The 144179-nt window shown below is 42.8% G+C and overlaps 4 protein-coding genes across 4 annotated transcripts; all 4 read right to left on the reverse strand.

The window, feature by feature from the left end:
* Nucleotides 1-1029: 1029 nt before the first annotated feature.
* On the reverse strand, nt 1030-33748 carry LOC311107260 (histone-lysine N-methyltransferase PRDM9-like; the record flags this gene model as incomplete). The annotated part of the gene is made up of 8 exons (XM_084149740.1): nt 1030-1061; nt 21346-21615; nt 23069-23259; nt 24097-24164; nt 24256-24527; nt 25149-25281; nt 25416-25568; nt 33713-33748. 8 exons carry the CDS (start codon nt 33746-33748, stop codon nt 1030-1032), a joined length of 1155 nt encoding a protein of 384 aa, XP_084005866.1.
* Nucleotides 33749-33795: 47 nt separating this feature from the next.
* LOC311107261 (histone-lysine N-methyltransferase PRDM9-like) lies at nt 33796-81765 on the reverse strand (the record flags this gene model as incomplete). The annotated part of the gene is made up of 11 exons (XM_084149741.1): nt 33796-33841; nt 58286-58722; nt 59143-59411; nt 60862-61052; nt 63624-63691; nt 63783-64054; nt 64410-64541; nt 64670-64802; nt 64937-65089; nt 81057-81117; nt 81707-81765. 11 exons carry the CDS (start codon nt 81763-81765, stop codon nt 33796-33798), a joined length of 1821 nt encoding a protein of 606 aa, XP_084005867.1.
* A 9856-nt stretch (nt 81766-91621) lies between these two features.
* LOC311107262 (histone-lysine N-methyltransferase PRDM9-like) lies at nt 91622-119811 on the reverse strand (the record flags this gene model as incomplete). Its single annotated transcript, XM_084149742.1, has 8 exons — nt 91622-91635; nt 93642-93911; nt 95309-95499; nt 96324-96391; nt 96483-96754; nt 97378-97510; nt 97645-97797; nt 119725-119811. 8 exons carry the CDS (start codon nt 119809-119811, stop codon nt 91622-91624), a joined length of 1188 nt encoding a protein of 395 aa, XP_084005868.1.
* A 5638-nt stretch (nt 119812-125449) lies between these two features.
* On the reverse strand, nt 125450-131178 carry LOC311107263 (histone-lysine N-methyltransferase PRDM9-like; the record flags this gene model as incomplete). Its single annotated transcript, XM_084149743.1, has 8 exons — nt 131032-131178; nt 130765-130897; nt 130405-130536; nt 129770-130041; nt 129611-129678; nt 128695-128885; nt 126930-127218; nt 125450-125840 (listed from the first exon to the last, which is right to left on the reverse strand). The coding sequence occupies exons 1-8, from the start codon at nt 131146-131148 to the stop codon at nt 125450-125452; spliced, it is 1593 nt and encodes a 530-aa protein (XP_084005869.1). The 5' UTR covers nt 131149-131178.
* Nucleotides 131179-144179: the final 13001 nt, after the last annotated feature.

Here is a 144179-nt window from a genome sequence, read left to right on the forward strand (position 1 = left end):
ATTTTTTATTTTCTAGAAAACTAGCTAACATTAGCTACACTGCAGTGATGATGGTGGGAGTTAGCTAGCTTTCCCACAGTAGTTTCAATTTAGCTATCTAGCTAGCAAATGGCATTTATAATCAACTTCATCAAATCAGATGGTTAACTAACTAGCAAATATATTCATTTTCCCTTCGCATCTAAAGCTGCCTGATAAAGTTAGCTAGTTAATAGTGAAGCTAGTGTCAAGTTGCGTCAATTCAAATCTGGTATAGGAACAAAAAGAGGTCAATACACGTCTTCTAAAATAGACTAGTATTTTAATTAATGCAAACACTTGAATGGTGAATATGATGTTCGTATATACGGGCCCACTGAAAAACCACGCAGGGCAGACAGAGAACTGAGCTTTTGTTATAAGTTCTTCTTTAAATACTCTGATAGAGATAGTTCCCGCTCCCTGCTGGGCCTGTCAGAGTAGAGGCTGGGTGTGGTTTAAACTTACCCAACCTATCGATTGCGCACAGGCTGGTCCCAGTCCCTTGGCGCTTCACTGTTGCCGGGCATTAGTTGTTATCTTTACAACTTGTCTCGAGTCAGCAACCTCAGACATAGTTTGTTCTTCTTCATTGTAGCAGAACACATGTCCTTGAGCGGTTAAACAAAGAGGCAGTGTGTGTGTGAGTCACAAGTCTGTCTCAGCCTACCCCCTAACGGTTCCTCACATTAATCACAGCTTGTTATGTTAAACAATCTATATCAGTACAGCACAAACCTATTATGTTTAATCATTAATGTATTCTTTCTAAGCTAGGCATCACATCTAGTAAGAAAATAGATCCCCACAATCCCCCTTTTCACACCCGCTGGGTGTGAACCCAAAATAAGAAATTTCAGGGAAATTTAGGATTCCCCCTTTTGACACCCACTAGGGTGTCACTCATTAAAATACAATACAAACAAAAATAATCACACTTTTATTAATAGGCAATAATGATAATAAAAAGGCCTTCAGTCTTCCATCTATACCTAACTTGTACTAGGTTGGCTACCAGCCACCCAGGAACTGCAAACCTTCACCTAAGGAAAGACAAACATTCACAATAGTTAAAATGGATTAAAACATAAAAACACAAACAGGGAATTTTGATTCCCCCTTTAGACACCCACTAGGGTGTCACTCCACCACCTCACCAATAGCAAACCAAGGGTCATCCTTTGTCAACCCCATTTTCCTCCGAAAGCTAGACTCAGTGTCTGCATCTCCTTCTTGTGCCTCCAGCAAAGGCATCATACCAGCAGCGTGCACGACATCATACCAGCAGCGTGCACGACATCATACCAGCAGCGTGCACGACATCATACCAGCAGCGTGCACGACATCTGTAACAGACTTTTAGGGTCAGAAATCCAGTAACCACCAGTGCAGCATACTTACCAAACCACTCACCCAACCAAGAAAACAGTCTGTTTTCCTCCACTCCAGCCATGCTCTTCATTTCAGCTGATAGTTTATCTAAACCAACTAGGGCTTTAGAGATACTCCTGTCAGGACTGGTATTGCTGAACGGGGTTTGGTACCTTTGTGGGTGGAGTCCGAGCTGGGCCTGGAGTGGTGGAGTGGGTCGACTGGATCTGTCCCTGTCCGGTCGGGGCTGGTGATGGTTTTGGCAGCACTTTTATGGTGAACATCCCCATCGAATCTCCCCCCGTTCTTTCCAATCCTTACCGTCTTTACCCCCATTCATTTCTAGTGCTGACTTCAATGCTTTCAGCACCCTCTCAGTCTCCTGGTTGGTCATATTTAATTTTAATCTACCGTGATCGAACTATCCAAGTTTATTTATTACTCCTAGTGATCTATTTCCTTAGCGCTGAATTGAATGATATAACTCAGGTCCCCAACCTTTTATTTACCCGTAGGTCAACCAAACCGATATTAGATCTCTGACTAATATCAAATGTACTACATACACTCAGTAAACCTCCTCAGTATAACCTAGAACCTAGCCTGTAATATGTTCACAATTACAGGACCTTGCCTTGGAGAGAACCTAGCCCGTACAGCTACGGGACCTTGCCTTGGAGAGAACCTAGCCCGTACAGCTACGGGACCTTGCCTTGGAGAGAACCTAGCCCGTACAGCTACGGGACCTTGCCTGTATTTATTATCCGTGGATCATTCAAACCGATATTAGTGCGCCGACTAATATCTAATGTACTTCATTCACACGATTGGGTTGGCCTCCCAAACTTCACTCAGTCTCGTTAATAATAGTCCCAGACTTAATAACCACAATCAAACTTGATACCCGGTATCTAGTACATTACATTCGTTGTTATACAGTGGGGAGAACAAGTATTTGATACACTGCCGATTTTGCAGGTTTTCCTACTTACAAAGCATGTAGAGGTATGTAATTTTTATCATAGGTACACTTCAACTGTGAGAGACGGAATCTAAAACAAAAATCCAGAAAATCACATTGTATTATTTTTAAGTAATTAATTTGCATTTTATTGCATGACATAAGTATTTGATACATCAGAAAAGCAGAACTTTATATTTGGTACAGATACGTTTCCTGTAGGTCTTGACCAGGTTTGCACACACTGCAGCAGGGATTTTGGCCCACTCCTCCATACAGACCTTCTCCAGCTCCTTCAGGTTTCAGGGCTGTCGCTGGGCAATACGGACTTTCAGCTCCCTCCAAAGATTTTCTATTGGGTTCAGGTCTGGAGACTGGCTAGGCCACTCCAGGAACTTGAGATGCTTCTTACGGAGCCACTCCTTAGTTGCCCTGGCTGTGTGTTTCAGGTCGTTGTCATGCTGGAAGACCCAGCCACGACCCATCTTCAGTGCTCTTACTGAGGGAAGGAGGTTGTTGGCCAAGATTGTTGGCTCGCGATACATGGCCCCATCCATCCTCCCCTCAATACGGTGCAGTCGTCCCGGCCTGTTCCTGCCATTCCCACCAAGTCAGTGGTGCGCGTCGTCAGTCCAGCCCGGCCTGTTCCTGCTCAACGCACGAAGCCTACGGTGTGCGTCGCCAGCCCAGCCCGGCCTGTTCCTGCCACTCGCACCAAACCAGGGGTGCGAGTCGCCAGCCTGGTCCAGCCCGTTCCTGCTACTCGCACCAAGCCAGGGGTACGAGTCGTCAGCCTGGTCCAGCCCGTTCCTGCTACTCGCATCAAGCCAAGAGTGCGAGTCGTCAGCCTGGTCCAGCCCGTTCCTGCTACTCGCACCAAGCCAGGGGTACGAGTCGTCGGCCTGGTCCAGCCCGTTCCTGCTACTCGCACCAAGCCAAGGGTGCGAGACGTCAGCCTGATCCAGCCCACTCCTGCTACTCGCACCAAGCCAGGGATGCGAGTCGTCAGCCTGGTGAGGTCCGTTCCGGCTCCACGCATCAAGCCGAGGGTGCGTATCGTCAGCCAGGTCCGGTCCGTCCAAGCTTCCCGCACCAAGTCTGTGGTGCGTCTCGTCAGCCCTGTCCGGCTCGTTCCTGCTCTCCGCACCAAGTCGGTGGTGCGCATCGCCAGACCAGTCCGGTCCATTCATGCTCTACGCACCAAGCCAGGGGCGCGTGTCGTCAGTCCGGCTCCGGCCAGCGGGGCTAGACAGGACCAGGAGTACTTTGGGGGGATGGAGAGGAAGTGGGGATCAAGCCCGGAGCCGGAGCCGCCGCCGAGGAGGAATGCCCACCCAACCCTCCCTTGTTTGCTCGTAGTTAGGCGCGGTCGCAGTCCGCGCCTTTAGGGGGGGGTACTGTCACACTCTGGCTATGGACTCGTGTTGTTGTGCCAGGGTGTGTTTGTTTCGGTGTGTTTTCGTTTTCTATGTTGGGTAGTCTAGTTGTTCTTTTTCTATGTGTACCTGAGTGACTCCCAATCGGAGGTAACGAGTGTCAGCTGTCGGCTCGTTATCTCTGATTGGGAGCCATATTTAAACTGTCGGTTTTCCTTTGTGTTTGGTGGGTTCTTGTTTCGAGGTAGTTTAGTTTCACCGTGTACTGTCACGTTATCGTCTTTGTTTGTTTTGATCGTGTTTCATTTATTAAGAAGATGTTTGCTTGCAACGCTGCGCCTTGGTCTACTCCTTATCATGACGATCTTGACAGTAGTCTTAACATCTGGCACATATTAACAGCACAATTGCCAGGAAATAGCCTAACATTCATTTTTTGAAATTCGTCTAAGTGTTTCTTGCAGAGATTTCGAGATCCTATGTCCAACTTCATCACTCAAACTCTCCTGTCGGATTTATCTATAGTTGTGCACATGAGCAAATGGAATTTATTTCCATTCATAAACTGGGTGGTTCAAGCCCTGAATGCTGATTGGTTGACAGCCGTGGTATATCAGACCACATACCACAGGTATGACAAAACATTTATTTTTACTGCTCTAATTACGTTGGTAACCAGTTTATTATAGCAATAAGGCACCTCAGGGGTTTGTGGTATATGGCCAATATACCACGTCTACGGGCTGTATCCAGGCACTAAGTTGTGTCGTGCTTTAGAACAGCCCTTAGCCGTGGTATATTGGCCATATACCACAAAACCTTAGGCCTTATTGCTTAATTATAAACTTGGTGGTTTGAGCCTTGAATGCTGATTTGTTGAAAGCCGTGGTATATCATCAGACGGTGTACCAAGGGTATGATAAAAACATATATATTTTTTACTGTTTTTTTACTAATTACTTTGGTAACAAGTTTATAATAGCATTAATATTGTATACAGACAGCTGCCGGAGCCAGTTCCCAGGGCACCACCTGGTCAAATATGCTGCCGACACTGCTTTGGTCAGTCTCCTCAAAGGGGATGAGACCAAGCACGGACAGGCTCTGTATGACTTTACTGTCTGGTGCGAGTCATCCCATCTAAAATTAAACACATCAAAAACAAAGGATATGGTGATTGACTTTCGAAGGAACACTACCATGTACACACCATCACTTATAGAAGGTGAGCCCATCGAAATAGTGGAGGAGTAAAAATACCTTAGGCTAGTCATTGACAACAAGCTGTCCTGGGATCAGTGTCCTGACACTACTTTTAAGAAAGGCCAACAGACTGTATTTCCTATGGAAACTGCACTTTTGTTTATGTTGATCTAACCATCATAGTTATCTTTTATAAACCATGAATTGAGAGCATTCTGTTCTACTGCTTGACCTGCTAGTTTGGGAATATCAACATTGCACAGAAAAATAGATTGGGCAAGATAGTCAAATCAAATCAAATGTTATTGGTCACACACGTTTAGCAGATGTTATTGCGGGTGTAGCAAAAAACGCTTGCGTTCCTAGCACCAACAGTGCAGTAATATCTAACAATACACACAAATTTAAAAGTAAAATAATGGAATTAGAAATATATAAATATTAGGACGAGCAATGTCGGAGTATCAATATACAGTATATACAGTACCAGTCAAAAGTTTGTGGACACACCTACTCATTCAAGGGTTTTCTTTATTTTTATGATATAGTAACAAATCAAAATATATTTATTGATGACAGCTTTGCACATGCTTGGCATTCTCTCAACCAGCTTCATGAGGTAGTCACCTGGAATGCATTTCAATTAACAGGAATTGATTTTTCTTAATGCGTTTGAACCAATCAGTTGTGGTGTGACAAGGTAGGGGTGGTATACAGAAGATAGCCCTATTTGGTAAAAGACCATGTCCATATTATGGCAAGAACAGCTCAAATTAGCAAAGAGAAACGACAGTCCATCATTACTTTAAGACATGAAGGTCAGTCAAGTTTCATGAAGTGCAGCCGCAAAAACCATCAAGCGCTGTGATGAAACTGGCTCTCACGAGGACCGCCACAGGAATGGAAGACCCAGAGTTACCTCTGCTGCAGATAAGTTAATTAGAGTTACCAGCCTCAGAAATTGCAGCCCAAATAAATGATTCACAGAGTTCAAGTAACAGACACATCTCAACATCAACTGTTCAGAGGAGGCTGCGTGAATCAGGCCTTCATGGTTGAATTGCTGCAAAGAAACCACTATTAAAGGATACCAATAATAAGAAGAGACTTGCTTGGGCCAAGAAACACGAGCAATGGACATTAGACCGGTGGAAATCTGTCCTTTGGTCTGATGAGTCCAAATTTGAGATTTTTAGTTCCGTGTCTTCGTGAGACGCAGAGTAGGTGAACAGATGATCTCCGCATGTGTGGTTCCCACCGTGAAGCATGGAGGAGGAGGAGGAGGTGTGATGGTGTTATGCTGGTGACACTGTGATTTATTTAGAATTCAAGGCACACTTAACCAGCATGGCTACCACAGCATTCTGCAGCGATACGCCATCCCATCTGGTTTGCGCTTAGTGAGACTATAATTTGTTTTTCAACAGGACAATGACCCAACACGCCTCCAGGCTGTGGAAGGGCTATTTGACCAAGCAGGAGAGTGATGGAGTGCTGCATCAGATGACCTGGCCTCCACAAACACCCGACCTCAACCCAATTGAGATGGTTTGGGATGAGTTGGACCGCAGAGTGAAGGAAAAGCAGCCAAGAAGTGCTCAGCATATGTGGGAACTCCTTTGAAAAGCATTCCAGGAGAAGCTGGTTGAGAGAATGCCAAGAGTGTGCAAAGCCATCATCAAGGCAAAGGGTGGCTACTTTGAAGAATCTCAAATATAAAATATATTTTTATATGTTTAACACTTTTTTGGTTACTACATGATTCCATATGTGTTATTTCATAGTTTTGATGTCTTCACTATTATTCTACAATGTAGAAAATAGTACAAATAACCCTTGAATGAGTAGGTGTGTCCAAACTTTTGACTGGTACTGTATATATGTGATGGGTGTATAGACATTATGGACAGTATGTGGATAGAATATATAGTATATCTGAAGACTACGTGGATAGAATAGGATAGTCAGGACTCGCAGAAAAATCATGGGGCAGCAACAGCAAGAACTGTCATCTCTCTGCCTGGGCAGAGCCCTCCAGAAGGCAAATAAAATAGCGGTTGACTCTTCCCACCCACTCCACCCTGAATTCCAGCTCCTGGCCACAGGTACTCATTTATTCCGAATGCAATTCTGCAACTTAACAAAATGTTGGACTAATTACCCTTTATCACTTGCACTTTAACTATGAAATTGCACTTACCCAGCCTACTTCATTGTAAACATCCTTTGCTATTTAAAAAAGTATACTTTTTTATATGTGAATTGCCTCTGAGGACATTCATGATTTCTGAATCTGAATAAGGCACCTCCGGGGTTTGTGGTATATGGCCATGTAGAAATGGCGCCGACAGAGAGGGCTGCCTCGCTTCTTGTCCTTAGGAAACTTTGCAGTATTTTGTTTTTTTACGTATTATTTCTTACATCGTTAGCTCAGAAAACCTTAAGTGTTATTACATACAGCCGGGAAGAACTATTGGATATCAGAGCAGCGTCAACTTACCAACACTACGATCAGGAATACAACTTTCCCTAAGCGGATCCTTTGTCCGCACCACCCAGGGCATTGGAACTGATTCCAGATGCCGACCCAAAACAACGCCGCGGGATGAGAGGCGCGCACACCGCCCATCACTTCAGAGTATATTATTTGCTAATGTCCAGTCCCTAGATAACAAAGTGGACGAGATCAGGGCAGGGGTTGCTTTCCAGAGAGACATCAGGGATTGTAACATACTGTTTCACGGAAACATGGCTCTCTCGGGATATACTGTCCCCGTCCATACAGTCATCTGGGTTCTCAGTACATCGCGCCGACAGGAATAAACATCTCTCCGGGAAGAAGAAGGGGGGGGGTTGTTTTATGATTAGCGACTCATGGTGTAATTCTAATTTTGTTCACCTGACCTAGAATTCCTCACAATCAAATGCCGACGTATTATCTCCCAAGATAATTCTCTTTGGTTATTGTTACAGCCGTGTATATCCCCCCTCAAGCAGATACCACGATGACCCTCAAGGAACTTCAATGGACTTTACGCAAACAGGAAACCATATATCCTGAGGCTGCATTTATTGTAGCTGGGGATTTTAACAAAGCAAATTTGAGAAAAGGGCTACTTAAATTATATCAGCATATTGACTGTAGCACTCGGCTGGAAGAACACTAGCTCACTGCTACACTAATTTCCGCAATGCATACAACGCCCTCCCCGGACCTCCTTCCGGCAAATCTGACCACGACTCCATTTTTCTCCTCCCATTCCTATACGCAGAAACTCAAAACAGGAAGCACCCGTGCTAAGGACTATTGAACACTGGTCTGACCAATCGGAATCCACGCTTCAAGATTGTTTTGATCACGCGGACTGGGATATGTTCCGGGTAGCCTCTGAGAATAATATAGACGTACACTTGAAGTCGGAAGTTTACATACACCTTAGCCAAATACATGTAACTCTTTTTTTTCACAATTCCTGACATTTAATCCTAGTAAAAATTCCCTGTTTTAGGTCAGTTAGGATCACCACTTTATTGCAAGAATGTGAAATGTCAGAATAATAGTAGACAGAATGATTTATTTAAGCTTTTATTTATTTCATCACATTCCCAGTGGGTCGGAAGTTTACATACACTCAATTAGTATTTGGTAGCATTGCCTTTAAATTGTTTAACTTGGGTCAAACGTTTCAGGTAGCCTTCTACAAGCTTCCCACAATAAGTTGGTGAATTTTGCCCCATTCCTCCTGACAGAGCTGGTGTAACTGAGTCAGGTTTGTAGGCCTCCTTGCTCGCACACGTTTTTTCAGTTCTGCCCACAAATGTTCTATAGGATTGAGGTCAAGGCTTTGTGATGGCCACTCCAATACCTTGACTTTGTTGTCCTTAAGCCATTTTGCCACAACTTTGGAAGTATGCTTGGGGTCATTGTCCATTTGGAAGAGCCATTTGCGACCAAGCTTTAACTTCCTGACTGATGTCTTGAGATGTTGCTTCAATATATCCACATAATTTTCCTTCCTCATGATGCCATCTATTTTGTGAAGTGCACCAGTCCCTCCTGCAGCAAAGCACCCCCACAGCATGATGCTGCCACCCCCTTGCTTCACGGTTGGGATGTTGTTTTTCAGCTTGCAAGGTACCCCCTTTTTTCCTCCAAACATAACGATGGCTACCCGGACTATTTGCACTGCCCCCCACCCCCTCTTTTTATGCTGCTGCTACTCTGTTCATTATTTATGCATAGTCACTTTAACTCTACCCACATGTACATATTACTTCAACTACCTCAACTAGCCGGTGCCCCCGCACATTGACTCTGCACTGGTACCCCCCTGTATATATAGCCTCCCTACTGTCACTTTATTTTACTTCTGCTCTTTTTTTCTCAACACTTTTGTTGTTTAATTTTACTTTTTTATTAAAAATAAATGCACTGTTGGTTAAGGGCTGTAAGTAAGCATTTCACTGTAATGTCTGCACCCGTTGTATTCGGCGCATGTGGCCAATACAATTTGATTTGATTTGGTCAAACAGTTCCATTTTTGTTTCGTCAGACCAGAGGACATTTCTCCAAAAAGTACGATCTTTGTCCCCATGTGCAGTTGCAAACCGTAGTCTGACGTTTTTATGGCAGGTCCTTTGCTGTTGTTCTGGAATTTATTTGCACTTTCCGCACCAAAGTACGTTCATCTCTAGGAGACAGAACGCGTCTCGGTCCCATGGTGTTTATACTTGCGTACTATTGTTTGTACAGATGAACGTGGTACCTTTAGGCATTTGGAAATTGCTCCCAAGGATGAACCAGACTTGTGGAGGTCTACCATTTTTTCCCCCCGAGGTCTTGGCTGATTTCTTTTGATTTTCCCATGATGTCAAGCAAAGAGGCACTGAGTTTGAAGGTAGGCCTTGAAATACATCCACAGGTACACCTCCAATTGACTCAAATGATGTAAATTAGCCCATCAGAAGCTTCTAAAGCCATGACATCATTTTCTGGAATTTTCCAAGATGTTTAAAGGCACAGTCAACTTCGTGTATGTAAACTTCTGACCCACTGGAATTGTGATACAGTGAATTATAAGTGAAATAATCTGTCTGTAAACAATTGTTGGAAAAATTACTTGTGTCATGCACAAAGTAGATGTCCTAACCAACTTGCCAAAACTATAGTTTGTTAACAAGATTTTTGCGTGGTTGAAAAACAAGTTTTAAGTGGTTGAAAAACAAGTTTTGTGGTTGAAAAGTGGTTTGAAAAACAAGTTTTAATGACTCCAACCTTAGTGTATGTAAACTTCCGACTTATTTGATTTTTGATATACCACGGCTAAGGGATACGTCCTAAGAACAGCCGTGGTATATTGGCCACATAACACACCTCCTTGGGCCTTATTGCTTAATCATAGCAGTCAAAACAAGTTAAATCAACATCCATTGATGAAAAATGATCTGGCCAGTTTAATAAGGGCAAATTCTATTTTCTCTTGCGATCTATTTTTAAGCTCACAATAACTATTATTTAAATGGAAACCTAATTTTCTTCTTAGCCTATGTCGATACATATTACGTCGATATTCCTTCATAATTCGCTCGATAACATTATGGAAAAACATTTTATGCCTGCTATTCAGCCCTTGTGGGCGGGGTTTGAGTGGTCATTGGGCTAGAAATTTCAGCTAGACCTGGCAACCCTGACTATGCGTCATTTGCTCCCACTATAAACAACACAGATTAACTATCGTGGGTTAAGTTATAAATATCTTTACAAAATTGTCATTTTGTCACTGTTCAGCTACATCTGGGACACTTACCTATAGTAAGCATAGCCAGGTGGTTCCTCTTCAAGTTTCTGTACCGAACTTTCTCACATTTCACTAGATGGGTCCATTCCATCTTTGAGAAATAGGTCTTCAGATCATCGAAATCATCCTAGTGGGAGTGTGCAGGTGTAGCTATAATGTTGGCTCAGGTACAAATGGCACAAGCAGAAATCACCTGAACATATAATAATATAATAATAATATGCCATTTAGCAGACGCTTTTATCCAAAGCGACTTACAGTCATGCGTGCATACATTTGTGTGTATGGGTGGTCCCGGGGATCAAACCCACTACCCTGGCGTTACAAGCGCCGTGCTCTACCAGCTGAGCTACAGAGGACCACCATATCAGATACAGTAGCTACCTAGATAGATAGATGGCTAAATTCTACCTCTCCATCTTAAGTGGTCCCATCTAGAGGTTGACATGGGAGTGAAAATGAATTCCTGTCCCATCTTGTCCTGTAATTTGTTTTCCTGTGCTGTCCTGATCCCGCAAATTCTATATCCCTGGAATATTACTGTCCCTTCCCGATAAAAATCACTCCCATCCATTTGCGCGCAGAAATATGTAGGCTATTGTGTTTGTTTAGGAAGTATTTACAATAATTTCAGTAATGCAATATGCGACTGTGACATTTGGTTGTCTTACCTATTTTAGTTAAATGCACTGACTGTAGGCCTAAGTCTTATTCTATCAATGACCTAAATATAGATCGATTAAGGCTGGAGGATGAGGACAGAGACCCCAGCAGGATGGTCTGCCCAGCACAGGCATAAAACTGTAGCCTACAGCTGAGCACTGCACACATTAACATTTACAAGGCATTGACATTTACAACATGATCATCAAATATGTATAACCTGAGCGGCAGTACTGCATAAGTCAATCAATTTTTTTTTTCACTCTTCACCTCAGATGGCACGGTTTAGTTAAATACTCGAACAATTGGGATTGACAGTAAAGTTGTTGGGAGTTGAGCAGCTACAGTATGCCCGCTCTCAGGTTCGTAGCCTATTTGATTAAACCGCAGAATTTTTTACAAGCCATGTACTTCGTTCCTTTGTTGTCAAAGACAACTGAACTCCATCAAATTGAACTAAAACATCTATCCTTGGGTTTAATGTTAATGTTAGTGAGGGGTCCTTGGCTGCAACTGATGTAGGTTGGCAATTGAGGCAGCCTAGTAACTACAGAAGCAACAACTGGACCTAACAGCGAGCGAACTGGGAGAGGAGAAATTACAATATATTTTGTTATCGATTTCTATTAAGTAAACTATATTAGGCCTAGCCTATATTGTTGGTTTTCTTTTATGAAATGCTACATACATTACATATTTCCTCCCAAAATAGTTTAACACTATTCCTGTACTGACCTTTATTGTGGACTGTTTGATACTGTCCCATCCTGTCCCGAACTTGACTCTAGAATTTGACTCCCATTCCTGACAGACTCCTGCGGGACCCGCAAGACCCGTGGAAGTCCTGTTCCCCTGTCCTCTAGTCCCATCATCAGTATCTTTGTCTATGCTAGTTAGCTACTGTTAGCTGATAAACTTTCTAGGCATTTCTCAACTCACCTCTTCCGAAGAACTCATTTTAGCTGTCTTCCCTCGAAGTTCTTTGCCCCTGAACTTGTAGCTACAAGTGCGAAATATAGGAAAATAGTTAATATCATTATCAAGTGTTAATTTGTCAGCAGGTAGCTAATTTGACTATTTTGGTTAACTAGCTAACGTTAGCGTTAGTCTTTTAGCTAGCTAGCTAGCACTAGCTAGGTACAAATATAGTAGTTAACACAGTAACGTTCGCTAGCTAGCTACGTTACAGTACTGTACTTCTGTAATTTAGCACTGCAAACTTGTTTATGGTAACGTAGCTAACGTTAGCTACTGTACATTACCGAGCTAACAAATTATTCTCAATATAGCTAATAACATAGCAATATTTTACTATTTATAGCCTGGTATTCTAGCTAGCTAAATTACCTGCCTTTTGAAACCGTTGTTTGGAAAATCGAGCCAATATAATCCGACCATCCACAGTTCAGTCACTCTAAACTGAGGTAAATTTCGCGAGCAATTGAACAAGCCCACTGGTCCGCGAGACAACTTCTGGCGCCAAACAAAGCCCACTGGTCCGCGAGACAACTTCTGGCGCCAAACATACAACGGCGGGAAAGAGGGTGGAAAATCACTGACTGAACTCTCTCTGCCCAGTTGCCACTTGCCAGTGTTGCTGTTGTTGTCTGCCCATGGTGCTGACAGTCCAGCCAGTCTGTCTCTTCATTATCTGATAGAGCTCAATGGTTGACTGTTTCTTTCTATGTAGAATTATTACATTTAGTCTGAGCTGCCAACTCTCAAGCATTGGCCATGAGTCACATGCATTTGACCAAATTATCATGCTCTCAAGGCATTATATCTCATGCTTTAAAAAGTACAGCGCATTAACCTTTCAACTGTGCTCCAAATCTATAGGATTATAATGATGACAGAACTACGTGAGCATGTATTTTGAATTTCGTGGTAGTACATTGACATTCGTGGTTGCAAATATGATTGCAAATGTGGAATTTAATTTAGCAAGCTTGTATCATATGTGAAAGATTTAACAATGGTCGCAAACTTGTAACTTGACATTTGTTCATACATTCAATAAGATTCGCAAGTATAATTTATTTTCAGAATTATTACAGGTCCATTTATGAGTATGAATATTCTGCTGTAAATAAAAAATACACTTGCAGATTTTGAATCTGCCGCACACAGAGTTCTGTAACTGTTGTCATGTTACCAAAAGATTCATGAACTTGTAAAATGTTTTGTAAATTTGTAGAAAGAGATTTGCAAGTAAAAATGTGATTTATGCAGCTCTGGGGGCAGGATCTTTTACTCCTGACCAATCAGTTCCCTCTGCCAAAACCACAATCACCTAACCATTGGCTGGATTGTTGCATCAATCAAATCTCAGGAAGTAGCTCCCCACATGAGCAAGAGAGGATGAGTGAGGTAAATGCAGTGGCGATTTTAGCGTGTCAATCTTGGTGGGGCAAACATTTTTTTTATTTTTTTTATGCAAGCCAGCAAAGCCACTACACAACACTAAACAATACATTAACTGCACTATAACGGTGACTAATGGTGCCCACAAACTGTTAGGACCTACATAAAGCTGTCCCAACCGCACTCCCAACACCTTACCACTGCTACATCAGCAGAGCCTTGTCTGTCTGCGAAACAGTTCATCAGCCTCATTTACTGCCTTTAAAAAAAAGGGGACGATGAGCGGATAAGAGGCAATCCGTAATTTCGATTAAGACATTAATGAGCGAGCTAGGACGGACGTAGTCAATATAACTATTTTTTCAGCACTTTTGAAATGTACAGCGACAGAATTCAGAACATGGCCCATTCTTACAGCATTTTCCCTGTACACCAAGTCAGAACCGTAGGATAAATAAAGGGGGCATATAAGCAGACATTGAAAGCTCTTACAATATTCGATGATTACATTTCTCTAAAACAGGCTATAGGCTACATGTGCTCCACCAAGTCAGAACAGTACGCGGAATTAAGAGGGCAAAATAGACCAAATTATTAGGGTGAGGCACATGGGCTACTAACATTTTACTACACAACATACACTTAGTATTACTTTCTTAGCTACAGTACACAAATCTCCCTGGCATATTACATCATTTATGCAGCAGCATACAATACATTTTTGGACTCACCTTGTTGTGCTGTGCTCACTTGAACAGGAAGGTGGCGTGGCAGTTCTTTGTGGGCAGATTTTGTCATCAAACTTTGGCATCAAAGTCTGGCATTCTCTGGATATACAGTGGGGAAAATAAGTATTTAGTCAGCCACCAATTGTGCAAGTTCTCCCACTTAAAAAGATGAGAGGCCTGTAATTTTCATCATAGGTACATGTCAACTATGACAGACAAATTGAGATTTTTTTTCCAGAAAATCACATTGTAGGATTTTTAATGAATTTATTTGCAAATTATGGTGGAAAATAAGTATTTGGTCACCTACAAACAAGCAAGATTTCTGGCTCTCACAGACCTGTAACTTCTTCTTTAAGAGGCTCCTCTGTCCTCCACTCGTTAGCTGTATTAATGGCACCTGTTTGAACTTGTTATCAGTATAAAAGACACCTGTCCACAACCTCAAACAGTCACACTCCAAACTCCACTATGGCCAAGACCAAAGAGCTGTCAAAGGACACCAGAAACAAAATTGTAGACCTGCACCAAGCTGGGAAGACTGAATCTGCAATAGGTAAGCAGCTTGGTTTGAAGAAATCAACTGTGGGAGCAATTATTAGGAAATGGAAGACATACAAGACCACTGATAATCTCCCTCGATCTGGGGCTCCACGCAAGATCTCACCCCGTGGGGTCAAAATGATCACAAGAACGGTGAGCAAAAATCCCAGAACCACACGGGGGGACCTAGTGAATGACCTGCAGAGAGCTGGGACCAAAGTAACAAAGCCTACCATCAGTAACACACTACGCCGCCAGGGACTCAAATCCTGCAGTGCCAGACGTGTCCCCCTGCTTAAGCCAGTACATGTCCAGGCCCGTCTGAAGTTTGCTAGAGTGCATTTGGATGATCCAGAAGAGGATTGGGAGAATGTCATATGGTCAGATGAAACCAAAATATAACTTTTTGGTAAAAACTCAACTCGTCGCGTTTGGAGGACAAAGAATGCTGAGTTGCATCCAAAGAACACCATACCTACTGTGAAGCATGGGGGTGGAAACATCATGCTTTGGGGCTGTTTTTCTGCAAAGGGACCAGGATGACTGATCCGTGTAAAGGAAAGAATGAATAGGGCCATGTACCGTGAGATTGAGTGAAAACCTCCTTGCATCAGCAAGGGCATTGAAGATGAAACGTGGCTGGGTCTTTCAGCATGACAATGATCCCAAACACACCGCCCGGGCAACGAAGGAGTGGCTTCATAAGAAGCATTTCAAGGTCCTGGAGTGGCCTAGCCAGTCTCCAGATCTCAACCCCATAGAAAATCTTTGGAGGGAGTTGAAAGTCCGTGTTGTCCAGCGACAGCCCCGAAACATCACTGCTCTAGAGGAGATCTGCATGGAGGAATGGGCCAAAATACCAGCAACAGTGTGTGAAAACCTTGTGAAGATTTACAGAAAACGTTTGACCTGTGTCATTGCCAACAAAGGGTATATAACAAAGTATTGAGAAACTTTTGTTATTGACCAAATACTTATTTTCCACCATAATTTGCAAATAAATTCATTAAAAATCCTACAATGTGATTTTCTGGATTTTCTTTCCTCAATTTGTCTGTCATAGTTGACGTGTACCTATGATGAAAATTACAGGCCTCTCATCTTTTTAAGTGGGAGAACTTGCACAATTGGTGGCTGACTAAATACTTTTTTTCCCCACTGTAAGTATTTGATACATCAGAAAAGCAGAACTTTATAGTTGGTACAGAAACCTTTGTTTGCAATTACAGAGATCATATGTTTCCTGTAGGTCTTGACCAGGTTTGCACACACTGCAGCAGGGATTTTGGCCCACTCCTCCATACAGACCTTCTCCAGATCCTTCAGGTTTCAGGGCTGTCGCTGGGCAATCAGACTTTCAGCTCCCTCCAAAGATTTTCTATTGGGTTCAGGTCTGGAGACTGGCTAGGCCACTCCAGGACCTTGAGATGCTTCTTACGGAGCCACTCCTTAGTTGCCCTGGCTGTGTGTTTCAGGTCGTTGTCATGCTGGAAGACCCAGCCACGACCCATCTTCAATGCTCTTACTGAGGGAAGGAGGTTGTTGGCCAAGATTGTTGGCTCGCGATACATGGCACCATCCATCCTCCCCTCAATACGGTGCAGTCGTCCTGTCCCCTTTGCAGAAAAGCATCCCCAAAGAATGATGTTTCCACCTCCATGCTTCACGGTTGGGATGGTGTTCTTGGGGTTGTACTCAGCCTTCTTCTTCCTCCAAACACGGCGAGTGGAGTTTAGACCAAAAAGCTCTATTTTTGTCTCATCAGACCACATGACCTTCTCCCATTCCTCCTCTGGATCATCCAGATGGTCTTTGGTAAACTTCAGACGGGCCTGGACATGGACTGGCTTGAGCAAGGGGACCTTGCGTGCGCTGCAGGATTTTAATCCATGACGGCGTAGTGTGTTACTAATGGTTTTCTTTGAGACTGTGGTCCCAGCTCTCTTCAGGTCATTGACCAGGTCCTGCCGTGTAGTTCTGGGCTGATCCCTCACCTTCCTCATGATCATTGATGCCCCACGAGGTGAGATATTGCATGGAGTCCCAGACCGAGGGTGATTGACGTCATCTTGAACTTCTTCCATTTTCTAATAATTGCGCCAACAGTTGTTGCCTTCTCACCAAGCTGCTTGCCTATTGTCCTGTAGCCCATCCCAGCCTTGTGCAGGTCTACCATTTTATCCCTGATGTCCTTACACAGCTCTCTGGTCTTGGCCATTGTGGAGAGGTTGGAGTCTGTTTGAGTGTGTGGACAGGTGTCTTTTATACAGGTAACGAGTTCAAACAGGTGCAGTTAATACAGGTAATGAGTGGAGAACAGGAGGGCTTCTTAAAGAAAAACTAACAGGGCTGTGAGAGCCAGAATTCTTACTGGTTGGTAGGTGATCAAATACTTATGTCATGCAATAAAATGCAAATGAATTACTTAAAAAACATACAATGTGACTTTCTGGATTTTTGTCTTAGATTCCATCTCTCACAGTTGAAGTGTACCTATGATAAAAATTACAGACCTCTACAGGCTTTGTAAGTAGGAAAACCTGCAAAATCGGCAGTGTATCAAATACTTGTTCTCCCCACTGTACCTACGTTTACCCACACACATTCCGGTTAAGTACGCCGACTAACCACATACACAACTGGTAGTTACTACCTAGCACATTTCATTCGCTCGTTATATCATCAACGATCGATCGGTTTTAAAATTGCATTCACCACAATACACGCTTCATACATTCAACTAATAATTGTTGATTACGTTTTCAACTTTATGAATTATACAATTTGGTAGCTTACATCGAACAGGTGTCTCACAAAATAAATTTGGATAATGCCAATATGCAGAACTTTAGTTATTCACAATAGGTGTCTGCTTACCTTTTTGTCTGACCGGTCAGGATTTGTGAGGCACACCGTCCGACGACAGCAATGGCCAATCGGCCGGACAAGTTCCAGCGAAGTCCTTCTACCAGATCACGTCGGGGTCACCAATTGTTAAGTTGTGTCATTCGAATCTGGTATCAGAACAGAATTTAACACTAAGTCACTGAATATATTCTCAGCTTTTTTATTAATATAATTAGTCAAGCGAATAAATGGTAAATGCAATCTTCGTATATACGGGCTCACTGTAACACCTCACAGGGCTAACGGAGAACTAACTGCTCAAACACAAAGTTATTCTTTAATACTCTGACAGAGATAGTTCCCGCTCAAAGCGGTCCTGTCAGAGTAGAGGCTGAGCGTGGTTTAAACTTACTCAGCCTATCGTTGGCGCACAGGCTGGTCACAGCCTCTTGGCGCTTCACGGTTGCCGGGCATCAGTTGTTTTTGCAACTTGTCTTGAGAGTCAGCAACCACAGACATAGTTTCCTCTTCTTCATTGTTGCAGTACACATGTCCTTGAGCGGTTTAACAAAGAGGCAGTGTGTGTGTGTGTCACAAGTCTATCTCAGCCTCCCCCCTAACGGTTCCTCACATTAGTCACAGCTTGTTATGTTAAACAATCTATATCAGTACAGCACAACCCTATTATGTTTGATCATTAATGTATTCTTTTTAAGCTAGGCATCACATCTAATTATAAGAAAATAGATCAACAATACCAAAACTGTTGATATAGTACATGCAGTAAGCTATGGATTTTCTGTTGACAGAAGATACGTTTCTCACCTGTGTTCTTGGCGAAATGTCTGAACTATTGATGCCACTGTGTACCTGCTTAGGTTAGGCTGTACTCTCAGTGTTAGTCCGTGGTTTATTACATGGTCCACAATTGTAGGACGAATTTCGTTACACAGATTTGGTTGTCTTCTTCTTTGTGCATGTCCTACCCCTCCTCCAGGTCTTCCTCTCCCTCTTCCTCTTCCTCTGACACCGTCCATTTTTTTTTGAAGACAGGTGAACTTACCTGTTGCCTTTTTATAGTGCTTAAACCTGATTGGTGTGTCTACAATTAAGCACCAGTGTGTGTGCACACCTGGTGGCTGTGTTTAACCAATTGGTTCATGGGTGTGTTCATTTGAAAGCCTTTGCTTTGAAATTGCAAGGAAATGACATCATGATACATTTCTGTGTCAAATGCATACAAGTGTGTTTAGTGTTTTGCAAATTACTGTGTGTAATGTTTTGCAAAAAGTGTGAAGCTGACAATGTGCTTAGTTGTGCAAATCTAGGCCGGTGTTTTGCTCCTTGAGTGTAAGGTTTTAATTGTGGGAAAGTTGTAATTTTAGTGTGTAAGCAATTGAATTTTTTTTTTTTTATAACCAACGTTTTGACAGACAAGCTGTCTTCATCAGGTGACAAACACTGTGGGTCACAAGTTTATATCGTGTCAAAGGACACACACAGGTGTCTATAATCATGGCCGGGTGTGGCCTGATTTCGTTGGGAAGGGCTCGTAAACAATCTTTTCAAGGTAAAGCCTACACCTGTTGTATTCATCATATGCGACAAATCAAATTTGATTTAAACAGTACTAATTTTAATTGTAGCCCTCCCTGGAAAAGCACACCTAATTCAACTTGTCAACTAATCATCAATCCCTCGATGAGTTGAATCAGGTGTTTCTGTCTTCAGCTACAACAAAAATGTGTGTTTTTATTTGGAGCTAATCAACTGCTAATCTGCCATAAAGCAGCAGTCCTCCTGTAGTGTCTATTCAAGTGGTTTTTATTTGAAATATTATTATATAAACAACTGAAAGGTGTTATTAAATGGTTTATATTAATTGAATTCATGGTCAAATGAAATGACTTTATCTCCATCCAGGGTCACACACAGGTAAGTTCATTGACCAGTCCTGCTCAGTTGATAAATGTTGCAAGGCTGAAGAGAGACTTCTAGTAAACATGGATCATCAAAGTTTAAATGTACTTATGGAGTGCACATCATCATCATCAGGAAATCAACAGTGAATTCATGGAATGATAAGGATGGAGAAGATGAGTGGATCCTCCTCTGGTGTTCATCTTGTGTAATTAGTGTCAGATATTAACAACTCACCCAGAGTAAAGACGTATTTTATTATTAAACATAAAATTGGATTAAAACCTTGTCATGTTTATAACTTGGGAGGTATACGTTTCAGTTTAATAAACACTTTTATACATCATTTATGTAAGAGTTCATTGTTTTAATGTTCATACTATAAAATACAATTCTGCCTATCAAATTCTATTACAATTACACATTACATTGAGAGAAAACATTGTTAGTGTTGATAGTTCTATGAATATAATTTATATACAAATAATTCAACAGTGTCTATGTACAGAACCAGTCAAAAGTTTGGACACTCCTACTCTTTCAAGGGTTTTTCTTGATTTTTACTATTTTGTACATTGTAGAATAATAGTGAAGACATCAAAACTATGAAATAACACATATGGAATCATGTAGTAACCAAAAGTGTTAAACAAATAAAATATTTTATATTTGAGATTCTTCAAGTAGCCACCCTGTGCCTTGATGCTTTGCACACTCTTGGCAATCTCTCAACCAGCTCACCTGGAATGCTTTTCATTTATATTTCTTGATAGAACATTACATACATCACCGTCCAATTTCAAGAGAATTCTAAAGTTCTTTACTCTTTTTAGAACATTGGTGTTTCTTTAGCTTGTATGACCAACTGAAACTCTTCCCACACTGGGAGCAGTGGAACGGCTTCTCTCCTGTGTGAATGCGCTGGTGTATCTTTAAATCTCCTGACCGACTGAAAATCTTCCCACACTGAGAGCAGTGGAACGGCTTCTCTCCTGTGTGAATGCGCTGGTGTATCTTTAAATCTCCTGACTGACTGAAACTCTTCCCACACTGGGAGCAGTGGAATGGCTTCTCTCCTGTGTGAATGCGCTGGTGTATCTTTAACTCTCCTGACTGACTGAAACTCTTCCCACACTGGGAGCAGTGGAACGGCTTCTCTCCTGTGTGAATGCGCTGGTGTGTCTTTAAATTTTCTGACAGACTGAAACTCTTCCCACACTGGGAGCAGTGGAACGGCTTCTCTCCTGTGTGAATGCGCTGGTGTGTCTTTAAAACTCCTGACCCCCTGAAACTCTTCCCACACTGGGAGCAGTGGAAAGGCTTCTCTTCTGTGTGAATGAGCTGGTGTCTCTTTAAATCTCCTGACTGACTGAAACTCTTCCCACACTGGGAGCAGTGGAACGGCTTCTCTCCTGTGTGAATGCGCTGGTGTCTCTTTAACTCTCCTGACCCCCTGAAACTCTTCCCACACTGGGAGCAGTGGAACGGCTTCTCTCCTGTGTGAATGCGCTGGTGTGTTCTGAGATGATCTCCTTTAATGAAGCTCTTCCCACACTGAGAACAGCGGTGTGGTCGTGGCTTGTCCGTCTCTATCTGTTTCCTGGTGGGAGCTGGATTGGAGGAACCTGATGTGGTTCCATGGTGTTGTGAGCTGCTGGCGGACATGAGATTCTCTGATCTGATCTCTCCACTCCTCAACAGTCTGACATACTCATCATGGTGACATCTCTTTATGTGCTTGAGGAGGAAGATCTGAGAAGTGAAGGAGAACGGACAGCCAGAACACGAGAAGATCTGGAACTGGGACGACTCAGCATTCACATCTGAGAGAGATGGAGGGGAGAGAGAAAGAGAGAGTAATTAAAATAAGAGAAATGAAGTTCACAAGGTGCATGCATGATCATTATTTTTCCAGCCCACTTGACAGAGAAAATGCAGGACCAGTATGATAATACACAACACAAAATATATTTAACATCAATGATGACTTTCAATTGAGAAATGAGTAATAATTATGTAATAGGAGGTTAAAAAAAATCAATGTAAGAGGAGTGAACAGAGGAGGATATAAACTCAGCAAAAAAAGAAGCGTCCCTTTTTCAGGACCCTAAAAATCCTAAATAACTTCACAGATCTTCATTGTAAAGGGTTTAAACACTGTTTCCCATGCTTGTTCAATGAACCATAAACAATTACTGAACATGCACCTGTGGAACGGTCGTTAAGACACTAACAGCTTACAGACGGTAGGAAATTGAGGTCACAGTTATGAAAACTTAGGACACTAAAGAGGCCTTTCTACTGACTCTGAAAAACACCAAAAGAAAGATGCCCAGGGTCCCTGCCCAACTGCGTGAACGTGCCTAAGGCATGCTGCAAAGAGGCATGAGGACTGCAGATGTGGCCAGGGCAATAAATTGCCATGTCCGTACTGTGAGACGCCTAAGACAGCGCTACAGGGAGACAGGACGGACAGCTGATTGTCCTCACAGTGGCAGACCACGTGTAACAACATCTGCACAGGATCAGTACATCCGAACATCACACCTGCGGGACAGGTACAGGATGCCTACAACAACTACCAGAGTTACACCAGGAACGCACAATCCCTCCATCAGTGCTCAGACTGTCCGCAATAGGTTGAGAGAGGTGGACTGAGGGCTTGTAGGCCTGTTGTAAGGCAGGTCCTCACCAGACATCACCGGCAACAACGTCGCCTATGGGCACAAACCCACCGTCGCTGGACCAGACAGGACAGGCAAAAAGTGCTCTTCTCTGACGAGTCGCGGTTTTGTCTCACCAGGGGTGATGGTCGGATTCACGTTTATCGTCGAAGGAATGAGCGTTACACCAAGGCCTGTACTCTAGAGCGGGTTCGATTTGGAGGTGCAGGGTCCGTCATGGTCTGGGGCAGTGTGTCACAGCATCGGAAGAGTGGGATAACATATCACAGCAAGAACTGGCAAATCTGGTGCAGTCCATGAGGAGGAGATGCACTGCAGTACTTAATGCAGCTGGTGGCCACACCAGATACTGACTGTTACTATTCCATTTCTGTTAGTCACATGTCTGGAACTTGTTCAGTTTATGTCTGTTGTTGAACCTTGTTATGTTCATACAATTATTTACACGTTAAGTTTGCTGAAAATAAACGCAGTTGACAGTGAGAGGGCATTTCTTTTTTTGCTGAGTTTAGTAAGGGCAGTGCTCTTAATGTTCCAGAGGAAGATAGAGAGGGATGAAGAGAGGAGGAAGAGGGGAGAGAGAGTCAAGTACCTTTAGCAGAGCTCTTTTTGTCCCAGAGGTAGTCGAAGACAATGCCCAGGTCTCTGGCGTACTCCTCTCCGTACCAAACCAATAGCTCCTCTCCAACAGCTATAGGCTTACAGCAGCGGTATAGAATCTCTCCTCTGTACTGGAAGGCCACCAGATTCTGTTCTTCTTCTCTACGAGCACAGTTCACATACCTGAGAGAGAGAGAGAGAGAGAGAGAGAGAGAGAGGGCGAGAGAGAGAGAGAGAGAGAGAGAGAGAGGGTTAATTATGTACAAGAGATATATTTCTTGAGGTTATCAAATATCAAATAGAGTATGAGACAGGTAGGTACAGAGAGAAACAGGAGGAGGAAGAGGACTGAGAGACTTCCTCTGTACTTACAGAGAGAAACAGGAGGAAGAGGACTGAGACTTCCTCTGTACTTACAGAGAGAAACAGGAGGAGGAAGAGGACTGAGAGACTTCCTCTGTACTTACAGAGAGAAACAGGAGAGAGACAGAAACAGGAGGAAGAGGACAGAGACTTCCTCTGTACTTACAGAGAGAAACAGGAGAGAGACAGAGACAGAAACAGGAGGAAGAGGACTGAGAGACTTATAATAATAATAATAATAATATGCCATTTAGCTGGCGCTTTTATCCAAAGCGACTTACAGTCAAGCGTGCATACATATTTTTTTTTTTGTGTATGGGTGGTCCCGGGGATCGAACCCACTACCTTGGCGTTACAAGCGCTGTGCTCTACCAGCTGAGCTACAGAGGACTACAGAGGACTTCCTATGTACTTCCAGAGAGAAACAGGAGGAGGAAGAGGACTGAGAGACTTCCTCTGTACTTACAGAGAGAAACAGGAGGAAGAGGACTGTGACTTCCTCTGTACTTACAGAGAGAAACAGAAGGAGGAAGAGGACTGTGAGACTTCCTCTGTACTTACAAAGAGAAACAGAAGGAGGAAGAGGACTGTGAGAATTCCTCTGTACTTACAGAGAGAAACAGGAGGAGGAAGAGGACTGACTTCAGTGTTGCTTACCTCATCCAGTTGGAGTGAGTGTCTCTCCCAGCATCAATGTAGTCGTCCCAGTGTTTGCTCTTGTAGATCTGAGGAAAACAACAATTCATATTTACAGTTTTGATCAGGTTGGACAAAATGTAAGCACAGCGCGATGACACACACACACACTCCTCTCACCACCCAGGAGTATCCACTCTCCATGGCCTGGTCCTTGTCTGTGATCTCTCCTTCATAAGGTCCATAGTGGGCTCCTGCAGGCACAGTGTTTCCTTGGTTGAATACCCCCAGTCCTGCTTCAGGGATGCCTGATGTCCTGACCTCCAGGCCGGACGGCAGGGTGAGTCTGGCCCTGTCAGGGGCTCCTAGAGGGGCAGGGATGTCAGGGACAAAGAGAGCAGGACCATGGAGCTCACACTCCTCCATGAAGAAAGACTTGCAGTCCTCACAGTCTGGGAGAGAAAAAGATAAATAGAATATGTTAAACGTCAGTTATCATGATGATGATGATGAAGACATGCAGAGAGGTAGAGAGAGAGAGAGCCAGAGAGAGGAAAAGAACAAGAGGAACAAACAGGAATTATACATTTCTGGATAAGAACGTCCGCTAAATGACCAGGCCATAAAATTAAGACACGCCACCCGAAAAATGCGGGTAGATTTAGGTATTGGCGGGTAAGAATGTCTATTTCACCAACCACATTGACTCTACAGTGTGAGCATTACATTCGCAAATAAAAATAGAGTCAAAAGTAAAGTATGAGCACATGTGCGAGTTGTGATTATTTCTGGTTGAGAGAGCGAAAGACTCACAGAGGTAGTGGTCATCTTTGGGGACCTCCTCTTCTGTGTAAGTGATTCTTGGTCTGTCTCTCAGGTTTCTGGCACGCTTGTATGTGTTCAGCTCTGCTTTCTGCATTTCCAGACACTCTCTCTTAGACAGGCCTGGTACACACACACACACGTAATAGAATGTATTACTCCAGAAACAGTCAATGTGCCTCATCTTTTCTCTCAGACCAAATAAAATCACAATATCAAACTAACAGTCTATTCCTGTCTGTCTCTGTTACCTGAGGTTGATGGTTTGGAGTACAACAAGTGAGCCCCTCTCTGAGTGACAGCTGGGGTGTCTGCCCCCCTTCCCTGAGTGGATCTCCCTGCCTCCTCTCCACTGGTGCTGGGGGTCACTTCACTCTGACCCTCCTGGAAAGAGACCAGAGGAGAGTTCAAACTGACCACTGGGTCTGTGTGTCATCATCACTTTACCTTTGTTTAGTAGCATCATTAATTAAAATATATTGTGTGTTGTGTTATGTGTATGACAGTAACACACACACCTTGTCTCCTAGCGCCTCCTGTCCTCCACTGTGTGTGTCTGCTGTGCTGCTGTCTCTGAGGACGGCCACTTCTTCAGTCAGCACCTCCAGGAATGGCTGGGGTGGTTCTGTCCTCATATTACTGGGTCCTGCCTCCTCACTGCTAGGGGGCTGCTGAGGACCAAAGGAGGGGGGTTCCAGAGTGTTATGACAAATATCACAATGATGACTAGACAGAGCTGTCAGCCCTCTTCATCTACAGCGTGGCAATTACATACAGCACATGATATACTGTGCTTTCAGAAAGTATTCACACCCCTTGACTATTTCACCATTTTGTGGTGTTTTTTGGTCACTGGCCTACACACGATACCCCATAATGTCAACGTTTTTGAAAATGTTTACAAATTAACGAAAAATGAGAAGCTGAAATGTCTTGAGTCAATAAGTATTCAACAGTTTTCCTATGGCAAGCCTAAATAAGTTCAGGAGTAGAAATGTGCTTAACAACTTACATATTAAGTTGCATGGACTCACTCTGTGTTTAACATGATTTTTGAACGACTACCTCATCTCTGTACCCCACACATACAATTATCTGTAAGGTCCCTCAGTCGAGCAGTGTTCAACTACAAAGACCAGGGATGTCTTCCAATGCCTCGCAAAGAAGGGCACCTATTGGTAGACACCTAAGGTAGGGCACCTAAAACAGACATTGAACATCCCTTTGCGCATGGTGAAGTTATTAATTACACTTTGGATGGTCTATCAATACACCAAGTCACTACAAAGATACAGGCATCCTTCCTAACTCAGTTGCTGGAGAGGAGGGAAATCCCTCAGGGATTTCACCATGAGGTCAATGGTGACTTTAAAACAGTTACAGTTTAATAGCTGTAATAGGAGAAAACTGAGGATGGACCAACAACACTGTACACTGAACAAAAATATAAACGCAACAAGTGTTGGTTCCATGTTTCATGAGCTGAAATAAAAGATCCCAGAAATGTTCTATATACACAAAAAGCTAATTTCTCTAAAATGTTTGGCACAAATTTGTTTACATCCCTCTTAGTGAACATTTCTCCTTTGCCAAGATAATCCATCCACCTGACACGTGTGGCATATCAAGAAGCTGATTAAACAACATGATCATTACACAGGTGCACCTTGTGCTGGGGACAATAAAAGGGCACTCTAAAATGTGCAGTTTTGTCACACAACACAATGACACAGATGTCTCAAGTTTTGAGGGAGCGTGCAATTGGCATGCTGACTGCAGGAATATCCACCAAAACCGTTGCCAGATGCTAATGCCCTCTCAGGCCTACCCTTGGCTGCGCCCCTGCCCAGTCATGTGAAATCCATAGATTAGGGCCTAATCAATGTATTTAAATTGACTGATTTCTTTATATGAACTGTAGCTCAGCAAAATCTTTGAAATTGTTGTATGTTGCGTTCATATTTTATATTACTCCACAATACTAACCTAAATGACAGATTGAAAAATATTACAAAACATGCAACAAGGCACTAAAGTAATACTCCCAAAAATGTGGCAAAGAAATTAACTTTATGTCCTGAATACAAAGCATTATGTTTGGGGCAAACCCAACACAACACATCACTGAGTACCACTATCCATATTTTCAAGCATGGTGGTGGCTGCATCAGGTTATGGGTATACTTGTCATCGGCAAGGACTAGGGAGTTCTTTATGATAAAAAGAAACAGAATAGAGCTAAGCACAGGCAAAATCCTAAAGGAAAACCATGTGCAGTCTGCTTTCCAACAGAGACAAATTCACCTTTCAGCAGGTCAATAGACTAAAACACAAGGCTAAATCTAAACTCAAACAGCGCCGGAAGAAGATGGCTGCCGTTTTACAGCCCTCTAACCAATTGTACTATTATGTGTGTTTTTCCGCGTTATTTGTAATTTATTTTGTACATAATGTTTCTGCCATCGTCTCTTATAACCAAAGAGAGCTTCTGGATATCAGGACAGCGATTACTCACCTTGTATTGGACGAAGACTTTTTCTTCAACGAGGCGTTCGCGAAGGATATTCTACAGACTCCCGACAAGGCCCAGATCCCCGTCATTCGCGTGAGGAAGAGACGGAGATATCGTGGACGCAGATCCGGGTGCCTTGTAAGGATCCGACGGCGAACGAGTAAACTGCCTCTCCCATCAATCCTATTAGCCAACGTTCAAGCTTTTGAGAATAAAATGGACGATTTAAGATTACGGTTATCCTACCAACGGGACATTAAAAACTGTAATATCTTATGTTTCACGGAGTCGTGGCTGAATGACAACAATGACAACATTCAGCTAGCAGGCTATACGCTACATCGGCAGGACAGAACGGCAGACTCCGGTAAGACGAGGGGCGGCGGTCTGTGTATATTTGTAAACAACAGCTGGTGCACAAAATCAAATACTAAGGAAGTCTCAAGGTTTTGCTCGCCTGAGGTAGAGTATCTTATGATAAGCTGTAGACCACACTATTTACCAAGAGAGTTTTCATCTATATTTTTCATAGCTGTCTATTTACCACCACAAACCAATGCTGGCATTAAGATTGCACTGAATGAGTTGTACAAGGCCATTAATCAACAGGAAAACGCTCATCCAGATGCAGCGCTCCTAGTAGCCGGGGACTTTAATGCAGGGAAACTTAAATCCGTTCTACCTCATTTCTACCAGCATGTTAAATGTGCAACCAGAGGGGAAAAAACTCTAGACCACCTTTACTCCACACACAGAGACGCATACAAAGCTCTCCCTCGCCCTCCATTTGGCAAATCTGACCATAACTCTATCCTCCTGATTCCTGCTTATAAGCAAAAACTGAAGCAGGAAGCACCAGTGATTCGGCTAATAAAAAAGTGGTCAGATGACGCAGATGCTAAGCTACAGGACTGTTTTGCTAGCACAGACTGGAACATGTTCCAGGATTCTTCAGACAGCACTGAGGAGTACACCACATCAGTCACTGGCTTCATCAATAAGTGCATCGATGATGTCGTCCCCACAGTGACCGTACGTACATACCCCAACCAGAAGCCATGGATTACAGGAAACATTCGCACTGAGCTAAAGGGTAGAGCTGCCGCTTTCAAGGAACGGGACTCTAACCCGGACGCTTATAAGAAATCCCGCTATGACCTCCGACGAACCATCAAACAGGCAAAGAGTCAATACAGGTCTAAGATTGAATCATACTACACTGGCTCTGACGCTCGTCGGATGTGGCAGGGCTTGAAAACTATTACAGACTACAAAGGGAAGCACAGCCGCGAGCTGCCCAGTGACACAAGCCTACCAGACGAGCTAAACCACTTCTATGCTCGCTTCGAGGCAAGCAACACTGAAGCATGCATGAGAGCACCAGCTGTTCCGGACGACTATGTGATCACGCTCTCCGTAGCCGATGTGAGTAAGACTTTTAAGCAGGTCAACATTCACAAGGCCGCAGGGCCAGACGGATTACCAGGACGTGTACTCCGAGCATGTGCTGACCAACTGGCAAGTGTCTTCACTGACATTTTCAACATGTCCCTGACTGAGTCTGTAATACCAACATGTTTCAAGCAGACCACCATAGTCCCCGTGCCCAAGAACTCTAAGATAACCTGCCTAAATGACTACCGACCCGTAGCACTGACGTCTGTAGTCATGAAGTGCTTTGAAAGACTGGTCATGGCTCACATCAACAGCATAATCCCAGAAACCCTAGACCCACTCCAATTTGCATACCGCCCCAACAGATCCACAGATGATGCAATCTCTATCGCACTCCACACTGCCCTTTCCCACCTGGACAAGAGGAACACCTACGTGAGAATGCTATTCATTGACTACAGCTCAGCATTCAACACCATAGTGCCCTCTAAGCTCATCACTAAGCTAAGGATCCTGGGACTAAACACCTCCCTCTGCAACTGGATCCTGGACTTCCTGACGGGCCGGCCCCAGGTGGTAAGGGTAGGTAACAACACATCTGCCACACTGATCCTCAACACGGGGGCCCCTCAGGGGTGCGTGCTCAGTCCCCTCCTGTACTCTCTGTTCACCCATGACTGCATGGCCAGGCACGACTCCAACACCATCATTAAGTTTGCCGACGACACAACAGTGGTAGGCCTGATCACCGACAACGATGAGACAGCCTATAGGGAGGAGGTCAGAGATCTGGCCGTGTGGTGCCAGGACAACAACCTCTCCCTCAACGTGACCAAGACAAAGGAGATGATTGTGGACTACAGGAAAAAAAAGAGGACTGAGCACGCCCCCATTCTCATCGACGGGGCTGGAGTGGAACAGGTTGAGAGCTTCAAGTTCCTTGGTGTCCACATCACCAACGAACTATCATGGTCCAAACACACCAAGACAGTCGTGAAGAGGGCACGACAAAGCCTATTCCCCCTCAGGAGACTAAAAAGATTTGGCATGGGTCCTCAGATCCTCAAAAAATTCTACAGCTGCACCATCGAGAGCATCCTGACTGGTTGCATCACCGCCTGGTATGGCAACTGCTTGGCCTCTGACCGCAAGGCACTACAGAGGGTAGTGCGTACGGCCCAGTACATCACTGGGGCAAAGCTCCCTGCCATCCAGGACCTCTATACCAGGCGGTGTCAGAGGAAGGCCCTCAAAATTGTCAAAGATTCCAGTCACCCTAGTCATAGACTGTTCTCTCTGCTACCGCACGGCAAGCGGTACCGGAGTGCCAAGTCTAGGTCCAAAAGACTTCTCAACAGCTTCTACCCCCAAGCCATAAGACTCCTGAACAGCTAAACATGGCTACCCGGACTATTTGCACTGCCCCCCCACCCCATCCTTTTTACGCTGCTGCTACTCTGTTAAGTATTTATGCATAGTCACTTTAACTCTACCCACATGTACATACTACCTCAACTAGCCGGTGCCCCCGCACATTGACTATGCAACGGTACCCCCCTGTATATATAGCCTCCCTACTGTCACTTTATTTTATTGTATATATAGCCTCCCTACTGTCACTTTATTTTACTTCTGCTCTTTTTTTCTCAACACTTTTTTGTTGTTGTTTTATTCTTACTTTTTTGTTTAAAATAAATGCACTGTTGGTTAAGGGCTGTAAGTAAGCATTTCACTGTAATGTCTGCACCTGTTGTATTCGGCGCATGTGACCAATACAATTTGATTTGATTTGATTTAAACTGGAGTTGCTTACCAAGACGACATTGAATGTTCCTGAGTGGCCTAGTTACAGTTTTGACTTAAATCGACTTGAAAAGAGCTGTCTAGCAATGATCAACAATCAACTTGATAGAGCTTGAATAATTTTTTTAAGAATAATGTGCAAATATTGTACAATCCAGGTGTGCAAAGCTCTTAGAGACTCACAGCTGTAATCGTTGCCAAAGTTGATTCTAACATGTGATGAATCAGGTGTGTGAATACTTATGTAAATAGAATATTTCTGTATTTCCTTTTCAATAAATTTGCTAACATTTCTAAAAACATGTTTTCACTTTGTCATTAAGGGATATTGTGTGTAGATGGGTGAGAAAAAAATATATTGAATACATTTTGAATTAAGGCTCTAACCCAATAAAATGTGGAATAAGTCAAGGGGTATGAATACTTTCTGAAGGCATCATCATTTAATTAATTGGTTCACACTTCATAGCTCCAGTCCTTGAGAGCACAAGTATCTGCTAGTGTAGTGCTGAAGAGAAACAAAACCCCCCCAGATGTATAATATGCACCTGTGAAGGTATTTTAAAAAACACTTACCTGTGCAGGTATTTAAAAAAAGATTTACCTGTACTGTAGGTGTGGCAGATGTGGCAGATTTGTCAAGCTGAGAGACTCCCTGAGACGCTGCTGGTCTCCTGGTTGGGGGTCGGAAGCTCCGTGGTGCTGTGAGGACAGATTCATATAAGCCCTACCTGGCTACTATGACTTCTTCTATTAGGGACGTCAAACGTTCAGTCTGCTGCACAGACCCTATGGACGCTCTAGTCTAAAGCGCCTGGTTAAATTGTGCTTAGGAATTATTTATTTTTGTATCTCTAAATGGTTAAACTAGTGAGATATCTGTGATTATTTTAAGAAATCTGTGAGTTTGCTTCATTTACTATCATCCTAACATAAGATATTGAATGATTTTGCCATATCTAATTAATGTATATTACACTACTTTCCATGAAGAGGACAGTATATGTTACTACTTTATACAACCACATCGAATTGGGGGGAATTACATGCCTTTTTTACCTCAGATTAGTGATGTTAGTATAAATATTTATAGTCAACACGATGACAAAAGATCAATTACTTAAAACAGATTAATATCTTTGGTTTTGTTATACGCACTGGGGTTCACTATCATTTTCTTTCTCAAATGGCACCAACAATTCGGAGCGGCCACACCAATTCAAAATCTAGATAGAAGCTTTATAAAAGTTCTCATCTAACCAACCATGTATATATTTTTGGAGACATTTTGCAGACACTCTTATCCAGAGCGACTTCAACAGATTTTTCACCTAGTCTGCTTGGGGATTTGAACTAGCAACCTTTCAGTTACTGGCCCAATGCTCTTAACAGCTAGGCTACCTGCCAAGTTTCCGTGTGGCCTTTGAATAGTGTTCGTTTTAACAGTGCTACAACCCAAGCGTTTGCCCCTTTTTCTATTGATTACAGCGTGATATCGATGGAAGTGATTAACAAAAAAAAGCATTGCGTTACACTTACCGTGTTGGCAAACCACTTGAATCAAAATGCAACACTTCAAAATGTAGCTAGCTGTCTTCTACAAATTATCTAACCAGTGATTCCCACGTTATTCCTAGATTCTGTGTGGTTTTTGAGCTGTTATTTTTAACAGGACGTGCAACCTCATCTCCCTGTGATAATCGATGAGTGATTGACAGAACAGTGTTGCGTTTCTCTTTCTGTTTTGGTGACCCCCATATCAAAATGAAACATTCTAAAATATAGCTGAATGTGTTCTGCAGGTTGTCTTCTAACCAGTGATGTAAAAATATCTCCAGCTCCATGTGGTTTTTGAGTTGTGGTAGTTTCCACAGAGCATATCTCCCTTCCCCCACCCCCCATATCGATGAGTAATTTATTGCCACTTGTCAAAACAACAGGGGTTTTGGTGCGTGTGCAGTTTATTAGCTGCTTGTTTAAAACAATACAAGTAACATGATTACTATTGTTGTAAATGTATGTGTAGATAGTAAAGTTTATGTTTTCAATATATCACAAACTGTGTTTTGATATTGGGCCATTTCTCAATATGTCTTGTCAACAGGAAGCAGCAACAGCATCATTTTAAATTTAAGTTTTAGTAATATAAATGCTGAATGAGTCCAAAAACATGCTCTATTTAATTTAATTTCATGATATACCAGATATCAACAAAATGGGTTTGCCCTAAACGTAACACAGACCATTTCACTTATTTTAGCATACCTTCCACTCCTTTAGCCCTACCTGTCTACTAGCCTAGTGGTATCTGGGTATGTCCTACCAGTCTACTAGCCTGGTGGTATCTGGGTAGGTCCTACCAGTCTACTAGCCTAGTGGTATCTGGGTAGGTCCTACCAGTCTGCTAGCCTGGTGGTATCTGGGTAGGTCCTACCAGTCTACTAGCCTAGTGGTATCTGGGTAGGTCCTACCAGTCTACTAGCCTAGTGGTATCTGGGTAGGTCCTACCAGTCTACTAGCCTAGTGGTATCTGGGTAGGTCCTACCAGTCTACTAGCCTAGTGGTATCTGGGTAGGTCCTACCAGTCTACTAGCCTAGTGGTATCTGGGTAGGTCCTACCAGTCTACTAGCCTAGTGGTATCAGGGTAGGTCCTACCAGTCTACTAGCCTAGTGGTATCTGGGTAGGTCCTACCAGTCTACTGGGATGTAGCTCAGTTGATAGAGCATGGCGTTTGCAATGCCAGGGTTGTGGGTTCGATTCCCACGGGGGGCCAGTATAAAAAAATATATATATATGTATTCACTAACTGTAAGTCGCTCTGGATAAGAGCGTCTGCTAAATGACTAAAATGTAATGTAAATACCAGTCTGCTAGCCTAGTGGTATCTGGGTAGGTCCTACCAGTCTACTAGCCTGGTGGTATCTGGGTAGGTCCTACCAGTCTACTAGCCTGGTGGTATCTGGGTAGGTCCTACCAGTCTACTAGCCCGGTGGTGTCTGGGTAGGTCCTATCGTTCTACTAGCCTAGTGGTATCTGGGTAGGTCCTATCGTTCTACTAACACGATACTTCTTATAACATCCTAATTTACTACTACTGCTCTACCTGGTGGGCATCTCTCCAGTCGAGGGGTCCACTCATCCTCCTCGGAGTCGCTGGGTGCGAGAAGCGGAGCAGTGTTTACCATTTTAGGTCTGCCTCTCCTCATAAACGCAGGTACCGGGGAGTTCAGCCCTGAGGGACACATTAGCACACACAGTAGAGACACTCTGCTCTATACAACACACACAGTAGAGACATGGCGCAATACAGGAGTAAAAAATATATAATAATAATAGTGATGAATCTAAAATCACAGACAGAAGGGGTAAACCAGACACATCACAGGGGCTATAACGATGAAGCGTCTGTTTAGAACGTTCTCACCACCAAATATGGTAGTGAGAGGAAGTCCAGTCTAGAGTCTAGAGGGAGAGGATTGAATTAGGTGAAACTGGGCCCACATTCTGCTCATTGTCTCATCGATGAAACATCTGATCTCAATAAATGTTTCTGTTCCCAAATCTAGAATCTGTTACAAACACAGTGCACTAAGTTGTATAGACTTGACGCTTTGGCAAAAAAAAAAAAAATGCATTGTTTAGAAGGAGTGCAAAGTTGAGTTTGTACACACCCATAATTCACAGAGGAGGCGTTCCCTAACGGAAATATGCAAATACATGCTACAACAAGCCAATAGGATCTCGCTAGCTCTTGCTTGGCTTTGCCCACCTCCTTGCTTGTTCTGCCCACTATGCTCAGGGTTGCCATGTTTTCCCGCTAAATTGGTCTACTTTTAAAACTATGTCGCAGGTGAAAATGTATTGGCTGCGGGTTGCGGGTTTTTGGGCTACTTCTAAATTGCACCACGGCCACGATGGCATTTCTCTCTCAAGGTAATTTTTTTGTTTAAATATATTCATTGTGACCTGCTGCTGCTGACTATCAGGCAGTGAGGCAGGCTGTTACTGGTGAGTGAGTGAGTGAGTGAGTGAGTGAGTGAGTGAGTGAGTGAGTGAGTGAGTGAGTGAGTGAGTGAGTGAGTGAGTGAGTGAGTGAGTGAGTGAGTGAGTGAGGGCCAGAGGGGGGTGTGTGCTGAGAGCACTGGTTGACAGAGTGCTGCAGCAGGCAGCGGAGTCACAGAGACGGACATCGTGACAGCTTTTTACCAGTTGCAGGCAGGCTATTTAGATTGGTCATTATGGAGACACCTATTTCCAAAAAACATATTAGCGCTAGAACTGATATAAAGGCGACAAAGCACTGGAAAACGACTTTAGGCACACTAGAGCGCTTTAGATACATTTGCTCAGAGGTGGTTTAAAGTAAAATGCATTCTAATGTCGACTTTTCTTATGGAAAACCGTATCAAGAGAAGTTAAGTGTTTTACGCCTTCTCAGTTCTTCGGTCTTGAGCGCTGCACGAGTGGAAATTTGAAATGGAAATGATGGAAATCCCTCCCATCCTTCTGTAATTGGAAAAAGTCCACAATGAAACTGTGGAGAATGATATATTTGCATCTGTTGGCCATCAAGAAGGCTATTAATTTCGATGCCATTGTAGGCTACTGTAGCCTACCATTTGATATAATAAATAAACTCAGCAAAAAAAGAAACATCCCCTTTTCAGGACCCTGTCTTTAAAAGATAATTCGTAAAAATCGAAATAACTTCACAGATCTTCATTGTAAAGGGTTTAAACACTGTTTCCCATGCTTGTTCAATTAACCATAAACAATTACTGAACATGCACCTGTGGAACGGTCGTTAAGACACTAACAGCTTACAGACGGTAGGAAATTGAGGTCACAGTTATGAAAACTTAGGACACTAAAAAGGCCTTTCTACTGACTCTGAAAAACACCAAAAGAAAGATGCCCAGGGTCCCTGCTCATCTGCGTGAACGTGCCTAAGGCATGCTGCAAAGAGGCATGAGGACTGCAGATGTGGCCAGGGGAATAAATTGCCATGTCCGTACTGTGAGACGCCTAAGACAGCGCTACAGGGAGACAGGACGGACAGCTGATTGTCCTCACAGTGGCAGACCACGTGTAACAACACCTGCACAGGATCGGTACATCCGAACATCACACCTGCGGGACAGGTACAGGATGGCAACAACAACTGCCCGAGTTACACCAGGAACGCACAATTCCTCCATCAGTGCTCAGACTGTCCGCAATAGGTTGAGAGAGGCTGGACTGAGGGCTTGTAGGCCTGTTGTAAGGCAGGTCCTCACCAGACATCACCGGCAACAACGTCGCCTATGGGCACAAACCCACCGTCGCTGGACCAGACAGGACTGGCAAAAAGTGCTCTTCACTGACGAGTCGCGGTTTTGTCTCACCAGGGGTGATGGTCGGATTCGCGTTTACCGTCGAAGGAATGAGCGTTACACCAAGGCCTGTACTATAGAGCGGGTTCGATTTGGAGGTGCAGGGTCCGTCATGGTCTGGGGCGGTGTGTCACAGCATCATCGGAAGAGTGGGATAACATATCACAGCAAGAACTGGCAAATCTGCACTGCAGTACTTAATGCAGCTGGTGGCCACACCAGATACTGACTGTTACTTTTGATTTTGACCCCCCCTTTGTTCAGGGACACATAATTCCATTTATGTTAGTCACATGTCCGTGGAACTTGTTCAGTTCATGTCTCAGTTGTTGAATCTTGTTATGTTCATACAAATATTTACACATGTTAAGTTTGCTGAAAATAAACGCAGTTGACAGTGAGAGGGCGTTTCTTTTTTTGCTGAGTTTATGTTGAAATTACGATATCACTGGAGTAATACCAAATCAATTTGTGCCACTTGTGTAGCCTACCTGGAGCTGGCAAATGGATAGATAATAAATATTCTATAACTTCAGTTTGTTGTAGCCTTGTGTTATTATGCAATTATTAATGGCCATGTTTAGTTAATTAAATTTGAAGTTATCAATTGTGACCATGGTTACAGCTCTATCGCAAATGTATCATTCTCCACATTTAATGTCAGTTTCATTGTGGACTTTTCCCTGAAATTAGATGTTGGCTATAGGCTACCTGCATCTAGCTCAGCAAACCATGGCAACATTGAATTGCAATTATAAACCAGATTTTTGTCAGCAGCCTATGCCTATTGAAATAACAAGTAAATCTTGCAAATATGCCATTTATAACGGTTTGTAGTCTTAACATCTGGCACATATTAACAGCACAATTGCCAGGAAATAGCCTAACATTCATTTTTTGAAATTCGTCTAAGTGTTTCTTGCACAGATTTCGAGATCCTATGTCCAACTTCATCACTCAAACTCTCCTGTCGGATTTATCTATAGTTGTGCACATGAGCAAATGGGATTTATTTCCAATCATAAACTGGGTGGTTCAAGCCCTGAATGCTGATTGGTTGACAGCCGTGGTATATCAGACCACATACCACAGGTATGACAAAACATTTATTTTTACTGCTCTAATTACGTTGGTAACCAGTTTATAATAGCAATAAGGCACCTCAGGGGTTTGTGGTATATGGCCAATATACCACGGCTACGGGCTGTATCCAGGCACTCTAAGTTGTGTTGTGCTTTAGAACAGCCCTTAGCCGTGGTATATTGGCCATATACCACAAAACCTTAGGCCTTATTGCTTAATTATAAACTTGGTGGTTTGAGCCTTGAATGCTGATTTGTTGAAAGCCGTGGTATATCATCAGACGGTGTACCAAGGGTATGATAAAAACATATATTTTTTTACTGTTCTAATTACTTTGGTAACCAGTTTATAATAGCATTAATATTGTATACAGACAGCTGCCGGAGCCAGTTCCCAGGGCACCACCTGGTCAGATATGCTGCCGACACTGCTTTGGTCAGTCTCCTCGAAGGGGATGAGACCAAGCACGGACAGGCTCTGTATGACTTTACTGTCTGGTGCGAGTCATCCCATCTAAAATTAAACACATCAAAAACAAAGGATATGGTGATTGACTTTCGAAGGAACACTACCATGTACACACCATCACTTATAGAAGGTGAGCCCATCGAAATAGTGGAGGAGTAAAAATACTTTAGGCTAGTCATTGACAACAAGCTGTCCTGACGCTACTTTTAAGAAAGGCCAACAGATTGTATTTCCTATGGAAACTGCACTTTTGTTTATGTTGATCTAACCATCATAGTTATCTTTTATAAACCATTAATTGAGAGCATTCTGTTCTACTGCTTGACCTGCTAGTTTGGGAATATCAACATTGCACAGAAAAATAGATTGGGCAAGATAGTCAAATCAAATCGAATGTTATTGGTCGCACACACGTTTAGCAGATGTTATTGCGGGTGTAGCAAAAAACGCTTGCGTTCCTAGCACCAACAGTGCAGTAATATCTAACAATACACACAAATTTAAAAATAAAATAATGGAATTAAGAAATATATAAATATTAGGACGAGCAATGTCGGAGTATCAATATACAGTATATACAGTACCAGTCAAAGGTTTGTGGACACACCTACTCATTCAAGGGTTTTCTTTATTTTTATGATGTAGTAACAAATCAAAATATATTTATTGATGACAGCTTTGTACATGCTTGGCATTCTCTCAACCAGCTTCATGAGGTAGTCACCTGGAATGCATTTCAATTAACAGGAATTGATTTCCTTCTTAATGCGTTTGAACCAATCAGTTGTGGTGTGACAAGGTAGGGGTGGTATACAGAAGATAGCCCTATTTGGTAAAAGACCATGTCCATATTATGGCAAGAACAGCTCAAATAAGCAAAGAGAAACGACAGTCCATCATTACTTTAAGACATGAAGGTCAGTCAAGTTTCTTGAAGTGCAGCCGCAAAAACCATCAAGCGCTGTGATGAAACTGGCTCTCACGAGGACCGCCACAGGAATGGAAGACCCAGAGTTACCTTTGCTGCAGATGATAAGTTAATTAGAGTTACCAGCCTCAGAAATTGCAGCCCAAATAAATGATTCACAGAGTTCAAGTAACAGACACATCTCAACATCAACTGTTCAGAGGGGACTGTGTGAATCAGGCCTTCATGGTTGAATTGCTGCAAAGAAACCACTACTAAAGGATACCAATAATAAGAAGAGACTTGCTTGGGCCAAGAAACACGAGCAATGGACATTAGACCGGTGGAAATCTGATGAGTCCAAATTTGAGATTTTTTGTTCCAACCGCCGTGTCTTCGTGAGACGCAGAGTAGGTGAACAGATGATCTCCGCATGTGTGGTTCCCACCGTGAAGCATGGAGGAGGAGGAGGAGGTGTGATGGTGTTATGCTGGTGACACTGTGATTTATTTAGAATTCAAGGCACACTTAACCAGCATGGCTACCACAGCATTCTGCAGCGATACGCCATCCCATCTGGTTTGCGCTTAGTGAGACTATAATTTGTTTTTCAACAGGACAACGACCCAACACGCCTCCAGGCTGTGGAAGGGCTATTTGACCAAGAAGGAGAGTGATGGAGTGCTGCATCAGATGACCTGGCCTCCACAATCACCCGACCTCAACCCAATTGAGATGGTTTGGGATGAGTTGGACCGCAGAGTGAAGGAAAAGCAGCCAACAAGTGCTCAGCATATGTGGGAACTCCTTTGAAAAGCATTCCAGGTGAAGATGGTTGAGAGAATGCCAAGAGTGTGCAAAGCCATCATCAAGGCAAAGGGTGGCTACTTTGAAGAATCTCAAATATAAAATATATTTTTATATGTTTAACACTTTTTTGGTTACTACATGATTCCATATGTGTTATTTCATAGTTTTGATGTCTTCACTATTATTCTACAATGTAGAAAATAGTACAAATAACCCTTGAATGAGTAGGTGTGTCCAAACTTTTGACTGGTACTGTATATATGTGATGGGTGTATAGACATTATGGACAGTATGTGGATAGAATATATAGTATATCTGAAGACTACGTGGATAGAATAGGATAGTCAGGACTCGCGGAAAAATCATGGGGCAGCAACAGCAAGAACTGTCATCTCTCTGCCTGGGCAGAGCCCTCCAGAAGGCAAATAAAATAGCGGTTGACTCTTCCCACCCACTCCACCCTGAATTCCAGCTCCTGGCCACAGGTACTCTTTTATTCCGAATGCAATTCTGCAACTTAACAAAGTGTTGGACTAATTACCCTTTATCACTTGCACTTTAACTATGAAATTGCACTTACCCAGCCTACTTCATTGTAAACATCCTTTGCTATTTAAAAAATTATACTTTTTTATATGTGAATTGCCTCTGAGGACATTCACGATTTCTGAATCTGAATAAGGCACCTCCGGGGTTTGTGGTATATGGCCATGTAGAAATGGCGCCGACAGAGAGGGCTGCCTCGCTTCTTGTCCTTAGGAAACTTTGCAGTATTTGGTTTTTTTATGTATTATTTCTTACATCGTTAGCTCAGAAAACCTTAAGTGTTATTACATACAGCCGGGAAGAACTATTGGATATCAGAGCAGCGTCAACTTACCAACACTACGACCAGGAATACAACTTTCCCTAAGCGGATCCTTTGTCCGCACCACCCAGGGCATTGGAACTGATACCAGATGCCGACCCAAAACAACGCCGCGGGATGAGAGGCGCGCACACCGCCCATCACTTCAGAGTATATTATTTGCTAATGTCCAGTCCCTAGATAACAAAGTGGACGAGATCAGGGCAAGGGTTGCTTTCCAGAGAGACATCAGGGATTGTAACATACTGTTTCACGGAAACATGGCTCTCTCGGGATATACTGTCCCCGTCCATACAGTCATCTGGGTTCTCAGTACATCGCGCCGACAGGAATAAACATCTCTCCGGGAAGAAGAAGGGTGGGGGGGGGGTTTGTTTCATGATTAGCGACTCATGGTGTAATTGTCATTTTGTTCACCTGACCTAGAACTCCTCACAATCAAATGCCGACGTATTATCTCCCAAGAGAATTCTCTTTGGTTATTGTTACAGCCGTGTATATCCCCCCTCAAGCAGATACCACGATGACCCTCAAGGAACTTCAATGGACTTTACGCAAACAGGAAACCATATATCCTGAGGCTGCATTTATTGTAGCTGGGGATTTTAACAAAGCAAATTTGAGAAAAAGGCTACTTAAATTCTATCAGCATATTGACTGTAGCACTCAGCTGGAAGAACACTAGCTCACTGCTACACTAATTTCCGCAATGCATACAACGCCCTCCCCGGAAATCTGACCACGACTCAATTTTTTCTCCTCCCATTCCTATACGCAGAAACTCAAACAGGAAGCACCCCTGCTAAGGACTATTGAACACTTGTCTGACCAATCGGAATCCACGCTTCAAGATTGTTTTGATCACGCGGACTGGGATATGTTCCGGGTAGCCTCTGAGAATAATATAGACGTACACTTGAAGTCGGAAGTTTACATACACCTTAGACAAATACATGTAACTCTTTTTTTCACAATTCCTGACATTTAATCCTAGTAAAAATTCCCTGTCTTAGGTCAGTTAGGATCACCACTTTATTGTAAGAATGTGAAATGTCAGAATAATAGTAGACAGAATGATTTATTTCAGCTTTTATTTCTTTCATCACATTCCCAGTGGGTCGGAAGTTTACATACACTCAATTAGTATTTGGTAGCATTGTCTTTAAATTGTTTAACTTGGGTCAAACGTTTCAGGTAGCCTTCCACAAGCTTCCCACAATAAGTTGGGTGAATTTTGGCCCATTCCTCCTGACAGAGCTGCTGTAACTGAGTCAGGTTTGTAGGCCTCCTTGCTCGCACACATTTTTTCAGTTCTGCCCACAAATGTTCTATAGGATTGAGGTCAGGACTTTGTGATGGCCACTCCAATACCTTGACTTTGTTGTCCTTAAGCCATTTTGCCACAACTTTGGAAGTATGCTTGGGGTCATTGTCCATTTGGAAGACCCATTTGCGACCAAGCTTTAACTTCCTGACTGATGTCTTGAGATGTTGCTTCAATTTATCCACATAATTTTCCTTCCTCATGATGCTATCTATTTTGTGAAGTGCACCAGTCCCTCCTGCAGCAAAGCACCCCCACAGCATGATGCTGCCACCCCCTTGCTTCACGGTTGGGATGTTGTTTTTCAGCTTGCAAGGTACCCCCTTTTTCCTCCAAACATAACGATGGCTACCCGGACTATTTGCACTGCCCCCCACCCCCACCCCCTCTTTTTATGCTGCTGCTACTCTGTTAATTATTTATGCATAGTCACTTTAACTCTACCCACATGTACATATTACTTCAACTACCTCAACTAGCCGGTGCCCCCGCACATTGACTGTGCACTGGTACCCCCCCTGTATATATAGCCTCCCTACTGTCATTTTATTTTACTTCTGCTCTTTTTCTCAACACTTTTTTGTTGTTTTATTTTACTTTTTTATTTAAAATAAATGCACTGTTGGTTAAGGGCTGTAAGTAAGCATTTCACTGTAATGTCTGCACCTGTTGTATTCGGCGCATGTGGCCAATAAAATTTGATTTGATTTGGTCATTATGGCCAAACAGTTCTATTTTTGTTTCATCAGACCAGAGGACATTTCTCCAAAAAGTACGATCTTTGTCCCCATGTGCAGTTGCAAACCGTAGTCTGGGTTTTTATGGCAGGTCCTTTGCTGTTGTTCTGGAATTGATTTACACTTTTCGCACCAAAGTACATTCATCTCTAGGAGACAGACCGCGTCTCCTTCCTGAGCGGTATGACGGCTGCGTGGTCCCATGGTGTTTATACTTGCGTACTATTGTTTGTACAGATGAACGTGGTACCTTTAGGCATTTGGAAATTGCTCCCAAGGATGAAGCAGACTTGTGGAGGTCTACCATTTTTTTTCTGAGGTCTTGGCTGATTTCTTTTGATTTCCCCATGATGTCAAGCAAAGAGGCACTGCGTTTGAAGGTAGGCCTTGAAATACATCCACAGGTACACCTCCAATTGACTCAAATTATGTCAATTAGCCCATCAGAAGCTTCTAAAGCCATGACATCATTTTCTGGAATTTTCCAAGATGTTTAAAGGCAGTCAACTTCGTGTATGTAAACTTCTGACCCACTGGAATTGTGATACAGTGAATTATAAGTGAAATAATCTGTCTGTAAACAATTGTTGGAAAAATTACTTGTGTCATGCACAAAGTAGATGTCAAAACCAACTTGCCAAAACTATAGTTTGTTAACAAGACATTTGCGGAGTGGTTGAAAAACAAGTTTTAATGACTCCAACCTAAGTGTATGTAAACTTCCGACTTATTTGATTTTTGATATACCACGGCTAAGGGATACGTCCTAAGAACAGCCGTGGTATATTGGCCATATAACACACCTCCTTGGGCCTTATTGCTTAATCATAGCAGTCAAAACAAGTTAAATCAACATCCATTGATGGGAAATGATCTGGCCAGTTTAATAAGGGCAAATTCTATTTTCTCTTGCGATCTATTTTTAAGCTCACAATAACTATTATTTAAATGGAAACCTAATTTTCTTCTTAGCCTACGTCGATACATATTACGTCGATATTCCTTCATAATTCGCTCAATAACATTATGGAAAAACATTTTTGGCCTGCTATTCAGCCCTTGTGGGAGGGGTTTGAGTGGTCATTGGGCTAGAAATTTCCGCTAGACCTGGCAACCCTGACTATGCGTCATTTGCTCCCACTATAAACGACACACATTAACTATCGTGGGTTAAGTTATAAATATCTTTGCAAAATTGTCATTTTGTCACTGTTCAGCTACATCTGGGACACTTACCTATAGTAAGCATAGCCAGGTGGTTCCTCTTCAAGTTTCTGTACCGAACTTTCTCACATTTCACTAGATGGGTCCATTCCATCTTTGAGAAATAGGTCTTCAGATCATCGAAATCATCCTAATGGGAGTGTGCAGGTGTAGCTATAATGTTGGCTCATGTACAAATGGCACAAGCAGAAATCACCTGAACATATAACATAATATAATATGCCATTTAGCAGACGCTTTTATCCAAAGCGACTTACAGTCATGCGTGCATACATTTTTGTGTATGGGTGGTCCCGGGGATCGAACCCACTACCCTGGCGTTACAAGCGCCGAGCTCTACCAGCTGAGCTACAGAGGACCACCATATCAGATACAGTAGCTACCTAGCTAGATAGATGGCTAAAATCTACCTCTCCATCTTAAGTGGTCCCATCTAGAGGTTGACATGGGAGTGAAAATGAATTCCTGTCCCATCTTGTCCTGCAATTTGTTTTCCTGTGCTGTCCTGATCCCGCAACAGTTCTATATCCCTGGAATATTACTGTCCCTTCCCGATAAAAATCACTCCCATCCCGTTGCGCGCAGAAATATGTAGGCTATTGTGTTTTTACAAGCCATGTACTTCGTTCCTTTGTTGTCAAAGACAACTGAACTCCATCAAATTGAGCTAAAACATCTATCCTTGGGTTTAATGTTAATGTTAGTGATGGGTCCTTGGCTGCACCTGATGTAGGTTGGCAATTGAGGTAGCGTAGTAACTACAGAAGCTACAACTGGACCTAACAGCGAGCGAACTGGGAGAGGAGAAATTACAATTTATTTTGTTATCGATTTCTATTAAGTAAACTATATTAGGCCTAGCCTACATTGTTGGTTTTCTTTTATGAAATGCTACATACATTACATATTTCCTCCCAAAATAGTTTAACACTATTCCTGTACTGACCTTTCCTGTGGACTGTTTGATACTGTCCCATCCGTCCCGAACTTGACTCTAGAATTTGACTCCCATTCCTGACAGAATCCTGCGGGACCCGCAAGACCCATGGGAGTCCTGTTCCCCTGTCCTCTAGTCCCATCATCAGTATCTTTGTCTATGCTAGTTAGCTACTGTTAGCTGATAAACTTGCTAGGCATTTCTCAACTCACCTCTTCCGAAGAACTCCTTTTAGCTGTCTTCCCTCGAAGTTCTTTGCCCCTGAACTTGTAGCTACAAGTGCGAAATATAGGAAAATAGTTAATATCATTATCAAGTGTTAATTTGTCAGCAGGTAGCTAATTTGACTATTTTGGTTAACTAGCTAACGTTAGCGTTAGTCTTTTAGCTAGCTAGCTAGCACTAGCTAGGTACATATATAGTAGTTAACACAGTAACGTTCGCTAGCTAGCTACGTTACAGTACTGTACTTCTGTAATTTAGCACTGCAAACTTGTTTATGGTAACGTAGCTAACGTTAGCTACTGTACATTACCGAGCTAACAAATTATTCTCAATATAGCTAATAACATAGCAATATTTTACTATTTATAGCCTGGTATTCTAGCTAGCTAAATTACCTGCCTTTTGAAACCGTTGTTTGGAAAAACGAGCCAATATAATCCGACCATCCACAGTTCAGTCACTCTAAACTGAGGTAAATTTCGCGAGCAATTGAACTAGCCCACTGGTCCGCGAGACAACTTCTGGCGCCAAACAAAGCCCACTGGTCCGCGAGACAACTTCTGGCGCCAAACATACAACGGCGGGAAAGAGGGTGGAAAATCACTGACTGAACTCTCTCTGCCCAGTTGCCACTTGCCAGTGTTGCTGTTGTTGTCTGCCCATGGTGCTGACAGTCCAGCCAGTCTGTCTCTTCATTATCTGATAGAGCTCAATGGTTGACTGTTTCTTTCTATGTAGAATTATACATTTAGTCTGAGCTGCCAACTCTCAAGCATTGGCCATGAGTCACATGCATTTGACCAAATTCTCATGCTCTCAAGGCATTATATCTCATGCTTTAAAAAGTACAGCGCATTAACCTTTCAACTGTGCTCCAAATCTATAGGATTATAATGATGATAGAACTATGTGAGCATGTATTTTGAATTTCGTGGTAGTACATTGACATTCGTGGTTGCAAATATGATTGCAAATGTGTAATTTAATTTAGCAAGATTGTATCATATGTGAAAGATTTAACAATGGTCGCAAACTTGTAACTTGACATTTGTTCATACATTCAATAAGATTTGCAAGTATAATTTATTTTCAGAATTATTACAGGTCCATTTATGAGTATGAATATTCTGCTGTAAATAAAAAATACACTTGCAGATTTTGAATCTGCCGCACACAGAGTTCTGTAACTGTTGTCATGTTACCAAAAGATTCATGAACTTGTAAAATGTTTTGTAAATTTGTAGAAAGAGATTTGCAAGTAAAAATTTGATTTATGCAGCTCTGGGGGCAGGATCTTTTACTCCTGACCAATCAGTTCCCTCTGCCAAAACCACAACCACCTAACCATTGGCTGGATTGTTGCATCAATCAAATCTCAGGAAGTAGCTCCCCACATGAGCAAGAGAGGATGAGTGAGGTAAATGCAGTGGCGATTTTAGCATGTCAATCTTGGTGGGGCAAACAATTTTTTATTTTTTTAATGCAAGCCAGCAAAGCCACTACACAACACTAAACAATACATTAACTGCACTATAACGGTGACTAATGGTGCCCACAAACTGTTAGGACCTACATAAAGCTGTCCCAACCGCACTCCCAACACCTTACCATTGCTACATCAGCAGAGCCTTGTCTGTCTGCGAAACAGTTCATCAGCCTCATTTACTGCCTTTAAAAAAAACATAGCTGATATGGCTGACTTGCTTAAACAAATGTGGTTTCTACTGACAATTGAGATGTACAAAATGTGGCTTAAGGGGACGATGAGCGGATAAGAGGCAATCCGTAATTTCGATTAAGACATTAATGAGCGAGCTAGGACGGACGTAGTCAATATAACTATTTTTTAAGCACTTTTGAAATGTACAGCGACAGAATTCAGAACATGGCCCATTCTTACAGCATTTTCCCTGTACACCAAGTCAGAACCGTAGGATAAATAAAGGGGGCATATAAGCAGACATTGAAAGCTCTTACAATATTCGATGATTACATTTCTCTAAAACAGGCTAGCTACATGTGCTCCACCAAGTCAGAACAGTACGCGGAATTAAGAGGGCAAAATAGACCAAATTATTAGGGTGAGGCACATGGGCTACTAACAGCTTACTACACAACATACACTTAGTATTACTTTCTTAGCTACAGTACACAAATCTCCCTGGCATATTACATCATTTATGCAGCAGCATACAATACATTTTTGGACTCACCTTGTTGTGCTGTGCTCACTTGAACAGGAAGGTGGCGTGGCAGTTCTTTGTGGGCAAATTTTGTCATCAAACTTTGTCATCAAAGTCTGGCATTCTCTGGATATACAGTGGGGGAAAAAAAGTATTTAGTCAGCAACCAATTGTGCAAGTTCTCCCACTTAAAAAGATGAGAGGCCTGTAATTTTCATCATAGGTACATGTCAACTATGACAGACAAATTGAGATTTTTTTTCCAGAAAATCACATTGTAGGATTTTTATTGAATTTATTTGCAAATTATGGTGGAAAATAAGTATTTGGTCACCTACAAACAAGCAAGATTTCTGGCTCTCACAGACCTGTAACTTCTTCTTTAAGAGGCTCCTCTGTCCTCCACTCGTTACCTGTATTAATGGCACCTGTTTGAACTTGTTATCAGTATAAAAGACACCTGTCCACAACCTCAAACAGTCACACTCCAAACTCCACTATGGCCAAGACCAAAGAGCTGTCAAAGGACACCAGAAACAAAATTGTAGACCTGCACCAAGCTGGGAAGACTGAATCTGCAATAGGTAAGCAGCTTGGTTTGAAGAAATCAACTGTGGGAGCAATTATTAGGAAATGGAAGACATACAAGACCACTGATAATCTCCCTCGATCTGGGGCTCCACGCAAGATCTCACCCCGTGGGGTCAAAATGATCACAAGAACGGTGAGCAAAAATCCCAGAACCACACGGGGGGACCTAGTGAATGACCTGCAGAGAGCTGGGACCAAAGTAACAAAGCCTACCATCAGTAACACACTACGCCGCCAGGGACTCAAATCCTGCAGTGCCAGACGTTTCCCCCTGCTTAAGCCAGTACATGTCCAGGCCCGTCTGAAGTTTGCTAGAGTGCATTTGGATGATCCAGAAGAGGATTGGGAGAATGTCATATGGTCAGATGAAACCAAAATATAACTTTTTGGTAAAAACTCAACTCGTCGCGTTTGGAGGACAAAGAATGCTGAGTTGCATCCAAAGAACACCATACCTACTGTGAAGCATGGGGGTGGAAACATCATGCTTTGGGGCTGTTTTTCTGCAAAGGGACCAGGACAACTGATCCGTGTAAAGGAAAGAATGAATGGGGCCATGTACCGTGAGATTGAGTGAAAACCTCCTTCCATCAGCAAGGGCATTGAAGATGAAACGTGGCTGGGTCTTTCAGCATGACAATGATCCCAAACACACCGCCCGGGCAACGAAGGAGTGGCTTCATAAGAAGCATTTCAAGGTCCTGGAGTGGCCTAGCCAGTCTCCAGATCTCAACCCCATAGAAAATCTTTGGAGGGAGTTGAAAGTCCGTGTTGTCCAGCGACAGCCCCGAAACAACACTGCTCTAGAGGAGATCTGCATGGAGGAATGGGCCAAAATACCAGCAACAGTGTGTGAAAACCTTGTGAAGACTTACAGAAAACGTTTGACCCGTGTCATTGCCAACAAAGGGTATATAACAAAGTATTGAGAAACTTTTGTTATTGACCAAATACTTATTTTCCACCATAATTTGCAAATAAATTCATTAAAAATCCTACAATGTGATTTTCTGGATATTTTTTTCTCATTTTGTCTGTCATAGTTGACGTGTACCTATGATGAAAATTACAGGCCTCTCATCTTTTTAAGTGGGAGAACTTGCACAATTGTTGACTAAATGACTAAATACTTTTTTTCCCTCACTGTATATCCCAGACAAGACTGAAGAATAGGACAAATAGGCTGCATTTATATAGGTAGCTCAAGTCTGATCTTTCTTTTCACAAAAGTGTATTTTGACCAATCAGATCAGCTCTGAAAAAGAGCTGATGTGAACAGATCTGATGTGATTGGTCAAAAGACCTATTAGTGGAAAAAACTATTAGGCTGCCTGTCTAAAACGCAGCTAGGGACAAGTGAATAAGTCAGTTCTTGTTTACGTAGCAGTTCCTATGAATTTGAGTGAGTATATTCAGTACATGTTAAATGGCTACAAGACAGAGATATGGAAACGTGCTGTAATCAAAGGGCACTGAATGCCCCAGTATTCAGGCAGGCAGCTTGAAGCAGATGTGTGTCACCGTCCAGGTCCTTGTCACAGCATGCAGTGGCCTGATAGGGAGATGACAATAAATACATGATGTACGTTTCACCACCAAAGCAGTGTTAGCATTTACTGCACATTGCTCAACAATCCAACCATTTTGTCAGTAACTAGTCTTTAAAATATAGCTTCAAATATATATTTTTTATTTTCTAGAAAACTAGCTAACATTAGCTACACTGCAGTGATGATGGTGGGAGTTAGCTAGCTTTCCCACAGTAGTTTCAATTTAGCTATCTAGCTAGCAAATGGCATTTATAATCAACTTAATCAAATCAGATGGTTAACTAACTAGCAAATATATTCATTTTCCCTTCGCATCTAAAGCTGCCTGATAAAGTTAGCTAGTTAATAGTGAAGCTAGTGTCAAATTGCGTCAATTCAAATCTGGTATAGGAACAAAAAGAGGTCAATACACGTCTTCTAAAATAGACTAGTATTTTAATTAATGCAAACACTTGAATGGTGAATATGATGTTCGTATATACGGGCCCACTGAAAAACCACGCAGGACAGACAGCGAACTGAGCTTTTGTTATAAGTTCTTCTTTAAATACTCTGACAGAGATAGTTCCCGCTCCCTGCTGGGCCTGTCAGAGTAGAGGCTGGGTGTGGTTTAAACTTACCCAACCTATCGATTGCGCACAGGCTGGTCCCAGCCCCTTGGCGCTTCACTGTTGCCGGGCATTAGTTGTTATCTTTACAACTTGTCTCGAGTCAGCAACCTCAGACATAGTTTGTTCTTCTTCATTGTAGCAGAACACATGTCCTTGAGCGGTTAAACAAAGAGGCAGTGTGTGTGTGAGTCCCAAGTCTGTCTCAGCCTACCCCCTAACGGTTCCTCACATTAATCACAGCTTGTTATGTTAAACAATCTATATCAGTACAGCACAAACCTATTATGTTTAATCATTAATGTATTCTTTCTAAGCTAGGCATCACATCTAGTAAGAAAATAGATCCCCACAATCCCCCTTTTCACACCCACTGGGTGTGAACCCAAAATAAGAAATTTCAGGGAAATTTAGGATTCCCCCTTTTGACACCCACTAGGGTGTCACTCATTAAAATACAATACAAAAATAATCAAACTTTTATTAATAGGCAATAATGATAATAAAAAGGCCTTCAGTCTTCCATCTACACCTAACTTGTACTAGGTTGGCTACCAGCCACCCAGGAACTTCAAACCTTCACCCAAGGAAAGACAAACATTCACAATAGTTAAAATGGATTAAAACATAAAAAGACAAACAGGGAATTTTGATTCCCCCTTTAGACACCCACTAGGGTGTCACTCCACCACCTCACCAATAGCAAACCAAGGGTCATCCTTTGTCAACCCCATTTTCCTCCGAAAGCTAGACTCAGTGTCTGCATCTCCTTCTTGTGCCTCCAGCAAAGGCATCATACCAGCAGTGTGCACGACATCATACCAGCAGCATGCACGACATCATACCAGCAGCGTGCACGACATCTGTAACAGACTTTCTCAGACAAGGGATAATACAAGCAGCACAGCATCAAAATTAAAAACATAACAATTAAGGTCAGAAATCCATTAACCACCAGTGCAGCATACTTACCAAACCACTCACCCAACCAAGAAAACAGTCTGTTTTCTTCCACTCCAGCCATGCTCTTCATTTCAGCTGATAGTTTATCTAAACCAACTAGGGCTTTAGAGATACTCCCGTCAGGACTGGTATTGCTGAACGGGGTTTGGTACCTTTGGTGGTGGTTCGACTGGATCTGTCCCTATCCGGTCGGGGCTGGTGGTGGTTATTGGCAGCACTTTTATGGTGAACATCCCCATCGAATCTCCCCCCGTTCTTTCCAATCCTTACCGTCTTTACCCCCATTCATTTCTAGTGCTGACTTCAATGCTTTCAGCACCCTCTCAGTCTCCTGGTTGGTCATATTTAATGTTAATCTACCGTGATCTAACTATCCAAGTTTATTTATTACTCCTAGTGATCTATTTCCTTAGCGCTGAATTGAATGATATAACTCAGGTCCCCAACCTTTTATTTACCCGTAGGTCAACCAAACCGATATTAGATCTCTGACTAATATCAAATGTACTACATACACTCAGTAAACCTCCTCAGTATAACCTAGAACCTGGCCTGTAATATGCTCACAATTACAGGACCTTACCTTGGAGAGAACCTAGCCCGTACAGCTACGGGACCTTGCCTTGGCGAGAACCTAGCCCGTACAGCTACGGGACCTTGCCTTGGAGAGAACCTAGCCCGTACAGCTACGGGACCTTGCCTTGGAGAGAACCTAGCCCGTACAGCTACGGGACCTTGCCTGTATTTATTATCCGTGGATCATTCAAACCGATATTAGTGCGCCGACTAATATCTAATGTACTTCATTCACACGATTGGGTTGGCCTCTGATAGATTAATTATTAATGACTAATTATTACACCCTGAAACTGTATATAATGTGTTAGAAATGTGTGAGTGTAGGACCAGTAAAGGCTATGGCATTGAGCCACTATTAAGCAATGTGAGTAAGAGTTAGGCCAGACAACAAAGACAACTGAGAAACTAAGATAAAGAGGCCTCCCAATTTAGGGAGGGGAGAAACTGTTATGAAAACATGGTGCAGAATTTTGTGAGAACGGCAATAACTGAGTAATGCAGGGAGTAGGATATGTGTGTGTGTGTGTGTGTGTATGTGTGTATGCATGTGTGTATATGTGTGTGTGTGTGAACTGAAGGTCAGTAGAGCAGTTTTAGAGTGGAAAACTACAGCCCGCCTACAGAGGGAAGGGATTTCTTTTTGTATGAAGTATGAGTATAAAAGATGGACTCTGAAATTGTGATGGCAGAATTCTCTATGAATAAATATCTCTGACCATGCAGACCGGGACTCTGGCCGTTACTTAAATCCCAAAAGACTTACAACCTTTTGGGAGACGCACAGAGACACTAAAATAGTTTGTTAAATAATTCACATAACAGCCTCCCAAACTTCACTCAGTCTCGTTAATAATAGTCCCAGACTTATTAACCACAATCAAACTTGATACCTGGTATCTAGTACATTACATTCGTTGTTATACAGTGGGGAGAACAAGTATTTGATACACTGCCGACTTTGCAGGTTTTCCTACTTACAAAGCAGGTAGAGGTCTGTAATTTTTATCATAGGTACACTTCAACTGTGAGAGACGGAATCTAAAACAAAAATCCAGAAAATCACATTGTATGATTTTTAAGTAATTCATTTGCATTTTATTGCATGACATACAGTGGGGGAAAAAAGTATTTAGTCAGCCACCAATTGTGCATGTTCTCCCACTTAAAAAGATGAGAGAGGCCTGTAATTTTCATCATAGGTACACGTCAACTATGACAGACAAAATGAGATTTTTTTTCTCCAGAAAATCACATTGTAGGATTTTTTATGAATTTATTTGCAAATTATGGTGGAAAATAAGTATTTGGTCAATAACATAAGTTTCTCAATACTTTGTTATATACCCTTTGTTGGCAATGACACAGGTCAAACGTTTTCTGTAAGTCTTCACAAGGTTTTCACACACTGTTGCTGGTACTTTGGCCCATTCCTCCATGCAGATCTCCTCTAGAGCAGTGATGTTTTGGGGCTGTCGCTGGGCAACACAGACTTTCAACTCCCTCCAAAGATGTTCTATGGGGTTGAGATCTGGAGACTGGCTAGGCCACTCCAGGACCTTGAAATGCTTCTTACGAAGCCACTCCTTCGTTGCCCGGGCAGTGTGTTTGGGATCATTGTCATGCTGAAAGACCCAGCCACGTTTCATCTTCAATGCCCTTGCTGATGGAAGGAGGTTTTCACTCAATCTCACGATACATGGCCCCATTCATTCTTTCCTTTACACGGATCAGTCGTCCTGGTCCCTTTGCAGAAAAACAGCCCCAAAGCATGATGTTTCCACCCCCATGCTTCACAGTAGGTGTGGTGTTCTTTGGATGCAACTCAGCATTCTTTGTCCTCCAAACACGACGAGTTGAGTTTTTACCAAAAAGTTATATTTTGGTTTCATCTGACCATATGACATTCTCCCAATCCTCTTCTGGATCATCCAAATGCACTCTAGCAAACTTCAGACGGGCCTGGACATGTACTGGCTTAAGCAGGGGGACACGTCTGGCACTGCAGGATTTGAGTCCCTGGCGGCGTAGTGTGTTACTGATGGTAGGCTTTGTTACTTTGGTCCCAGCTCTCTGCAGGTCATTCACTAGGTCCCCCCTTGTGGTTCTGGGATTTTTGCTCACCGTTCTTGTGATCATTTTGACCCCACGGGGTGAGATCTTGCGTGGAGCCCCAGATCGAGGGAGATTATCAGTGGTCTTGTATGTCTTCCATTTCCTAATAATTGCTCCCACAGTTGATTTCTTCAAGCCAAGCTGCTTACCTATTGCAGATTCAGTCTTCCCAGCCTGGTGCAGGTCTACAATTTTGTTTCTGGTGTCCTTTGACAGCTCTTTGGTCTTGGCCATAGTGGAGTTTGGAGTGTGACTGTTTGAGGTTGTGGACAGGTGTCTTTTATACTGATAACAAGTTCAAACAGGTGCCATTAATACAGCTAACGAGTGGAGGACAGAGGAGCCTCTTAAAGAAGAAGTTACAGGTCTGTGAGAGCCAGAAATCTTGCTTGTTTGTAGGTGACCAAATACTTATTTTCCACCATAATTTGCAAATAAATTCATTAAAAATCCTACAATGTGATTTTCTGGATTTTTTTCCCTCAATTTGTCAGTCATAGTTGACGTGTACCTATGATGAAAATTACAGGCCTCTCTCATCTTTTTAAGTGGGAGAACTTGCACAATTGGTGGCTGACTAAATACTTTTTTTCCCCACTGTAAGTATTTGATACATCAGAAAAGCAGAACTTTATATTTGGTACAGAAACCTTTGTTTGCAATTACAGAGATCATATGTTTCCTGTAGGTCTTGACCAGGTTTGCACACACTGCAGCAGGGATTTTGGCCCACTCCTCCATACAGACCTTCTCCAGATCCTTCAGGTTTCAGGGCTGTCGCTGGGCAATCAGACTTTCAGCTCCCTCCAAAGATTTTCTATTGGGTTCAGGTCTGGAGACTGGCTAGGCCACTCCAGGACCTTGAGATGCTTCTTACGGAGCCACTCCTTAGTTGCCCTGGCTGTGTGTTTCAGGTCGTTGTCATGCTGGAAGACCCAGCCACGACCCATCTTCAATGCTCTTACTGAGGGAAGGAGGTTGTTGGCCAAGATTGTTGGCTCGCGATACATGGCCCCATCCATCCTCCCCTCAATACGGTGCAGTCGTCCTGTCCCCTTTGCAGAAAAGCATCCCCAAAGAATGATGTTTCCACCTCCATGCTTCACGGTTGGGATGGTGTTCTTGGGGTTGTACTCAGCCTTCTTCCTCCAAACACGGCGAGTGGAGTTTAGACCAAAAAGCTCTATTTTTGTCTCATCAGACCACATGACCTTCTCCCATTCCTCCTCTGGATCATCCAGATGGTCTTTGGTAAACTTCAGACGGGCCTGGACATGGACTGGCTTGAGCAAGGGGACCTTGCGTGCGCTGCAGGATTTTAATCCATGACGGCGTAGTGTGTTACTAATGGTTTTCTTTGAGACTGTGGTCCCAGCTCTCTTCAGGTCATTGACCAGGTCCTGCCGTGTAGTTCTGGGCTGATCCCTCACCTTCCTCATGATCATTGATGCCCCACGAGGTGAGATATTGCATGGAGTCCCAGACCGAGGGTGATTGACGTCATCTTGAACTTCTTCCATTTTCTAATAATTGCGCCAACAGTTGTTGCCTTCTCACCAAGCTGCTTGTCTATTGTCCTGTAGCCCATCCCAGCCTTGTGCAGGTCTACCATTTTATCCCTGATGTCCTTACACAGCTCTCTGGTCTTGGCCATTGTGGAGAGGTTGGAGTCTGTTTGAGTGTGTGGACAGGTGTCTTTTATACAGGTAACGAGTTCAAACAGGTGCAGTTAATACAGGTAATGAGTGGAGAACCAGAGGGCTTCTTAAAGAAAAACTAACAGGGCTGTGAGAGCCAGAATTCTTACTGGTTGGTAGGTGATCAAATACTTATGTCATGCAATAAAATGCAAATGAATTACTTAAAAAACATACAATGTGACTTTCTGGATTTTTGTCTTAGATTCCATCTCTCACAGTTGAAGTGTACCTATGATAAAAATTACAGACCTCTACATGCTTTGTAAGTAGGAAAACCTGCAAAATCGGCAGTGTATCAAATACTTGTTCTCCCCACTGTACCTACGTTTACCCACACACATTCCGGTTAAGTACGCCGACTAACCACATACACAACTGGTAGTTACTACCTAGCACATTTCATTCACTCGTTATATCATCAACGATCGATCGGTTTTAAAATTGCATTCACCACAATACACGCTTCATACATTCAACTAATAATTGTTAATTACGTTATCAACTTTATGAATTATACAATTTGGTAGCTTACATCGAACAGGTGTCTCACAAAATAAATTTGGATAATGCCAATATGCAGAACTTTAGTTATTCACAATAGGTGTCTGCTTACCTTTTTGTCTGACCGGTCAGGATTTGTGAGGCACACCGTCCGACGACAGCAATGGCCAATCGGCCGGACAAGTTCCAGCGAAGTCCTTCTACCAGATCACGTCGGGGTCACCAATTGTTAAGTTGTGTCATTCGAATCTGGTATCAGAACAGAATTTAACACTAAGTCACTGAATATATTCTCAGCTTTTTTATTAATATAATTAGTCAAGCGAATAAATGGTAAATGCAATCTTCGTATATACGGGCTCACTGTAACACCTCACAGGGCTAACAGAGAACTAACTGCTCAAACACAAAGTTATTCTTTAATACTCTGACAGAGAGTTTCCGCTCAAAGCGGTCCTGTCAGAGTAGAGGCTGAGCGTGGTTTAAACTTACTCAGCCTATCGTTGGCGCACAGGCTGGTCACAGCCTCTTGGCGCTTCACGGTTGCCGGGCATCAGTTGTTTTTGCAACTTGTCTCGAGAGTCAGCAACCACAGACATAGTTTCCTCTTCTTCATTGTTGCAGTACACATGTCCTTGAGCGGTTTAACAAAGAGGCAGTGTGTGTGTGTCACAAGTCTATCTCAGCCTCCCCCCTAACGGTTCCTCACATTAGTCACAGCTTGTTATGTTAAACAATCTATATCAGTACAGCACAACCCTATTATGTTTGATCATTAATGTATTCTTTTTAAGCTAGGCATCACATCTAATTATAAGAAAATAGATCCCAACAATACCAAAACTGTTGATATAGTACATGCAGTAAGCTATGGATTTTCTGTTGACAGAAGATACGTTTCTCACCTGTGCTCTTGGCGAAATGTCTGAACTATTGATGCCACTGTGTACCTGCTTAGGTTAGGCTGTACTCTCAGTGTTAGTCCGTGGTTTATTACATGGTCCACAATTGTAGCACGAATTTCGTTACACAGATTTGGTTGTCTTCTTCTTTGTGCATGTCCTACCCCTCCTCCAGGTCTTCCTCTCCCTCTTCCTCTTCCTCTGACACCGTCCATTTTTTTTTGAAGACAGGTGAACTTACCTGTTGCCTTTTTATAGTGCTTAAACCTGATTGGTGTGTCTACAATTAAGCACCAGTGTGTGTGCACACCTGGTGGCTGTGTTTAACCAATTGGTTCATGGGTGTGTTCATTTGAAAGCCTTTGCTTTGAAATTGCAAGGAAATGACATCATGATACATTTCTGTGTCAAATGCATACAAGTGTGTTTAGTGTTTTGCAAATTACTGTGTGTAATGTTTTACAAAAAGTGTGAAGCTGACAATGTGCTTAGTTGTGCAAATCTAGGCCGGTGTTTTGCTCCTTGAGTGTAAGGTTTTAATTGTGGGAAAGATGTAATTTTAGTGTGTAAGCAATTTTTTTTATAACCAACGTTTTGACAGACAAGCTGTCTTCATCAGGTGACAAACACTGTGGGTCACAAGTTTATATCGTGTCAAAGGACACACACAGGTGTCTATAATCATGGCCGGGTGTGGCCTGATTTCGTTGGGAAGGGCTCGTAAACAATCTTTTCAAGGTAAAGCCTACACCTGTTGTATTCATCATATGCGACAAATCAAATTTGATTTAAACAGTACTAATTTTAATTGTAGCCCTCCCTGGAAAAGCACACCTAATTCAACTTGTCAACTAATCATCAATCCCTCGATGAGTTGAATCAGGTGTTTCTGTCTTCGACTACAACAAAAATGTGTGTTTTTATTTGGAGCTAATCAAATGCTAATCTGCCATAAAGCAGCAGTCCTCCTGTAGTGTGTATTCAAGTGGTTTTTATTTGAAATATTATAAACAACTGAAAGGTGTTATTAAATGGTTTATATTAATTGAATTCATGGTCAAATGAAATGACTATCTCCATCCAGGGTCACACACAGGTAAGTTCATTGACCATTCCTGCTCAGTTGATAAATGTTGCAAGGCTGAAGAGAGACTTCTAGTAAACATGGATCATCAAAGTTTAAATGTACTTATGGAGTGCACATCATCATCATCAGGAAATCAACAGTGAATTCATGGAATGATAAGGATGGAGAAGATGAGTGGATCCTCCTCTGGTGTTCATCTTGTGTAATTAGTGTCAGATATTAACAACTCACCCAGAGTAAAGACGTATTTTATTATTAAACATAAAATTGGATTAAAACCTTGTCATGTTTATAACTTGGGAGGTATACGTTTCAGTTTAATAAACACTTTTATACATCATTTATGTAAGAGTTCATTGTTTTAATGTTCATACTATAAAATACAATTCTGCCTATCAAATTCTATTACAATTACACATTACATTGAGAGAAAACATTATTGGTGTTTATAGTTCTATGAATATAATTTATATACAAATAATTCAACAGTGTCTATGTACAGAACCAGTCAAAAGTTTGGACACTCCTACTCTTTCAAGTGTTTTTCTTGATTTTTACTATTTTGTACATTGTAGAATAATAGTGAAGACATAAACTATGAAATAACACATATGGAATCATGTAGTAACCAAAAGTGTTAAACAAATAAAAAAATATTTTATATTTGAGATTCTTCAAGTAGCCACCCTGTGCCTTGATGACAGCTTTGCACACTCTTGGCAATCTCTCAACCAGCTCACCTGGAATGCTTTTCATAAATATTTATTGATAGAACATTACATACATCACCGTCCAATTTCAAGAGAATTCTAAAGTTCTTTACTCTTTTTAGAACATTGGTGTTTCTTTAGCTTGTATGACCGACTGAAACTCTTCCCACACTGAGAGCAGTGGAACGGCTTCTCTCCTGTGTGAATGCGCTGGTGTCTCTTTAACTGTCCTGACCCCCTGAAACTCTTCCCACACTGGGAGCAGTGGGGCTTCTCTTCTGTGTGAATGTGCTGGTGTCTCTTTAACTCTCCTGACTGACTGAAACTCTTCCCACACTGGGAGCAGTGGAACGGCTTCTCTCCTGTGTGAATGCGCTGGTGTCTCTTTAAATTTTCTGACCAACTGAAACTCTTCCCACACTGGGAGCAGAGGAACGGCTTCTCTCCTGTGTGAATGTGCTGGTGTCTCTTTAACTCTCCTGACCCCCTGAAACTCTTCCCACACTGGGAGCAGTGGAACGGCTTCTCTCCTGTGTGAATGCGCTGGTGTGTCTTTAACTCTCCTGACCCCCTGAAACTCTTCCCACACTGGGAGCAGTGGAACGGCTTCTCTCCTGTGTGAATGCGCTGGTGTATCTTTAAATCTCCTGACTGACTGAAACTCTTCCCACACTGGGAGCAGTGGAACGGCTTCTCTCCTGTGTGAATGCGCTGGTGTCTCTTTAACTCTCCTGACCCCCTGAAACTCTTCCCACACTGAGAGCAGTGGAACGGCTTCTCTCCTGTGTGAATGCGCTGGTGTATCTTTAAATCTCCTGACTGACTGAAACTCTTCCCACACTGGGAGCAGTGGAACGGCTTCTCTCCTGTGTGAATGCGCTGGTGTCTCTTTAACTCTCCTGACCCCCTGAAACTCTTCCCACACTGGGAGCAGTGGAACAGCTTCTCTCCTGTGTGAATGCGCTGGTGTGTCTTTAAATGTTCTGACTGACTGAAACTCTTCCCACACTGGGAGCAGTGGAACGGCTTCTCTCCTGTGTGAATGCGCTGGTGTGATCTGAGATGATCTTCTTTAATGAAGCTCTTCCCACACTGAGAACAGCGGTGTGGTCGTGGCTTGTCCGTCTCTCTCTGTTTCCTGGTGGGAGCTGGATTGGAGGAACCTGATGTGGTTCCATGGTGTTGTGAGCTGCTGGAGGACATGAGATTTTCTGATCTGATCTCTCCATTCCTCAACAGTCTGACATACTCATCATGGTGACATCTCTTTATGTGCTTGAGGAGGAAGATCTGAGAGGTGAAGGAGAACGGACAGCCAGAACACGAGAAGATCTGGAAGTGGGACGACTCAGCGTTCACATCTGAGAGAGATGGAGGGGAGAGAGAAAGAGAGAGTAATTAAAATAAGAGAAATGAAGTTCACAAGGTGCATGCATGATCATTATTTTTCCAGCCCACTTGACATGAACAGAGAAAATGCAGGACCAGTATGATAATACACAACACAAAATATATTTAACATCAATGATGACTTTCAATTGAGAAATGAGTAATAATTATGTAATAGGAGGTTAAAAAAAATCAATGTAAGAGGAGTGAACAGAGGAGGATATAAACTCAGCAAAAAAAGAAGCGTCCCTTTTTCAGGACCCTAAAAATCCAAATAACTTCACAGATCTTCATTGTAAAGGGTTTAAACACTGTTTCCCATGCTTGTTCAATGAACCATAAACAATTACTGAACATGCACCTGTGGAACGGTCGTTAAGACACTAACAGCTTACAGATGGTAGGAAATTGAGGTCACAGTTATGAAAACTTAGGCCTTTCTACTGACTCTGAAAAACACCAAAAGAAAGATGCCTAGGGTCCCTGCTCATCTGTGTGAACGTGCCTAAGGCATGCTGCAAGGAGGCATGAGGACTGCAGATGTGGCCAGGGCAATAAATTGCAATGTCCGTACTGTGAGACGCCTAAGACAGCGCTACAGGGAGACAGGACGGACAGCTGATTGTCCTCACAGTGGCAGACCACGTGTAACAACACCTGCACAGGATCGGTACATCCGAACATCACACCTGCGGGACAGGTACAGGATGGCAACAACAACTGCCCGAGTTACACCAGGAATGCACAATCCCTCCATCAGTGCTCAGACTGTCCGCAATAGGTTGAGAGAGGCTGGACTGAGGGCTTGTAGGCCTGTTGTAAGGCAGGTCCTCACCAGACATCACCGGCAACAACGTCGCCTATGGGCACAAACCCACCGTCGCTGGACCAGACAGGACTGGCAAAAAGTGCTCTTCACTGACGAGTCGCGGTTTTGTCTCACCAGGGGTGATGGTCGGATTCGCGTTTATCGTCGAAGGAATGAGCGTTACACCAAGGCCTGTACTCTAGAGCGGGTTCGATTTGGAGGTGCAGGGTCCGTCATGGTCTGGGGCGGTGTGTCACAGCATCATCGGAAGAGTGGGAAAACATATCACAGCAAGAACTGGCAAATCTGGTGCAGTCCATGAGGAGGAGATGCACTGCAGTACTTAATGCAGCTGGTGGCCACACCAGATACTGACTGTTACTATTCCATTTCTGTTAGTCACATGTCTGGAACTTGTTCAGTTTATGTCTGTTGTTGAACCTTGTTATGTTCATACAATTATTTACACGTTAAGTTTGCTGAAAATAAACGCAGTTGACAGTGAGAGGGCATTTCTTTTTTTGCTGAGTTTAGTAAGGGCAGTGCTCTTAATGTTCCAGAGGAAGATAGAGAGGGATGAAGAGAGGAGGAAGAGGGGAGAGAGAGTCAAGTACCTTTAGCAGAGCTCTTTTTGTCCCAGAGGTAGTCGAAGACAATGCCCAGGTCTCTGGCGTACTCCTCTCCGTACCAAACCAATAGCTCCTCTCCAACAGCTATAGGCTTACAGCAGCGGTATAAAATCTCTCCTCTGTACTGGAAGGCCACCAGATTCTGTTCTTCTTCTCTACGAGCACAGTTCACATACCTGAGAGAGAGATGGCGAGAGAGAGAGAGAGAGAGAGAGAGGGTTAATTATGTACAAGAGATATATTTCTTGAGGTTATCAACTATCAAATAGAGTATGAGACAGGTACAGTGGGGAAAAAAAGTATTTAGTCAGTCACCAATTGTGCAAGTTCTCCCACTTAAAAAGATGAGAGAGGCCTGTAATTTTCATCATAGGTACACGTCAACTATGACAGACAAATTGAGAAAAAAAAATCCAGAAAATCACATTGTAGGATTTTTAATGAATTTATTTGCAAATTATGGTGGAAAATAAGTATTTGGTCACCTACAAACAAGCAAGATTTCTGGCTCTCACAGACCTGTAACTTCTTCTTTAAGAGGCTCCTCTGTCCTCCACTCGTTACCTGTATTAATGGCACCTGTTTGAACTTGTTATCAGTATAAAAGACACCTGTCCACAACCTCAAACAGTCACACTCCAAACTTCACAATGGCCAAGACCAAAGAGCTGTCAAAGGACACCAAAAACAAAATTGTAGACCTGCACCAGGCTGGGAAGACTGAATCTGCAATAGGTAAGCAGCTTGGCTTGAAGAAATCAACTGTGGGAGCAATTATTAGGAAATGGAAGACATACAAGACCACTGATAATCTCCCTCGATGTGGGGCTCCACGCAAGATCTCACCCCGTGGGGTCAAAATGATCACAAGAACGGTGAGCAAAAATCCCAGAACCACACGGGGGGACCTAGTGAATGACCTGTAGAGAGCTGGGACCAAAGTAACAAAGCCAACCATCAGTACACACTACGCCGCCAGGGACTCAAATCCTGCAGTGCGAGACGTGTCCCCCTGCTTAAGCCAGAACATGTCCAGGCCCGTCTGAAGTGCATTTGGATGATCCAGAAGAGGATTGGGAGAATGTCATATGGTCAGATGAAACCAAAATATAACTTTTTGGTAAAAACTCAACTCGTCATGTTTGGAGGACAAAGAATGCTGAGTTGCATCCAAAGAACACCATACCTACTGTGAAGCATGGGGTTGGAAACATCATGCTTTGGGGCTGTTTTTCTGCAAAGGGACCAGGACGACTGATCCGTGTAAAGGAAAGAATGAATGGGGCCATGTATCGTGAGATTTTGAGTGAAACCCTCCTTCCATCAGCAAGGGCATTCAAGATGAAACGTGGCTGGGTCTTTCAGCATGACAATGATCCCAAACACACCGCCCGGGCAACGAAGGAGTGGCTTCGTAAGAAGCATTTCAAGGTCCTGGAGTGGCCTAGCCAGTCTCCAGATCTCAACCCCATAGAAAATCTTTGGAGGGAGTTGAAAGTCTGTGTTGCCCAGCGACAGCCCCAAAACATCACTGCTCTAGAGGAGATCTGCATGGAGGAATGGGCCAAAATACCAGCAACAGTGTGTGAAAACCTTGTGAAGACTTACAGAAAACGTTTGACCTGTGTCATTGCCAACAAAGGGTATATAACAAAGTATTGAGAAACTTTTGTTATTGACCAAATACTTATTTTCCACCATCATATGCCAATAAATTCATTAAAAATCCTACAATGTGATTTTCTTGAAAAAAAATTCTCATTTTGTCTGTCATAGTTGACGTGTACCTATGATGAAAATTACAGGCCTCTCTCATCTTTTTAAGTGGGAGAACTTGCACAATTGGTGGCTGACTAAATACTTTTTTTCCCCACTGTAGGTACAGAGAGAAACAGGAGGAGGAAGAGGACTGAGAGACTTCCTCTGTACTTAGAGAGAAACAGGAGGAAGAGGACTGAGAGACTTCCTCTGTACTTACAGAGAGAAACAGGAGGAAGAGGACTGAGAGACTTCCTCTGTACTTACAGAGAGAAACAGGAGAGAGACAGAAACAGGAGGAAGAGGACAGAGACTTCCTCTGTACTTACAGAGAGAAGCAGGAGGAGAGAGACAGAAATAGGAGGAAGAGGACTGAGAGACTTCCTATGTACTTACAGAGAGAAACAGGAGAGAGACAGAGACAGAAACAGGAGGAAGAGGACTGAGAGACTTAATAATAATAATATGCCATTTAGCAGGCGCTTTTCTCCAAAGCGACTTACAGTCATGCGTGCATAATTATTATTTTTTTTGTGTATGGGTGGTCCCGGGGATCGAACCCACTACCTTGGCGTTACAAGCGCTGTGCTCTACAAGCTGAGCTACAGAGGACTACAGAGGACTTCCTATGTACTTCCAGAGAGAAACAGGAGGAGGAAGAGGACTGAGAGACTTCCTCTGTACTTACAGAGAGAAACAGGAGGAAGAGGACTGAGAGACTTCCTCTGTACTTACAGAGAGAAACAGGAGGAAGAGGACTGTGACTTCCTCTGTACTTACAGAGAGAAACAGAAGGAGGAAGAGGACTGTGAGACTTCCTCTGTACTTACAAAGAGAAACAGAAGGAGGAAGAGGACTGTGAGAATTCCTCTGTACTTACAGAGAGAAACAGGAGGAGGAAGAGGACTGTGAGAATTCCTCTGTACTTACAGAGAGAAACAGGAGGAGGAAGAGGACTGAGACTTCCTCTGTACTTCAGTGTTGCTTACCTCATCCAGTTGGAGTGAGTGTCTCTCCCAGCATCAATGTAGTCGTCCCAGTGTTTGCTCTTGTAGATCTGAGGAAAACAACAATTCATATTTACAGTTTTGATCAGGTTGGACAAAATGTAAGCACAGCGCGATGACACACACACACACTCCTCTCACCACCCAGGAGTATCCACTCTCCATGGCCTGGTCCTTGTCTGTGATCTCTCCTTCATAAGGTCCATAGTGGGCTCCTGCAGGCACAGTGTTTCCTTGGTTGAAAACCCCCAGTCCTGCTTCAGGGATGCCTGATGTCCTGACCTCCAGGCCGGACGGCAGGGTGAGTCTGGCCCTGTCAGGGGCTCCTAGAGGGGCAGGGATGTCAGGGACAAAGAGAGCAGGACCATGGAGCTCACACTCCTCCATGAAGAAAGACTTGCAGTCCTCACAGTCTGGGAGAGAAAAATATAAATAGAATATGTTAAACGTCAGTTATCATGATGATGATGATGAAGACATGCAGAGAGGTAGAGAGAGAGAGAGCCAGAGAGAGGAAGAGAACAAGAGGAACAAACAGGAATGATACATTTCTGGATAAGAGCGTCCGCTAAATGACCAGGCCATAAAATTAAGACACGCCACCCGAAAAATGCGGGTAGATTTAGGTATTGGTGGGTAAGAATGTCTATTTCACCAACCACATTGACTCTACAGTGTGAGCATTACATTCGCAAATAAAAATAGAGTCAAAAGTAAAGTATGAGCGAGTTGTGATTATTTCACTGGTTGAGAGAGCGAAAGACTCACAGAGGTAGTGGTCATCTTTGGGGACCTCCTCTTCTGTGTAAGTGATTCTTGGTCTGTCTCTCAGGTTTCTGCCACGCTTGTATGTGTTCAGCTCTGCTTTCTGCATTTCCAGACACTCTCTCTTAGACAGGCCTGGTACACACACACACACGTAATAGAATGTATTACTCCAGAAACAGTCAATGTGCCTCATCTTTTCTCTCAGACCAAATAAAATCACAATATCAAACTAACAGTCTATTCCTGTCTGTCTCTGTTACCTGAGGTTGATGGTTTGGAGTACAACAAGGGAGCCCCTCTCTGAGTGACAGCTGGGGTGTCTGCCCCCCTTCCCTGAGTGGATCTCCCTGCCTCCTCTCCACTGGTGCTGGGGGTCACTTCACTCTGACCCTCCTGGAAAGAGACCAGAGGAGAGTTCAAACTGACCACTGGGTCTGTGTGTCATCATCACTTTACCTTTGTTTAGTAGCATCATTAATAAAAATGTATTGTGTGTTGTGTTATGTGTATGACAGTAACACACACACCTTGTCTCCTAGCGCCTCCTGTCCTCCACTGTGTGTGTCTGCTGTGCTGCTGTCTCTGAGGACGGCCACTTCTTCAGTCAGCACCTCCAGGAATGGCTGGGGTTGTTCTGTCCTCATATTACTGGGTCCTGCCTCCTCACTGCTGGGGGGCTGCTGAGGACCAAAGGAGGGGGGTTCCAGAGTGTTATGACAAATATCACAATGATGACTAGACAGAGCTGTCAGCACTCTTCATCTACAGCGTGGCAATTACATACAGCACATGATATACTGTGCTTTCAGAAAGTATTCACACCCCTTGACTATTTCACCATTTTGTGGTGTATTTTGGTCACTGGCCTACACACGATACCCCATAATGTCAACGTTTTTGAAAATGTTTACAAATTAACGAAAAATGAGAAGCTGAAATGTCTTGAGTCAATAAGTATTCAACAGTTTTCCTATGGCAAGCCTAAATAAGTTCAGGAGTAGAAATGTGCTTAAAAACTTACATATTAAGTTGCATGGACTCACTCTGTGTTTAACATGATTTTTGAATGACTACCTCATCTCTGTACCCCACACATACAATTATCTGTAAGGTCCCTCAGTCGAGCAGTGTTCAACTACAAAGACCAGGGATGTTTTCCAATGCCTCGCAAAGAAGGGCACCTATTGGTAGATGGGTAAAAAAACTAAACAAAAAACTGACATTGAACATCCCTTTGAGCATGGTGAAGTTATTAATTACACTTTGGATGGTCTATCAATACACCAAGTCACTACAAAGATACAGGCATCCTTCCTAACTCAGTTGCTGGAGAGGAGGGAAACCCCTCAGGGATTTCACCATGAGGTCAATGGTGACTTTAAAAGTTTCAGTTTAATAGCTGTAATAGGAGAAAACTGAGGATGGACCAACAACACTGTACACTGAACAAAAATATAAACGCAACAAGTGTTGGTTCCATGTTTCATGAGCTGAAATAAAAGATCCCAGAAATGTTCTATATACACAAAAAGCTAATTTCTCTAAAATGTTTGGCACAAATTTGTTTACATCCCTCTTAGTGAACATTTCTCCTTTGCCAAGATAATCCATCCACCTGACAAGTGTGGCATATCAAGAAGCTGATTAAACAACATGATCATTACACAGGTGCACCTTGTGCTGGGGACAATAAAAGGGCACTCTAAAATGTGCAGTTTTGTCACACAACACAATGACACAGATGTCTCAAGTTTTGAGGGAGCGTGCAATTGGCATGCTGACTGCAGGAATATCCACCAAAACCGTTGCCAGATGCTAATGCCCTCTCTGGCCTACCCTTGGCTGCGCCCCTGCCCAGTCATGTGAAATCCATAGATTAGGGCCTAATCAATGTATTTAAATTGACTGATTTCTTTATATGAACTGTAGCTCAGCAAAATCTTTGAAATTGTTGTATGTTGCGTTCATCTTTTATATTACTCCACAATACTAACCTAAATGACAGATTGAAAAATATTACAAAACATGCAACAAGGCACTAAAGTAATACTCCCAAAAATGGGGCAAAGAAATTAACTTTATGTCCTGAATACAAAGCATTATGTTTGGAGCAAACCCAACACAACACATCACATCACCGAGTACCACTATCCATATTTTCAAGCATGGTGGTGGCTGCATCAGGTTATGGGTATACTTGTCATCGGCAAGGACTAGGGAGTTCTTTATGATAAAAAGAAACAGAATAGAGCTAAGCACAGGCAAAATCCTAAAGGAAAACCATGTGCAGTCTGCTTTCCAACAGAGACAAATTCACCTTTCAGCAGATCAATAGACTAAAACACAAGGCTAAATCTAAACTGGAGTTGCTTACCAAGACGACATTGAATGTTCCTGAGTGGCCTAGTTACAGTTTTAACTTAAAATTGACATGAAAAGGGCTGTCTAGCAATGATCAACAATCAACTTGATAGAGCTTGAATAATTTTTTAAAGAATAATGTGCAAATATTGTACAATCCAGGTGTGCAAAGCTCTTAAGAGACTCACAGCTGTAATCGTTGCCAAAGGTGATTCTAACATGTGATGAATCAGGTGTGTGAATACTTATGTAAATAGAATATTTCTGTATTTCCTTTTCAATAAATTTGCTAACATTTCTAAAAACATGTTTTCACTTTGTCATTAAGGGATATTGCGTGTAGATGGGTGAGAAAAAAATATATTGAATCAATTTTGAATTAAGGCTCCAACCCAATAAAATGTGGAATAAGTCAAGGGGTATGAATACTTTCTGAAGGCATCATCATTTAATTAATTGGTTCACACTTCATAGCTCCAGTCCTTGAGAGCACAAGTATCTGCTAGTGTAGTGCTGAAGAGAAACAAAAACCCCCCAGATGTATAATATGCACCTGTGAAGGTATTTTAAAAAACACTTACCTGTGCAGGTATTTAAAAAAATATTTACCTGTACTGTAGGTGTGGCAGATTTGTCAAGCTGAGAGACTCCCTGAGACGCTGCTGGTCTCCTGGTTGGGGGTCGGAAGCTCCGTGGTGCTGTGAGGACAGATTCATATAAGCCCTACCTGGCTACTAAGACTTCTTCTATTAGGGACGTCAAACGTTCAGTCTGCTGCACAGACCCTATGGACGCTCTAGTCTAAAGCGCCTGGTTAAATTGTGCTTAGGAATTATTTATTTTTTATCTCTAAATGGTTAAACTAGTGAGATATCTGTGATTATTTTAAGAAATCTGTGAGTTTGTTTCATTTACTATCATCCTAACATAAGATATTGAATGATTTTGCCATATCTAATTAATGTATATTACACTACTTTCCATGAAGAGGACAGTATATGTTACTACTTTATACAACCACATCGAATTGGGGGGAATTACATGCCTTTTTTACCTCAGATTAGTGATGTTAGTATAAATATTTATAGTCAACACGATGACAAAATATCAATTACTTAAAACAGATTAATATCTTTGGTTTTGTTATACGCACTGGGGTTCACTATCATTTTCTTTCTCAAATGGCACCAACAATTCGGAGCGGCCACACCAATTCAAAATCTAGATAGAAGCTAAAAGTTAAAAGTTCTCATCTAACCAACCATGTATTTTGGGGGGGTCATTTAGCAGACACTCTTATCCAGAGCGACCTCAACAGATTTTTCACCTAGTCTGCTTGGGGATTTGAACTGGCAACCTTTCAGTTATTGGCCCAACGCTCTTAACAGCTAGGCTACCTGCCAAGTTTCCGTGTGGCCTTTGAATAGTGTTCGTTTTAACAGTGCTACAACCCAAGCGTTTGCCCCTTTTTCTATTGATTACAGCGTTATATCGATGGAAGTGATTAACAAAAAAAGCATTGCGTTACACTTACCGTGTTGGCAAACCACTTTAATCAAAATGCAACACTTTAAAATGTAGCTAGCTGTCGTCTACAAATTATCTAACCAGTGATTCCCACGTTATTCCTAGATTCTGTGTGGTTTTTGAGCTGTTATTTTTAACAGGACGTGCAACCTCATCTCCCTGTGATAATCGATGAGTGATTGACAGAACAGTGTTGCGTTTCTCTTTCTGTTTTGGTGACCCCCATATCAAAATGAAACATTCTAAAATATAGCTGAATGTGTTCTGCAGGTTGTCTTCTAACCAGTGATGTAAAAATATCTCCAGCTCCATGTGGTTTTTGAGTTGTGGTAGTTTCCACAGAGCATATCTCCCTCCCCCCACATCGATGAGTAATTTATTGCCACTTGTCAAAACAACAGGGGTTTTGGTGCGTGTGCAGTTTATTAGCTGCTTGTTTAAAACAATACAAGTAACATGATTACTATTGTTGTAAATGTATGTGTAGATAGTAAAGTTTATGTTTTCAATATATCACAAACTGTGTTTTGACATTGGGCCATTTCTCAATATGTCTTGTCAACAGGAAGCAGCAACAGCATCATTTTAAATTTAAGTTTTAGTAATATAAATGCTGAATGAGTCCAAAAACATGCTCTATTTAATTTATTTTCATGATATACCAGATATCAACAAAATGGGTTTGCCCTAAACGTAACACAGACCATTTCACTTATTTTAGCATACCTTCCACTCCTTTAGCCCTACCTGTCTACTAGCCTGGTGGTATCTGGGTAGGTCCTACCAGTCTACTAGCCTAGCGGTATCTGGGTAGGTCCTACCAGTCTACTAGCCTGGTGGTATCTGGGTAGGTCCTACCAGTCTACTAGCCTAGTGGTATCTGGGTAGGTCCTACCAGTCTACTGGGATGTAGCTCAGTTGATAGAGCATGGCGTTTGCAATGCCAGGGTTGTGGGTTCGATTCCCACGGGGGGCCAGTACAAAAATATATATATATATATGTATTCACTAACTGTAAGTCGCTCTGGATAAGAGCGTCTGCTAAATGACTAAAATGTAATGTAAATACCAGTCTGCTAGCCTAGTGGTATCTGGGTAGGTCCTACCAGTCTACTAGCCTAGTGGTATCTGGGTAGGTCCTACCAGTCTGCTAGCCTAGTGGTATCTGGGTAGGTCCTACCAGTCTACTAGCCTAGTGGTATCTGGGTAGGTCCTACCAGTCTACTAGCCTGGTGGTATCTGGGTAGGTCCTATCAGTCTACTAGCCTAGTGGTATCTGGGTAGGTCCTACCAGTCTACTAGCCTAGTGGTATCTGGGTAGGTCCTACCAGTCTACTAGCCTGGTGGTATCTGGGTAGGTCCTACCAGTCTACTAGCCTGGTGGTATCTGGGTAGGTCCTACCAGTCTACTAGCCTAGTGGTATCTGGGTAGGTCCTACCAGTCTACTAGCCTAGTGGTATCTGGGTAGGTCCTACCAGTCTACTAGCCTAGTGGTATCAGGGTAGGTCCTACCTGTCTACTAGCCTAGTGGTATCTGGGTAGGTCCTACCAGTCTGCTAGCCTAGTGGTATCTGGGTAGGTCCTACCAGTCTACTAGCCTAGTGGTATCTGGGTAGGTCCTACCAGTCTACTAGCCCGGTGGTATCTGGGTAGGTCCTACCAGTCTACTAGCCTGGTGGTATCTGGGTAGGTCCTACCAGTCTACTAGCCTGGTGGTATCTGGGTAGGTCCTACCAGTCTACTAGCCTAGTGGTATCTGGGTAGGTCCTACCAGTCTGCTAGCCCGGTGGTATCTGGGTAGGTCCTACCAGTCTACTAGCCTAGTGGTATCTGGGTAGGTCCTACCAGTCTACTAGCCTGGTGGTATCTGGGTAGGTCCTACCAGTCTACTAGCCTAGTGGTATCTGGGTAGGTCCTACCAGTCTACTAGCCTGGTGGTATCTGGGTAGGTCCTACCAGTCTACTAGCCTGGTGGTATCTGGGTAGGTCCTATCGTTCTACTAACACGATACTTCTTATAACATCCTAATTTACTACTACTGCTCTACCTGGTGGGCATCTCTCCAGTCGAGGGGTCCACTCATCCTCCTCGGAGTCGCTGGGTGCGAGAAGCGGAGCAGTGTTTACCATTTTAGGTCTGCCTCTCCTCATAAACGCAGGTACCGGGGAGTTCAGCCCTGAGGGACACATTAGCACACACAGTAGAGACACTCTGCTCTATACAACACACACAGTAGAGACATGGCGCAATACAGGAGTAAAAAATATATAATAATAATAGTGATGAATCTAAAATCACAGACAGAAGGGGTAAACCAGACACATCACAGGGGCTATAACGATGAAGCGTCTGTTTAGAACGTTCTCACCACCAAATATGGTAGTGAGAGGAAGTCCAGTCTAGAGGGAGAGGATTGAATTAGGTGAAACTGGGCCCACATTCTGCTCATTGTCTCATCGATGAAACATCTGATCTCAATAAATGTTTCTGTTCCCAAATCTAGAATCTGTTACAAACACAGTGCACTAAGTTGTATAGACTTGACGCTTTGGCAAAAAAAAAAAAAACCGCATTGTTTAGAAGGAGTGCAAAGTGTAATTGAGTTTGTACACACCCATAATTCACAGAGGAGGCGTTCCCTAACGGAAATATGCAAATACATGCTACAACAAGCCAATAGGATCTCGCTAGCTCTTGCTTGGCTTTGCCCACCTCCTTGCTTGTTCTGCCCACTATGCTCAGGGTTGCCATGTTTTCCCGCTAAATTGGTCTACTTTTAAAACTATGTCGCAGGTGAAAATGTATTGGCTGCGGGTTGCGGGTTTTTGGGCTACTTCTAAATTGCACCATGGCCACGATGGCATTTCTCTCTCAAGGTAATTTTTTTGTTTAAATATATTCATTGTGACCTGCTGCTGCTGACTATCAGGCAGTGAGGCAGGCTGTTACTGGTGAGTGAGTGAGTGAGTGAGTGAGTGAGTGAGTGAGTGAGTGAGTGAGTGGTGGGGAGGGCCAGAGGGGGGTGTGTGTTGAGAGCACTGGTTGACAGAGTGCTGCAGCAGGCAGCGGAGTCACAGAGACGGACATCGTGACAGCTTTTTACCAGTTGCAGGCAGGCTATTTAGATTGGTCATTATGGAGACACCTATTTCCAAAAAACATATTAGCGCGCTAGAACTGATATAAAGGCGACAAAGCACTGGAAAACTACTTTAGGCACACTAGAGCGCTTTAGATACATTTGCTCAGAGGTGGTTTAAAGTAAAATGCATTCTAATGTCGACTTTTCTTATGGGAAACCGTATCAAGAGAAGTTAAGTGTTTTACGCCTTCTCAGTTCTTCGGTCTTGAGCGCTGCACGAGTGGAAATTTGAAATGGAAATGATGGAAATCCCTCCCATCCTTCTGTAATGGGAAAAAGTCCACAATGAAACTGTGGAGAATTATATATTTGCATCTGTTGGCCATCAAGAAGGCTATTAATTTCGATGCCATTGTAGGCTACTGTAGCCTACCATTTGATACAATAAATAAACTCAGCAAAAAAAGAATCATCCCCTTTTCAGGACCCTGTCTTTAAAAGATAACTTCACAGATCTTCATTGTAAAGGGTTTAAACACTGTTTCCCATGCTTGTTCAATGAACCATAAACAATTACTGAACATGCACCTGTGGAACGGTCGTTAAGACACTAACAGCTTACAGACGGTAGGAAATTGAGGTCACAGTTATGAAAACTTAGGCCTTTCTACTGACTCTGGAAAAACACCAAAAGAAAGATGCCCAGGGTCCCTGCTCATCTGCGTGAACGTGCCTAAGGCATGCTACAAAGAGGCATGAGGACTGCAGATGTGGCCAGGGCAATAAATTGCCATGTCCGTACTGTGAGACGCCTAAGACAGCGCTACAGGGAGACAGGACGGACAGCTGCTTGTCCTCACAGTGGCAGACCACGTGTAACAACACCTGCACAGGATCGGTACATCCGAACATCACATCTGCGGGACAGGTACAGGATGGCAACAACAACTGCCCGAGTTACACCAGGAACGCACAATCCCTCCATCAGTGCTCAGACTGTCCGCAATAGGTTGAGAGAGGCTGGACTGAGGGCTTGTAGGCCTGTTGTAAGGCAGGTCCTCACCAGACATCACCGGCAACAACGTCGCCTATGGGCACAAACCCACCGTCGCTGGACCAGACAGGACTGGCAAAAAGTGCTCTTCACTGACGAGTCGCAGTTTTGTCTCACCAGGGGTGATGGTCGGATTCGCGTTTATCGTCGAAGGAATGAGCGTTACACCAAGGCCTGTACTCTAGAGCGGGATCGATTTGGAGGTGCAGGGTCCGTCATGGTCTGGGGCGGTGTGTCACAGCATCATAGGAAGAGTGGGATAACATATCACAGCAAGAACTGGCAAATCTGGTGCAGTCCATGAGGAGGAGATGCACTGCAGTACTTAATGCAGCTGGTGGCCACACCAGATACTGACTGTTACTTTTGACCCCCCCTTTGTTCAGGGACACATAATTCCATGTATGTTAGTCATATGTCCGTGGAACTTGTTCAGTTCATGTCTCAGTTGTTGAATCTTGTTATGTTCATACAAATATTTACACATGTTAAAAAAGTTTGCTGAAAATAAACGCAGTTGACAGTGAGAGGGCGTTTCTTTTTTTGCTGAGTTTATGTTGAAATGACGATATCACTGGAGTAATACCAAATCAATTTGTGCCACTTGTGTAGCCTACCTGGAGCTGGCAAATGGATAGATAATAAATATTCTATAACTTCAGTTTGTTGTAGCCTTGTGTTATTATGCAATTATTAATGGCCATGTTTAGTTAATTAAATTTGAAGTTATCAATTGTGACCATGGTTACAGCTCTTTCGCAAATGTATCAATCTCCACATTTAATGTCAGTTTCATTGTGGACTTTTCCCTGAAATTAGATGTTGGCTATAGGCTACCTGCATCTAGCTCAGCAAACCATGGCAACATTGAATTGCAATTATAAACCAGATTTTTGTCAGCAGCCTATGCCTATTGAAATAACAAGTAAATCTTGCAAATATGCCATTTATAACGGGTTGTAGTCTTAACATCTGGCACATATTAACAGCACAATTGCCTGGAAATAGCCTAACATTCATTTTTTGAAATTCGTCTAAGTGTTTCTTGCACAGATTTCGAGATCCTATGTCCAACTTCATCACTCAAACTCTCCTGTCGGATTTATCTATAGTTGTGCACATGAGCAAATGGGATTTATTTCCATTCATAAACTGGGTGGTTCAAGCCCTGAATGCTGATTGGTTGACAGCCGTGGTATATCAGACTACATACCACAGGTATGACAAAACATTTATTTTTACTGCTCTAATTACGTTGGTAACCAGTTTATTATAGCAATAAGGCACCTCAGGGGTTTGTGGTATATGGCCAATATACCACGGCTACGGGCTGTATCCAGGCACTCTAAGTTGTGTCGTGCTTTAGAACAGCCCTTAGCCGTGGTATATTGGCCATATACCACAAAACCTTAGGCCTTATTGCTTAATTATAAACTTGGTGGTTTGAGCCTTGAATGCTGATTTGTTGAAAGCCGTGGTATATCATCAGACGGTGTACCAAGGGTATGATAAAAACATATTTTTTTTTTACTGTTTTTTTTACTAATTACTTTGGTAACAAGTTTATAATAGCATTAATATTGTATACAGACAGCTGCCGGAGCCAGTTCCCAGGGCACCACCTGGTCAAATATGCTGCCGACACTGCTTTGGTCAGTCTCCTCAAAGGGGATGAGACCAAGCACGGACAGGCTCTGTATGACTTTACTGTCTGGTGCGAGTCATCCCATCTAAAATTAAACACATCAAAAACAAAGGATATGGTGATTGACTTTCGAAGGAACACTACCATGTACACACCATCACTTATAGAAGGTGAGCCCATCGAAATAGTGGAGGAGTAAAAATACCTTAGGCTAGTCATTGACAACAAGCTGTCCTGGGATCAGTGTCCTGACACTACTTTTAAGAAAGGCCAACAGACTGTATTTCCTATGGAAACTGCACTTTTGTTTATGTTGATCTAACCATCATAGTTATCTTTTATAAACCATGAATTGAGAGCATTCTGTTCTACTGCTTGACCTGCTAGTTTGGGAATATCAACATTGCACAGAAAAATAGATTGGGCAAGATAGTCAAATCAAATCAAATGTTATTGGTCACACACGTTTAGCAGATGTTATTGCGGGTGGTATACAGAAGATAGCCCTATTTGGTAAAAGACAATGTCCATATTATGGCAAGAACAGCTCAAATAAGCAAAGAGAAACGACAGTCCATCATTACTTTAAGACATGAAGGTCAGTCAAGTTTCATGAAGTGCAGCCGCAAAAACCATCAAGCGCTGTGATGAAACTGGCTCTCACGAGGACCGCCACAGGAATGGAAGACCCAGAGTTACCTCTGCTGCAGATAAGTTAATTAGAGTTACCAGCCTCAGAAATTGCAGCCCAAATAAATGATTCACAGAGTTCAAGTAACAGACACATCTCAACATCAACTGTTCAGAGGAGGCTGCGTGAATCAGGCCTTCATGGTTGAATTGCTGCAAAGAAACCACTATTAAAGGATACCAATAATAAGAAGAGACTTGCTTGGGCCAAGAAACACGAGCAATGGACATTAGACCAGTGGAAATCTGTCCTTTGGTCTGATGAGTCCAAATTTGAGATTTTTAGTTCCGTGTCTTCGTGAGACGCAGAGTAGGTGAACAGATTATCTCCGCATGTGTGGTTCCCACCGTGAAGCATGGAGGAGGAGGAGGAGGAGGTGTGATGGTGTTATGCTGGTGACACTGTGATTTATTTAGAATTCAAGGCACACTTAACCAGCATGGCTACCACAGCATTCTGCAGCGATACGCCATCCCATCTGGTTTGCGCTTAGTGAGACTATATAATTTGTTTTTCAACAGGACAACGACCCAACACGCCTCCAGGCTGTGGAAGGGCTATTTGACCAAGCAGGAGAGTGATGGAGTGCTGTATCAGATGACCTGGCCTCCACAAACACCCGACCTCAACCCAATTGAGATGGTTTGGGATGAGTTGGACCGCAGAGTGAAGGAAAAGCAGCCAACAAGTGCTCAGCATATGTGGGAACTCCTTTGAAAAGCATTCCAGGAGAAGCTGGTTGAGAGAATGCCAAGAGTGTGCAAAGCCATCATCAAGGCAAAGGGTGGCTACTTTGAAGAATCTCAAATATAAAATATATTTTTATATGTTTAACACTTTTTTGGTTACTACATGATTCCATATGTGTTATTTCATAGTTTTGATGTCTTCACTATTATTCTACAATGTAGAAAATAGTACAAATAACCCTTGAATGAGTAGGTGTGTCCAAACTTTTGACTGGTACTGTATATATGTGATGGGTGTATAGACATTATGGACAGTATGTGGATAGAATATATAGTATATCTGAAGACTACGTGGATAGAATAGGATAGTCAGGACTCGCGGAAAAATCATATGGGGTAGCAACAGCAAGAACTGTCATCTCTCTGCCTGGGCAGAGCCCTCCAGAAGGCAAATAAAATAGCGGTTGACTCTTCCCACCCACTCCACCCTGAATTCCAGCTCCTGGCCACAGGTACTCTTTTATTCCGAATGCAATTCTGCAACTTAACAAAGTGTTGGACTAATTACCCTTTATCACTTGCACTTTAACTATGAAATTGCACTTACCCAGCCTACTTCATTGTAAACATCCTTTGCTATTTAAAAAATTATACTTTTTTATATGTGAATTGCCTCTGAGGACATTCACGATTTCTGAATCTGAATAAGGCACCTCCGGGGTTTGTGGTATATGGCCATGTAGAAATGGCGCCGACAGAGAGGGCTGCCTCGCTTCTTGTCCTTAGGAAACTTTGCAGTATTTTTTTTTTTATGTATTATTTCTTACATCGTTAGCTCAGAAAACCTTAAGTGTTATTACATACAGCCGGGAAGAACTATTGGATATCAGAGCAGCGTCAACTTACCAACACTACGACCAGGAATACAACTTTCCCTAAGCGGATCCTTTGTCCGCACCAACCAGGGCATTGGAACTGATACCAGATGCCGACCCAAAACAACGCCGCGGGATGAGAGGCGCGCACACCGCCCATCACTTCTGAGTATATTATTTGCTAATGTCCAGTCCCTAGATAACAAAGTGGACGAGATCAGGGCAAGGGTTACTTTCCAGAGAGACATCAGGGATTGTAACATACTGTTTCACGGAAACATGGCTCTCTCGGGATATACTGTCCCCGTCCATACAGTCATCTGGGTTCTCAGTACATCGCGCCGACAGGAATAAACATCTCTCCGGGAAGAAGAAGGGTGGGGGGGTTTGTTTCATGATTAGCGACTCATGGTGTAATTCTCATTTTGTTCACCTGACCTAGAATTCCTCACAATCAAATGCCGACGTATTATCTCCCAAGATAATTCTCTTTGGTTATTGTTACAGCCGTGTATATCCCCCCTCAAGCAGATACCACGATGACCCTCAAGGAACTTCAATGGACTTTACGCAAACAGGAAACCATATATCCTGAGGCTGCATTTATTGTAGCTGGGGATTTTAACAAAGCAAATTTGAGAAAAAGGCTACTTAAATTCTATCAGCATATTGACTGTGGCACTCGGCTGGAAGAACACTAGCTCACTGCTACACTAATTTCCGCAATGCATACAACGCCCTCCCCGGACCTCCTTCCGGCAAATCTGACCACGACTCCATTTTTCTCCTCCCATTCCTATACGCAGAAACTCAAACAGGAAGCACCCGTGCTAAGGACTATTGAACACTGGTCTGACCAATCAGAATCCACGCTTCAAGATTGTTTTGATCACGCGGACTGGGATATGTTCCGGGTAGCCTCTGAGAATAAATAGACGTACACTTGAAGTCGGAAGTTTACATACACCTTAGCCAAATACATGTAACTCTTTTTTTCACAATTCCTGACATTTAATCCTAGTAAAAATTCCCAGTTTTAGGTCAGTTAGGATCACCACTTTATTGCAAGAATGTGAAATGTCAGAATAATAGTAGACAGAATGATTTATTTAAGCTTTTATTTATTTCATCACATTCCCAGTGGGTCGGAAGTTTACATACACTCAATTAGTATTTGGTAGCATTGCCTTTAAATTGTTTAACTTGGGTCAAACGTTTCAGGTAGCCTTCTACAAGCTTCCCACAATAAGTTGGTGAATTTTGCCCCATTCCTCCTGACAGAGCTGGTGTAACTGAGTCAGGTTTGTAGGCCTCCTTGCTCGCACACGTTTTTTCAGTTCTGCCCACAAATGTTCTATAGGATTGAGGTCAAGGCTTTGTGATGGCCACTCCAATACCTTGACTTTGTTGTCCTTAAGCCATTTTGCCACAACTTTGGAAGTATGCTTGGGGTCATTGTCCATTTGGAAGAGCCATTTGCGACCAAGCTTTAACTTCCTGACTGATGTCTTGAGATGTTGCTTCAATATATCCACATAATTTTCCTTCCTCATGATGCCATCTATTTTGTGAAGTGCACCAGTCCCTCCTGCAGCAAAGCAGCCCCACAGCATGATGCTGCCACCCCCTTGCTTCACGGTTGGGATGTTGTTTTTCAGCTTGCAAGGTACCCCCTTTTTCCTCCAAACATAACGATGGCTACCCGGACTATTTGCACTGCCCCCCACCCACTCTTTTTATGCTGCTGCTACTCTGTTCATTATTTATGCATAGTCACTTTAACTCTACCCACATGTACATATTACTTCAACTACCTCAACTAGCCGGTGCCCCCGCACATTGACTCTGCACTGGTACCCCCCTGTATATATAGCCTCCCTACTGTTATTTTATTTTACTTCTGCTCTTTTTTTCAACACTTTTTTGTTGTTGTTTTATTTTACTTTTTTATTAAAAATAAATGCACTGTTGGTTAAGGGCTGTAAGTAAGCATTTCACTGTAATGTCTGCACCTGTTGTATTCGGCGCATGTGGCCAATACAATTTGATTTGATTTGGTCAAACAGTTCCATTTTTGTTTCGTCAGACCAGAGGACATTTCTCCAAAAAGTACAATCTTTGACCCCATGTGCAGTTGCAAACCGTAGTCTGGCGTTTTTATGGCAGGTCCTTTGCTGTTGTTCTGGAATTTATTTGCACTTTCCGCACCAAAGTACGTTCATCTCTAAAAGACAGAACGCGTCCCCTTCCTGAGCGGTATGATAGCTGCGTGGTCCCATGGTGTTTATACTTCCGTACTATTGTTTGTACAGATGAACGTGGTACCTTTAGGCATTTGGAAATTGCTCCCAAGGATGAACCAGACTTGTGGAGGTCTACCATTTTTTTCCCCGAGGTCTTGGCTGATTTCTTTTGATTTTCCCATGATGTCAAGCAAAGAGGCACTGAGTTTGAAGGTAGGCCTTGAAATACATCCACAGGTACACCTCCAATTGACTCAAATGATGTCAATTAGCCTATCAGAAGCTTCTAAAGCCATGACATCATTTTCTGGAATTTTCCAAGATGTTTAAAGGCACAGTCAACTTCGTGTATGTAAACTTCTGACCCACTGGAATTGTGATACAGTGAATTATAAGTGAAATAATCTGTCTGTAAACAATTGTTGGAAAAATTACTTCTGTCATGCACAAAGTAGATGTACTAACCAACTTGCCAAAACTATAGTTTGTTAACAAGAAATTTGCGGAGTGGTTGAAAAACAAGTTTTAATGACTCCAACCTAAGTGTATGTAAACTTCCGACTTATTTGATTTTTGATATACCACGGCTAAGGGATACGTCCTAAGAACAGCCGTGGTATATTGGCCATATAACACACCTCCTTGGGCCTTATTGCTTAATCATAGCAGTCAAACAAGTTAAATCAACATCCATTGATGAAAAATGATCTGGCCAGTTTAATAAGGGCAAATTCTATTTTCTCTTGCGATCTATTTTTAAGCTCACAATAACTATTATTTAAATGGAAACCTAATTTTCTTCTTAGCCTATGTCGATACATATTACGTCGATATTCCTTCATAATTCGCTCGATAACATTATGGAAAAACATTTTTGGCCTGCTATTCAGCCCTTGTGGGCGGGGTTTGAGTGGTCATTGGGCTAGAAATTTCAGCTAGACCTGGCAACCCTGACTATGCGTCATTTGCTCCCACTATAAACAACACAGATTAACTATCGTGGGTTAAGTTATAAATATCTTTACAAAATTGTCATTTTGTCACTGTTCAGCTACATCTGGGACACTTACCTATAGTAAGCATAGCCAGGTGGTTCCTCTTCAAGTTTCTGTACCGAACTTTCTCACATTTCACTAGATGGGTCCATTCCATCTTTGAGAAATAGGTCTTCAGATCATCGAAATCATCCTAGTGGGAGTGTGCAGGTGTAGCTATAATGTTGGCTCAGGTACAAATGGCACAAGCAGAAATCACCTGAACATATAATAATATAATATAATATGCCATTTAGCAGACGCTTTTATCCAAAGCGACTTACAGTCATGCGTGCATACATTTTTGTGTATGGGGTGGTCCCGGGGATCGAACCCACTACCCTGGCGTTACAAGCGCCGTGCTCTACCAGCTGAGCTACAGAGGACCACCATATCAGATACAGTAGCTACCTAGATAGATAGATGGCTAAATTCTACCTCTCCATCTTAAGTGGTTCCATCTAGAGGTTGACATGGGAGTGAAAATGAATTCCTGTCCCATCTTGTCCTGTAATTTGTTTTCCTGTGCTGTCCTGATCCCGCAACAGTTCTATATCCCTGGAATATTACTGTCCCTTCCCGATAAAAATCACTCCCATCCCGTTGCGCGCAGAAATATGTAGGCTATTGTGTTTGTTTAGGAAGTAGCCTACAGCTGAGCACTGCGCACATATTAACATTTACAAGGCATTGACATTTACAACATGATCATCAAATATGTATAACCTGAGCGGCAGTACTGCATAAGTCAATCAAATGTATTTTCACTCTTCACCTCAGATGGCACGGTTTAGTTAAATACTCGAACAATTGGGATTGACAGTAAAGTTGTTGGGAGTTGAGCAGCTACAGTATGCCCGCTCTCAGGTTCGTAGCCTATTTGATTAAACCGCAGAATTTTTTACAAGCCATGTACTTCGTTCCTTTGTTGTCAAAGACAACTGAACTCCATCAAATTGAGCTAAAACATCTATCCTTGGGTTTAATGTTAATGTTGGTGATGGGTCCTTGGCTGCAACTGATGTAGGTTGGCAATTGAGGCAGCCTAGTAACTACAGAAGCTACAACTGGACCTAACAGAGAGCGAACTGGGAGAGGAGAAATTACAATTTATTTTGTTATCGATTTCTATTAAGTAAACTATATTAGGCCTAGCCTACATTGTTGGTTTTCTTTTATGAAATGCTACACACATTACATATTTCCTCCCAAAATAGTTTAACACTATTCCTGTACTGACCTTTCCTGTGGACTGTTTGATACTGTCCCATCCTGTCCCGAACTTGACTCTAGAATTTGACTCCCATTCCTGACAGAATCCTGCGGGACCCGCAAGACCCATGGGAGTCCTGTTCCCCTGTCCTCTAGTCCCATCATCAGTATCTTTGTCTATGCTAGTTAGCTACTGTTAGCTGATAAACTTTCTAGGCATTTCTCAACTCACCTCTTCCGAGGAACTCATTTTAGCTGTCTTCCCTCGAAGTTCTTTGCCCCTGAACTTGTAGCTACAAGTGCGAAATATAGGAAAATAGTTAATATCATTATCAAGTGTTAATTTGTCAGCAGGTAGCTAATTTGACTATTTTGGTTAACTAGCTAACGTTAGCATTAGTCTTTTAGCTAGCTAGCTAGCACTAGCTAGGTACATATATAGTAGTTAACACAGTAACGTTCGCTAGCTAGCTACGTTACAGTACTGTACTTCTGTAATTTAGCACTGCAAACGTGTTTATGGTAACGTAGCTAACGTTAGCTACTGTACATTACCGAGCTAACAAATTATTCTCAATATAGCTAATAACATAGCAATATTTTACTATTTATAGCCTGGTATTCTAGCTAGCTAAATTACCTGCCTTTTGAAACCGTTGTTTTGAAAAACGAGCCAATATAATCCGACCATCCACAGTTCAGTCACTCTAAACTGAGGTAAATTTCGCGAGCAATTGAACAAGCCCACTGGTCCGCGAGACAACTTCTGGCGCCAAACAAAGCCCACTGGTCCGCGAGACAACTTCTGGCGCCAAACATACAACGGCGGGAAAGAGGGTGGAAAATCACTGACTGAACTCTCTCTGCCCAGTTGCCACTTGCCAGTGTTGCTGTTGTTGTCTGCCCATGGTGCTGACAGTCCAGCCAGTCTGTCTCTTCATTATCTGATAGAGCTCAATGGTTGACTGTTTCTTTCTATGTAGAATTATACATTTAGTCTGAGCTGCCAACTCTCAAGCATTGGCCATGAGTCGCATGCATTTGACCAAATTATCATGCTCTCAAGGCATTATATCTCATGCTTTAAAAAGTACAGCGCATTAACCTTTCAACTGTGCTCCAAATCTATAGGATTATAATGATGACAGAACTATGTGAGCATCTATTTTGAATTTCGTGGTAGTACATTGACATTCGTGGTTGCAAATATGATTGCAAATGTGTAATTTAATTTAGCAAGCTTGTATCATATGTGAAAGATTTAACAATGGTCGCAAACTTGTAACTTGACATTTGTTCATACATTCAATAAGATTTGCAAGTATAATTTATTTTCAGAATTATTACAGGTCCATTTATGAGTATGAATATTCTGCTGTAAATAAAAAATACACTTGCAGATTTTGAATCTGCCGCACACAGAGTTCTGTAACTGTTGTCATGTTACCAAAATATTCATGAACTTGTAAAATGTTTTGTAAATTTGTAGAAAGAGATTTGCAAGTAAAAATGTGATTTATGCAGCTCTGGGGGCAGGATCTTTTACTCCTGACCAATCAGTTCCCTCTGCCAAAACCACAACCACCTAACCATTGGCTGGATTGTTGCATCAATCAAATCTCAGGAAGTAGCTCCCCACATGAGCAAGAGAGGATGAGTGAGGTAAATGCAGTGGCGATTTTAGCATGTCAATCTTGGTGGGGCAAACAATATTTTTTTTTTTTTAATGCAAGCCAGCAAAGCCACTACACAACACTAAACAATACATTAACTGCACTATAACGGTGACTAATGGTGCCCACAAACTGTTAGGACCTACATAAAGCTGTCCCAACACCTTACCACTGCTACATCAGCAGAGCCTTGTCTGTCTGCGAAACAGTTCATCAGCCTCATTTACTGCCTTTAAAAAAAACATAGCTGATATGGCTGACTTGCTTAAACAAATGTGGTTTCTACTGACAATTGAGATGTACAAAATGTGGCTTAAGGGGACGATAAGCGGATAAGAGGCAATCCGTAATTTCGATTAAGACAATGAGCGAGCTAGGACGGACGTAGTCAATATAACTATTTTTTCAGCTCTTTTGAAATGTACAGCGACAGAATTCAGAACATGGCCCATTCTTACAGCATTTTCCCTGTACACCAAGTCAGAACCGTAGGATAAATAAAGGGGGCATATAAGCAGACATTGAAAGCTCTTACAATATTCGATGATTACATTTCTCTAAAACAGGCTATAGGCTACATGTGCTCCACCAAGTCAGAACAGTACGCGAAATTAAGAGGGGAAAATAGACCAAATTATTAGGGTGAGGCACATGGGCTACTAACAGCTTACTACACAACATACACTTAGTATTACTTTCTTAGCTACAGTATACAAATCTCCCTGGCATATTACATCATTTATGCAGCAGCATACAATACATTTTTGGACTCACCTTGTTGTGCTGTGCTCACTTGAACAGGAAGGTGGCGTGGCAGTTCTTTGTGGGCAAATTTTGTCATCAAACTTTGTCATCAAAGTCTGGCATTCTCTGCATATACAGTGGGGAAAAAAAAGTATTTAGTCAGCCACCAATTGTGCAAGTTCTCCCACTTAAAAAGATGAGAGGCCTGTAATTTTCATCATAGGTACATGTCAACTATGACAGACAAATTGAGATTTTTTTTCCAGAAAATCACATTGTAGGATTTTTAATGAATTTATTTGCAAATTATGGTGGAAAATAAGTATTTGGTCACCTACAAACAAGCAAGATTTCTGGCTCTCACAGACCTGTAACTTCTTCTTTAAGAGGCTCCTCTGTCCTCCACTCGTTACCTGTATTAATGGCACCTGTTTGAACTTGTTATCAGTATAAAAGACACCTGTCCACAACCTCAAACAGTCACACTCCAAACTCCACTATGGCCAAGACCAAAGAGCTGTCAAAGGACACCAGAAACAAAATTGTAGACCTGCACCAAGCTGGGAAGACTGAATCTGCAATAGGTAAGCAGCTTGGTTTGAAGAAATCAACTGTGGGAGCAATTATTAGGAAATGGAAGACATACAAGACCACTGATAATCTCCCTCAATCTGGGGCTCCACGCAAGTCTCACCCCGTGAGGTCAAAATGATCACAAGAACGGTGAGCAAAAATCCCAGAACCACACGGGGGGACCTAGTGAATGACCTGCAGAGAGCTGGGACCAAAGTAACAAAGCCTACCATCAGTAACACACTACGCCGCCAGGGACTCAAATCCTGCAGTGCCAGACGTGTCCCCCTGCTTAAGCCAGTACATGTCCAGGCCCGTCTGAAGTTTGCTAGAGTGCATTTGGATGATCCAGAAGAGGATTGGGAGAATGTCATATGGTCAGATGAAACCAAAATATAACTTTTTGGTAAAAACTCAACTCGTCGCGTTTGGAGGACAAAGAATGCTGAGTTGCATCCAAAGAACACCATACCTACTGTGAAGCATGGGGGTGGAAACATCATGCTTTGGGGCTGTTTTTCTGCAAAGGGACCAGGACGACTGATCTGTGTAAAGGAAAGAATGAATGGGGCCATGTACCGTGAGATTGAGTGAAAACCTCCTTCCATCAGCAAGGGCATTGAAGATGAAACGTGGCTGGGTCTTTCAGCATGACAATGATCCCAAACACACCGCCCGGGCAACGAAGGAGTGGCTTCATAAGAAGCATTTCAAGGTCCTGGAGTGGCCTAGCCAGTCTCCAGATCTCAACCCCATAGAAAATCTTTGGAGGGAGTTGAAAGTCCGTGTTGTCCAGCGACAGCTCCGAAACATCACTGCTCTAGAGGAGATCTGCATGGAGGAATGGGCCAAAATACCAGCAACAGTGTGTGAAAACCTTGTGAAGACTTACAGAAAACGTATGACCTGTGTCATTGCCAACAAAGGGTATATAACAAAGTATTGAGAAACTTTTGTTATTGACCAAATACTTATGTTCCACCATAATTTGCAAATAAATTCATTAAAAATCCTACAATGTGATTTTCTGGATATTTTTTTCTCATTTTGTCTGTCATAGTTGACGTGTACCTATGATGAAAATTACAGGCCTCTCATCTTTTTAAGTGGGAGAACTTGCACAATTGGTGGCTGACTAAATACTTTTTTTCCCTCACTGTATATCCCAGACAAGACTGAAGAATAGGACAAATAGGCTGCATTTATATAGGTAGCTCAAGTCTGATCTTTCTTTTCACAAAAGTGTATTTTGACCAATCAGATCAGCTCTGAAAAAGAGCTGATGTGAACAGATCTGATGTGATTGGTCAAAAGACCTATTAGTGGAAAACACTATTGGGCTGCCTGTCTAAAACGCAGCTAGGGACAAGTGAATAAGTCAGTTCTTGTGTACGTAGCAGTTCCTATGAATTTGAGTGGGTATATTCAGTACATGTTAAATGGCTACAAGACAGAGATATGGAAACGTGCTGTAATCAAAGGGCACTGAATGCCCCAGTATTCAGGCAGGCAGCTTGAAGCAGATGTGTGTCACCGTCCAGGTCCTTGTCACAGCATGCAGTGGCCTGATAGGGAGATGACAATAAATACATGATGTACGTTTCACCACCAAAGCAGTGTTAGCATTTACTGCACATTGCTCAACAATCCAACCATTTTGTCAGTAACTATTCTTTAAAATATAGCTTCAAATATATATTTTTTATTTTCTAGAAAACTAGCTAACATTAGTGATGATGGTGGGAGTTAGCTAGCTTTCCCACAGTAGTTTCAATTTAGCTATCTAGCTAGCAAATGGCATTTATAATCAACTACATCAAATCAGATGGTTAACTAACTAGCAAATATATTCATTTTCCCTTCGCATCTAAAGCTGCCTGATAAAGTTAGCTAGTTAATAGTGAAGCTAGTGTCAAGTTGCGTCAATTCAAATCTGGTATAGGAACAAAAAGAGGTCAATACACGTCTTCTAAAATAGACTAGTATTTTAATTAATGCAAACACTTGAATGGTGAATATGATGTTCGTATATACGGGCCCACTGAAAAACCACGCAGGGCAGACAGAGAACTGAGCTTTTGTTATAAGTTCTTCTTTAAATACTCTGATAGAGATAGTTCCCGCTCCCTGCTGGGCCTGTCAGAGTAGAGGCTGGGTGTGGTTTAAACTTACCCAACCTATCGATTGCGCACAGGCTGGTCCCAGCCCCTTGGCGCTTCACTGTTGCCGGGCATTAGTTGTTATCTTTACAACTTGTCTCGAGTCAGCAACCTCAGACATAGTTTGTTCTTCTTCATTGTAGCAGAACACATGTCCTTGAGCGGTTAAACAAAGAGGCAGTGTGTGTGTCAGTCACAAGTCTGTCTCAGCCTACCCCCTAACGGTTCCTCACATTAATCACAGCTTGTTATGTTAAACAATCTATATCAGTACAGCACAAACCTATTATGTTTAATCATTAATGTATTCTTTCTAAGCTAGGCATCACATCTAGTAAGAAAATAGATCCCCACAATCCCCCTTTTCACACCCACTGGGTGTGAACCCAAAATAAGAAATTTCAGGGAAATTTAGGATTCCCCCTTTTGACACCCACTAGGGTCTCACTCATTAAAATACAATAAAAACAAAAATAATCACTTTTTTATTAATAGGCAATAATGATAATAAAAAGGCCTTCAGTCTTCCATCTACACCTAACTTGTACTAGGTTGGCTACCAGCCACCCAGGAACTTCAAACCTTCACATAAGGAAAGACAAACATTCACAATAGTTAAAATGGATTTATAAAACATAAAAACACAAACAGGGAATTTTGATTCCCCCTTTAGACACCCACTAGGGTGTCACTCCACCACCTCACCAATAGCAAACCAAGGGTCATCCTTTGTCAACCCCATTTTCCTCCGAAAGCTAGACTCAGTGTCTGCATCTCCTTCTTGTGCCTCCAGCAAAGGCATCATACCAGCAGCGTGCACGACATCATACCAGCAGCGTGCACGACATCATACCAGCAGCGTGCACGACATCTGTAACATACTTTTAGGGTCAGAAATCCAGTAACCACCAGTGCAGCATACTTACCAAACCACTCACCCAACCAAGAAAACAGTCTGTTTTCCTCCACTCCAGCCATGCTCTTCATTTCAGCTGATAGTTTATTTAAACCAACTAGGGCTTTGGAGATACTCCCGTCAGGACTGGTATTGCTGAACGGGGTTTGGTACCTTTGGTGGTGGTTCGACTGGATCTGTCCCTATCCGGTCGGGGCTGGTGGTGATTTTGGCAGCACTTTTATGGTGAACATCCCCATCGAATCTCCCCCCCGTTCTTTCCAATCCTTACCGTCTTTACCCCCATTCATTTCTAGTGCTGACTTCAATGCTTTCAGCACCCTCTCGGTCTCCTGGTTGGTCATATTTAATGTTAATCTACCGTGATCGAACTATCCAAGTTAATTTATTACTCCTAGTGATCTATTTCCTTAGCGCTGAATTGAATGATATAACTCAGGTCCCCGACCTTTTATTTACCCGTAGGTCAACCAAACCGATATTAGATCTCGGACTAATATCAAATGTACACTCAGTGAACCTCCTCAGTATAACCTAGAACCTGGCCAGTAATATGCTCACAATTACAGGACCTTGCCTTGGAGAGAACCTAGCCCGTACAGCTACGGGACCTTGCCTTGGAGGGAACCTAGCCCGTACAGCTACGGGACCTTGCCTTGGAGAGAACCTAGCCCGTACAGCTACGGGACCTTGCCTTGGAGAGAACCTAGCCCGTACAGCTACGGGACCTTGCCTTGGAGGGAACCTAGCCCGTACAGCTACGGGACCTTGCCTTGGAGGGAACCTAGCCCGTACAGCTACGGGACCTTGCCTTGGAGAGAACCTAGCCCGTACAGCTACGGGACCTTGCCTTGGAGGGAACCTAGCCCGTACAGCTACGGGACCTTGCCTTGGAGAGAACCTAGCCCGTACAGCTACGGGACCTTGCCTTGGAGAGAACCTAGCCCGTACAGCTACGGGACCTTGCCTTGGAGGGAACCTAGCCCGTACAGCTACGGGACCTTGCCTTGGAGGGAACCTAGCCCGTACAGCTACGGGACCTTGCCTTGGAGAGAACCTAGCCCGTACAGCTACGGGACCTTGCCTTGGAGAGAACCTAGCCCGTACAGCTACGGGACCTTGCCTTGGAGAGAACCTAGCCCGTACAGCTACGGGACCTTGCCTTGGAGAGAACCTAGCCCGTACAGCTACGGGACCTTGCCTGTATTTATTATCCGTGGATCATTCAAACCGATATTAGTGCGCCGACTAATATCTAATGTACTTCATTCACACGATTGGGTTGGCCTCCCAAACTTCACTCAGTCTCGTTAATAGTCCCAGACTTATTAACCACAATCAAACTTGATACCCGGTATCTAGTACATTACATTCGTTGTTATACAGTGGGGAGAACAAGTATTTGATACACTGCCGACTTTGCAGGTTTTCCTACTTACAAAGCATGTAGAGGTCTGTAATTTTTATCATAGGTACACTTCAACTGTGAGAGACGGAATCTAAAAAAATCTAAAAATCCAGAAAATCACATTGTATGATTTTTAAGTAATTAATTTGCATTTTATTGCATGACATAAGTATTTGATACATCAGAAAAGCAGAACTTTATATTTGGTACAGAAACCTTTGTTTGCAATTACAGAGATCATATGTTTCCTGTAGGTCTTGACCAGGTTTGCACACACTGCAGCAGGGATTTTGGCACACTCCTCCATACAGACCTTCTCCAGATCCTTCAGGTTTCAGGGCTGTCGCTGGGCAATACGGACTTTCAGCTCCCTCCAAAGATTTTCTATTGGGTTCAGGTCTGGAGACTGGCTAGGCCACTCCAGGACCTTGAGATGCTTCTTACGGAGCCACTCCTTAGTTGCCCTGGCTGTGTGTTTCAGGTCGTTGTCATGCTGGAAGACCCAGCCACGACCCATCTTCAATGCTCTTACTGAGGGAAGGAGGTTGTTGGCCAAGATTGTTGGCTCGCGATACATGGCCCCATCCATCCTCCCCTCAATACGGTGCAGTTGTCCTGTCCCCTTTGCAGAAAAGCATCCCCAAAGAATGATGTTTCCACCTCCATGCTTCACGGTTGGGATGGTGTTCTTGGGGTTGTACTCATCCTTCTTCTTCCTCCAAAAACAGCGAGTGGAGTTTAGACCAAAAAGCTCTATTTTTGTCTCATCAGACCACATGACCTTCTCCCATTCCTCCTCTGGATCATCCAGATGGTCTTTGGTAAACTTCAGACGGGCCTGGACATGGACTGGCTTGAGCAAGGGGACCTTGCGTGCGCTGCAGGATTTTAATCCATGACGGCGTAGTGTGTTACTAATGGTTTTCTTTGAGACTGTGGTCCCAGCTCTCTTCAGGTCATTGACCAGGTCCTGCCGTGTAGTTCTGGGCTGATCCCTCACCTTCCTCATGATCATTGATGCCCCACGAGGTGAGATATTGCATGGAGTCCCAGACCGAGGGTGATTGACGTCATCTTGAACTTCTTCCATTTTCTAATAATTGCGCCAACAGTGGTTGCCTTCTCACCAAGCTGCTTGCCTATTGTCCTGTAGCCCATCCCAGCCTTGTGCAGGTCTACCATTTTATCCCTGATGTCCTTACACAGCTCTCTGGTCTTGGCCATTGTGGAGAGGTTGGAGTCTGTTTGATTGAGTGTGTGGACAGGTGTCTTTTATACAGGTAACGAGTTCAAACAGGTGCAGTTAATACAGGTAATGAGTGGAGAACAGGAGGGCTTCTTAAAGAAAAACTAACAGGGCTGTGAGAGCCAGAATTCTTACTGGTTGGTAGGTGATCAAATACTTATGTCATGCAATAAAATGCAAATGAATTACTTAAAAAACATACAATGTGACTTTCTGGATTTTTGTCTTATATTCCGTCTCTCACAGTTGAAGTGTACCTATGATAAAAATTACAGACCTCTACATGCTTTGTAAGTAGAAAAACCTGCAAAATCGGCAGTGTATCAAATACTTGTTCTCCCCACTGTACCTACGTTTACCCACACACATTCCGGTTAAGTACGCCGACTAACCACATACACAACTGGTAGTTACTACCTAGCATATTTCATTCACTCGTTATATCATCAACGATCGATCGGTTTTAAAATTGCATTCACCACAATACACGCTTCATACAGTCAACTAATAATTGTTAATTACGTTTTCAACTTTATGAATTATACAATTTGGTAGCTTACATCAAACAGGTGTCTCACAAAATAAATTTCGATAATGCCAATATGCAGAACTTTAGTTATTCACAATAGGTGTCTGCTTACCTTTTTGTCTGACCGGTCAGGATTTGTGAGGCACACCGTCCGACGACAGCAATGGCCAATCGGCCGGACAAGTTCCAGCGAAGTCCTTCTACCAGATCACGTCGGGGTCACCAATTGTTAAGTTGTGTCATTCGAATCTGGTATCAGAACAGAATTTAACACTAAGTCACTGAATATATTCTCAGCTTTTTTATTAATATAATTAGTCAAGCGAATAAATGGTAAATGCAATCTTCGTATATACGGGCTCACTGTAACACCTCACAGGGCTAACAGAGAACTAACTGCTCAAACACAAAGTTATTCTTTAATACTCTGACAGAGATAGTTCCCGCTCAAAGCGGTCCTGTCAGAGTAGAGGCTGAGCGTGGTTTAAACTTACTCAGCCTATCGTTGGCGCACAGGCTGGTCACAGCCTCTTGGCGCTTCACGGTTGCCGGGCATCAGTTGTTTTTGCAACTTGTCTCGAGAGTCAGCAACCACAGACATAGTTTCCTCTTCTTCATTGTTGCAGTACACATGTCCTTGAGCGGTTTAACAAAGAGGCAGTGTGTGTGTGTGTCACAAGTCTATCTCAGCCTCCCCCCTAACGGTTCCTCACATTAGTCACAGCTTGTTATGTTAAACAATCTATATCAGTACAGCATAACCCTATTATGTTTGATCATTAATGTATTCTTTTTAAGCTAGGCATCACATCTAATTATAAGAAAATAGATCCCAACAATACCAAAACTGTTGATATAGTACATGCAGTAAGCTATGGATTTTCTGTTGACAGAAGATACGTTTCTCACCTGTGCTCTTGGCGAAATGTCTGAACTATTGATGCCACTGTGTACCTGCTTAGGTTAGGCTGTACTCTCAGTGTTAGTCCGTGGTTTATTACATGGTCCACAATTGTAGCACGAATTTCGTTACACAGATTTGGTTGTCTTCTTCTTTGTGCATGTCTTACCCCTCCTCCAGGTCTTCCTCTTCCTCTTCCTCTCCCTCTTCCTCTTCCTCTTCCTCTGACACCGTCCATTTTTTTTTTGAAGACAGGTGAACTTACCTGTTGCCTTTTTATAGTGCTTAAACCTGATTGGTGTGTCTACAATTAAGCACCAGTGTGTGTGCACACCTGGTGGCTGTGTTTAACCAATTGGTTCATGGGTGTGTTCATTTGAAAGCCTTTGCTTTGAAATTGCAAGGAAATGACATCATGATACATTTCTGTGTCAAATGCATACAAGTGTGTTTAGTGTTTTGCAAATTACTGTGTGTAATGTTTTGCAAAAAGTGTGAAGCTGACAATGTGCTTAGTTGTGCAAATCTAGGCCGGTGTTTTGCTCCTTGAGTGTAAGGTTTTAATTGTGGGAAAGTTGTAATTTTAGTGTGTAAGCAATTGATTTTTTTATTTTTATAACCAACGTTTTGACAGACAAGCTGTCTTCATCAGGTGACAAACACTGTGGGTCACAAGTTTATATCGTGTCAAAGGACACACACAGGTGTCTATAATCATGGCCGGGTGTGGCCTGATTTCGTTGGGAAGGGCTCGTAAACAATCTTTTCAAGGTAAAGCCTACACCTGTTGTATTCATCATATGCGACAAATCAAATTTGATTTAAACAGTACTAATTTTAATTGTAGCCCTCCCTGGAAAAGCACACCTAATTCAACTTATCAACTAATCATCAATCCCTCGATGAGTTGAATCAGGTGTTTCTGTCTTCGGCTACAACAAAAATGTGTGTTTTTATTTGGAGCTAATCAAATGCTAATCTGCCATAAAGCAGCAGTCCTCCTGTAGTGTGTATTCAAGTGGTTTTTATTTGAAATATTATAAACTGAAAGGTGTTATGAAATGGTTTATATTAATTGAATTCATGGTCAAATGAAATGACTTTATCTCCATCCAGGGTCACACACAGGTAAGTTCATTGACCATTCCTGCTCAGTTGATAAATGTTGCGAGGCTGAAGAGAGACTTCTAGTAAACATGGATCATCAAAGTTTAAATGTACTTATGGAGTGCACATTATCATCATCAGGAAATCAACAGTGAATTCATGGAATGATAAGGATGGAGAAGATGAGTGGATCCTCCTCTGGTGTTCATCTTGTGTAATTAGTGTCAGATATTAACAACTCACCCAGAGTAAAGACGTATTTTATTATTAAACATAAAATTGGATTAAAACCTTGTCATGTTTATAACTTGGTAGGTATACGTTTCAGTTTAATAAACACTTTTATACATCATTTATGTAAGAGTTCATTGTTTTAATGTTCATACTATAAAATACAATTCTGCCTATCAAATTCTATTACAATTACACATTACATTGAGAGAAAACATTATTGGTGTTGATAGTTATATGAATATAATTTATATACAAATAATTCAACAGTGTCTATGTACAGAACCAGTCAAAAGTTTGGACACTCCTACTCTTTCAAGGGTTTTTCTTGATTTTTACTATTTTGTACATTGTAGAATAATAGTGAAGACATAAACTATGAAATAACACATATGGAATCATGTAGTAACCAAAAGTGTTAAACAAATAAAAAAATATTTTATATTTGAGATTCTTCAAGTAGCCACCCTGTGCCTTGATGACAGCTTTGCACACTCTTGGCAATCTCTCAACCAGCTCACCTGGAATGCTTTTCATTTATATTTCTTGATAGAACATTACATACATCACCGTCCAATTTCAAGAGAATTCTAAAGTTCTTTACTCTTTTTAGAACATTGGTGTTTCTTTAGCTTGTATGACTGACTGAAACTCTTCCCACACTGAGAGCAGTGGAACGGCTTCTCTCCTGTGTGAATGCGCTGGTGTGTCTTTACATTTTCTGACCAACTGAAACTCTTCCCACACTGGGAGCAGTGGAACGGCTTCTCTCCTGTGTGAATGCGCTGGTGTGTCTTTAAATTTTCTGACCAACTGAAACTCTTCCCACACTGGGAGCAGTGGAACGGCTTCTCTCCTGTGTGAATGCGCTGGTGTGTCTTAAAATTTTCTGACCGACTGAAACTCTTCCCACACTGGGAGCAGTGGAACGGCTTCTCTCCTGTGTGAATGCGCTGGTGTCTCTTTAAATTTTCTGACCAACTGAAACTCTTCCCACACTGGGAGCAGTGGAACGGCTTCTCTCCTGTGTGAATGCGCTGGTGTGTCTTTAAATGTTCTGACCGACTGAAACTCTTCCCACACTGGGAGCAGTGGAACGGCTTCTCTCCTGTGTGAATGTGCTGGTGTGTCTTTAAATGTTCTGACTGACTGAAACTCTTCCCACACTGGGAGCAGTGGAACGGCTTCTCTCCTGTGTGAATGTGCTGGTGTGTCTTTAAATGTTCTGACTGACTGAAACTCTTCCCACACTGGGAGCAGTGGAACAGCTTCTCTCCTGTGTGACTGCACTGGTGTGTTCTGAGATGATCTTTAATGAAGCTCTTCCCACACTGAGAACAGCAGTGTGGTCGTGGCTTGTCCATATCTCTCTGTTTCCTGGTGGGAGCTGGATTGGAGGAACCTGATGTGGTTCCATGGTGTTGTGAGCTGCTGGAGGACATGAGATTCTCTGATCTGATCTCTCCACTCCTCAACAGTCTGACATACTCATCATGGTGACATCTCTTTATGTGCTTGAGGAGGAAGATCTGAGAGGTGAAGGAGAACGGACAGCCAGAACACGAGAAGATCTGGAACTGGGACGACTCAGCGTTCACATCTGAGAGATGGAGAGGAGAGAGAAAGAGAGAGTAATTAAAATAAGAGAAATGAAGTTAACAAGGTGCATGCATGATCAGTATGATAATACACAACACAAAATATATTTAACATCAATGATGACTTTCAATTGAGAAATGAGTAATAATTATGTAATAGGAGGTTAAAAAAAATCAATGTAAGAGGAGTGAACAGAGGAGGATATAAACTCAGCAAAAAAAGAAGCGTCCCTTTTTCAGGACCCTAAAAATCCAAATAACTTCACAGATCTTCATTGTAAAGGGTTTAAACACTGTTTCCCATGCTTGTTCAATGAACCATAAACATTTACTGAACATGCACCTGTGGAACGGTCGTTAAGACACTATCAGCTTACAGATGGTAGGCAATTGAGGTCACAGTTATGAAAACTTAGGCCTTTCTACTGACTCTGAAAAACACCAAAAGAAAGATGCCCAGGGTCCCTGCTCATCTGCGTGAACGTGCCTAAGGCATGCTGCAAAGAGGCATGAGGACTGCAGATGTGGCCAGGGCAATAAATTGCAATGTCCGTACTGTGAGACGCCTAAGACAGCGCTACAGGGAGACAGGACGGACAGCTGATTGTCCTCACAGTGGCAGACCACGTGTAACAACATCTGCACAGGATCGGTACATCCGAACATCACACCTGCGGGACAGGTACAGGATGCCTACAACAACTACCCGAGTTACACCAGGAACGCACAATCCCTCCATCAGTGCTCAGACTGTCCGCAATAGGTTGAGAGAGGCTGGACTGAGGGCTTGTAGGCCTGTTGTAAGGCAGGTCCTCACCAGACATCACCGGCAACAACGTCGCCTATGGGCACAAACCCACCGTCGCTGGACCAGACAGGACTGGCAAAAAGTGCTCTTCACTGACGAGTCGCGGTTTTGTCTCACCAGGGGTGATGGTCGGATTCGCGTTTATCGTCGAAGGAATGAGCGTTACACCAAGGCCTGTACTCTAGAACGGGTTCGATTTGGAGGTGCAGGGTCCGTCATGGTCTGGGGCAGTGTGTCACAGCATCGGAAGAGTGGGATAACATATCACAGCAAGAACTGGCAAATCTGGTGCAGTCCATGAGGAGGAGATGCACTGCAGTACTTAATGCAGCTGGTGGCCACACCAGATACTGACTGTTACTATTCAATTTCTGTTAGTCACATGTCTGGAACTTGTTCAGTTTATGTCTGTTGTTGAACCTTGTTATGTTCATACAATTATTTACACGTTAAGTTTGCTGAAAATAAACGCAGTTGACAGTGAGAGGGCATTTCTTTTTTTGCTGAGTTTAGTAAGGGCAGTGCTCTTAATGTTCCAGAGGAAGAGAGAGGGATGAAGAGAGGAGGAAGAGGGGAGAGAGAGTCAAGTACCTTTAGCAGAGCTCTTTTTGTCCCAGAGGTAGTCGAAGACAATGCCCAGGTCTCTGGCGTACTCCTCTCCGTACCAAACCAATAGCTCCTCTCCAACAGCTATAGGCTTACAGCAGCGGTATAGAATCTCTCCTCTGTACTGGAAGGCCACCAGATTCTGTTCTTCTTCTCTACGAGCACAGTTCACATACCTGAGAGAGAGAGGGCGAGAGAGAGAGAGAGAGAGAGGGTTAATTATGTACAAGAGATATATTTCTTGAGGTTATCAACTATCAAATAGAGTATGAGACAGTTAGGTACAGAGAGAAACAGGAGGAGGAAGAGGACTGTGAGACTTCCTCTGTACTTAGAGAGAAACAGGAGGAAGAGGACTGAGAGACTTCCTCTGTACTTACAGAGAGAAACAGGAGAGAGACAGAGACAGAAACAGGAGGAAGAGGACTGAGAGACTTCCTATGTACTTCCAGAGAGAAACAGGAGGAGACTGAGGACTGTGAGACTTCCTCTGTACTTACAGAGAGAAACAGGAGGAGAGAGACAGAGAGAGAAACAGGAGGAAGAGGACCGAGAGACTTCCTCTGTACTTACAGAGAGAAACAGGAGGAGGAAGACGACTGAGACTTCCTCTGTACTTAACAAAGAGAAACAGGAGGAGACTGAGGACTGTGAGACTTCCTCTGTCCTTACAAAGAGAAACAGGAGGAGGAAGAGGAAGTCTAACAGAAGGAGGAAGAGGACTGTGAGAATTCCTCTGTACTTACAGAGAGAAACAGGAGAGAGACAGAGACAGAAACAGGAGGAAGAGGACTGAGAGACTTCCTATGTACTTCCAGAGAGAAACAGGAGGAGACTGAGGACTGTGAGACTTCCTCTGTACTTACAGAGAGAAACAGGAGGAGAGAGACAGAGAGAGAAACAGGAGGAAGAGGACTGTGAGAATTCCTCTGTACTTACAGAGAGAAACAGGAGGAGGAAGAGGACTGAGACTTCCTCTGTACTTCACAGTGTTGCTTACCTCATCCAGTTGGAGTGAGTGTCTCTCCCAGCATCAATGTAATCGTCCCAGTGTTTGCTCTTATAGATCTGAGGAAAACAACAATTCATATTTACAGTTTTGATCAGGTTGGACAAAATGTAAGCACAGCGCGATGACACACACACACACTCCTCTCACCACCCAGGAGTATCCACTCTCCATGGCCTGGTCCTTGTCTGTGATCTCTCCTTCATAAGGTCCATAGTGGGCTCCTGCAGGCACAGTGTTTCCTTGGTTGAATACCCCCAGTCCTGCTTCAGGGATGCCTGATGTCCTGACCTCCAGGCCGGACGGCAGGGTGAGTCTGGCCCTGTCAGGGGCTCCTAGAGGGGCAGGGATGTCAGGGACAAAGAGAGCAGGACCATGGAGCTCACACTCCTCCATGAAGAAAGACTTGCAGTCCTCACAGTCTGGGAGAGAGAAAGATGAATAGAACATGTTAAACGTCAGTTATCATGATGATGATGATGAAGACATGCAGAGAGGTAGAGAGAGAGAGAGAGCAAGAGAGAGGAAAAGAACAAGAGGAACAAACAGGAATGATACATTTCTGGATAAGAGCGTCCGCTACATGACCAGGCCATAAAATTAAGACACGCCACCCGAAAAATGCGGGTAGATTTAGGTATTGGCGGGTAAGAATGTCTATTTCACCAACCACATTGACTCTACAGTGTGAGCATTACATTCGCAAATAAAAATAGAGTCAAAAGTAAAGTATGAGCACATGTGCGAGTTGTGATTATTTCACTGGTTGAGAGAGAGCGAAAGACTCACAGAGGTAGTGGTCATCTTTGGGGACCTCCTCTTCCGTGTAAGTGATTCTTGGTCTGTCTCTCAGGTTTCTGCCACGCTTGTATGTGTTCAGCTCTGCTTTCTGCATTTCCAGACACTCTCTCTTAGACAGGCCTGGTACACACACGTAATAGAATGTATTACTCCAGAAACAGTCAATGTGCCTCATCTTTTTTCTCTCAGACCAAATAAAATCACAATATCAAACTAACAGTCTATTCCTGTCTGTCTCTGTTACCTGAGGTTGATGGTTTGGAGTACAACAAGGGAGCCCCTCTCTGAGTGACAGCTGGGGTGTCTGCCCCCCTTCCCTGAGTGGATCTCCCTGCCTTCCCTCCACTGGTGCTGGGGGTCACTTCACTCTGACCCTCCTGGAAAGAGACCAGAGGAGAGTTCAAACTGACCACTGGGTCTGTGTGTCATCATCACTTTACCTTTGTTTAGTAGCATCATTAATTAAAATATATTGTGTGTTGTGTTATGTGTATGACAGTAACACAAACACCTTGTCTCCTAGCGCCTCCTGTCCTCCACTGTGTGTGTCTGCTGTGCTGCTGTCTCTGAGGAAGGCCACTTCTTCAGTCAGCACCTCCAGGAATGGCTGGGGTGGTTCTGTCCTCATATTACTGGGTCCTGCCTCCTCACTGCTGGGGGGCTGCTGAGGACCAAAGGAGGGGGGTTCCAGAGTGTTATGACAAATATCACAATGATGACTAGACAGAGCTGTCAGCCCTCTTCATCTACAGCGTGGCAATTACATTCAGCACATGATATACTGTGCTTTCAGAAAGTATTCACACCCCTTGACTTTTTCACCATTTTGTGGTGTTTTTTGGTCACTGGCCTACACACGATACCTCATAATGTCAACGTTTTTGTTTACAAATTAACGAAAAATGAGAAGTCAATACGTATTCAACAGTTTTCCTATGGCAAGCCTAAATAAGTTCAGGAGTAGAAATGTGCTTAACAACTTACATATTAAGTTGCATGGACTCACTCTGTGTTTAACATGATTTTTGAATGACTACCTCATCTCTGTACCCCACACATACAATTATCTGTAAGGTCCCTCAGTCGAGCAGTGTTCAACTACAAAGACCAGGGAGGTTTTCCAATGCCTCGCAAAGAAGGGCACCTATTGGTAGATGGGTAAAAAAAACTAAACAAAAAACAGACATTGAACATCCCTTTGCGCATGGTGAAGTTATTAATTACACTTTGGATGGTCTATCAATACACCAAGTCACTACAAAGATACAGGCATCCTTCCTAACTCAGTTGCTGGAGAGGAGGGAAACCCCTCAGGGATTTCACCATGAGGTCAATGGTGACTTTAAAACAGTTACAGTTTAATAGCTGTAATAGGAGAAAACTGAGGATGGACCAACAACACTGAACAAAAATATAAACGCAACAAGTGTTGGTTCCATGTTTCATGAGCTGAAATAAAAGATCCCAGAAATGTTCTATACACACATAAAGCTAATTTCTCTAAAATGTTTGGCACAAATTTGTTTACATCCCTCTTAGTGAACATTTCTAATTTGACAAGATAATCCATCCACCTGACAAGTGTGGCATATCAAGAAGCTGATTAAACAACATGATCATTACACAGGTGCACCTTGTGCTGGGGACAATAAAAGGGCACTCTAAAATGTGCAGTTTTGTCACACAACACAATGACACAGATGTCTCAAGTTTTGAGGGAGCGTGCAATTGGCATGCTGACTGCAGGAATATCCACCAAAACCGTTGCCAGATGCTAATGCCCTCTCTGGCCTACCCTTGGCTGCGCCCCTGCCCAGTCATGTGAAATCCATAGATTAGGGCCTAATCAATGTATTTAAATTGACTGATTTCTTTATATGAACTGTAGCTCAGCAAAATCTTTGAAATTGTTGTATGTTGCGTTCATATTTTATATTACTCCACAATACTAACCTAAATGACAGATTGAAAAATATTACAAAACATGCAGCAAGGCACGAAAGTAATACTTCCAAAAATGTGGCAAAGAAATTAACTTTATGTCCTGAATACAAAGCATTATGTTTGGGGCAAACCCAACACAACACATCACTGAGTACCACTATCCATATTTTCAAGCATGGTGGTGGCTGCATCAGGTTATGGGTATACTTGTCATCGGCAAGGACTAGGGAGTTCTTTATGATAAAAAGAAACAGAATAGAGCTAAGCACAGGCAAAATCCTAGAGGAAAACCATGTGCAGTCTGCTTTCCAACAGAGACAAATTCACCTTTCAGCAGGTCAATAGACTAAAACACAAGGCTAAATCTAAACTGGAGTTGCTTACCAAGACGACATTGAATGTTCCTGAGTGGCCTAGTTACAGTTTTGACTTAAATCGACTTGAAAAGGGCTGTCTAGCAATGATCAACAATCAACTTGATAGAGCTTGAAGAATTTTTTAAAGAATAATGTGCAAATATTGTACAATCCAGGTGTGCAAAGCTCTTAAGAGACTCACAGCTGTAATCGTTGCCAAAGGTGATTCTAACATGTAATGAATCAGGTGTGTGAATACTTATGTAAATAGAATATTTCTGTATTTCCTTTTCAATAAATTTGCTAACATTTCTAAAAACATGTTTTCACTTTGTCATTAAGGGATATTGTGTGTAGATGGGTGAGAAAAAATATATATTGAATCAATTTTGAATGAAGGCTCTAACCCAATAAAATGTGGAATAAGTCAAGGGGTATGAATACTTTCTGAAGGCATCATCATTTAATTAATTGGTTCACACTTCATAGCTCCAGTCCTTGAGAGCACAAGTATCTGCTAGTGTAGTGCTGAAGAGAAACAAAACCCCCCCAGATCAATCAATCAATTTTATTTTATATAGCCCTTCTTACATCAGCTAATATCTCGAAGTGCTGTACAGAAACCCAGCCTAAAACCCCAAACAGCTAGTAATGCAGGTGTAGAAGCACGGTGGCTAGGAAAAACTCCCTAGAAAGGCGAAAACCTAGGAAGAAACCTAGAGAGGAACCAGGCTGTATAATATGCACCTGTGAAGGTATTTTAAAAAACACTTACCTGTGCAGGTATTTAAACAAAGATTTACCTGTACTGTAGGTGTGGCAGATGTGGCAGATTTGTCAAGCTGAGAGACTCCCTGAGACGCTGCTGGTCTCCTGGTTGGGGGTCGGAAGCTCCGTGGTGCTGTGAGGACAGATTCATATAAGCCCTACCTGGCTACTAAGACTTCTTCTATTAGGGACGTCAAACGTTCAGTCTGCTGCACAGACCCTATGGACGCTCTAGTCTAAAGCGCCTGGTTAAATTGTGCTTAGGAATTATTAATTTTTTTATCTCTAAATGGTTAAACTAGTGTGATATCTGTGATTATTTTAAGAAATCTGTGAGTTTGCTTCATTTACTATCATCCTAACATAAGATATTGAATGATTTTGCCATATCTAATTAATGTATATTACACTACTTTCCATGAAGAGGACAGTATATGTTACTACTTTATACAACCACATCGAATTGGGGGGAATTACATGACTTTTTTACCTCAGATTAGTGATGTTAGTATATAATATTTATAACACGATGACAAAAGATCAATTACTTAAAACAGATTAATATCTTTGGTTTTGTTATACGCACTGGGGTTCACTATCATTTTCTTTCTCAAATGGCACCAACAATTCGGAGCGGCCACACCAATTCAAAATCTAGATAGAAGCTAAAAGTTAAAAGTTCTCATCTAACCAACCATGTATTTTGGGGGGGTCATTTAGCAGACACTCTTATCCAGAGCGACCTCAACAGATTTTTCACCTAGTCTGCTTGGGGATTTGAACTGGCAACCTTTCAGTTATTGGCCCAACGCTCTTAACAGCTAGGCTACCTGCCAAGTTTCCGTGTGGCCTTTGAATAGTGTTCGTTTTAACAGTGCAACAACCCAAGCGTTTGCCCCTTTTTCTATTGATTACAGCGTGATATCGATGGAAGTGATTAACAAAAAAAGCATTGCGTTACACTTACCGTGTTGGCAAACCACTTTAAACAAAATGCAACACTTTAAAATGTAGCTAGCTGTCGTCTACAAATTATCTAACCAGTGATTCCCACGTTATTCCTAGATTCTGTGTGGTTTTTGAGCTGTTATTTTTAACAGGACGTGCAACCTCATCTTCCTGTGATAATCGATGAGTGATTGACAGAACAGTGTTGCGTTTCTCTTTCTGTTTTGGTGACCCCCATATCAAAATGAAACATTCTAAAATATAGCTGAATGTGTTCTGCAGGTTGTCTTCTAACCAGTGATGTAAAAATATCTCCAGCTCCATGTGGTTTTTGAGTTGTGGTAGTTTCCACAGAGCATATCTCCCCTCCCCCCATATCGATGAGTAATTTATTGCCACTTGTCAAAACAACAGGGGTTTTGGTGCGTGTGCAGTTTATTAGCTGCTTGTTTAAAACAATACAAGTAACATGATTACTATTGTTGTAAATGTATGTGTAGATAGTAAAGTTTATGTTTTCAATATATCACAAACTGTGTTTTGACATTGGGCCATTTCTCAATATGTCTTGTCAACAGGAAGCAGCAACAACATCATTTTAAATTTAAGTTTTAGTAATATAAATGCTGAATGAGTCCAAAAACATGCTCTATTTAATTTATTTTCATGATATACCAGATATCAACAAAATGGGTTTGCCCTAAACGTAACACAGACCATTTCACTTATTTTAGCATACCTTCCACTCCTTTAGCCCTACCTGTCTACTAGCCTGGTGGTATCTGGGTAGGTCCTACCAGTCTACTAGCCTGGTGGTATCTGGGTAGGTCCTACCAGTCTACTAGCCTAGTGGTATCTGGGTAGGTCCTACCAGTCTACTAGCCTAGTGGTATCTGGGTAGGTCCTACCAGTCTACTAGCCTAGTGGTATCTGGGTAGGTCCTACCAGTCTACTAGCCTAGTGGTATCTGGGTAGGTCCTACCAGTCTGCTAGCTTAGTGGTATCTGGGTAGGTCCTACCAGTCTACTAGCCTAGTGGTATCTGGGTAGGTCCTACCAGTCTACTAGCCTGGTGGTATCTGGGTAGGTCCTACCAGTCTACTAGCCTAGTGGTATCTGGGTAGGTCCTACCAGTCTACTAGCCTGGTGGTATCTGGGTAGGTCCTACCAGTCTACTAGCCTAGTGGTATCTGGGTAGGTCCTACCAGTCTACTAGCCTAGTGGTATCTGGGTAGGTCCTACCAGTCTGCTAGCCTAGTGGTATCTGGGTAGGTCCTACCAGTCTGCTAGCTTAGTGGTATCTGGGTAGGTCCTACCAGTCTACTAGCCTGGTGGTATCTGGGTAGGTCTTTCCAGTCTACTAGCCTAGTGGTATCTGGGTAGGTTCTACCAGTCTACTAGCCTAGTGGTATCTGGGTAGGTCCTACCAGTCTACTAGCCTAGTGGTATCTGGGTAGGTCCTACCAGTCTACTAGCCTAGTGGTATCTGGGTAGGTCCTACCAGTCTACTAGCCCGGTGGTATCTGGGTAGGTCCTATCGTTCTACTAACACGATACTTCTTATAACATCCTAATTTACTACTACTGCTCTACCTGGTGGGCATCTCTCCAGTCGAGGGGTCCACTCATCCTCCTCGGAGTCACTGGGTGCGAGAAGCGGAGCAGTGTTTACCATTTTAGGTCTGCCTCTCCTCATAAACGCAGGTACCGGGGAGTTCAGCCCTGAGGGACACATTAGCACACACAGTAGAGACACTCTGCTCTATACAACACACACAGTAGAGACATGGCGCAATACAGGAGTAAAAAATATATAATAATAACAGTGATGAATCTAAAATCACAGACAGAAGGGGTAAACCAGACACATCACAGGGGCTATAACGATGAAGCGTCTGTTTAGAACGTTCTCACCACCAAATATGGTAGTGAGAGGAAGTCCAGTCTAGAGGGAGAGGATTGAATTAGGTGAAACTGGGCCCACATTCTGCTCATTGTCTCATCGATGAAACATCTGATCTCAATAAATGTTTCTGTTCCCAAATCTAGAATCTGTTACAAACACAGTGCACTAAGTTGTATAGACTTGACGCTTTGGCAAAAAAAAAAAAAATGCATTGTTTAGGAGGAGTGCAAAGTGTAATTGAGTTTGTACACACCCATAATTCACAGAGGAGGCGTTCCCTAACGGAAATATGCAAATACATGCTACAACAAGCCAATAGGATCTCGCTAGCTCTTGCTTGGCTTTGCCCACCTCCTTGCTTGTTCTGCCCACTATGCTCAGGGTTGCCATGTTTTCCCGCTAAATTGGTCTACTTTTAATTAAAACTATGTCGCAGGTGAAAATGTATTGGCTGCGGGTTGCGGGTTTTTGGGCTACTTCTAAATTGCACCACGGCCACGATGGCATTTCTCTCTCAAGGTAATTTTTTTGTTTAAATATATTCATTGTGACCTGCTGCTGCTGACTATCAGGCAGTGAGGCAGGCTGTTACTGGTGAGTGAGTGAGTGAGTGAGTGAGTGAGTGAGTGAGTGAGTGAGTGAGTGAGTGAGTGAGTGAGTGAGTGAGTGAGTGAGTGAGTGGTGGGGAGGGGGAGGGCCAGAGGGGGGTGTGTGTTGAGAGCACTGGTTGACAGAGTGCTGCAGCAGGCAGCGGAGTCACAGAGACGGACATCGTGACAGCTTTTTACCAGTTGCAGGCAGGCTATTTAGATTGGTCATTATGGAGACACCTATTTCCAAAAAACATATTAGCGCGCTAGAACTGATATAAAGGCGACAAAGCACTGGAAAACGACTTTAGGCACACTAGAGCGCTTTAGATACATTTGCTCAGAGGTGGTTTAAAGTAAAATGCATTCTAATGTCGACTTTTCTTATGGAAAACCGTATCAAGAGAAGTTAAGTGTTTTACGCCTTCTCAGTTCTTCGGTCTTGAGCGCTGCACGAGTGGAAATTTGAAATGGAAATTATGGAAATCCCTCCCATCCTTCTGTAATGGGAAAAAGTCCACAATGAAACTGTGGAGAATGATATATTTGCATCTGTTGGCCATCAAGAAGGCTATTAATTTCGATGCCATTGTAGGCTACTGTAGCCTACCATTTGATACAATAAATAAACTCAGCAAAAAAAGAAACATCCCCTTTTCAGGACCCTGTCTTTAAAAGATAATTAGTAAAAATCCAAATAACTTCACAGATCTTCATTGTAAAGGGTTTAAACACTGTTTCCCATGCTTGTTCAATGAACCATAAACAATTACTGAACATACACCTGTGGAACGGTCGTTAAGACACTAACAGCTTACAGACGGTAGGAAATTGAGGTCACAGTTATGAAAACTTAGGCCTTTCTACTGACTCTGAAAAACACCAAAAGAAAGATGCCCAGGGTCCCTGCTCATCTGCGTGAACGTGCCTAAGGCATGCTACAAAGAGGCATGAGGACTGCAGATGTGGCCAGGGCAATAAATTGCCATGTCCGTACTGTGAGATGCCTAAGACAGCGCTACAGGGAGACAGGACGGACAGCTGATTGTCCTCACAGTGGCAGACCACGTGTAACAACACCTGCACAGGATCGGTACATCCGAACATCACACCTGCGGGACAGGTACAGGATGGCAACAACAACTGCCCGAGTTACACCAGGAACGCACAATCCCTCCATCAGTGCTCAGACTGTCCGCAATAGGTTGAGAGAGGCTGGACTGAGGGCTTGTAGGCCTGTTGTAAGGCAGGTCCTCACCAGACATCACCGGCAACAACGTCGCCTATGGGCACAAACCCACCGTCGCTGGACCAGACAGGACTGGCAAAAAGTGCTCTTCACTGACGAGTCGCGGTTTTGTCTCACCAGGGGTGATGGTCGGATTCGCGTTTATCGTCGAAGGAATGAGCGTTACACCAAGGCCTGTACTCTAGAGCGGGATCGATTTGGAGGTGCAGGGTCCGTCATGGTCTGGGGCGGTGTGTCACAGCATCATCGGAAGAGTGGGATAACATATCACAGCAAGAACTGGCAAATCTGGTGCAGTCCATGAGGAGGAGATGCACTGCAGTACTTAATGCAGCTGGTGGCCACACCAGATACTGACTGTTACTTTTGATTTTGACCCCCCCTTTGTTCAGGGACACATAATTCCATGTATGTTAGTCACATGTCCGTGGAACTTGTTCAGTTCATGTCTCAGTTGTTGAATCTTGTTATGTTCATACAAATATTTACACATGTTAAAAAAGTTTGCTGAAAATAAACGCAGTTGACAATGAGAGGGCGTTTCTTTTTTTGCTGAGTTTATGTTGAAATGACGATATCACTGGAGTAATACCAAATCAATTTGTGCCACTTGTGTAGCCTACCTGGAGCTGGCAAATGGATAGATAATAAATATTCTATAACTTCAGTTTGTTGTAGCCTTGTGTTATTATGCAATTATTAATGGCCATGTTTAGTTAATTAAATTTGAAGTTATCAATTGTGACCATGGTTACAGCTCTTTCGCAAATGTATCAATCTCCACATTTAATGTCAGTTTCATTGTGGACTTTTCCCTGAAATTAGATGTTGGCTATAGGCTACCTGCATCTAGCTCAGCAAACCATGGCAACATTGAATTGCAATTATAAACCAGATTTTTGTCAGCAGCCTATGCCTATTGAAATAACAAGTAAATCTTGCAAATATGCCATTTATAACGGTTTGTAGTCTTAACATCTGGCACATATTAACAGCACAATTGCCAGGAAATAGCCTAACATTCATTTTTTGAAATTCGTCTAAGTGTTTCTTGCACAGATTTCGAGATCCTATGTCCAACTTCATCACTCAAACTCTCCTGTCGGATTTATCTATAGTTGTGCACATGAGCAAATGGGATTTATTTCCATTCATAAACTGGGTGGTTCAAGCCCTGAATGCTGATTGGTTGACAGCCGTGGTATATCAGACCACATACCACAGGTATGACAAAACATTTATTTTTACTGCTCTAATTACGTTGGTAACCAGTTTATTATAGCAATAAGGCACCTCAGGGGTTTGTGGTATATGGCCAATATACCACGGCTACGGGCTGTATCCAGGCACTCTAAGTTGTGTCGTGCTTTAGAACAGCCCTTAGCCGTGGTATATTGGCCATATACCACAAAACCTTAGGCCTTATTGCTTAATTATAAACTTGGTGGTTTGAGCCTTGAATGCTGATTTGTTGAAAGCCGTGGTATATCATCAGACGGTGTACCAAGGGTATGATAAAAACATATATTTTTTTTACTGTTTTTTTACTAATTACTTTGGTAACAAGTTTATAATAGCATTAATATTGTATACAGACAGCTGCCGGAGCCAGTTCCCAGGGCACCACCTGGTCAAATATGCTGCCGACACTGCTTTGGTCAGTCTCCTCGAAGGGGATGAGACCAAGCACGGACAGGCTCTGTATGACTTTACTGTCTGGTGCGAGTCATCCCATCTAAAATTAAACACATCAAAAACAAAGGATATGGTGATTGACTTTCGAAGGAACACTACCATGTACACACCATCACTTATAGAAGGTGAGCCCATCGAAATAGTGGAGGAGTAAAAATACCTTAGGCTAGTCATTGACAACAAGCTGTCCTGGGATCAGTGTCCTGACACTACTTTTAAGAAAGGGCAACAGACTGTATTTCCTATGGAAACTGCACTTTTGTTTATGTTGATCTAACCATCATAGTTATCTTTTATAAACCATGAATTGAGAGCATTCTGTTCTACTGCTTGACCTGCTAGTTTGGGAATATCAACATTGCACAGAAAAATAGATTGGGCAAGATAGTCAAATCAAATCAAATGTTATTGGTCGCACACACGTTTAGCAGATGTTATTGCGGGTGTAGCAAAAAACGCTTGCGTTCCTAGCACCAACAGTGCAGTAATATCTAACAATAGACACAAATTTAAAAGTAAAATAATGGAATTAGAAATATATAAATATTAGGACGAGCAATGTCGGAGTATCAATATACAGTATATACAGTACCAGTCAAAATTTTGTGGACACACCTACTCATTCAAGGGTTTTCTTTATTTTTATGATATAGTAACAAATCAAAATATATTTATTGATGACAGCTTTGCACATGCTTGGCATTCTCTCAACCAGCTTCATGAGGTAGTCACCTGGAATGCATTTCAATTAACAGGAATTGATTTCCTTCTTAATGCGTTTGAACCAATCAGTTGTGGTGTGACAAGGTAGGGGTGGTATACAGAAGATAGCCCTATTTGGTAAAAGACCATGTCCATATTATGGCAAGAACAGCTCAAATAAGCAAAGAGAAACGACAGTCCATCATTACTTTAAGACATGAAGGTCAGTCAAGTTTCATTAAGTGCAGCCGCAAAAACCATCAAGCGCTGTGATGAAACTGGCTCTCACGAGGACCGCCACAGGAATGGAAGACCCAGAGTTACCTCTGCTGCAGATAAGTTAATTAGAGTTACCAGCCTCAGAAATTGCAGCCCAAATAAATGATTCACAGAGTTCAAGTAATAGACACATCTCAACATCAACTGTTCAGAGGAGGCTGCGTGAATCAGGCCTTCATGGTTGAATTGCTGCAAAGAAACCACTATTAAAGGATACCAATAATAAGAAGAGACTTGCTTGGGCCAAGAAACACGAGCAATGGACATTAGACCGGTGGAAGTCTGTCCTTTGGTCTGATGAGTCCAAATTTGAGATTTTTAGTTCCGTGTCTTCGTGAGACGCAGAGTAGGTGAACAGATGATCTCCGCATGTGTGGTTCCCACCGTGAAGCATGGAGGAGGAGGTGTGATGGTGTTATGCTGGTGACACTGTGATTTATTTAGAATTCAAGGCACACTTAACCAGCATGGCTACCACAGCATTCTGCAGCGATACGCCATCCCATCTGGTTTGCGCTTAGTGAGACTATAATTTGTTTTTCAACAGGACAACGACCCAACACGCCTCCAGGCTGTGGAAGGGCTATTTGACCAAGCAGGAGAGTGATGGAGTGCTGCATCAGATGACCTGGCCTCCACAAACACCCGACCTCAACCCAATTGAGATGGTTTGGGATGAGTCGGACCGCAGAGTGAAGGAAAAGCAGCCAACAAGTGCTCAGCATATGTGGGAACTCCTTTGAAAAGCATTCCAGGAGAAGCTGGTTGAGAGAATGCCAAGAGTGTGCAAAGCCATCATCAAGGCAAAGGGTGGCTACTTTGAAGAATCTCAAATATAAAATATATTTTTATATGTTTAACACTTTTTTGGTTACTAAATGATTCCATATGTGTTATTTCATAGTTTTGATGTCTTCACTATTATTCTACAATGTAGAAAATAGTACAAATAACCCTTGAATGAGTAGGTGTGTCCAAACTTTTGACTGGTACTGTATATATGTGATGGGTGTATAGACATTATGGACAGTATGTGGATAGAATATATAGTATATCTGAAGACTACGTGGATAGAATAGGATAGTCAGGACTCGCAGAAAAATCATGGGGCAGCAACAGCAAGAACTGTCATCTCTCTGCCTGGGCAGAGCCCTCCAGAAGGCAAATAAAATAGCGGTTGACTCTTCCCACCCACTCCACCCTGAATTCCAGCTCCTGGCCACAGGTACTCTTTTATTCCGAATGCAATTCTGCAACTTAACAAAATGTTGGACTAATTACCCTTTATCACTTGCACTTTAACTATGAAATTGCACTTACCCAGCCTACTTCATTGTAAACATCCTTTGCTATTTAAAAAAGTATACTTTTTTATATGTGAATTGCCTCTGGGGACATTCACGATTTCTGAATCTGAATAAGGCACCTCCGGGGTTTGTGGTATATGGCCATGTAGAAATGGCGCCGACAGAGAGGGCTGCCTCGCTTCTTGTCCTTAGAAAACTTTGCAGTATTTTGTTTTTTTATGTATTATTTCTTACATCGTTAGCTCAGAAAATCTTAAGTGTTATTACATACAGCCGGGAAGAACTATTGGATATCAGAGCAGCGTCAACTTACCAACACTACGACCAGGAATACAACTTTCCCTAAGCGGATCCTTTGTCCGCACCAACCAGGGCGTTGGAACTGATACCAGATGCCGACCCAAAACAACGCCGCGGGATGAGAGGCGCGCACACCGCCCATCACTTCAGAGTATATTATTTGCTAATGTCCAGTCCCTAGATAACAAAGTGGACGAGATCAGGGCAAGGGTTACTTTCCAGAGAGACATCAGGGATTGTAACATACTGTTTCACGGAAACATGGCTCTCTCGGGATATACTGTCCCCGTCCATACAGTCATCTGGGTTCTCAGTACATCGCGCCGACAGGAATAAACATCTCTCCGGGAAGAAGAAGGGTGGGGGGGTTTGTTTCATGATTAGCGACTCATGGTGTAATTCTAATTTTGTTCACCTGACCTAGAATTCCTCACAATCAAATGCCGACGTATTATCTCCCAAGATAATTCTCTTTGGTTATTGTTACAGCCGTGTATATCCCCCCTCAAGCAGATACCACGATGACCCTCAAGGAACTTCAATGGACTTTACGCAAACAGGAAACCATATATCCTGAGGCTGCATTTATTGTAGGTGGGGATTTTAACAAAGCAAATTTGAGAAAAAGGCTACTTAAATTCTACCAGCATATTGACTGTGGCACTCGGCTGGAAGAACACTAGCTCACTGCTACACTAATTTCCGCAATGCATACAACGCCCTCCCCGGACCTCCTTCCGGCAAATCTGACCACGACTCCATTTTTCTCCTCCCATTCCTATACGCAGAAACTCAAACAGGAAGCACCCGTGCTAAGGACTATTGAACACTGGTCTGACCAATCAGAATCCACGCTTCAAGATTGTTTTGATCACGCGGACTGGGATATGTTCCGGGTAGCCTCTGAGAATAAATAGACGTACACTTGAAGTCGGAAGTTTACATACACCTTAGCCAAATACATGTAACTCTTTTTTTCACAATTCCTGACATTTAATCCTAGTAAAAATTCCCAGTTTTAGGTCAGTTAGGATCACCACTTTATTGCAAGAATGTGAAATGTCAGAATAATAGTAGACAGAATGATTTATTTAAGCTTTTATTTATTTCATCACATTCCCAGTGGGTCGGAAGTTTACATACACTCAATTAGTGTTTGGTAGCATTGCCTTTAAATTGTTTAACTTGGGTCAAACGTTTCAGGTAGCCTTCTACAAGCTTCCCACAATAAGTTGGTGAATTTTGCCCCATTCCTCCTGACAGAGCTGGTGTAACTGAGTCAGGTTTGTAGGCCTTCTTGCTCGCACACGTTTTTCCAGTTCTGCCCACAAATGTTCTATAGGATTGAGGTCAAGGCTTTGTGATGGCCACTCCAATACCTTGACTTTGTTGTCCTTAAGCCATTTTGCCACAACTTTGGAAGTATGCTTGGGGTCATTGTCCATTTGGAAGAGCCATTTGCGACCAAGCTTTAACTTCCTGACTGATGTCTTGAGATGTTGCTTCAATATATCCACATAATTTTCCTTCCTCATGATGCCATCTATTTTGTGAAGTGCACCAGTCCCTCCTGCAGCAAAGCACCCCCACAGCATGATGCTGCCACCCCCTTGCTTCACGGTTGGGATGTTGTTTTTCAGCTTGCAAGGTACCCCCTTTTTCCTCCAAACATAACGATGGCTACCCGGACTATTTGCACTGCCCCCCACCCCCTCTTTTTATGCTGCTGCTACTCTGTTCATTATTTATGCATAGTCACTTTAACTCTACCCACATGTACATATTACTTCAACTACCTCAACTAGCCGGTGCCCCCGCACATTGACTCTGCACTGGTACCCCCCTGTATATATAGCCTCCCTACTGTTATTTTATTTTACTTCTGCTCTTTTTTTCTCAACACTTTTTTGTTGTTGTTTTATTTTACTTTTTTATTAAAAATAAATGCACTGTTGGTTAAGGGCTGTAAGTAAGCATTTCACTGTAATGTCTGCACCTGTTGTATTCGGCGCATGTGGCCAATACAATTTGATTTGATTTGGTCAAACAGTTCCATTTTTGTTTCGTCAGACCAGAGGACATTTCTCCAAAAAGTACGATCTTTGTCCCCATGTGCAGTTGCAAACCGTAGTCTGGCGTTTTTATGGCAGGTCCTTTGCTGTTGTTCTGGAATTTATTTGCACTTTCCGCACCAAAGTACGTTCATCTCTAGGAGACAGAACGCGTCTCCTTCCTGAGCGGTATGACGGCTGCGTGGTCCCATGGTGTTTATACTTGCGTACTATTGTTTGTACAGATGAACGTGGTACCTTTAGGCATTTGGAAATTGCTCCCAAGGATGAACCAGACTTGTGGAGGTCTACCATTTTTTTCCCCGAGGTCTTGGCTGATTTCTTTTGATTTTCCCATGATGTCAAGCAAAGAGGCACTGAGTTTGAAGGTAGGCCTTGAAATACATACACAGGTACACCTCCAATTGACTCAAATGATGTCAATTAGCCCATCAGAAGCTTCTAAAGCCATGACATCATTTTCTGGAATTTTCCAAGATGTTTAAAGGCACAGTCAACTTCGTGTATGTAAACTTCTGACCCACTGGAATTGTGATACAGTGAATTATAAGTGAAATAATCTGTCTGTAAACAATTGTTGGAAAAATTACTTGTGTCATGCACAAAGTAGATGTCCTAACCGACTTGCCAAAACTATAGTTTGTTAACAAGAAATTTGCGGAGTGGTTGAAAAACAAGTTTTAATGACTCCAACCTAAGTGTATGTAAACTTCCGACTTATTAGATTTTTGATATACCACGGCTAAGGGATACGTCCTAAGAACAGCCCTTAGCCGTGGTATATTGGCCATATAACACACCTCCTTGGGCCTTATTGCTTAATCATAGCAGTCAAAACAAGTTAAATCAACATCCATTGATGGAAAATGATCTGGCCAGTTTAATAAGGGCAAATTCTATTTTCTCTTGCGATCTATTTTTAAGCTCACAATAACTATTATTTAAATGGAAACCTAATTTTCTTCTTAGCCTACGTCGATACATATTACGTCGATATTCCTTCATAATTCGCTCTATAACATTATGGAAAAACATTTTTGGCCTGCTATTCAGCCCTTGTGGGCGGGGTTTGAGTGGTCATTGGGCTAGAAATTTCAGCTAGACCTGGCAACCCTGACTATGCGTCATTTGCTCCCACTATAAACGACACAGATTAACTATCGTGGGTTAAGTTATAAATATCTTTGCAAAATTGTCATTTTGTCACTGTTCAGCTACATCTGGGACACTTACCTATAGTAAGCATAGCCAGGTGGTTCCTCTTCAAGTTTCTGTACCGAACTTTCTCACATTTCACTAGATGGGTCCATTCCATCTTTGAGAAATAGGTCTTCAGATCATCGAAATCATCCTAATGGGAGTGTGCAGGTGTAGCTATAATGTTGGCTCATGTACAAATGGCACAAGCAGAAATCACCTGAACATATAACATAATATAATATAATATAATATGCCATTTAGCAGACGCTTTTATCCAAAGCGACTTACAGTCATGCGTGCATACATTTTTGTGTATGGGTGGTCCCGGGGATCGAACCCACTACCCTGGCGTTACAAGCGCCGTGCTCTACCAGCTGAGCTACAGAGGACCACCATATCAGATACAGTAGCTACCTAGCTAGATAGATGGCTAAATTCTACCTCTCCATCTTAAGTGGTCCCATCTAGAGGTTGACATGGGAGTGAAAATGAATTCTTGTCCCATCTTGTCCTGCAATTTGTTTTCCTGTGCTGTCCTGATCCCGCAACAGTTCTATATCCCTGGAATATTACTGTCCCTTCCAGATAAAAATCACTCCCATCCCGTTGCGCGCAGAAATATGTAGGCTATTGTGTTTGTTTAGGAAGTATTTACAATAATTTCAGTAATGCAATATGCGACTGTGACATGTGGTTGTCTTACTTATTTTAGTTAAATGCACTGACTGTAGGCCTAAGTCTTATTCTATCAATGACCTAAATATAGATCGATTAAGGCTGGAGGATGAGGACAGAGACCCCAGCAGGATGTTCTGCTCAGCACAGGCATAAAACTGTAGCCTACAGCTGAGCACTGCGCACATATTAACATTTACAAGGCATTGACATTTACAACATGATCATCAAATATGTATAACCTGAGCGGCAGTACTGCATAAGTCAATCAAATGTATTTTCACTCTTCACCTCAGATGGCACGGTTTAGTTAAATACTCGAACAATTGGGATTGACAGTAAAGTTGTTGGGAGTTGAGCAGCTACAGTATGCCCGCTCTCAGGTTCGTAGCCTATTTGATTAAACCGCAGAATTTTTTACAAGCCATGTACTTTGTTCCTTTGTTGTCAAAGACAACTGAACTCCATCAAATTGAGCTAAAACATCTATCCTTGGGTTTAATGTTAATGTTAGTGATGGGTCCTTGGCTGCAACTGATGTAGGTTGGCAATTGAGGCAGCCTAGTAACTACAGAAGCTACAACTGGACCTAACAGCGAGCGAACTGGGAGAGGAGAAATTACAATTTATTTTGTTATCGATTTCTATTAAGTAAACTATATTAGGCCTAGCCTATATTGTTGGTTTTCTTTTATGAAATGCTACATACATTACATATTTCCTCCCAAAATAGTTTAACACTATTCCTGTACTGACCTTTATTGTGGACTGTTTGATACTGTCCCATCCTGTCCCGAACTTGACTCTAGAATTTGACTCCCATTCCTGACAGAATCCTGCGGGACCCGCAAGACCCATGGGAGTCCTGTTCCCCTGTCCTCTAGTCCCATCATCAGTATCTTTGTCTATGCTAGTTAGCTACTGTTAGCTGATAAACTTGCTAGGCATTTCTCAACTCACCTCTTCCGAAGAACTCATTTTAGCTGTCTTCCCTCGAAGTTCTTTGCCCCTGAACTTGTAGCTACAAGTGCGAAATATAGGAAAATAGTTAATATCATTATCAAGTGTTAATTTGTCAGCAGGTAGCTAATTTGACTATTTTGGTTAACTAGCTAACGTTAGCGTTAGTCTTTTAGCTAGCTAGCTAGCACTAGCTAGGTACATATATAGTAGTTAACACAGTAACGTTCGCTAGCTAGCTACGTTACAGCACTGTACTTCTGTAATTTAGCGCTGCAAACTTGTTTATGGTAACGTAGCTAACGTTAGCTACTGTACATTACCGAGCTAACAAATTATTCTCAATATAGCTAATAACATAGCAATATTTTACTATTTATAGCCTGGTATTCTAGCTAGCTAAATTACCTGCCTTTTGAAACCGTTGTTTGGAAAAACGAGCCAATATAATCCGACCATCCACAGTTCAGTCACTCTAAACTGAGGTAAATTTCGCGAGCAATTGAACAAGCCCACTGGTCCGCGAGACAACTTCTGGCGCCAAACAAAGCCCACTGGTCCGCGAGACAACTTCTGGCGCCAAACATACAACGGCGGGAAAGAGGGTGGAAAATCACTGACTGAACTCTCTCTGCCCAGTTGCCACTTGCCAGTGTTGCTGTTGTTGTCTGCCCATGGTGCTGACAGTCCAGCCAGTCTGTCTCTTCATTATCTGATAGAGCTCAATGGTTGACTGTTTCTTTCTATGTAGAATTATACATTTAGTCTGAGCTGCCAACTCTCAAGCATTGGCCATGAGTCACATGCATTTGACCAAATTCTCATGCTCTCAAGGCATTATATCTCATGCTTTAACAAGTACAGCGCATTAACCTTTCAACTGTGCGCCTCCAAATCTATAGGATTATAATGATGACAGAACTAACCACCTAACCATTGGCTGGATTGTTGCATCAATCAAATCTCAGGAAGTAGCTCCCCACATGAGCAAGAGAGGATGAGTGAGGTAAATGCAGTGGCGATTTTAGCATGTCAATCTTGGTGGGGCAAACAATTTTTTATTTTTTTAATGCAAGCCAGCAAAGCCACTACACAACACTAAACAATACATTAACTGCACTATAACGGTGACTAATGGTGCCCACAAACTGTTAGGACCTACATAAAGCTGTCCCAACCGCACTCCCAACACCTTACCACTGCTACATCAGCAGAGCCTTGTCTGTCTGCGAAACAGTTCATCAGCCTCATTTACTGCCTTCAAAAAAAACATAGCTGATATGGCTGACTTGCTTAAACAAATGTGGTTTCTACTGACAATTGAGATGTACAAAATGTGGCTTAAGGGGACGATGAGCGGATAAGAGGCAATCCGTAATTTCGATTAAGACATTAATGAGCGAGCTAGGACGGACGTAGTCAATATAACTATTTTTTCAGCACTTTTGAAATGTACAGCGACAGAATTCAGAACATGGCCCATTCTTACAGCATTTTCCCTGTACACCAAGTCAGAACCGTAGGATAAATAAAGGGGGCATATAAGCAGACATTGAAAGCTCTTACAATATTCGATGATTACATTTCTCTAAAACAGGCTATAGGCTACATGTGCTCCACCAAGTCAGAACAGTACGCGGAATTAAGAGGGCAAAATAGACCAAATTATTAGGGTGAGGCACATGGGCTACTAACATTTTACTACACAACATACACTTAGTATTACTTTCTTAGCTACAGTACACACATCTCCCTGGCATATTACATCATTTATGCAGCAGCATACAATACATTTTTGGACTCACCTTGTTGTGCTGTGCTCACTTGAACAGGAAGGTGGCGTGGCAGTTCTTTGTGGGCAAATTTTGTCATCAAACTTTGGCATCAAAGTCTGGCATTCTCTGGATATACAGTGGGGGAAAAAAGTATTTAGTCAGCCACCAATTGTGCAAGTTCTCCCACTTAAAAAGATGAGAGGCCTGTAATTTTCATCATAGGTACATGTCAACTATGACAGACAAATTGAGATTTTTTTTCCAGAAAATCACATTGTAGGATTTTTAATGAATTTATTTGCAAATTATGGTGGAAAATAAGTATTTGGTCACCTACAAACAAGCAAGATTTCTGGCTCTCACAGACCTGTAACTTCTTCTTTAAGAGGCTCCTCTGTCCTCCACTCGTTACCTGTATTAATGGCACCTGTTTGAACTTGTTATCAGTATAAAAGACACCTGTCCACAACCTCAAACAGTCACACTCCAAACTCCACTATGGCCAAGACCAAAGAGCTGTCAAAGGACACCAGAAACAAAATTGTAGACCTGCACCAAGCTGGGAAGACTGAATCTGCAATAGGTAAGCAGCTTGGTTTGAAGAAATCAACTGTGGGAGCAATTATTAGGAAATGGAAGACATACAAGACCACTGATAATCTCCCTCGATCTGGGGCTCCACGCAAGATCTCACCCCGTGGGGTCAAAATGATCACAAGAACGGTGAGCAAAAATCCCAGAACCACACGGGGGGACCTAGTGAATGACCTGCAGAGAGCTGGGACCAAAGTAACAAAGCCTACCATCAGTAACACACTACGCCGCCAGGGACTCAAATCCTGCAGTGCCAGACGTGTCCCCCTGCTTAAGCCAGTACATGTCCAGGCCCGTCTGAAGTTTGCTAGAGTGCATTTGGATGATCCAGAAGAGGATTGGGAGAATGTCGTATGGTCAGATGAAACCAAAATATAACTTTTTGGTAAAAACTCAACTCGTCGCGTTTGGAGGACAAAGAATGCTGAGTTGCATCCAAAGAACACCATACCTACTGTGAAGCATGGGGGTGGAAACATCATGCTTTGGGGCTGTTTTTCTGCAAAGGGACCAGGACGACTGATCCGTGTAAAGGAAAGAATGAATGGGGCCATGTACCGTGAGATTGAGTGAAAACCTCCTTCCATCAGCAAGGGCATTGAAGATGAAACGTGGCTGGGTCTTTCAGCATGACAATGATCCCAAACACACCGCCCGGGCAACGAAGGAGTGGCTTCATAAGAAGCATTTCAAGGTCCTGGAGTGGCCTAGCCAGTCTCCAGATCTCAACCCCATAGAAAATCTTTGGAGGGAGTTGAAAGTCCGTGTTGTCCAGCGACAGCCCCGAAACATCACTGCTCTAGAGGAGATCTGCATGGAGGAATGGGCCAAAATACCAGCAACAGTGTGTGAAAACCTTGTGAAGATTTACAGAAAACGTTTGACCTGTGTCATTGCCAACAAAGGGTATATAACAAAGTATTGAGAAACTTTTGTTATTGACCAAATACTTATTTTCCACCATAATTTGCAAATAAATTCATTAAAAATCCTACAATGTGATTTTCTGGATATTTTTTTCTCATTTTGTCTGCCATAGTTGACGTGTACCTATGATGAAAATTACAGGCCTCTCATCTTTTTAAGTGGGAGAACTTGCACAATTGGTGGCTGACTAAATACTTTTTTTCCCTCACTGTATATCCCAGACAAGACTGAAGAATAGGACAAATAGGCTGCATTTATATAGGTAGCTCAAGTCTGATCTTTCTTTTCACAAAAGTGTATTTTGACCAATCAGATCAGCTCTGAAAAAGAGCTGATGTGAACAGATCTGATGTGATTGGTCAAAAGACCTATTAGTGGAAAACACTATTGGGCTGCCTGTCTAAAACGCAGCTAGGGACAAGTGAATAAGTCAGTTCTTGTGTACGTAGCAGTTCCTATGAATTTGAGTGGGTATATTCAGTACATGTTAAATGGCTACAAGACAGAGATATGGAAACGTGCTGTAATCAAAGGGCACTGAATGCCCCAGTATTCAGGCAGGCAGCTTGAAGCAGATGTGTGTCACCGTCCAGGTCCTTGTCACAGCATGCAGTGGCCTGATAGGGAGATGACAATAAATACATGATGTACGTTTCACCACCAAAGCAGTGTTAGCATTTACTGCACATTGCTCAACAATCCAACCATTTTGTCAGTAACTAGTCTTTAAAATATAGCTTCAAATATATATTTTTTATTTTCTAGAAAACTAGCTAACATTAGCTACACTGCAGTGATGATGGTGGGAGTTAGCTAGCTTTCCCACAGTAGTTTCAATTTAGCTATCTAGCTAGCAAATGGCATTTATAATCAACTTCATCAAATCAGATGGTTAACTAACTAGCAAATATATTCATTTTCCCTTCGCATCTAAAGCTGCCTGATAAAGTTAGCTAGTTAATAGTGAAGCTAGTGTCAAGTTGCGTCAATTCAAATCTGGTATAGGAACAAAAAGAGGTCAATACACGTCTTCTAAAATAGACTAGTATTTTAATTAATGCAAACACTTGAATGGTGAATATGATGTTCGTATATACGGGCCCACTGAAAAACCACGCAGGGCAGACAGCGAACTGAGCTTTTGTTATAAGTTCTTCTTTAAATACTCTGATAGAGATAGTTCCCGCTCCCTGCTGGGCCTGTCAGAGTAGAGGCTGGGTGTGGTTTAAACTTACCCAACCTATCGATTGCGCACAGGCTGGTCCCAGCCCCTTGGCGCTTCACTGTTGCCGGGCATTAGTTGTTATCCTTACAACTTGTCTCGAGTCAGCAACCTCAGACATAGTTTGTTCTTCTTCATTGTAGCAGAACACATGTCCTTGAGCGGTTAAACAAAGAGGCAGTGTGTGTGTCAGTCACAAGTCTGTCTCAGCCTACCCCCTAACGGTTCCTCACATTAATCACAGCTTGTTATGTTAAACAATCTATATCAGTACAGCACAAACCTATTATGTTTAATCATTAATGTATTCTTTCTAAGCTAGGCATCACATCTAGTAAGAAAATAGATCCCCACAATCCCCCTTTTCACACCCACTGGGTGTGAACCCAAAATAAGAAATTTCAGGGAAATTTAGGATTCCCCCTTTTGACACCCACTAGGGTGTCACTCATTAAAATACAATACAAACAAAAATAATCACACTTTTATTAATAGGCAATAATGATAATAAAAAGGCCTTCAGTCTTCCATCTACACCTAACTTGTACTAGGTTGGCTACCAGCCACCCAGGAACTTCAAACCTTCACCTAAGGAAAGACAAACATTCACAATAGTTAAAATGGATTTATAAAACATAAAAACACAAACAGGGAATTTTGATTCCCCCTTTAGACACCCACTACGGTGTCACTCCACCACCTCACCAATAGCAAACACAGGGTCATCCTTTGTCAACCCCATTTTCCTCCGAAAGCTAGACTCAGTGTCTGCATCTCCTTCTTGTGCCTCCAGCAAAGGCATCATACCAGCAGTGTGCACGACATCATACCAGCAGCATGCACGACATCATACCAGCAACGTGCACGACATCTGTAACAGACTTTCTCAGACAAGGGATAATACAGGCAGCACAGCATCAAAATTAAAAACATAACAATTAAGGTCAGAAATCCAGTAACCACCAGTGCAGCATACTTACCAAACCACTCCCCCAACCAGGAGAACAGTCAGTTTCCCTCCACTCCAGCCATGCTCTTCATTTCAGCTGATAGTTTATCTAAACCAACTAGGGCTTTAGAGATACTCCCGTCAGGACTGGTATTGCTGAACGGGGTTTGGTACCTTTGGTGGTGGTTCGACTGGATCTGTCCCTATCCGGTCGGGGCTGGTGGTGGTTATTGGCAGCACTTTTATGGTGAACATCCCCATCGAATCTCCCCCCGTTCTTTCCAATCCTTACCGTCTTTACCCCCATTCATTTCTAGTGCTGACTTCAATGCTTTCAGCACCCTCTCAGTCTCCTGGTTGGTCATATTTAATGTTAATCTACCGTGATCTAACTATCCAAGTTTATTTATTACTCCTAGTGATCTATTTCCTTAGCGCTGAATTGAATGATATAACTCAGGTCCCCAACCTTTTATTTACCCGTAGGTCAACCAAACCGATATTAGATCTCTGACTAATATCAAATGTACACTCAGTAAACCTCCTCAGTATAACCTAGAACCTGGCCTGTAATATGCCTTGGAGGGAACCTAGCCCGTACAGCTACGGGACCTTGCCTTGGAGAGAACCTAGCCCGTACAGCTACGGGACCTTGCCTTGGAGAGAACCTAGCCCGTACAGCTACGGGACCTTGCCTTGGAGAGAACCTAGCCCGTACAGCTACAGGACCTTGCCTTGGAGAGAACCTAGCCCGTACTTGGAGAGAACCTAGCCCGTACAGCTACGGGACCTTGCCTTGGAGAGAACCTAGCCCGTACAGCTACGGGACCTTGCCTTGGAGAGAACCTAGCCCGTACAGCTACGGGACCTTGCCTTGGAGGGAACCTAGCCCGTATAGCTACGGGACCTTGCCTTGGAGGGAACCTAGCCCGTACAGCTACGGGACCTTGCCTTGGAGAGAACCTAGCCCGTACAGCTACGGGACCTTGCCTTGGAGAGAACCTAGCCCGTACAGCTACGGGACCTTGCCTTGGAGAGAACCTAGCCCGTACAGCTACGGGACCTTGCCTTGGAGAGAACCTAGCCCGTACAGCTACGGGACCTTGCCTTGGAGGGAACCTAGCCCGTACAGCTACGGGACCTTGCCTTGGAGAGAACCTAGCCCGTACAGCTACGGGACCTTGCCTTGGAGAGAACCTAGCCCGTACAGCTACGGGACCTTGCCTTGGAGAGAACCTAGCCCGTACAGCTACGGGACCTTGCCTTGGAGGGAACCTAGCCCGTGCAGCTACGGGACCTTGCCTTGGAGAGAACCTAGCCCGTACAGCTACGGGACCTTGCCTTGGAGAGAACCTAGCCCGTACAGCTACGGGACCTTGCCTGTATTTATTATCCGTGGATCATTCAAACCGATATTAGTGCGCCGACTAATATCTAATGTACTTCATTCACACGATTGGGTTGGCCTCCCAAACTTCACTCAGTCACGTTAATAATAGTCCCAGACTTATTAACCACAATCAAACTTGATACCCGGTATCTAGTACATTACATTCGTTGTTATACAGTGGGGAGAACAAGTATTTGATACACTGCCGACTTTGCAGGTTTTCCTACTTACAAAGCATGTAGCCCTGGCTGTGTGTTTCAGGTCGTTGTCATGCTGGAAGACCCAGCCACGACCCATCTTCAATGCTCTTACTGAGGGAAGGAGGTTGTTGGCCAAGATTGTTGGCTCGCGATACATGGCCCCATCCATCCTCCCCTCAATACGGTGCAGTCGTCCTGTACCCTTTGCAGAAAAGCATCCCCAAAGAATGATGTTTCCACCTCCATGCTTCACGGTTGGGATGGTGTTCTTGGGGTTGTACTCATCCTTCTTCTTCCTCCAAACACGGCGAGTGGAGTTTAGACCAAAAAGCTCTATTTTTGTCTCATCAGACCACATGACCTTCTCCCATTCCTCCTCTGGATCATCCAGATGGTCTTTGGTAAACTTCAGACGGGCCTGGACACGCGCTGGCTTGAGCAGGGGGACCTTGCGTGCGCTGCAGGATTTTAATCCATGACGGCGTAGTGTGTTACTAATGGTTTTCTTTGAGACTGTGGTCCCAGCTCTCTTCAGGTCATTGACCAGGTCCTGCCGTGTAGTTCTGGGCTGATCCCTCACCTTCCTCATGATCATTGATGCCCCACCGAGGGTGATTGACCGTCATCTTGAACTTCTTCCATTTTCTAATATTTGCGCCAACAGTTGTTGCCTTCTCACCAAGCTGCTTGCCTATTGTCCTGTAGCCCATCCCAGCCTTGTGCAGGTCTACAATTTTATCCCTGATGTCCTTACACAGCTCTCTGGTCTTGGCCATTGTGGAGAGGTTGGAGTCTGTTTGATTGAGTGTGTGGACAGGTGTCTTTTATACAGGTAACGAGTTCAAACAGGTGCAGTTAATACAGGTAATGAGTGGAGAACAGGAGGGCTTCTTAAAGAAAAACTAACAGGGCTGTGAGAGCCAGAATTCTTACTGGTTGGTAGGTGATCAAATACTTATGTCATGCAATAAAATGCAAATGAATTACTTAAAAAACATACAATGTGACTTTCTGGATTTTTGTCTTAGATTCCGTCTCTCACAGTTGAAGTGTACCTATGATAAAAATTACAGACCTCTACATGCTTTGTAAGTAGAAAAACCTGCAAAATCGGCAGTGTATCAAATACTTGTTCTCCCCACTGTACCTACGTTTACCCACACACATTCCGCTTAAGTACGCCGACTAACCACATACACAACTGGTAGTTACTACCTAGCATATTTCATTCACTCGTTATATCATCAACGATCGATCGGTTTTAAAATTGCATTCACCACAATACACGCTTCATACAGTCAACTAATAATTGTTAATTACGTTTTCAACTTTATGAATTATACAATTTGGTAGCTTACATCAAACAGGTGTCTCACAAAATAAATTTGGATAATGCCAATATGCAGAACTTTAGTTATTCACAATAGGTGTCTGCTTACCTTTTTGTCTGACCGGTCAGGATTTGTGAGGCACACCGTCCGACGACAGCAATGGCCAATCGGCCGGACAAGTTCCAGCGAAGTCCTTCTACCAGATCACGTCGGGGTCACCAATTGTTAAGTTGTGTCATTCGAATCTGGTATCAGAACAGAATTTAACACTAAGTCACTATATATATTCTCAGCTTTTTTATTAATATAATTAGTCAAGCGAATAAATGGTAAATGCAATCTTCGTATATACGGGCTCACTGTAACACCTCACAGGGCTAACAGAGAACTAACTGCTCAAACACAAAGTTATTCTTTAATACTCTGACAGAGATAGTTCCCGCTCAAAGCGGGCCTGTCAGAGTAGAGGCTGAGCATGGTTTAAACTTACTCAGCCTATCGTTGGCGCACAGGCTGGTCACAGCCTCTTGGCGCTTCACGGTTGCCGGGCATCAGTTGTTTTTGCAACTTGTCTCAAGAGTCAGCAACCACAGACAGTTTCCTCTTCTTCATTGTTGCAGTACACATGTCCTTGAGTGGTTTAACAAAGAGGCAGTGTGTGTGTGTGTGTCACAAGTCTATCTCAGCCTCCCCCCTAACGGTTCCTCACATTAGTCACAGCTTGTTATGTTAAACAATCTATATCAGTACAGCACAAACCTATTATGTTTGATCATTAATGTATTCTTTTTAAGCTAGGCATCACATCTAATTATAAGAAAATAGATCCCAACAATACCAAAACTGTTGATATAGTACATGCAGTAAGCTATGGATTTTCTGTTGACAGAAGATACGTTTCTCGCCTGTGCTCTTGGCGAAATGTCTGAACTACTGATGCCACTGTGTACCTGCTTAGGTTAGGCTGTACTCTCAGTGTTAGTCCGTGGTTTATTACATGGTCCACAATTGTAGCACGATTTTCGTTACACAGATTTGGTTGTCTTCTTTTTTGTGCATGTCCTACCCCTCCTCCAGGTCTTCCTCTCCCTCTTCCTCTGCCTCTGAAACCGTCCATTTTTTTTTGAAGACAGGTGAACTTTCCTGTTGCCTTTTTATAGTGCTTAAACCTGATTGGTGTGTCTACAATTAAGCACCAGTGTGTGTGCACACCTGGTGGCTGTGTTTAACCAATTGGTTCATGGGTGTGTTCATTTGAAAGCCTTTGCTTTGAAATTGCAAGGAAATGACATCATGATACATTTCTGTGTCAAATGCATACAACTGTGGTCCTCTGTAGCTCAGCTGGTAGAGCACGGCACTTGTAACGCCAAGGTAGTGGGTTTGATCCCCGGGACCACCCATACACAAAAAAATAAAAATGTATGCACGCATGACTGTAAGTCGCTTTGGATAAAAGCGTCTGCTAAATGGCATATTATTATTATTATATTATAATTGTGTTTAGTGTTTTGGAAATTACTGTGTGTAATGTTTTGCAAAAAGTGTGAAGCTCACAATGTGCTTAGTTGTGCAAATCTAGGCCGGTGTTTTGCTCCTTGAGTGTAAGGTTTTAATTGTGGGAAAGTTGTAATTTTAGTGTGTAAGCAATTGATTTTTTTTTTTTATATCCAACATTTTGACAGACAAGCTGTCTTCATCAGGTGACAAACACTGTGGGTCACAAGTTTATATAGTGTCAAAGGACACACACAGGTGTCTGTAATCATGGCCGGGGGGCCTGATTTCGTTGGGAAGGGCTCGTAAACAATCTTTTCAAGGTAAAGCCTACACCTGTTGTATTCATCATATGCGACAAATCAAATTTGATTTAAACAGTACTAATTTTAATTGTAGCCCTCCCTGGAAAAGCACACCTAATTCAACTTGTCAACTAATCCTCAATCCCTCGATGAGTTGAATCAGGTGTTTGTCTTCGGCTACAACAAAAATGTGTGTTTTTATTTGGAGCTAATCAAATGCTAATCTGCCATAAAGCAGCAGTCCTCCTGTAGTGTGTATTCAAGTGGTTTTTATTTGAAATATTATAAACAACTGAAAGGTGTTATTAAATGGTTTATATTAATTGAATTCATGGTCAAATGAAATGACTTTATCTCCATCCAGGGTCACACACAGGTAAGTTCATTGACCATTCCTGCTCAGTTGATAAATGTTGCGAGGCTGAAGAGAGACTTCTAGTAAACATGGATCATCAAAGTTTAAATGTACTTATGGAGTGCACATCATCATCATCAGGAAATCAACAGTGAATTCATGGAATGATAAGGATGGAGAAGATGAGTGGATCCTCCTCTGGTGTTCATCTTGTGTAATTAGTGTCAGATATTAACAACTCACCCAGAGTAAAGACGTATTTTATTATTAAACATAAAATTGGATTAAAACCTTGTCATGTTTATAACTTGGGAGGAATACGTTTCAGTTTAATAAACACTTTTATACATCATTTATGTAAGAGTTCATTGTTTTAATGTTCATACTATAAAATACAATTCTGCCTATCAAATTCTATTACAATTACACATTACATTGAGAGAAAACATTATTGGTGTTGATAGTTCTATGAATATAATTTATATACAAATAATTCAACAGTGTCTATGTACAGAACCAGTCAAACGTTTGGACACTCCTACTCTTTCAAGGGTTTTTCTAGATTTTTACTATTTTGTACATTGTAGAATAATAGTGAAGACATAAACTATGAAATAACACATATGGAATCATGTAGTAACCAAAAGTGTTAAACAAATAAAAAAATATTTTATATTTGAGATTCTTCAAGTAGCCACCCTGTGCCTTGATGACAGCTTTGCACACTCTTGGCAATCTCTCAACCAGCTCACCTGGAATGCTTTTCATTTATATTTCTTGATAGAACATTACATACATCACCGTCCAATTTCAAGAGAATTCTAAAGTTCTTTACTCTTTTTAGAACATTGGTGTTTCTTTAGCTTGTATGACTGACTGAAACTCTTCCCACACTGGGAGCAGTGGAACGGCTTCTCTCCTGTGTGAATGTGCTGGTGTCTCTTTAACTCTCCTGACCCCCTGAAACTCTTCCCACACTGGGAGCAGTGGAACGGCTTCTCTCCTGTGTGAATGCGCTGGTGTGTCTTTAAATCTCCTGACCCCCTGAAACTCTTCCCACACTGGGAGCAGTGGAACGGCTTCTCTCCTGTGTGAATGCGCTGGTGTGTCTTTAAATGTTCTGACCGACTGAAAGTCTTCCCACACTGGGAGCAGTGGAACGGCTTCTCTCCTGTGTGAATGCGCTGGTGTCTCTTTAAATTTTCTGACAGACTGAAACTCTTCCCACACTGGGAGCAGTGGAACGGCTTCTCTCCTGTGTGAATGTGCTGGTGTCTCTTTAACTCTCCTGACCCCCTGAAACTCTTCCCACACTGGGAGCAGTGGAACGGCTTCTCTCCTGTGTGAATGCGCTGGTGTGTCTTTAAATGTTCTGACTGACTGAAACTCTTCCCACACTGGGAGCAGTGGAACGGCTTCTCTCCTGTGTGAATGCGCTGGTGTGTATTTAAATCTCCTGACTGACTGAAACTCTTCCCACACTGGGAGCAGTGGAACGGCTTCTCTCCTGTGTGAATGCGCTGGTGTGTCTTTAAATTTTCTGACCAACTGAAACTCTTCCCACACTGGGAGCAGTGGAACGGCTTCTCTCCTGTGTGAATGCGCTGGTGTGTCTTTAAATGTTCTGACCGACTGAAACTCTTCCCACACTGGGAGCAGTGGAACGGCTTCTCTCCTGTGTGAATGTGCTGGTGTCTCTTTAACTCTCCTGACCCCCTGAAACTCTTCCCACACTGGGAGCAGTGGAACGGCTTCTCTCCTGTGTGAATGCGCTGGTGTGTCTTTAAATGTTCTGACTGACTGAAACCCTTCCCACACTGGGAGCAGTGGAACGGCTTCTCTCCTGTGTGAATGCGCTGGTGTGTATTTAAATCTCCTGACTGACTGAAACTCTTCCCACACTGGGAGCAGTGGAACGGCTTCTCTCCTGTGTGAATGCGCTGGTGTGTCTTTAAATTTTCTGACCAACTGAAACTCTTCCCACACTGGGAGCAGTGGAACGGCTTCTCTCCTGTGTGAATGCGCTGGTGTGTCTTTAAATTTTCTGACCAACTGAAACTCTTCCCACACTGGGAGCAGTGGAACGGCTTCTCTCCTGTGTGAATGCGCTGGTGTGTCTTTAAATTTTCTGACTGACTGAAACTCTTCCCACACTGGGAGCAGTGGAACGGCTTCTCTCCTGTGTGAATGCGCTGGTGTGTCTTTAAATTTTCTGACCAACTGAAACTCTTCCCACACTGGGAGCAGTGGAACGGCTTCTCTCCTGTGTGAATGCGCTGGTGTGTCTTTAAATGTTCTGACTGACTGAAGCTCTTCCCACACTGAGAACAGCGGTGTGGTCGTGGCTTGTCCGTCTCTCTCTGTTTCCTGGTGGGAGCTGGACTGGAGGAACCTGATGTGGTTCCATGGTGTTGTGAGCTGCTGGCGGACATGAGATTCTCTGATCTGATCTCTCCACTCCTCAACAGTCTGACATACTCATCATGGTGACATCTCTTTATGTGCTTGAGGAGGAAGATCTGAGAGGTGAAGGAGAACGGACAGCCAGAACACGAGAAGATCTGGAAGTGGGACGACTCAGCGTTCACATCTGAGAGAGATGGAGGGGAGAGAGAAAGAGAGAGTAATTAAAATAAGAGAAATGAAGTTCACAAGGTGCATGCATGATCATTATTTTTCCAGCCCACTTGACAGAGAAAATGCAGGACCAGTATGATAATACACAACACAAAATATATTTAACATCAATGATGACTTTCAATTGAGAAATGAGTAATAATTATGTAATAGGAGGTTAAAAAAAATCAATGTAAGAGGAGTGAACAGAGGAGGATATAAACTCAGCAAAAAAAGAAGCGTCCCTTTTTCAGGACCCTAAAAATCCAAATAACTTCACAGATCTTCATTGTAAAGGGTTTAAACACTGTTTCCCATGCTTGTTCAATGAACCATAAACAATTACTGAACATGCACCTGTGGAACGGTCGTTAAGACACTAACAGCTTACAGACGGTAGGAAATTGAGGTCACAGTTATGAAAACTTAGGCCTTTCTACTGACTCTGAAAAACACCAAAAGAAAGATGCCCAGGGTCCCTGCTCATCTGCGTGAACGTGCCTAAGGCATGCTGCAAAGAGGCATGAGGACTGCAGATGTGGCCAGGGCAATAAATTGCCATGTCCGTACTGTGAGACGCCTAAGACAGCGCTACAGGGAGACAGGACGGACAGCTGCTTGTCCTCACAGTGGCAGACCACGTGTAACAACACCTGCACAGGATCGGTACATCCGAACATCACACCTGCGGGACAGGTACAGGATGCCTACAACAACTGCCCGAGTTACACCAGGAACGCACAATCCCTCCATCAGTGCTCAGACTGTCCCCAATAGGTTGAGAGAGGTGGACTGAGGGCTTGTAGGCCTGTTGTAAGGCAGGTCCTCACCAGACATCACCGGCAACAACGTCGCCTATGGGCACAAACCCACCGTCGCTGGACCAGACAGGACTGGCAAAAAGTGCTCTTCACTGACGAGTCGCGGTTTTGTCTCACCAGGGGTGATGGTCGGATTCAAGTTTATCGTCGAAGGAATGAGCGTTACACCAAGGCCTGTACTCTAGAGCGGGTTCGATTTGGAGGTGCAGGGTCCGTCATGGTCTGGGGCAGTGTGTCACAGCATCGGAAGAGTGGGATAACATATCACAGCAAGAACTGGCAAATCTGGTGCAGTCCATGAGGAGGAGATGCACTGCAGTACTTAATGCAGCTGGTGGCCACACCAGATACTGACTGTTACTTTTGATTTTGACCCCCCCTTTGTTCAGGGACACATAATTCCATTTCTGTTAGTCACATGTCTGGAACTTGTTCAGTTTATGTCTGTTGTTGAACCTTGTTATGTTCATACAATTATTTACACGTTAAGTTTGCTGAAAATAAACGCAGTTGACAGTGAGAGGGCATTTCTTTTTTTGCTGAGTTTAGTAAGGGCAGTGCTCTTAATGTTCCAGAGGAAGATAGAGAGGGATGAAGAGAGGAGGAAGAGGGGAGAGAGAGTCAAGTACCTTTAGCAGAGCTCTTTTTGTCCCAGAGGTAGTCGAAGACAATGCCCAGGTCTCTGGCGTACTCCTCTTCGTACCAAACCAATAGCTCCTCTCCAACAGCTATAGGCTTACAGCAGCGGTATAGAATCTCTCCTCTGTACTGGAAGGCCACCATATTCTGTTCTTCTTCTCTACGAGCACAGTTCACATACCTGAGAGAGAGAGGGCGAGAGAGAGAGAGAGAGAGAGAGAGAGGGTTAATTATGTACAAGAGATATATTTCTTGAGGTTATCAACTATCAAATAGAGTATGAGACAGGTAGGTACAGAGAGAAACAGGAGGAGGAAGAGGACTGTGAGACTTCCTCTGTACTTACAGAGAGAAACAGGAGAGAGACAGAAACAGGAGGAAGAGGACAGAGACTTCCTCTGTACTTACAGAGAGAAACAGGAGAGAGACAGAAACAGGAGGAAGAGGACAGAGACTTCCTCTGTACTTACAGAGAGAAACAGGAGAGAGACAGAAACAGGAGGAAGAGGACAGAGACTTCCTCTGTACTTACAGAGAGAAACAGGAGGAGGAGGACTGAGAGACTTCCTCTGTACTTACAGAGAGAAACAGGAGAGAGACAGAGACAGAAACAGGAGGAAGAGGACTGAGAGACTTCCTATGTACTTCCAGAGAGAAACAGGAGGAGACTGAGGACTGTGAGACTTCCTCTGTACTTACAGAGAGAAACAGGAGGAAGAGGACCGAGAGACTTCCTCTGTACTTACAGAGAGAAACAGGAGGAGGAAGACGACTGAGACTTCCTCTGTACTTAACAAAGAGAAACAGGAGGAGACTGAGGACTGTGAGACTTCCTCTGTCCTTACAAAGAGAAACAGGAGGAGGAAGAGGACTGAGACTTCCTCTGTACTTCACAGTGTTGCTTACCTCATCCAGTTGGAGTGAGTGTCTCTCCCAGCATCAATGTAGTCGTCCCAGTGTTTGCTCTTGTAGATCTGAGGAAAACAACAATTCATATTTACAGTTTTGATCAGGTTGGACAAAATGTAAGCACAGCGCGATGACACACACACACACTCCTCTCACCACCCAGGAGTATCCACTCTCCATGGCCTGGTCCTTGTCTGTGATCTCTCCTTCATAAGGTCCATAGTGGGCTCCTGCAGGCACAGTGTTTCCTTGGTTGAATACCCCCAGTCCTGCTTCAGGGATGCCTGATGTCCTGACCTCCAGGCCGGACGGCAGGGTGAGTCTGGCCCTGTCAGGGGCTCCTAGAGGGGCAGGGATGTCAGGGACAAAGAGAGCAGGACCATGGAGCTCACACTCCTCCATGAAGAAAGACTTGCAGTCCTCACAGTCTGGGAGAGAGAAAGATGAATAGAACATGTTAAACGTCAGTTATCATGATGATGATGATGAAGACATGCAGAGAGGTAGAGAGAGAGAGAGCCAGAGAGAGGAAAAGAACAAGAGGAACAAACAGGAATGATACATTTCTGGATAAGAGCGTCCGCTAAATGACCAGGCCATAAAATTAAGACACGCCACCCGAAAAATGCGGGTAGATTTAGGTATTGGTGGGTAAGAATGTCTATTTCACCAACCACATTGACTCTACAGTGTGAGCATTACATTCGCAAATAAAAATAGAGTCAAAAGTAAAGTATGAGCACATGTGCGAGTTGTGATTATTTCACTGGTTGAGAGAGCGAAAGACTCACAGAGGTAGTGGTCATCTTTGGGGACCTCCTCTTCTGTGTAAGTGATTCTTGGTCTGTCTCTCAGGTTTCTGCCACGCTTGTATGTGTTCAGCTCTGCTTTCTGCATTTCCAGACACTCTCTCTTAGACAGGCCTGGTACACACACACACACACACACACACACACACACACACACACACACACACACACACACACACACACACACACACACACACACACACACACACACACACACACACACACACACACACTTAATAGAATGTATTACTCCAGAAACAGTCAATGTGCCTCATCTTTTCTCTCAGACCAAATAAAATCACAATATCAAACTAACAGTCTATTCCTGTCTGTCTCTGTTACCTGAGGTTGATGGTTTGGAGTACAACAAGGGAGCCCCTCTCTGAGTGACAGCTGGGGTGTCTGCCCCCCTTCCCTGAGTGGATCTCCCTGCCTCCTCTCCACTGGTGCTGGGGGTCACTTCACTCTGACCCTCCTGGAAAGAGACCAGAGGAGAGTTCAAACTGACCACTGGGTCTGTGTGTCATCATCACGTTACCTTTGTTTTGTAGCATCATTAATTAAAATATATTGTGTGTTGTGTTATGTGTATGACAGTAACACACACACCTTGTCTCCTAGCGCCTCCTGTCCTCCACTGTGTGTGTCTGCTGTGCTGCCGTCTCTGAGGAAGGCCACTTCTTCAGTCAGCACCTCCAGGAATGGCTGGGGTGGTTCTGTCCTCATATTACTGGGTCCTGCCTCCTCACTGCTGGGGGGCTGCTGAGGACATTTACATTACATTTACATTTTAGTCATTTAGCAGACGCTCTTATCCAGAGCGACTTACAGTTAGTGAATACATTTTTTTTTTTATACTGCCCCCTGTGGGAATCGAACCCACAACCCTGGCGTTGCAAACGCCATGCTCTATCAACTGAGCTACATCCCTGCCGGCCATTCCCTCCCCTACCCTGGACGACGCTGGGCCAATTGTGCGCCGCCCATGAGTCTCCCGGTCGCGGCCGGCTGCAACAGAGCCTGGATTCGAACCAGGATCTCTAGTGGCACAGTTAGCACTGCGATGCAGTGCCTTAGACCACTGCGCCACTCAGGAGACTAAGGAGGGGGGTTCCAGAGTGTTATGACAAATATCACAATGATGACTACACAGAGCTGTCAGCCCTCTTCATCTACAGCGTGGCAATTACATACAGCACATGATATACTGTGCTTTCAGAAAGTATTCACACCCCTTGACTATTTCACCATTTTGTGGTGTTTTTTGGTCACTGGCCTATACACGATACCTCATAATGTCAACGTTTTTGAAAATGTTTACAAATTAACGAAAAATGAGAAGCTGAAATGTCTTGAGTCAATAAGTATTCAACAGTTTTCCTATGGCAAGCCTAAATAAGTTCAGGAGTAGAAATGTGCTTAACAACTTACATATTAAGTTGCATGGACTCACTCTGTGTTTAACATGATTTTTGAATGACTACCTCATCTCTGTCCCCCACACATACAATTATCTGTAAGGTCCCTCAGTCGAGCAGTGTTCAACTACAAAGACCAGGGATGTTTTCCAATGCCTCGCAAAGAAGGGCACCTATTGGTAGATGGGTAAAAAAACTAAACAAAAAACAGACATTGAACATCCCTTTGCGCATGGTGAAGTTATTAATTACACTTTGGATGGTCTATCAATACACCAAGTCACTACAAAGATACAGGCATCCTTCCTAACTCAGTTGCTGGAGAGGAGGGAAACCCCTCAGGGATTTCACCATGAGGTCAATGGTGACTTTAAAAAAGTTACAGTTTAATAGCTGTAATAGAAAACTGAGGATGGACCAACAACACTGTACACTGAACAAAAATATAAACGCAACAAGTGTTGGTTCCATGTTTCATGAGCTGAAATAAAAGATCCCAGAAATGTTCTATACACACAAAAAGCTAATTTCTCTAAAATGTTTGGCACAAATTTGTTTACATCCCTCTTAGTGAACATTTCTAATTTGACAAGATAATCCATCCACCTGACAAGTGTGGCATATCAAGAAGCTGATTAAACAACATGATCATTACACAGGTGCACCTTGTGCTGGGGACAATAAAAGGGCACTCTAAAATGTGCAGTTTTGTCACACAACACAATGACACAGATGTCTCAAGTTTTGAGGGAGCGTGCAATTGGCATGCTGACTGCAGGAATATCCACCAAAACCGTTGCCAGATGCTAATGCCCTCTCTGGCCTACCCTTGGCTGCGCCCCTGCCCAGTCATGTGAAATCCATAGATTAGGGCCTAATCAATGTATTTAAATTGACTGATTTCTTTATATGAACTGTAGCTCAGCAAAATCTTTGAAATTGTTGTATGTTGCGTTCATATTTTATATTACTCCACAATACTAACCTAAATGACAGATTGAAGAATATTACAAAACATGCAACAAGGCACTAAAGTAATACTCCCAAAAATGTGGCAAAGAAATTAACTTTATGTCCTGAATACAAAGCATTATGTTTGGGGCAAACCCAACACAACACATCACTGAGTACCACTATCCATATTTTCAAGCATGGTGGTGGCTGCATCAGGTTATGGGTATACTTGTCATCGGCAAGGACTAGGGAGTTCTTTATGATAAAAAGAAACAGAATAGAGCTAAGCACAGGCAAAATCCTAGAGGAAAACCATGTGCAGTCTGCTTTCCAACAGAGACAAATTCACCTTTCAGCAGGTCAATAGACTAAAACACAAGGCTAAATCTAAACTGGAGTTGCTTACCAAGACGACATTGAATGTTCCTGAGTGGCCTAGTTACAGTTTTAACTTAAAATCGACATGAAAAGGGCTGTCTAGCAATGATCAACAATCAACTTGATAGAGCTTGAAGAATTTTTTAAAGAATAATGTGCAAATATTGTACAATCCAGGTGTGCAAAGCTCTTAAGAGACTCACAGCTGTAATCGTTGCCAAGGTGATTCTAACATGTGATTAATCAGGTGTGTGAATACTTATGTAAATAGAATATTTCTGTATTTCCTTTTCAATAAATTTGCTAACATTTCTAAAAACATGTTTTCACTTTGTCATTAAGGGATATTGTGTGTAGATGGGTGAGAGAGAAAAATATATTGAATCAATTTTGAATTAAGGCTCTAACCCAATAAAATGTGGAATACGTCAAGGGGTATGAATACTTTCTGAAGGCATCATCATTTAATTAATTGGTTCACACTTCATAGCTCCAGTCCTTGAGAGCACAAGTATCTGCTAGTGTAGTGCTGAAGAGAAACAAACCCCCCCCAGATGTATAATATGCACCTGTGAAGGTATTTTAAAAAACACTTACCTGTGCAGGTATTTAAAAAAAGATTTACCTGTACTGTAGGTGTGGCAGATTTGTCAAGCTGAGAGACTCCCTGAGACGCTGCTGGCCTCCTGGTTGGGGGTCGGAAGCTCCGTGGTGCTGTGAGGACAGATTAATATAAGCCCTACCTGGCTACTATGACTTCTTCTATTAGGGACGTCAAACATTCAGCCTGCTGCACAGACCCTATGGACGCTCTAGTCTAAAGTGCCTGGTTAAATTGTGCTTAGGAATTATTATTTTTTTTATCTCTAAATGGTTAAACTAGTGTGATATCTGTGATTATTTTAAGAAATCTGTGAGTTTGCTTCATTTACTATCATCCTAACATAAGATATTGAATGATTTTGCCATATCTAATTAATGTATATTACACTACTTTCCATGAAGAGGACAGTATATATTACTACTTTATACAACCACATCGAATTGGGGGGAATTACATGCCTTTTTTACCTCAGATTAGTGATGTTAGTATAAATATTTATAGTCAACACGATGACAAAATATCAATTACTTAAAACAGATTAATATCTTTGGTTTTGTTATACGCACTGGGGTTCACTATCATTTTCTTTCTCAAATGGCACCAACAATTCGGAGCGGCCACACCAATTCAAAATCTAGATAGAAGCTAAAAGTTCTCATCTAACCAACCATGTATTTTGGGGGGGGTCATTTAGCAGACACTCTTATCCAGAGCGACCTCAACAGATTTTTCACCTAGTCTGCTTGGGGATTTGAACTGGCAACCTTTCAGTTATTGGCCCAACGCTCTTAACAGCTAGGCTACCTGCCAAGTTTCCGTGTGGCCTTTGAATAGTGTTCGTTTTAACAGTGCTACAACCCAAGCGTTTGCCCCTTTTTCTATTGATTACAGCGTGATATCGATGTAAGTGATTAACAAAAAAAGCATTGCGTTACACTTACCGTGTTGGCAAACCACTTTAATCAAAATGCAACACTTTAAAATGTAGCTAGCTGTCGTCTACAAATTATCTAACCAGTGATTCCCACGTTATTCCTAGATTCTGTGTGGTTTTTGAGCTGTTATTTTTAACAGGACGTGCAACCTCATCTCCCTGTGATAATCGATGAGTGATTGACAGAACAGTGTTGCGTTTCTCTTTCTGTTTTGGTGACCCCCATATCAAAATGAAACATTCTAAAATATAGCTGAATGTGTTCTGCAGGTTGTCTTCTAACCAGTGATGTAAAAATATCTCCAGCTCCATGTGGTTTTTGAGTTGTGGTAGTTTCCACAGAGCATATCTCCCTCCCCCCACCCCCCATATCGATGAGTAATTTATTGCCACTTGTCAAAACAGGGGTTTTGGTGCGTGTGCAGTTTATTAGCTGCTTGTTTAAAACAATACAAGTAACATGATTACTATTGTTGTAAATGTATGTGTAGATAGTAAAGTTTATGTTTTCAATATATCACAAACTGTGTTTTGACATTGGGCCATTTCTCAATATGTCTTGTCAACAGGAAGCAGCAACAGCATCATTTTAAATTTAAGTTTTAGTAATATAAATGCTGAATGAGTCCAAAAACATGCTCTATTTAATTTATTTTCATGATATACCAGATATCAACAAAATGGGTTTGCCCTAAACGTAACACAGACCATTTCACTTATTTTAGCATACCTTCCACTCCTTTAGCCCTACCAATCTACTAGCCTAGTGGTATCTGGGTATGTCCTACCAGTCTACTAGCCTAGTGGTATCTGGGTAGGTCCTACCAGTCTACTAGCCTGGTGGTATCTGGGTAGGTCCTACCAGTCTACTAGCCTAGTGGTATCTGGGTAGGTCCTATCAGTCTACTAGCCTAGTGGTATCTGGGTAGGTCCTACCAGTCTACTAGCCTGGTGGTATCTGGGTAGGTCCTACCAGTCTACTAGCCTAGTGGTATCTGGGTAGGTCCTACCAGTCTACTAGCCTAGTGGTATCTGGGTAGGTCCTACCAGTCTACTAGCCTAGTGGTATCTGGGTAGGTCCTACCAGTCTACTAGCCTAGTGGTATCTGGGTAGGTCCTACCAGTCTACTAGCCTAGTGGTATCTGGGTAGGTCCTATCGTTCTACTAACACGATACTTCTTATAACATCCTAATTTACTACTACTGCTCTACCTGGTGGGCATCTCTCCAGTCGAGGGGTCCACTCATCCTCCTCGGAGTCGCTGGGTGCGAGAAGCGGAGCAGTGTTTACCATTTTAGGTCTGCCTCTCCTCATAAACGCAGGTACCGGGGAGTTCAGCCCTGAGGGACACATTAGCACACACAGTAGAGACACTCTGCTCTATACAACACACACATTAGAGACATGGCGCAATACAGGAGTAAAAAATATATAATAATAATAGTGATGAATCTAAAATCACAGACAGAAGGGGTAAACCAGACACATCACAGGGGCTATAACGATGAAGCGTCTGTTTAGAACGTTCTCACCACCAAATATGGTAGTGAGAGGAAGTCCAGTCTAGAGGGAGAGGATTGAATTAGGTGAAACTGGGCCCACATTCTGCTCATTGTCTCATCGATGAAACATCTGATCTCAATAAATGTTTCTGTTCCCAAATCTAGAATCTGTTACAAACACAGTGCACTAGTATAGACTTGACGCTTTGGCAAAAAAAAAAAAAAAAATGCATTGTTTAGAAGGAGTGCAAAGTGTAATTGAGTTTGTACACACCCATAATTCACAGAGGAGGCGTTCCCTAACGGAAATATGCAAATACATGCTACAACAAGCCAATAGGATCTCGCTAGCTCTTGCTTGGCTTTGCCCACCTCCTTGCTTGTTCTGCCCACTATGCTCAGGGTTGCCATGTTTTCCCGCTAAATTGGTCTACTTTTAAAACTATGTCGCAGGTGAAAATGTATTGGCTGCGGGTTGCGGGTTTTTGGGCTACTTCTAAATTGCACCACGGCCACGATGGCATTTCTCTCTCAAGGTAATTTTTTTGTTTAAATATATTCATTGTGACCTGCTGCTGCTGACTATCAGGCAGTGAGGCAGGCTGTTACTGGTGAGTGAGTGAGTGAGTGAGTGAGTGAGTGAGTGAGTGGTGTGGAGGGGGAGGGCCAGAGGGGGGTGTGTGTTGAGAGCACTGGTTGACAGAGTGCTGCAGCAGGCAGCGGAGTCACAGAGACGGACATCGTGACAGCTTTTTACCAGTTGCAGGCAGGCTATTTAGATTGGTCATTATGGAGACACCTATTTCCAAAAAACATATTAGCGCGCTAGAACTGATATAAAGGCGACAAAGCACTGGAAAACGACTTTAGGCACACTAGAGCGCTTTAGATACATTCGCTCAGAGGTGGTTTAAAGTAAAATGCATTCTAATGTCGACTTTTCTTATGGAAAACCGTATCAAGAGAAGTTAAGTGTTTTACGCCTTCTCAGTTCTTCGGTCTTGAGCGCTGCACGAGTGGAAATTTGAAATGGAAATGATGGAAATCCCTCCCATCCTTCTGTAATGGGAAAAAGTCCACAATGAAACTGTGGAGAATGATATATTTGCATCTGTTGGCCATCAAGAAGGCTATTAATTTCGATGCCATTGTAGGCTACTGTAGCCTACCATTTGATACAATAAATAAACTCAGCAAAAAAAGAAACATCCCCTTTTCAGGACCCTGTCTTTAAAAGATAATTCGTAAAAATCCAAATAACTTCACAGATCTTCATTGTAAAGGGTTTAAAGACTGTTTCCCATGCTTGTTCAATGAACCATAAACAATTACTGAACATGCACCTGTGGAACGGTCGTTAAGACACTAACAGCTTACAGACGGTAGGAAATTGAGGTCACAGTTATGAAAACTTAGGCCTTTCTACTGACTCTGAAAAACACCAAAAGAAAGATGCCCAGGGTCCCTGCTCATCTGCGTGAACGTGCCTAAGGCATGCTACAAAGAGGCATGAGGACTGCAGATGTGGCCAGGGCAATAAATTGCCATGTCCGTACTGTGAGACGCCTAAGACAGCGCTACAGGGAGACAGGACGGACAGCTGCTTGTCCTCACAGTGGCAGACCACGTGTAACAACACCTGCACAGGATCGGTACATCTGAACATCACACCTGCGGGACAGGTACAGGATGGCAACAACAACTGCCCGAGTTACACCAGGAACGCACAATCCCTCCATCAGTGCTCAGACTGTCCGCAATAGGTTGAGAGAGGCTGGACTGAGGGCTTGTAGGCCTGTTGTAAGGCAGGTCCTCACCAGACATCACCGGCAAAAACGTCGCCTATGGGCACAAACCCACCGTCGCTGGACCAGACAGGACTGGCAAAAAGTGCTCTTCACTGACGAGTCGCGGTTTTGTCTCACCAGGGGTGATGGTCGGATTCGCGTTTATCGTCGAAGGAATGAGCATTACACCAAGGCCTGTACTCTAGAGCGGGTTCGATTTGGAGGTGCAGGGTCCGTCATGGTCTGGGGCGGTGTGTCACAGCATCATAGGAAGAGTGGGATAACATATCACAGCAAGAACTGGCAAATCTGGTGCAGTCCATGAGGAGGAGATGCACTGCAGTACTTAACGCAGCTGGTGGCCACACCAGATACTGACTGTTACTTTTGACCCCCCTTTGTTCAAGGACACATAATTCCATGTATGTTAGTCATATGTCCGTGGAACTTGTTCAGTTCATGTCTCAGTTGTTGAATCTTGTTATGTTCATACAAATATTTACACATGTTAAAAAAGTTTGCTGAAAATAAACGCAGTTGACAATGAGAGGGCGTTTCTTTTTTTGCTGAGTTTATGTTGAAATGACGATATCACTGGAGTAATACCAAATCAATTTGTGCCACTTGTGTAGCCTACCTGGAGCTGGCAAATGGATAGATAATAAATATTCTATAACTTCAGTTTGTTGTAGCCTTGTGTTATTATGCAATTATTAATGGCCATGTTTAGTTAATTAAATTTGAAGTTATCAATTGTGACCATGGTTACAGCTCTTTCGCAAATGTATCAATCTCCACATTTAATGTCAGTTTCATTGTGGACTTTTCCCTGAAATTAGATGTTGGCTATAGGCTACCTGCATCTAGCTCAGCAAACCATGGCAACATTGAATTGCAATTATAAACCAGCTTTTTGTCAGCAGCCTATGCCTATTGAAATAACAAGTAAATCTTGCAAATATGCCATTTATAACGGTTTGTAGTCTTAACATCTGGCACATATTAACAGCACAATTGCCAGGAAATAGCCTAACATTCATTTTTTGAAATTCGTCTAAGTGTTTCTTGCACAGATTTCGAGATCCTATGTCCAACTTCATCACTCAAACTCTCCTGTCGGATTTATCTATAGTTGTGCACATGAGCAAATGGGATTTATTTCCATTCATAAACTGGGTGGTTCAAGCCCTGAATGCTGATTGGTTGACAGCCGTGGTATATCAGACCACATACCACAGGTATGACGAAACATTTATTTTTACTGCTCTAATTACGTTGGTAACCAGTTTATTATAGCAATAAGGCACCTCAGGGGTTTGTGGTATATGGCCAATATACCACGGCTACGTGCTTTAGAACAGCCCTTAGCCGTGGTATATTGGCCATATACCACAAAACCTTAGGCCTTATTGCTTAATTATAAACTTGGTGGTTTGAGCCTTGAATGCTGATTTGTTGAAAGCCGTGGTATATCATCAGACGGTGTACCAAGGGTATGATAAAAACATATATTTTTTTTACTGTTTTTTTACTAATTACTTTGGTAACAAGTTTATAATACCATTAATATTGTATACAGACAGCTGCCGGAGCCAGTTCCCAGGGCACCACCTGGTCAAATATGCTGCCGACACTGCTTTGGTCAGTCTCCTCAAAGGGGATGAGACCAAGCACGGACAGGCTCTGTATGACTTTACTGTCTGGTGCGAGTCATCCCATCTAAAATTAAACACATCAAAAACAAAGGATATGGTGATTGACTTTCGAAGGAACACTACCATGTACACACCATCACTTATAGAAGGTGAGCCCATCGAAATAGTGGAGGAGTAAAAATACCTTAGGCTAGTCATTGACAACAAGCTGTCCTGGGATCAGTGTCCTGACACTACTTTTAAGAAAGGCCAACAGACTGTATTTCCTATGGAAACTGCACTTTTGTTTATGTTGATCTAACCATCATAGTTATCTTTTATAAACCATGAATTGAGAGCATTCTGTTCTACTGCTTGACCTGCTAGTTTGGGAATATCAACATTGCACAGAAAAATAGATTGGGCAAGATAGTCAAATCAAATCAAATGTTATTGGTCGCACACGTTTAGCAGATGTTATTGCGGGTGTAGCAAAAAACGCTTGCGTTCCTAGCACCAACAGTGCAGTAATATCTAACAATACACACAAATTTAAAAGTAAAATAATGGAATTAGAAATATATAAATATTAGGACGAGCAATGTCGGAGTATCAATATACAGTATATACAGTACCAGTCAAAGGTTTGTGGACACACCTACTCATTCAAGGGTTTTCTTTATTTTTATGATATAGTAACAAATCAAAATATATTTATTGATGACAGCTTTGCACATGCTTGGCATTCTCTCAACCAGCTTCATGAGGTAGTCACCTGGAATGCATTTCAATTAACAGGAATTGATTTCCTTCTTAATGCGTTTGAACCAATCAGTTGTGGTGTGACAAGGTAGGGGTGGTATACAGAAGATAGCCCTATTTGGTAAAAGACCATGTCCATATTATGGCAAGAACAGCTCAAATAAGCAAAGAGAAACGACAGTCCATCATTACTTTAAGACATGAAGGTCAGTCAAGTTTCATGAAGTGCAGCCGCAAAAACCATCAAGCGCTGTGATGAAACTGGCTCTCACGAGGACCGCCACAGGAATGGAAGACCCAGAGTTACCTCTGCTGCAGATAAGTTAATTAGAGTTACCAGCCTCAGAAATTGCAGCCCAAATAAATGATTCACAGAGTTCAAGTAACAGACACATCTCAACATCAACTGTTCAGAGGAGGCTGCGTGAATCAGGCCTTCATGGTTGAATTGCTGCAAAGAAACCACTATTAAAGGATACCAATAATAAGAAGAGACTTGCTTGGGCCAAGAAACACGAGCAATGGACATTAGACCGGTGGAAATCTGTCCTTTGGTCTGATGAGTCCAAATTTGAGATTTTTAGTTCCGTGTCTTCGTGAGACGCAGAGTAGGTGAACAGATGATCTCCGCATGTGTGGTTCCCACCGTGAAGCATGGAGGAGGAGGAGGAGGTGTGATGGTGTTATGCTGGTGACACTGTGATTTATTTAGAATTCAAGGCACACTTAACCAGCATGGCTACCACAGCATTCTGCAGCGATACGCCATCCCATCTGGTTTGCGCTTAGTGAGACTATAATTTGTTTTTCAACAGGACAACGACCCAACATGCCTCCAGGCTGTGGAAGGGCTATTTGACCAAGCAGGAGAGTGATGGAGTGCTGCATCAGATGACCTGGCCTCCACAAACACCCGACCTCAACCCAATTGAGATGGTTTGGGATGAGTTGGACCGCAGAGTGAAGGAAAAGCAGCCAACAAGTGCTCAGCATATGTGGGAACTCCTTTGAAAAGCATTCCAGGAGAAGCTGGTTGAGAGAATGCCAAGAGTGTGCAAAGCCATCATCAAGGCAAAGGGTGGCTACTTTGAAGAATCTCAAATATAAAATATATTTTTATATGTTTAACACTTTTTTGGTTACTACATGATTCCATATGTGTTATTTCATAGTTTTGATGTCTTCACTATTATTCTACAATGTAGAAAATAGTACAAATAACCCTTGAATGAGTAGGTGTGTCCAAACTTTTGACTGGTAGTGTATATATGTGATGGGTGTATAGACATTATGGACAGTATGTGGATAGAATATATAGTATATCTGAAGACTATGTGGATAGAATAGGATAGTCAGGACTCGCAGAAAAATCATGGGGCAGCAACAGCAAGAACTGTCATCTCTCTGCCTGGGCAGAGCCCTCCAGAAGGCAAATAAAATAGCGGTTGACTCTTCCCACCCACTCCACCCTGACTTCCAGCTCCTGGCCACAGGTACTCTTTTATTCCGAATGCAATTCTGCAACTTAACAAAATGTTGGACTAATTACCCTTTATCACTTGCACTTTAACTATGAAATTGCACTTACCCAGCCTACTTCATTGTAAACATCCTTTGCTATTTAAAAAAGTATACTTTTTTATATGTGAATTGCCTCTGAGGACATTCACGATTTCTGAATCTGAATAAGGCACCTCCGGGGTTTGTGGTATATGGCCATGTAGAAATGGTGCCGACAGAGAGGGCTGCCTCGCTTCTTGTACTTAGGAAACTTTGCAGTACTTTGTTTTTTTATGTATTATTTCTTACATCGTTAGCTCAGAAAACCTTAAGTGTTATTACATACAGCCGGGAAGAACTATTGGATATCAGAGCAGCGTCAACTTACCAACACTACGACCAGGAATACAACTTTCCCTAAGCGGATCCTTTGTCCGCACCACCCAGGGCATTGGAACTGATACCAGATGCCGACCCAAAACAACGCCGCGGGATGAGAGGCGCGCACACCGCCCATCACTTCTGAGTATATTATTTGCTAATGTCCAGTCCCTAGATAACAAAGTGGACGAGATCAGGGCAAGGGTTACTTTACAGAGAGACATCAGGGATTGTAACATACTGTTTCACGGAAACATGGCTCTCTCGGGATATACTGTCCCCGTCCATACAGTCATCTGGGTTCTCAGTACATCGCGCCGACAGGAATAAACATCTCTCCGGGAAGAAGAAGGGTGGGGGGGTTTGTTTCATGATTAGCGACTCATGGTGTAATTCTCATTTTGTTCACCTGACCTAGAATTCCTCACAATCAAATGCCGACGTATTATCTCCCAAGATAATTCTCTTTGGTTATTGTTACAGCCGTGTATATCCCCCCTCAAGCAGATACCACGATGACCCTCAAGGAACTTCAATGGACTTTACGCAAACAGGAAACCATATATCCTGAGGCTGCATTTATTGTAGCTGGGGATTTTAACAAAGCAAATTTGAGAAAAAGGCTACTTAAATTCTATCAGCATATTGACTGTGGCACTCGGCTGGAAGAACACTAGCTCACTGCTACACTAATTTCCGCAATGCATACAACGCCCTCCCCGGACCTCCTTCCGGCAAATCTGACCACGACTCCATTTTTATCCTCCCATTCCTATACACAGAAACTCAAACAGGAAGCACCCGTGCTAAGGACTATTGAACACTGGTCTGACCAATCGGAATCCACGCTTCAAGATTGTTTTGATCACGCGGACTGGGATATGTTCCGGGTAGCCTCTGAGAATAAATAGACGTACACTTGAAGTCGGAAGTTTACATACACCTTAGCCAAATACATGTAACTCTTTTTTTCACAATTCCTGACATTTAATCCTAGTAAAAATTCCCAGTTTTAGGTCAGTTAGGATCACCACTTTATTGCAAGAATGTGAAATGTCAGAATAATAGTAGACAGAATGATTTATTTAAGCTTTTATTTATTTCATCACATTCCCAGTGGGTCGGAAGTTTACATACACTCAATTAGTATTTGGTAGCATTGCCTTTAAATTGTTTAACTTGGGTCAAACGTTTCAGGTAGCCTTCTACAAGCTTCCCACAATAAGTTGGTGAATTTTGCCCCATTCCTCCTGACAGAGCTGGTGTAACTGAGTCAGGTTTGTAGGCCTCCTTGCTCGCACACGTTTTTTCAGTTCTGCCCACAAATGTTCTATAGGATTGAGGTCAAGGCTTTGTGATGGCCACTCCAATACCTTGACTTTGTTGTCCTTAAGCCATTTTGCCACAACTTTGGAAGTATGCTTGGGGTCATTGTCCATTTGGAAGAGCCATTTGCGACCAAGCTTTAACTTCCTGACTGATGTCTAGAGATGTTGCTTCAATATATCCACATAATTTTCCTTCCTCATGATGCCATCTATTTTGTGAAGTGCACCAGTCCCTCCTGCAGCAAAGCACCCCCACAGCATGATGCTGCCACCCCCTTGCTTCACGGTTGGGATGTTGTTTTTCAGCTTGCAAGGTACCCCCTTTTCCTCCAAACATAACGATGGCTACCCGGACTATTTGCACTGCCCCCCACCCCCTCTTTTTATGCTGCTGCTACTCTGTTCATTATTTATGCATAGTCACTTTAACTCTACCCACATGTAGATATTACTTCAACTACCTCAACTCGCCGGTGCCCCCGCACATTGACTCTGCACCGGTACCCCCCTGTATATATAGCCTCCCTACTGTTATTTTATTTTACTTCTGCTCTTTTTTTCTCAACACTTTTT

This window comes from Coregonus lavaretus (assembly GCF_964263955.1).
Source record: "Coregonus lavaretus genome assembly, chromosome: 32".
NCBI lineage: Eukaryota > Metazoa > Chordata > Actinopteri > Salmoniformes > Salmonidae > Coregonus > Coregonus lavaretus.